The sequence below is a fragment of the Peromyscus leucopus genome, chromosome 19, assembly GCF_004664715.2.
Source record: "Peromyscus leucopus breed LL Stock chromosome 19, UCI_PerLeu_2.1, whole genome shotgun sequence".
NCBI lineage: Eukaryota > Metazoa > Chordata > Mammalia > Rodentia > Cricetidae > Peromyscus > Peromyscus leucopus.
The window spans coordinates 10,620,612-10,764,790 of NC_051079.1; the positions used below are offsets into that span (position 1 = coordinate 10,620,612).

At 44.5% G+C, this 144,179-nt stretch overlaps 2 protein-coding genes across 3 annotated transcripts in view; one reads left to right on the forward strand and one right to left on the reverse strand.

Annotated features, from left to right (window-relative positions):
• Ttr (transthyretin) overlaps positions 1-7,178 on the forward strand; it is an 8,453-nt gene extending 1,275 nt beyond the window's left edge. The window contains exons 2-4 of the mRNA XM_028886545.2: positions 1-85; positions 2,817-2,952; positions 6,924-7,178. The exon at positions 1-85 is cut by the window's left edge and continues 46 nt beyond it. Coding sequence (XP_028742378.1) covers positions 1-85; positions 2,817-2,952; positions 6,924-7,031 — 329 coding nt within the window. The 3' untranslated portion in view covers positions 7,032-7,178. The remainder of the gene's footprint in view (positions 86-2,816; positions 2,953-6,923) is intronic.
• A 10,857-nt stretch (positions 7,179-18,035) lies between these two features.
• B4galt6 (beta-1,4-galactosyltransferase 6) lies at positions 18,036-81,477 on the reverse strand. 2 transcript variants are annotated; one of them, XM_028886546.2, is made up of 9 exons: positions 80,951-81,477; positions 62,005-62,121; positions 52,111-52,224; positions 36,415-36,539; positions 30,621-30,737; positions 22,688-22,875; positions 19,620-19,742; positions 19,339-19,440; positions 18,036-19,068 (listed from the first exon to the last, which is right to left on the reverse strand). In XM_028886546.2, exons 1-9 carry the CDS (start codon positions 81,063-81,065, stop codon positions 18,921-18,923), a joined length of 1,149 nt encoding a protein of 382 aa, XP_028742379.1. In that variant the 5' UTR covers positions 81,066-81,477; the 3' UTR covers positions 18,036-18,920. The 2 variants fall into 2 exon arrangements, with proteins under 2 accessions (XP_028742379.1, XP_028742380.1); XM_028886547.2 differs by lacking the exon at positions 80,951-81,477 and adding an exon at positions 75,067-75,170.
• Positions 81,478-144,179: the final 62,702 nt, after the last annotated feature.

Sequence of the window (144,179 nt, forward strand, 5' to 3'; positions counted from 1 at the left end):
CTGTCCGAGGCAGCCCTGCTGTGGATGTGGCCGTGAAAGTGTTCAAAAAGACTGCCGAGGGAACCTGGGAACCATTTGCCTCTGGGTAAGCTTGCAAAGCACCCTGCCATGGAATTGGTTCTACCTTTCCATTCGCCCTTCTGCTCGTTAGAGACTGGCACACACAGCGTACCAGCTGTAGAGCTAAGAGAGATGTCTCAGTGGTTAAGAGCACTTACTGCCTTTTGTAGAGGACACAGGTTTGGCTCCCAGCACCAAAATGGCAGCTCAAACCCAGTACCTGTAACTCCAGTGTCTGAGGACCCAGCATCCTCTTCTGAGCACCATGCATGTGGCACACAGACACACGTGCTGGCAAAACATTCATGCACATAAAGTAAAAGGAAACAGTCTTATAAAAACAAAACTGGCAGCCAGAGAATGTTAGAAGGTTAAAGGTGTGGGCAGAGACCTTTCTCAAGCAAGCTGCTTTCTTGCTTTGCTTAGCTGAGCATGGCCAGGAACCCGAGCACAGTCTAGGACTGAAGGGAGGAAAAGGAGAGTCAGTAACTCCTCTGCTTCAGTAGGAGTTTGTACTCTCACATCACAGGCCACTTGAAGAAGGTGATGAAAATACAGCCTCTAGGGACTGGAGAGATGCCTCCGTCAATGAAGCGCCTGCTTGGAAGATAGGGTACTTGACATGAATCCCCAGACCCTGTGTAAGAAGCCCAGCATGGTAGTGCATGCTTATAACCCCAGCCTGGGCATGGGGGCTTAGAAACAGGAGGGCCCTGGAGTTCCCTGGCCAACCAGCCTCGCTGAATGGGTAGGTTCATGTTCAGTGAGAGACCCTGTCTCAAAAATCAGCATGTAAAATAATTGAGAAAGACAGGCAGCTTTGAGTTCAGGTCATGCAAATGTGTACACATGCACACACAACACATAAAATAATACACACAATCACACAATACACACATATACAGAGAGGGAGAGAGAGAGAGAGAGAGAGAGAGAGAGAGAGAGAGAGAGAGAGAGAGAGAGAATTATAGACTCCATGGCCCCAATGAGGCACATGACAAATGCATATAAACCCATACAAGTAATTTCAGGAGTGTTCAGATTCCCTGGCACCCATGGGTGATGCTCAAGCTTTGAATCCTGGTCTTAGAATCTTAGGAAGGATGTACCATGTGGTGATTAATTACTGAAAGGAAAGGAACTGACGAAGCACTCTCCTGGAGCTTCCTGGCGTTATCCAGAATCAGGAGCTTTTTGATGTACACTAGGAACAGAGTAGCTCCGTGCAGGGCTAGCAGCTACCATGCTTAATAAGAACCACATCAACAGAGATCTGCAAGGCAAAACGCAGGGGCTGATCGATCTCACAATCACCCACTAGCATGCCAAGATGACTTCACACCTGTGCTGCCCACTTAACAATTTGTGTGTGTGTTTTAACCACTACAAGAATTCCAAAGAAATTACTAATTAACCTAAACAAACGAACCAAAAGAAAAAGCAGCTAAGATGCCCTTAGCACCGAGCAGAAACAGCTAAGCCCTATGTCTCCTGGGTGAAGTCTTTCTATTAAGTTTTAATTGAATACCAAGCACCACTAATGTTCCTCACCAATCATTGGGAAGATCATTTTCTTCGGCACAGTTTTAACTGAGTTTCTATTTGTTAATTTCTTCCTGATTATGTGAGTGTCAAGCCCAGCATGCAAAGTGGTGAGGGGAGTCTAAGCTGGAACAGAACCGACACCCAAATAGCCAAGCTTTCTTGGGACTCTTCTTTCTTGTGCACACCCCAAAAGGGGGGTGGAGAGATGGGCACAGGCATGACCAGAGTCACTAAGGACAATTGTCACTTTGTCTTGGTTGTAATGAAATGAGGAGTCGTTTCTGACATTTCCATTAGGAAATGGTGCCTACGTAGAAACAGAAGCCGCTTGGTGTTTCTTGATGGCAAAGAACTGCCAAGCAGATTAAATTTGTAAAAAGAGAAAGTCAGTTAGATTCTCCTTTGTCTATTAGGTTTTCTACTCTGACAAACGACACGGGCTCCGGAAGTCACCCTTGTGCCCTGGGACCCTGGCCTGTCACTCTGCTGCCACAGGGGGGCGTCAGAGTGAGAGCTGCTTGTGACACTTTCAGGGACTGCCATGGACTTTCATCAACTCATTAACCTTGAATGTAATAGTGTGTGTGTGTGTATGTACATGTGTGTGTGTACATGTGTGTGTGTGTGTGTGTGTGTGTGAGAGAGAGAGAGAGAGAGAGAGAGAGAGAGAGAGAGAGAGAGAGAGAGAGAGAGAGAGAGTGTTGTTGGGGATTGATTCCAGGGCTATACAAAAAGAACTCTACCACTGAGCAACACCCCGGACCTTAAAGCTTTTCTTTTCTTTCTTTTAAAAAAATCTAATTAACTAATTATGAGACAGGGTCCCACCTGGTCCAGAACTCACTGTGTAAACCAAATTGCCCTCACACCTGTAGCAGCCCCCCTGCCTCTAGCCCCAGAGAACTAGGATAGTAGGAGGGCCCCACATGCCTGGGTTAAGACTTTTAAGGGAAACATTTTACTGTATTTTATTCTCATAAGACAAAACTCTACAATGAGCTGTACGTAAAGTTCCTGGGAATTTCTTGCCATTTTACCACAAACACAAAAATGTTCTCCCTCTTGACTCAGTTGATAGAAAAAAATACACAAATACATACATGTTACACACATGCACACACGCATGTCTATCACAACCACATGCATACACATGTCTGTGTGTGGTAGCCCTTCTTTCCCCCTAACTTCCCCTGGACTTGTGCGCCTTCCAGGAAGACCGCTGAATCTGGAGAGCTGCACGGGCTCACCACAGACGAGAAGTTCGTAGAAGGGGTGTACAGAGTCGAGCTGGACACCAAATCCTACTGGAAGGCCCTCGGCATTTCCCCGTTCCACGAATACGCAGAGGTGAGTGGACACGCCGACTGGCTCGGGGTTGTTTTCAGTTTTGCGAAATGCACTTCACTCTTGGGCGTGAGAAGGAAGCAGGACCCTTCCCCATCCTACAGCCAGAAAGAAGCAAATCTCCTGAGTTTGTCAAAAACTCACTTGGCAACATTGCCAGAACCTGCTCACACTTCTTATGGTCAGTGTGATTTACGTAAATTCGTTTCTCTGTTGAAGGAATATTAATGTTTGCCTTTGAGGCAGCCTCCAGATACCACCGAGGGCATTTCATAGCCAAAGAGAAGGTTCCCTGTGTTATTACTCTAAATTCTAGCATTTTCTTTATTCCCAAACACATCGAGTGCCCCAGAGGTTTGGGTAATAATTCCTGACAATGCACAGAATGAGAATATGTTCAAAATCATAACAGCTGAAGAGCTAAATCTCCAAGCACACACCACATGGCAAAGGGGTTTCTGTATCAAAACTGTTTCATCCTTACGATCAATCTATGGAGGGCTAGCCTTGTCTTGTCCCCATTTTACCAGTGAAGAAGATGAGGGAAGTTAAGTACCTCGTCAAGGTCACATGGCTAGAATGTGTGAGCAGGCGAAGGCCCAGGGACATGCTGCTGGAGCCCAGGCTGGAGCTGGGCTCTGGGTTGGTCGGTGTGCCTTCCATGTCTCAGCCAACTTCTCTAAGAACCTGAGCTAAAGCAAAACGCAAAGCCAACCACCGAAACCGTATGAGGAGCCTTCGCTTCACACTGGGCTCCCCGGCTCCTCTGTCATGTCACACAGGGGCTGTCATGGAAATAGAATCCAGGCCTCTTGGTCAGAACTGGAGATAACGAATTCGGTCAAAAATAGCTCTGCATGGGACCTGGTTTGCTGTCTGTTGCTATTATAAGCCCCATGACCTACAAGGCAACATGGGGAGGGAAGGGCTTGTTCCATCTTACAGCTTTTGGTCCATCATGGAGGAAAGCCAGGGCAGGAAGCTGGAAATAGGGACTGAAGCAGACACCAAGGGGAATGAATGCTGCTTACTGGCTTGCTTAACTACCGTTCTTTTACAGCCCAGCTCTTTGTGCCCACTGCCCACAGTAGTCCGGGCCCTCCTACATCAGTCCTTAGTAAAAATAAATGCTTCACAGACTTGCCCACTGGCCAATCTGATGGAGGCTCCTCCTCAACGAAGGGTCCCTCTTCCCAGGTTACTCTACTTGGTGTCACGTTGACAAAAACATATCGAACCAAGTGTGCCGGGGAACCTCTCTGTGGCTTGACCACGGATGAGTCTTCCAGTTCTCATAGCAGACTCTGTCACCAGACAAACCAGAGGGGTCTGTTGGACTCTTGGGGTTCACAGCTGTCAAGAGTCTGCCATCTACCAAGATGTACTCTAGCTCCTCCTCACCGGGCACCAGCACACTCGTGGAATGGGGCATGTGCAGGGTGAGCTGGGGGACACCTCCTCTGCCCACTGGATTAATTGCCCTTACACCCTTGTCTGCTCCAGTCTCAGCCTGCTGGGATGACTCGTAGGGGTTCACCCATAACATGCTATCCCTCTTAGGATACTTGTCTGACACTCTTTTAGAATTCAATCAACAAACATTTTTATTTTGTTTTGGCTTTTTCGAGACAAGGTCTCTTGTAGGCCAGATTGGCCTCAAACTAGCTGTATAGCTGAGAAAGACCTTGAACTGCTAGCCTTTCCGTCTCTGCCTCCCAACTGCTAGGATAACAGGCATGGACCACCACAGCCATGTTACTCTACTCTGGAGCTCTGAACCCAGAGCTTCATGATGCCAGGCAAGCACTCTACCAACTGAACCACACTGCCAATCCATCACTCAGCAAACATTCCAAAAACTGAAAACCTGCCTCAAGCACTCTGCTAAATGCTAGAGATGCAGAAGTGGTACCATGCATCCACGCCCTTGGAATAGAAAGGGAGAGACTCGCTGGTGTCAGTCCCTCAGTGGATCCGGAGGTAGCTTGGCACACGGGAGCAGAGACTCTGAGAAGTGGGGTGTGAGTTCCCCCCTGCTCCAGTGCTGGCAGGCACACAGTGCTTGTGGCCACGGTCTTCTTGGCTGTTTGTTCCTCTCCTGATAAACGTCTCCTAAAGAGCTGCAGTCTTTTAGTGCTGGCCATTTCCTCCCAGCCAGCATCCCAGAGGATCACATCACACACACCAAGGAAAATTAGGAAATGTTCTTTGACACTATTAGGCCTCTTTGCTTTGTGGGGTTTGTTTGTTTGTTTGTTTTTAATGTACGTGGGTGCATGGTCCTGTGCATGTGTGTGTGCAGGCACATGTGTGTATGGATGTGGACGCTACAGACAACCATCGATGCCATTCTCAGGAACCCTGTCCACTCCCAGCCACACACACAAACTTTGAGACAGGGTCTCTCATTAACCTGAATCTCACCAATTAGGCTAGACTGAATGGCCAGTGAGTCCCAGGCTATCTCCACCTTCCCAGCTCTGGGGTTACAGACATCCTGAATTTTTACATGGATTCTGGGGATTAAATTCATGTCTTCATGCTTGCAAGGCAAGAATCTTACTGAGCTCTCTTTCTTGTGGATTTTATTTTGTTTTGTTTTCTGAAACAGGGATTCTCTGTGTAGCCCTGGCTGTCCTGGAACTCATTCTGTAGACCAGGCTGGCCTCTAATTCACTGATAACCATCTGCCTCTGCCTCTCAAGTGCTGGAATAAAGGCATGGGCCCCTACTGCCCGGCACTTGGTGGATTTTTAAAAAAATCACATAGTATCCCTTTTTCACTTCTGAGGAAGAAACAGATGATACTGGAACACAATGTGACAGAGAAAAGAAACCTCACAGAGTGGGTGTAGTAGCACACACCTGTACTCTAACACTGGAAGGCTAAGACAGAGTGATCAGGAGTTAGTGGCCAGCTTAGACAAGAGGCTAGGGTTGTTACTGAGGGACAGAGGGCTTGCCTAGCATTCACAAGATTTGATCCATAGCACTATGAATGACAATAAATAAATAAAACAGAAAGTCTGAGATGAATCTCCCTTCCATTTATCTGGATGTTGTTTTTGTGGGTTGGGGTTTTTTTTTTGTTTGTTTTTGTTTTTGTGTTAGTTTGTTTTACTCTATCATCCAAGCTTTCTTTGCCCTGCATTCAGAAATAAGAGGTATTTGTTCAAAGTGTGTTCAAAACTCTATCTGAAACCGTTTCTTCTGGATGTGCCTCAACCCCAGCACCTGGGCTTTGGCTGCACCCATGTCTCAGACAGTCTGGTGACTTGGGATGCGGTAGTAAATTGCAAAATCCACATTTTGTCTCGACACCTTCCATGGGCTCCAAAGCTTTCATTCCCATTTCTGCCGATGTCGCCAGCCACACGCTGCTTGTGTTGTGGAGAGAAGCCTGTGGTGCCTCCCCCCACACCTCAGCATTGTTACTTACCTAAAAATAGGTATATACGTCTTCTCTTGTTAGAAAATGCAAAGGGACAGTGGGAGAGAAATCCCTGGACTTGGAGTCAAGGAGCCTTCCCTTCCTGGTGGGAACTGTAGGACTCAGGTCTGCAGGAGAAGGATTCCTGCCAGCATTCTAGGTCTGGAAGTCTGCGGCGGCGGGGCGACAACCACTGTTCCCCACAGGTCTTTGGTCTGTAGGTATTTCCCTTCTCCCTACTTTTCTCTGAAGCCAAGAAAGTGAACAAAAGCCCTCGGCTTCTCTGTGACTCAGCTTGGAGTGGCCAGGACCACCCAGACTGGTTGTAAACTTGAAGAGAGGCCTTCTGAAATTCTCTAGGAGCTGCACAAGGCTCCGAAGACTTAGGCAGCGTATTTGATTTTGTTCTAATTACTCATCCCTCTCAAAGTCAGATAACCAAATGAAGATTATCAATTTAGCATTGAACTTCCAGGGAAGGCTTTGACTGTGGCTCCCGCCTCTGAGTTCTGTTTGAAACCTAACTGTCTCTCCTCTCTCCTAGGTGGTTTTCACAGCCAATGACTCTGGCCATCGCCGCTACACCATCGCGGCCCTGCTCAGCCCATACTCCTACAGCACCACTGCCGTCGTCAGCAACCCCCAGGCGTGAGGCACCCGGCCCAGGAGGACCAGGATCTTGCCAAAGCAGTAGCAGCCCGTTTGCAGGGAAACAGTGTTCTTGCTCCATAAACTGTGTTAGCAATTCGGAAAGACGCCATGAAACATTCCTATTAAACCACTTGTCATTTCATTCAAACTTTGTTTCTTTTTTATTCCCTCATTTTTTCCTGCTGCCCCAAAAACCCAAATATTATAGAGCCACTAAAGAATTGTAGAAAATCTTTGACCAGAACTTTTTTTCCCTTTGGTCTTTTTTTGGTGCCTGTCCTGGATCTCACTCTGTAGACCAGGCTGGCCTCGAACTCATCCGCCTGGCTCTGCCTCCTAAGTGCTGGGATTAAAGGCGTGCACCACCCCTGGCTGGCGGCCAGAATGTTTTTTAAGGAGGGAAATATCTTTCTGGCTTATAGTTTAAGGGATCCTGCCCATCATGGGATGCTCATGGTTGCTCATGGCGACTCAAGGCAGACAGATCAGGAAGCAGAGAGGGCCAAGCTTTCAATGCTTTACAAGCAAAGCACATGCTAAGAATGGTCTGTAGACATTCAAAGCACAGTCTGAAGGTCTGGAGATACACAGAAGCGTGCTCAAAACCCTGCGTTCAATCCCAAGCAATCCCAAGGGCATGGTCTGAAAATAAGATGTTTTATTTTTCTATGACCTTCAGTGAAAGAAGGAGACAAACTGTAGAGGACTAGTCCTTCGGGCATTTTTGTTAAGTGCTTTACGCATTTGGGGGCTGTCGCAGTTGTAAGAATGATAAGCAGCGCTGGTTGCCGGCACTGGTTCTCCAGGAAAGGTCATGGCCACGGCTACCCCAGTATCAGTATCAGAGCTTTATTAGGAGGAAGAGAACCAGGCCCGGGGAAGGAGCACGTGCAGAGAGAGAAAGATGGTGGGGAGAAGAGGGAACAGAGCAGAGAGAGGGTGGGGTCTGAGTCACGGCTCTTTAAGGCGCAGGCGGGCTTCCAGAGTTCCGTCATGCATGCACAGATTGCGTTACCACGCTGCGTGTACGTAATCACCAGCGCACATTGGTGATGTAAGAGGCAAGACCCCTTGTCAAGCTCCTGAACTGAGCATGTGTGGCCATGCAGCTGGAGCTTGGCAGAATCCTAACAGTTCCTCTGCACAAGAATGGGCCTATCCACAGTCGGGCTTGATGAAGATGGGCTTCGGGGTCCTACCCTTACTGCTGAACTATCTACCACTGACAGACTCAGGGTGGGGGGGTCACTGTCTTCAGCTTGTATCCGCTGATGACCCCATCATGCTCCAACCAACATCAAGCCACGGTGAATAAATGGGTTACAGAACCAAACAAAATGAATTTTTGGATAAGGGCTGGTGGCAGCTTGAGGAGGGTTTGACGGGGTGGGAGAGAGATAGAGAGGGCAGGGAAGAGAGCATCAGAACACATTGTATACATGTATGAAACTGGAGAAAACAAAACTAATCACTAAAACATTTTTAAAGAATAGTACATTCCAAAGGGACAAATTGCCGGGCGGTGGTGGCGCACACCTTTAATCCCAGCACTCGGGCGGATCTCTGTGAGTTCGAGGCCAGCCTGGGCTACCAAGTGAGTTCCAGGAAAGGCGCAAAGCTACACAGAGAAACCCTGTCTCGAAAAACAAAAAACAAAAAACAAAAAAAACAAAACAAAACCAAAGGGACAAATGTGCGGCAGCTCAGCCCCTAGCAGGATTTATTCCGCTCATGACTTCGGGCTGTCGGGCCAAGGCGGTGGTGCTTCCCGCTGTTGTCTGTGACCTCTTAAAAGGGAAGGGAGAGGGGTCACATTGGGTTTTTTTTTTTTTACCCTGGCATGATCAGACATCTGATGGCCTGGGAATTGAACCCAGGTCCTCTAGAACACCAGGAAGTGCTCTTAACCACTAGGCCACCTCTCTCCTCTCTTCCTTCCCCCCCCCCACCCCCCCACCCCCCCCACCCCCCACCCCCGCTTATCCTGGTGTTTAGCCTGGCTATCTCAGTCAGTACAGCATGAGACTCTTAATCTCAGGGTCGTGGGTTTGTGCCCTGTGTTGGGCACCAGAAAAAATGTGATAAATCCACAGAAGTCTGGTTAAGGAGTATTAGAGAAATTTATTAGAGTAAATTGAGGCAATACACTCACAAATACAGAACGGAGTAGACAGCTGAAGTCATCCTCTGATCTGACTGGGAGCGAATCCACCTAGTTTGATCAGACCTGGAAGCAGGCAGTGGGGAGAAAGGGCTCCTGACCCTTCTCCCTGACCTTTTAAGATGTCACATACAATGGCAGGAAGCATCGCCTCCTTGAGGCTCTATAGCCCAAGGTCACAGGCAGAGCAAATACCACTACATCAGCCCCTCTCATCCACTTTAGACCAGTGCTACCTGGCAATCGGGTCAAAGACAGAATCCAGCTCTCAGGAGACAGGGGCAGAGGCAGGGAGATGTCTGTGAGTTGGACCAGTCTGGTCTATAAGGCGAGTTCCAGGCTGGCCAGAACAATATAGGAAGACCCTGTCTAACAACAACTTAGTCTATCCCAGACCCATCTTTAACTGAAATCTCTCTCTCCCTCTCTCTCCCTCTCTCTCCCTCCTTCTCTCCCTCCTTCTCTCCCTCCTTCTCTCCCTCCCTCCCTCCCTCCCTCTCTCTCTCTCTCTCTCTCTCTCTCTCTCTCTCTCTCTCTCACACACACACACACACACACACACACACACCAAGGAATGAACACAATAATATAGGCAAACAAACAAAAAAACCACAACCATATATGCCATCAAAGAGAAGTTCAATTTTAACCACAGAGTTTAATGTAATCATACCAGTTTTTAAACTCTAAAGTTGACAGTGAATGCACACAAATAACCAAGGGGTGAAGGCGTCTCTTGAAAAGAATAACCATAAATATTCAAGCCCTACCTGCAACTTATGATAGCACCTGTCAAACAAGAAAGCTGAGGGTATTTTTGCCTCAAGCTGTATTTTATCCACCAGAACTTGTAGCAGAGGCAGAATTATGTCCTCCAAACCTTCATTTCACAGGCAATTCCCTCCTTTACTTCACAGTTCATAGAACATGCGCCTCCCTAAGCTCCATTAGTTTTCCTTCCTGCCTTTCAAAATGGAAATAAGCTTAGAATCAATTCCATTTCCCCAGCTCTCCATTCTCTCTGGGTTGGAGCTGCCTCAATTAATTTTAAGCCGAAGCCGATGGTAATTCATCTTTGGCAAACCCAAGTAGATACTTAAGGTCCATTCCGGAACCTCTCCGAGCAAGGAGATGGGTTTCATACAGGCAAGGAGATGGGTGGCACATGAGCTTCCCTCAGTAAATCCTAGGGTTGTGCACCTTGTCCCAGTTCAGCAGTCAACCACTTGCTGTTGCTGCCACTTATTCACTCCCAGGAAGCTAGAGATCATAGACCCAGGTACAGGGTATGAGGGGAGGGAAGGCCAAGGCTGAAGCTACAAGGTGAACCCAGAAGCGCTGTCCGCACGAGAACTTGTGCTGAGCGGAAGGACAACAGTGTTCACTGGTTTCCTCGGGAAAGTGCATTTGGAGAGCACATTAGATGTGTTTCCCAATTCCTGTAAAATAACACCTACCACATAGGAAGTAATAAAGGTTTTAAGCATCATGGAGTAGCATTCCTTTCAAACATATGGAATGAATTAATGAAGGAACCAACACGTGAATGAATGAAGAAATTAGTTCCAGGTGGGCAAATCTGAGTCTTCCACCTCCTGTGACTGACCAGTTGGGTTTTCTCTCCAACATACAGACTTGGTACTATGAGAAATCTGCTACCTCTTCTGGGGGAACCTGTTTTTATGAACCAGGGCCAGTTTCTACATCCCTGGACTGACTGTAAGAACTTAAAATATGTGTAGAAACTGTCTATGAAAACTGTCCTTCTGACTAGGGCCAGGACAAAATAGTAGGTGCTTCTTTCAAAGGTACAACAAAAGGTCATGGAAAGGTTTTTGAACCAGGGCCTTCGAAAGCACAGTCCTTCTGCTGTCCCAAGCTTAACTAGAGAAGCACCAGAGATGGGGACCCACAGAGTGGGGTCTGGACAGTATTGGGGCCAGAGCCCCACTGAGGTCATTGAAACCTGCCCAGGGGGTAGGGAGTTCAACAGAAGGATTCGGATGTAACTGCTATAGAAAAAGGGAAAGAAAGGAGCAGGGGGTGGAGAGACAGGTCAGCTGGTAAAGTCCTTGCCATGTAAGCATGTGGACCTGAGATTGGATGCTGAGAGTCCACATAAAAAGCTGGGTGTGGTGGTGTATGCCTATAATCCTGGTGTTAGGGCGGTAATACCAGGAGTTCATTGGCTAACTAGTCTTGCCAAATCAGTGAGCTCCAGCTTCATGGAGAGACCCTGTTTCAAAAAACAAGGGGGCTAGTGAGAGTAAAGACACTCATCATGGACCTCTGACATGTGTACACATGTGAAGACATACACATGCATACACCATACACACACGTACACAGGGGTGGGGGCTGGGTGAGTGGAAAAAAGGCAGGAAGATGGAAGACAGGCCAGCTGGCGGGAGAGCCAGTCAACATTGTCATAAAAATGTTTTAAATCCCATAGCGGCAAAATAGAAAAGCATATTCTGATCTCCTGGGGACTAAGGACCACACAAAGATGAGCAAATTGCTAATCTTTAGAAGCTACAAGGATCTACTAAGAAAGTAAATAGCAAAACCCAGTCATGAAAAGAAAGTTAGGTAGTGAAGGGCCAAGGACTTGAGATGGAGATCGACAATATTCACAGAAAGGTGGTGCTTTGGTTATTAGAACCTAGGACATGTCAGGCAAGAAGCCTGGAGAGCTTTGTTAGGAAAATTTTAAAATCCAGAGCAATGGGGAAGCTGGTGAAGGCAAGGAGGGTGGTGACTGGCCAGGGCTTTCTGAAGCTCAGCCTGTGGCTAAGGGGCTGGATTGGGGGCGCAGAAAGCCTGGTACGACTGCCCAGTGGAGAGACAGCAAGTCTATTTATATTGAGCAGGCATGAGGAAGGCAGGAGGATTGTGAGTTCCAGTCCAGCCTGGGCTACATAACAAGACAAAGAAGGGAAGAAAGAAAGAGGGGGAGGAAGGAAGGGAGGGAGGGAGGGAGGGAGGGAGGGAGGGAGGGAGGGAGGGAAAAGAAAAGAGGGAGGGAGGGAGGGAAGGAGGGAGGAGATTTTCTATCTCTATTTCTTATCTAATAGAAGTAAAAGAGGTGAATTGAAGGGCTTGAATGTGTCCTTCCTGGTTCCATGATTCCTGTTCAATTTGTTCCTCAGTGGGATTCGTAATTATAATGCTTTATAGCTTCAGGGCATAGAGTGAAATTACATCCACTTCCAGTAATGACTTCTAAAAGAATTTTTTAGATAAGTAGCTACTAAAAACTCATTATTAACAAATAATTACTTGATTATTTCCTCCCGTTTTTCCTAATAGTCCTTTGGATAGCTTTTATTTCCTTATAAAAAATTCTCTATACAGGCAATGCCATATTCTTTTTTTCTTAGAAGCAGTGAGACCCTTCACACTATACAATCAGTGTGTGTGCACACTCGTGGGTAGGTAAGACCTTTATATTTAAAGGTTTTGTTGAATTTCTTCGGACTTAAAATCTAAAGTTATAAACTGTGTTGTAAAGTAGTATCCTCTGAGCCAAACTGCCACCATCTTCTTGAGATCAGGACTTGAGAGCCCATCATGACAGAACTGTTAACATTTTCTCCTAGGAGAGTGAGCAGGTCATGGAACCCTCAACCTGAGTATCTGGCTGTTCCTTCCAGCCATTGTATGCAAGGCTGCCTTAATTGTCCATAGCTAGTATATAAGCTGGGGAAAACTAGGGGTAAGAGGCTCCATCTATGGGGTGACAATGAGGCCACCATCCACGTGTGGTGGAGACTTTCCAGTGTGGCTGCTTTGGGGGGGGGGGTCACTCCTGCTCCTGCTCAGTAACTCATCCCCCCTGCTAAGTACGTAACCCTAATAAACTCATTGGCTCCCAGGGTGAACTGAGGCAGAATGTACTTTGGTTTGTGATCAGCCCCTTTAGATCAGGGAGTGGATGTCGTTCACATCTTCCCCAGAAAAAAATTCTTGTGACAAATTGGCTTCTAGAAAGGATTTTGTAGGCTGAGAAGTCCTGAGATGTGTGGACTTCCACAAATCCTCAGCAGTCCTTTAACGGCTTCCCTTTTCGGGTTGCTTTTGAACAAGCAGGAGTGCCTAGCAGCACGTCTCCCCACTCCTCCGCCCGGGACCCTCTTGGAACTGCAAAATGAACCTACTCCCACTCCCAAGCCTGCTCTCCCTTCTGAAGAGATGTGAGAATCAAAAGAGGAGCTAAGAGGAAAGAGGCTGGCATGTGCCTGTGTGTAATAAGTGAAATAACAGTCTCTGCAGTAACCGTTTTGTAAGCTGGCCCCGTGAGCCTACAAAATATTCAAAGGACATTAAAATAAGAAAATCAGAGAGGCCGGGTGTGAGAGAGAGATTACCATAAAGAGAACTCATAAACATTTTGGCTCAGCCTTTTCACCATAATAATGTGTGTGCGTGTGCGTGCGTGCGCGTGCGTGCGTGCGTGCGTGCGTGCGTGCGTGCGTGTGTGTGTGTGTGTGTGTGCGTGTGTATGTGTGTGTGCACGCGCGTGTGCAATGTTTGAGCAACGGTGCTGACAGGGCATGGTTAAGAGGTGAAATGTTCTTCCCCTGTCTTCTTACTTGGCCCTTTTGCGTTAGCTGGCGGTGAGGTAACTGTATCGCACCTGTTAGTTGCCACATTTCTTCTACGACTACTGCACATGTTGATCATGGGCCTTTGCCAGTTTTACTAATTGTTTGCGTAATTATGCAAAACCTCTGTCAACATCTCTGACAATCAAAGAACACCATGCCAAATATTTCCCAAACATAACCCAGCGCCATTGGCGTGGAAGAAAGGCTATTTATCATAAAGCCAGAAGCACCTTCGGACAAATCTAGTTCTTATTGGGAATGTCAGGCCTGTTCCCAGTGTTAGCTTATTTAATCATCCCCAGGACCCTCCAGTGGCTCACTAAACCAAGAACCGCCCAACTTGAAAAGCTTACTGTTTGCTAGCTAATGACAGGTGATCTCCAAATTCAAACCTTTGTCAATCATGGATGAGTCTTCCCACCGAGCCTCCCCAAGAGTTTACTACCATCCATCAAGATCTACTGCAGAAGAACAATCATTTCAACTACCCTTTCAGAGTTCATGTTTACGGCTGGGAAGCAGTCTACCAATGGAAGAGTGACCCCAACAGTGAGGTTCAGAAACACACATGAGCAAGTGCGGTCTCGTGGATGGCATGTGCTCCTCAGGTCCACCCACTCTATCAGATTTACATTCAGAAGATGGATGCTTCTTGAGGGTCATATTAGCTGCTACTCCTTCAAGAGCCTCTGGAATACAAGATGAAACACTGAAGATTAAACTAATTAAATTAATTAACATACTTCAAGGACATCAAAATAAAATTTAAGACTGAAGGCTGGGCGTGTTGGTACACTCCTGTCATCTGTTATCCGGTACGTGCTTACTGAACTCTAGTCCTCGGGAAGGGCAGTGTGTGCCCGACTGGGCCATCTCCCCAGTCAGATCGCAGCCCTTGGGAGGTGGATGCAGGACGATAGGGTGTTCTAGGCTGTTTTGGCCACAGTGAGTTCAAAGCCAACCTGGGATATGTGAGACCTTGCAAGTGAAGGTCAGAAGACAACTCCAAATATTGATCCCTGCCTTCTACCTTGTTTAAGTCAGGGTCTTTTTTGTTGTTCACTGTTGCAAACATCAGGCCAGCTGGCCCACAAGCCTCCAGGAATTCTGTCTCCATCTCCCATCTCACCACGGGATTTGACATGTGTTACCAAGTCTGGCATCACATGCGTTCTGGGGACAAACCTAGATCCTCTCACATCTGTGGGGAAAACACTTGACCCGCTCGTTCATCTCAATCCTGACTGAGTAATTCTGGATACTATGAGTTACCAGGTGTATGGATGAGTATTAAATCATGGTGTGGTTGGGGGAGTTACGATGAGCACTAAGTGAGGGTGTTTAAGCCTTAGCTCCATATCTTTAGAGTGCGCCCTTAACATCAACTAAGTCATCAATAATGCATCCAAAATTGGGATGTGGGGGTGGGGGGAGGAGATAATTCCCAGGACATCCTGAGAGAAAACAAGGACATCACCACACAAAGTCTTTAGAACATTATATTTCATAAAAGACAATGATAAAAAAAGTACAAACATTTCCATGAGAAGCAAAACAAGACAAAAAAAAGATTGCAGGGAATCACTAGCATTTACGTCAATGCACTTACATAGAAGTATGTCATATTGTAATAAATAATCTTAAGTACACTTCCACCTCCTGAAAAACAACACTGTGACAGTTTGCTTCTCAAGTGACAATATGCAAACCCAAGGCAAGAAATCTAGAGTGCTGTTTACCTGACAGGTGTATAAAGGAACAGGGCGAGGCCCAATACAATGGCACAGAACCTGCGTCGGCTCTCAGAGTCTCCAAAGGGAGACTATTGTATTGGCTATGCTTCCGTTTTGTATTAAGATGGTTATAGGGAATGTAAGTTTTTAATAGATAACTCTGTACTTAAATTTTATAAATAAGATTTTCTTAGTGAACACCTTTTCATAAAACACAAACAGAAATTTAATTTTTAATTACCTTTTGATTAACTCTGTGTGTGTGTGTGTGTGTGTGTGTGTGTGTGTGTACACATGTGCATGTGTACACATATGGACGTCAGAGGACAACTTGCAGTAGTAGGTTCTCTTCTCCTACACTGTGGGTCCCAGGGAGGAGACTCAGGCCACCAGGCTCGGGGCAGGCACCTTTACTCTCCGAGCCAGCTCAAAGGTCTACAGCAGAAAATGTACTCAGAAAAAGGAAAAAAAGTCACTTCATTCAAACCCTCGTTTTGGCAAAGAATTAAACGGCATCTTCACTGAGAACCAGAAAGAATGTTACAATGAATGCGCATACTTTCTCCCTTTCTTTGATAAACAGCCCATCAGTCATGGTTTCTTTCTCTAGTTCAAAGGCGTCATATGATTTCCCCAGTGCCAGGAGGACCTATCTCCCGGCATCTGTGTCCACAGTGGATTTCAGACTAAGACAACTGACAGGTGAGTTATCAGATGGCAGCTTCCTTATTTCAGAGAAGTTTCAACTTTCTGATTTGACTTGTTTAGGGGACAAAACAAAACTTTTAAACAACCACAGGCAGCCGATGGGGAATAGACACCTAGTGAAAACCACCGGGGTAGATGTGATTGTATCAGACTGTCTGCTTCCGCTAATATGCAAGGAAGAGATTTGTTGTCATGTGACCATGGTAACTGGGCAAAACTGTTATTTGTGGGAACATATATAGGTCACTGCTCTTAACTGAAAATAATTCTGGGCCTGAATTTAAAAAGCAAAATAGAAAACAAAGTGGTGAGGTGGTTCTCATAGGCTGGCTCACCTGATTCAACACCAAAACAGAACAAAAATACTTACATCCAATTCCTGAAGCCATATTCCTACCAGATGTAACCCAAGAGAGTAAGGCAGATTACCCGGGGTCCTGAATTTTCCCGAAATAGTGAACTGTGTATCAATTCAAAAAGGTATCCCAACGTCCACGTTATAAAATGTGTTTCCTCTGTAAGATTCAGCATGGTGTCACTTTCCCCAGCGCTGGGAGGAGGGAGGAGCTCTGGGTCACCTGCCTGTATCCCTGTCTCACAAGTCATCAGCAACAATAACATTATCATCTGCTGTCATTCTGTCAAATTAAATACTGCATTGGCCACAGAAAAATAAATGGATAACATACAAATATCTTCATCGGCAGAAGTTCTGATTTTTCACTCTTTTAAGTAACAAAAAAGTTAAAAGGTAAATATTTTAGAACCGCTTCTAAGAAATAAACATGGAAAGACTGGTGTCATGACAGACAGGTAAGGATTTTAATTTCTGTATGATTTGGTTTGTGGCCATTAGCATTACCAAAACTATGACAGACATCACAACTGCGAGCCAAACTCTCAACACTAGATAGATAAAGGGAGCAAAGTTTCTCACACCCAGAATTCCCTCCCTCCTCACTCTTGGAGAAGGTTCACTTTACAGGGAGATGGTGTTCTGTTTTAAATCTGTGAAAGTATGGGAGATAAGATCTTACAGAGAATATGTGATACTTTTCAAGAATCTTTATAATGGATCATTTTCAAAGTAAGAATACTGTTGGGGCTTTGTTGTTTTGTCATGGAAAACCTCATCCAAATTGAGGATGAGTGAACTTGGCAGTAGGTAGTGAGACATATTTCAGAAGTTACAGTATCCACACATTCAATGAACCGATTTTAAGGTAAGTCTAGAGGCCCTAGGTTCAATCCCCAGTGCCACAGAAAGGGGGGCGGCATTAAATTACACTTATGGTGAGAAAATTTTAATAACACTGGAGATTTCTTGAAAGTGAAAAAAAAATAGTTTGAATGACTGGCTGATATGAAAGGGGAACTGTGTATGCTTGAGAATTAAAGTTGAAGTTATTTTTAATCTAAGCATTTATCTTCATAAAAATAGAGCATCTAATTTCTCATCTAATAGTAGAATTCATCTGTAGAAGCACAACTGGGTTTTCCTTAAGTTCGCTCTTAAAAAAAGTTTTTAAAAGAAGATACTCTCAGCCGGGCGGTGGTGGCGCACGCCTTTAATCCCAGCACTCGGGAGGCAGAGCCAGGCGGATCTTTGTGAGTTCGAGGCCAGCCTGGGCTACCAAGTGAGTCCCAGGAAAGGCGCAAAGCTACACAGAGAAACCCTGTCTCGAAAAACCAAAAAAAAAAAAAAAAAAAAAAAAAGAAGAAGATACTCTCTTTTGTTTTTCTTAACTGGAAATAATAATGCTGTTCATTATGAAACTGAAAAAAAATACAGTATATAAAGACAACCTTGGGAACTTTTTTTTTTTTGAGGCACAAGATCCCTGACACGTACATCGGAGGTGCACAGAGACATTTAACGTGAAGAGGTCCTGTACAGCATGTCACTTCACAACTTTGAAGGTTTTCTTGGTAATACTCATGCAGTGCGCATAAACAGTATGGCTGTTGACTTGGCAAAATCTGATGAGATTGCAAGCAAGGAAAAACAGAACAGAACAAAACAAAACCAGGTAATTCTGGCAGGAAGAAAAGCTGTGCGCATCTTTCGCTCTTCCTTCAGCGCCCTCAGAGGGCTGGGCCTGCGCCCACAGGAGGCCGAAGGTCTAAAGCTGAACACCAGCAGAACAGTTATGTATCCATCGCTGGTACTTCCTTCACGCCATACAAGGCTCAACCTTTGCTTCGAGACATAGATTTACATAATTTTCCCCATGCAAATAAAAAAATGTCTATAAAAGTCCAATGAAGGCATAACCAATCACATGCAAAATTGTGACATATTATTTTTCAACAATTTAAACACATTTAATTTACATCACATATGTACAAAATATGGTTTGAACAGAAATAAAAGCATTCTCTTGAATTAAATTATAGATTTCAGTATAAAAATCTTCTCTTTGTAGGGAGCTCTCTTCGCTTCCAATCCCAAGCAATGGGTTCAGGTCTCCACAATGCTTGCCATGGAGGATGCCCCCCAGCAGGGAGGAGAGTGGGGAGTGTGATGGTATGGAGTCCCACGCTGTAAACATTAAGGACTGCTGGCTCTTTTCACAGACTGGGACACTGAGACATGTCAGTCTCTAACCTCCTGGAGAGTACACTCCAAGCCAAGTTCACAATCCAGCACTGTGGTCTACCCCACCACGAGAGACTTCTTTTTAATAGTCTTCAATTGGAGCTAACTCTGGCATGAGGTTTACAGATATATTCGTATACAACCTATCAACCAGTATTTTGGGCATGTATAATAAATTGTTCAATCCATCGATGTACTGACGCTCCTTAGAATACCTTAGTAATTTATACCTAAAGAAAAAGCAGTAAACTAGATAAGAATATAAACATATATTGTCTACATTTATCAGTCTGTATCTTTCTATATACACAACGCGCGCGCGCGCGCGTGCACACACACACACACACACACACACACACACACACACACTAACAGCAATCCAGAAACACTTGCCAAAGAGACCTTTGATCACAGAAGTAACTTCCTTCTATTTATCTTCTTTAAACATGCAGTATATTAGTTTTGAAGCCCAGAAGTCTTAAGATGACCATTAAACTTACCGCCCTAAGAACTGTACTTCTCCCCGATGGTGGTGAGGGATAGATGTGTATTTTCCCAAGTCCCCCTCGGGCCGGGTGACATTATACCCAGCATAGTGAACTCTGCAAGGCAATATAAAATGGACTGAATGAATTTCAGAACAAAAAAGGAGAACAAAAACAGATTTAAGAACTCCAAACTTTCCAGCCCAAAGTCTCCTTTCTTAGAAGAGACAGATGTGATTTACAAACTCTACAGACTTTAGAAACTCAATTACTAAGCAACTTGTGCCTCACTATACCTGTTCCAGAGGTCATCGTCCTCTCCTCCCCAGCCCCAGAAGGCGTTGGGAAAGCCATTGATCTTCTTAAACTGCTCCACGGTCAGGCCGCTCACCCCGCCGAAGAACTCCTTATATGGAAGACTGCAAAAGAGATCACGACCCAGTGGTCCACATCGGCCAGGACAGCTGGCCACTCACGCTCCACCTCTCATAAAGCTTTGACATACACTTCTGGTTTCACAAAAACAAGCTGATTTGGGGGGGGGGGGATTATTCTGGAAAATGTGACCAGAGAAATGAAACATTCTCACAGAACAGCAAAGCAAGTATTTACATTAAATGTAAAATAAAAACATGCATGGCAAATGAAATTTAATAGTACTTTTGTTTTATGACTCAAAACCCAGGGTTCAAAAAGTGCATATTATTCTCACACCAAAAAATGTGTTTAAACATGCTAGTAACTGTCAATGGAATGCTAGATCTTGCTAAACTAAAAGCATTTTAAAATATTAACTGATTTTTATTTATAAGCATATTATTTGTTACATGGAACAGAATAAATATAAATCAGGAAGAAATACATGTTTAATTTTGAAATGAACTGCTACTTGTAAAATTACTCTATCTATTTGGATTAAACTCACAAAATACTCGTAGATATTTAATATATAATTTTAAAACATTTAATATATAATTTTAAAACATTTTCCACATGTTTATTATGGGGGATACCATGCTGCCCCTGCAGAGGGTCAGGTTTTCTTGTAGGAGCCCTGTAGGAGGACAACTTGTAGGAGTCGGCTTTCTCTTCTACCACGCGGGTCGCCAAGATCAACCGCAGGGCATCAGGTGCCACAGGTGCCCCCCCCTCCCCCGCTCAGCCCTCTCGCCAGCTCCACACACAGTTATTTTTAATGGGCTGGTATTCAGAGGAAAAAATACCCCTTATTTTTAATTTAGGTTTTATTTTCCCTACTTTCTCTAACTCAAATTCCAAGGAGTTGGTCAAACTCTGAAACATTTTGAATATTTACTACATTTGTTTATTTGTGTATGTGCCTGTGGAGGGGGCGCTATCAGAGGAAACCTTTGGGGAGTTGCATTCTGGGCAGAAGGATGCTCACAGTGACGGCCATGCTCAGCATCCTCCTGCCCGAACCCTGAATGGCTGCCACCATCCCTCTGCTACCATCCTCTACTTACAACTTTGTGACTTCTTAACAAGCTTCCACCTACATCTAAACCTCTGGACGGCTCCAAAGGATTGGCTGTGATTTATGTCCCAGGAATTGCTGGTTTTGAAGAAGCTTCATGCTCATTCCCATGACAGCGGGGCTAACTTACATTCCCACCAGCAATGTCTACCTTCTCTTTTCCCTACACCCTCACCAGCACTTGTTGCTACTTTTTAAAATATGTGTGCAAAAATATGTGGGTTTTTAGTCAGCCATAAAAGAAAAAAAATGCACTGTTTAGAGCATGGTTCTTAACCTTCCTAATGCTGCGACACTTCAATACAGTTTCTCATGTTGTGGTGACCCACACTATAAGATTATTTTCATTGCTACTTCATAACTAATTTTGCTACTGCTATGAGTAGTAATGTAAATCTCTGATATGCAGGATATCTGATATTTGATCCCCAAAGGGGTTGCAACCCACAGGTTGAGAACCACTGGTTCAGAGGAAAATGGATAGATACAAGACACCATTATATTAAGCAAAGTAGGTCAAACTCAGAAAGACAAACATTACACAGTTTCTCTCATTTGCAGAACCCTACCCCTTATGGAGATATGTAAGAGCATATCTATGTGGGAGCATGACTCTCTTGGGGAAGGAATGAAAAACTCAGGAGGGGGAGGAGGCAGGAAGGAAGGAGAACAGAGTCCTCAGTGTGATGCACTTATACAAGAATGTCTTCGTATCATTGTGTGCATGCAATGGATATGCCAATCAAAATTGCCCTTAAAAAAGGCAGATATCTGGTTACATGAGGTGGCACTATCCATGGTAAGGCATACCTAAGAAGTTCCTGTCTGAGTCATCTGCTTGTGTTTTGCCCAAACCTTCTGTCAATACTGAATCATTAACTTTGACTTGACTGCTTCAGATTGTATACTTAGAGTAGCAATTACTTACGCAATGAAGATATTTCTAGGGGGCTGGGGAGATGACTCACTATACAAAGTGCTTGCCATGTAAGCATGAGGAACTGAGTTTAAATCCCCAGCACCCACATAAAAAGCTGGGCCGGTGGTCCCAACTCTGGGGATGAGATGTGTCCCCGAGGCTTGCTGGCCATCCAGTTAAACCACTTGGTAAAAAAAATAAGATGGGGCCAGGCGGTGATGGCGCACGCCTTTAATCCCAGCACTCGGGAGGCAGAGGCAGGCGGGTCTTTGTGAGTTGTGAGCCTGGTCTACAGAGCGAGATCCAGGAAAGGCACAAAGCTACACAGAGAAATCCTGTTTCGAAAAACCAAAAAAATAAAAATAAAAAATAAGATGGAAAAAAACTGAGCAGCAAGCTCTGACCTTCAAATACATACACACATGCATATATACCTGCCTACACACACAGACACATACACACACACACACACACACACACACACGTGTACGGGGAGGGGGACATTTGCTTCATATAATTACAGAACAGGTGGTCTGCAGAAGGGCAGGTCTGGACCCTGAACCATCCCTAAGGAGCCAGCATGGGTCAAACAGCAAGCACACAGTGAGCTAGGATTAGGGTATGTGATCCCAGAAAGCAGCCCCACAGATGGTCTCAATTGTCCTGGGAGAAGAAAAGCCACCTTGAGAGGACCCTGAGACTAAGCAAGCCCTGAAAGGTAAGAACCCACTTTTAAATCTATGTGCTTACTATAGGAGCCAGGTTCTTTCCCACCATGCCACATTCAACCTCTGTGGGATCGCAAATGGACAAACCAGTCCTTGTCCTGGCTCCCTAGCACATGCTGGAATGGGGGATGATATCCCTCGGGGTCCTGAGCAGTCTCAGAGCAAGTCCCAGTGTGCTGTTACAAGCACACTGTACAGCATCAAGAGTGGAATGCTACTCACATGTACATGTACTTGTCCAGCTTCGCTGCAAAGTGACGCGGCATCTCTCCACATCCGTAATAGTTCCGGTCATTCTCGGGCAGATGATCCACATCGTGGAAGATCACACAGTCCCAGGCGTTGTCTTTCATGGCCTCTTTGAAACCCACATTAAAGAGCATCGCACGATTGAACGGTTGTGTGCCGGTCTCCACAGAGCAGAGAAAATCAGAAATGTACTCAGACTTGGTCATGTGATATTTTCCATCACTTCTTAATTTGTCGTATCATGGTCAAGGAATAATTATATCTTGGTAGTGAAATAAACAAGTCAGAGGCATATGTCAGGCTTTCCAAACATGGCCAGGCACCACTTACCAATGGAGGGTTCGTTCTGAGGCGTCATTGAGTGACCAACACTGTACAGACACTACAGAATCATACACAAATTATGGCTGCTCTATCACGGGGAGATACACCCTGGGGAGAGCCATTACACATGTACAATGCCGCTGACTGATGATGCCGTCACAGGGCACAGGGCTGCAGACTGTTTAAATTCACTTAGGATGCATTTTGATGACAAGGAAGAAAACCGGATAGCTGTTACTATCCACTCTACTGGAACACTGCAAATATGTGAACACATCAACTTGCATTTCTGCTTTACTTCAAATATGCCAGCTCACAGATTATGTCTGACCCAAAAATAAAGATAAAATAAAAAATTTACACCAAAGAACACATGAAAACAACTTTAAAAAAGTACTTTCTACTGTTGCTGTCTGTGATATTAAAAATGAAGAGCGAGGTGGTGCTCCGCGCAGCTAGGTGGCTCAGCACTCAAGTGCCCCGTCTGCTCTTACAGAGGCACCGAGTGCGTTCCCAGCACCCACGTCATGCAGTCCACAACCGTCTGTGACTCCAGCTCCAAGGAGTCTGACGTCTCTGACCTCCTCGGGACCTGCACTCAACTGCACACACCCACCTAACGTAATAAAAATAAACAATTTTTATTAAGATAGGAGGGAGAGGGTGTGGCTCAGTGATAAGAATGCTTGCCTAGTATGCTTGGAATCCTGGGTTTGCTCCCTAACCTGGGGGATGGGGAAAAGATGAAGGCAGGAAACTGAAGGCGACTCACAAGCAGACCATCCTCTACAAAATAAAGGTGGGCATCCTCTTGAAAGGACAGATGCACTCTGAAGGGCTTTGAAGCCTTGATGTTTACAGTCCACCGAGAGCATTTTCGACAACACACCCCCAGCTTCCTTCCTCCTGTAGACATCCTACATTACAGTGCACTGCAACAGTTTCTTTTTTTACCCTCTGTTCCTGCTTATTGTAAGACAAGAACATTGTAACGGACACAACAGAGGAACTCATTACATAAAATCCAAGTTCCTCTGCTGCAACCACCTTCCTTTATTCGTCATGATGATACAAGTCGTCTGCCAACAGCCGAGCTTGCTCGGGCATCTAAGGGCAATGAAAGACATGGACCAACGCCTTAGCAAATTTTACAAAACCATCCCCCAACAACAGGATTTGGGCAGGAGTGAAGAAACCACTCAGTGCAGCCGGCATCAGAGTGTGGCCTTGGGAGAGGCACCACTCAGTGTGGGGGTGCAGGTTCCACACGAACCCGAGGTCACAGAAAGCACACTGCTTTTACAAGGAAAGGAAGGGAAATTACAACATTATTTTTGGCACGTCAGTATCGGCTTTGATAAACTGTTTTTTTCTAAAGTCTTAGAATCTGCTTTTATTAAGTGTGGACACGATACTTAGAAGTTTATTCGGAGGAATCTAACCCATCTTCCTCAGCCGATAGCGCATTGCCGCAGGTCTTTGGCATGTTTATTCTGGCGTCCCTGTCCACACCTGGATGCTATCTCTTGCTTGGTTAACTTTAGACATTTTCTAGACTCCTTACTCTGGAAGCAGAGGAGCTAAACCTTATCTCTGCCTTTCCCTCCCACCTCCCAATATGGTTGCCTTGGATTTTTGGTTAAATTAATGAGGTGTACATTATTAGCACGGTGTACAAATTTCTTCAGTGCTGAGTGAATTGATTTTTTTTTTTTTTTTGTGGAAGAGATGAACTAGTTTTCTGTATAACTAGAAAGGACAGTCGATATAAGCTACGCCTTTAGTAACTGATGTAATTACAGACATTTCAAATCCTCTTTCAGTTCCTTGTCTCCTCAGGTCAATCCCCACTGTCCTCTCGGGCCAGTCATATGGCTCTCATCCAGCCTACTGCTTCATGCTCTTGGTCACCCCTGTCTTTTATGTGGCTTACTTAATTTGCTGAGGTATGTCTTTCAGAAGGTTCTTTTAAAAGCACACTCATGTGTGCTTTTGTGTGTGTGTGTGTGTGCGCGCGTGTGTGTGTGTGTGTGTGTGTGTGTGTGTGTGTGTGTATTTCATCAACAAATGACTGAAAACGCCACACTCTACCCTTGTATTGACATTCTGGGTAGAAAGTTCTGGGACAAACTACCTTTCTTTCTCCAGAATCTGTAAGTCAGGCTTCTAGCCACCTGCAATGGCATGATAGCTCATACATTCCTGATTCCTACCAGTCATTTTTCCTATAGTCTTCTTAATACCTTTTCTTTTTCATTTTTATCCTAAAATTAGAAAATACTATGCTTTATAATGGATGTGTGATTTATTCACATGTGCATTGTGAGGGGTCACACACAAAGACACATGCTTGTTGATTCTGGAAATCAATCTCTCTCTCTCTCTCTCTCTCTCTCTCTCTCTCTCTCTCTCTCTCTCTCTCCCACTCTTTCTCTGAGACAGGGTCTCTCTATGTAGCCCTGGCTGTCCTGGAACTCTCTATGTAGTGCAGACTGGCCTTGAACTCACCAAGACCTCTCTCCCTCTGCTTCCCAAGTGCTGGGATTAAAGGTGTGCACCACCATGCCCGGCTTTGGAAATTTTTCTTCTATTTTTTTTTTTTCTTTAGCCCTTTCCTTCCACACTCCTAAAATTTTTTTCTGCTGTGGCTCTTCCAGAATTCTGATGAGTGAGTGTATTAGTTGTACATTAACATATTAAAAATCTCAGCAAAACTTGGTGACTTAAGAAAAGCCATAGGTGGGAGATATAACTCATTGACGGTGCTGGATCCCTAGTACCAGGGAAAATGAACAGAAATAAAACAGGCCAGTGGTCATTTACGATGCTGAGCACGTCATCTATAGAAATGGAATTCTTCTGAGCAGAGCAGAGAGCCTGTGCCAATGACCTACTCTCCAGTCAAGACTACTTCTGTGCAGTGGTTCCTCGGACAGCTTACCTTGTATCCCATGGGCCTCTCGGAGGACCGTTATCCTCACACAGGTGAGGTGCTTTTACACTCTACTTCCTTATGTTTTAGTTCTACTGTAGGAGTTATTTTGTCTCCCAGCTGTTCTTTCAAAAGCTTTCACCTACCACATTTCAGTTCCACTCACATTGTACTCTGATTGCTCTTCCTTTACAGCAAACCATTCTCATTTCAGAAATGATCTTTCACTTTGCCCTTAGCTCCATGGATCCCGATTGTGAGTCTTTGTTGATTCTGTCTTTGGGGTTTCTTTGTTCGCTCGTTACCTCACTTGACTGTGTCTCCTTTGTAGACATTTTCTTTAAAACCTGGAGCTTGGTGGCTGCCTATTCATGTCTAAGACTAAAGTACTAAAAAGCCAAGGAGATCGCCCTAGTACTCACACTGCATATCATTGTATCATTAAATAATTCTACTCTAATTAAAACCTGACCCAACCACTGTTGACAATGTCCTGTGCCACCAGCGCCCAAGTCATCATCATATCCTTTTCGATGACTGCAGAAGCTTTCTAACTGATCTCCTTGTTTCCTTTCCGTTTCACCTATGGCTCGCTCTCTACATAGAACCCACTGGTTTTTCTTTAAAGCCGTCTGCACATGACATGAAAATTTACTATCTCTCCCTTCCAGAACAGTAAGGGGTTTTAGTTGGTGTGATGGGCAGCCCCAATGAGGGGATGTCTACAGATCAGGCTGGCCTGTGGGCATGCCTGTGAAAGATTTACCTTGATTGCACTGATTAATATGGTAAGACCAAGCCCACTGTGGGCAGTACCATTCCCTGGCTTTGGGTCCTGAACTATATGAGAACAGAGAAGACAAGGAGAAGCAGGTATGAGTGTATTCATCTCTCTCTGCTCTTGACTGTGGAGGAGATATTTCATCACCATTTATAATACAGCTAATCTTTTCCTAGTTAGCTCTTTGTTGGAAGTGAGTTCTGCACTTTCTGTCCTGTTCCATTAAGTGTGCTTGCCTGTTTCTATAAGAAGCTCTTTAGTAATGTCTCCTCCATTCTCAGTAGAATATACAACAAAATTAATAATGAACAAAGTGTGGTTAATATGACCCTTCAAGTTTTATCCCTAGTGCATGTGTTAGCATGTCTCTAGCTTGTGTATTCTCCTTACCCCCATTGAGACAGGATCTCACTGTGTAGCTCTGTCTTGCCTGCTTGGTACTCCCTGTACACACTGGGGTGGCCTTTTCACAGAGATCCAACTGCCTCTGCCTCCCAAGTGCTGAGATTAAAGGCATGTGCACTGATGCCTGGCCCAAGCATGTGTACTTTCCGACATGGCAACTTATCCTATAAAAATTGACCTTTTTAAAAATGATAACAAGTCAGAATTTTAACCTACTTTCATGATGGCTGTAGTTGTGAATCTACATTGTGATCAGAAACTGATAGTTATCCTTTCTGAAACATCATTCACCCACAACATGCAGGAGGTGAGCACTCCCTGGAGTTTGGTGCTGTTGAATGACTGAGTATGTGATGAAGACATCTACCAGAGCACCTGAGATGTGCATTTTAACTCTCAAGTCTGTTATGTCTGAATCTCAGACTTGATCAATACTAAGCCAGGGACACACATGTGATAGCACAGGACAACTAAAGAGACCTCAGAAAGCCAGAGTATCCAGGGGTATGCATGGCTTTGCCTCCTCTCTGAAGAAGAAGTAAGAGATAAAGGTCTGTTAGGTTATTAAACCCACAAGGAAGAACCCACTTTCAACAAAGAGGCTAATGAGGAAAAAGATGAGCTGTTTTATAAATGGTGATGAAATAACCAAAGACCCACAGGCCATAAGAAAAACACCCAACCCTCCATCTTTACCTCACACCACATATAAAGATTAACTCAGAGGGATTAGCCCAAATAAGAGAGTTAAAACCACAAACGTTTTGGAGGAAAACATTCTGAAAGTATCTGAGAACCCTTCTCAACCTCAAAACAAGAAGCAGGAACTACGAAAAAAAAATCAAATAACTGGACCTTATTAAAACTAAAACCTTTACTTTTCAATAAAACTCTGCCTGGGCTTGGGGGTGCATCTCAGTGGTAGAGTACTTAAATAGCAGTGCAAGGTCCTGGGTTCGATCCCAGCATGGAAGGGGAAGAAAACAAACACTATCAAGAAAATAAAGGGCAGACCAAGCATGACTCACAAAAGACTCACAACTAGAATACACAAAGAATTCTGCAACCCAACAAAAAGACATTTCCATTAAAATAACAGAAAAAGACTAACCAGAGACTTCCTAATCTACATGAACAGCAAAGACATAAAAAAGAAAAAATGACCAACACCTTTAATCAGTAGGGAAAATGAAAGATACAACAAGACTCTACAGACTCCTTAACCACGACCAGTGTGGGAAAGACTGCAAGGTGATTGGAAGGGCCAGTATGATGACAAGCTTTAATTGTCCACTTGACACAACCTAGAACCACCCGAGAACAGAGCCTCAGTGAGGGACCGTCTTCACTGGGTCGGCCCATGGGCATGTTCGTGGGGATCATAATTAAGTTAATTGGTGTGGGTAGAGCCAGCCCACACTGTAGGTGGCACTGCTTCCTGCCTGTCTGGAGCTGGGTGAGTGGAGAAAAGGGAGCCAGCTAAGCCAGCCAGCAGGTGAGCACATACTCTCTTATTCTTAACTCCCAACTGTGGGAGTAATGACTATTTTAAGGCCCTGCCATGATGGACTATAAGGTGGAGTTGTGAGCTAAAAATAAGTTCTTTCCTCTGAGTGGCCTTTTGTCAGGGTATTTTATCACAGCAACAGACATGAAATGGTCAGTATACATCAGTACAAAGTATACTGCCTACCGCTGAGGTTACAGAAAGAGAGGCCTGAGTCAGTAGAGACCTCTCTCTTCGAGAGTTAGTGCACTATTTTAGGTTTCTGAGACAGCGCTTTACAAAAGAATATAAATAAAAGAACCAAATTCTTTCGTTACACTCACGGTCTTTAAACAGACACGGACTGCGACACCAAGGCAAGGTCCCTTCAGTTTGATGTAGACCTATGCCAGCTTGCATAGCATCCGTTCAAGGCAAATGGAATGAAGTTGTTTTGTTTGTTTTGATTTTTGCTTTGCCAATGCTTATTTATTTATTAATTCTACTCTCTTCCTGGGTATCTCTTATTCTGAAAGAACTCTAGATTCCCATCTGGAAGGGATCCTGGGCATCACAGACTTGATTCTCTATGTAATTTCTTTGCCCTATCAGTCATTGGATGAGCCTTTCCTTACTGAGCTGGTCTCTGCCGTGAAAGGGATAGTGTTCTACCACTCACATCGGCCTAAGGGCAGCTGACAAGCTATAAATGTGGGTCTACAACAGAAACAACCAAGGCTCTGCCCCCAAGAAACATAATTATGAAAATGGAAAACTATAAAGACAGAACAGAAAATGTCCATTACATACCATTCTCTCTTTAAGGATTACTACCTGGCTCTACTAAGGCACCCTTAATTACCTAATAAGGTTGAGATAATATTAGCTTTCAAAACTAGCCAGCAGTAGTTCCCCCAGACAAACGAACCTCCCATCAAGAATTATCAATGCTTCACGTTGGAAAAACAATATGATACCTTTATCCTTCACTTTATGTATTTAAATTAATAGGTCAGAAATGGAAAGCACTTTCAAAACAAAACACAGTGGATGTGTCTGAGGTCATTCATATAACGAATGCATGCAAAATTCAGAATAGGACAGGCCATTGATGACACGCCGATATGCACCATCATGAGCCCCAGATAGCTGCACAGGACTAAATACCCCTGAGTTTCCTGTATTACAAAAGAAGCAATGTCCCCAAGTAAATTGCCCTTCGTGGAGGTTTTTAAGAACAAAGCAAACTCATAAATATAAGAAAAGCAGAAGTGGAACAATGTTACAAGTTTAGCCTTTAATCCTGTAAGATGAACATCATCCAGTTACTTATAAACCAATTTGACAATCCAATTGGCAGTATAAAGCCATAAAATACATATCAAAGCTATCATTTCAAAGTTGAGCATAATCTCTGCTCAATTCATTTGACCAAACTGCAATTATTATGAGAAAAAAATACAGGTTCAATCCCAAATATGATTTCATTCAACCCTAATCCTAATCTAGGATAAGTCACCCATGGACCTTGGCTGAGTAGTCTTAATCAAACTCCATCTCAAGTTGAAGTTCTGCTGTGAAACAATCCTTCTGTACACTGTGAATATGTATTACTCTCATTGGTTAATAAAAAGCTGACAGGCCACTAGCCAGGCAGGAAGTAGAGGTGGGACAGCCAGACATGGAGGACTCTGGGAGGAAGCAGGGCGGAGTCAGGAGAAACAGCAGGAGCCGCAGAGGGAGCAGGACATGCTGGAGGACAGATAAAGCCACCAGCCACATGGCTGAATGTAGGTGAGTAGAAATGGGTTAATTTAAGTTGTAAGAGCCAGTTACAACTTAAGCCTGAGCTATGGGCCGGCATTTGTAATTAATATTCAGCCTCTGAGTCAGTTATTTGGGACCGGGCAGTCAGGACAGGAAAACTCTGGCAACAAAGTTCTAGACTATTTAGTGGCATTTTGAAAAGTGTCCTCACCTGTTCGATGACATAAAAGGCAAATTCCAGCCGCTGTTTCTGGAGCATTGGAATCAGGTGCAGGAAAAAAATCGGAAGATGTTCATGGCGGTTCCGAAAGGGGATGAGAACTGCCACCTTTAAAACAGAACAGAACACTTGCGATGTGAGTAAGGCAGAGTTTCAGCAAGCTCTGCAAGTGTACACAACAGCATAAGCCTTGGAGACAGCTAGCTGGTGCCTTCAAGTCACAGTTTTGAATATTCTCATCAGACTCACGCCGCGTGCTCACACAGGTGCGGCCCTTGTTTCAGATACATTCTGAACAATTCTTAAGCATCACTCACTGCGCCCCCCCACCCCATACACACACTCTCAACTTCTAGGATTCAAACTTTGCCAGAGAAGCAAAATCTTATAGGTCAGATTCTGACCTTCGCAAAGCTGAAGCATCTTCTAATTCACTTTCCTTAACTTCTGAGTTAAACTGGCTTCATTATAGCTGTTAACTTGTTATTAAAACTTGATATCAACACAGCAAATTTTCTATACATGATAAATTCCCAAAAATCACCAAATTTTCAAACAATTTAACAAATGAAAAGGTTATTAAAACATGTCTATACCGCTTTGTATTCTGGATTCTGAAAGAGCCATAAACCTGGAGTTTGTTGAAATTTTTATTTAGACCAAATATATTAACCCAAACGAACAAAAACTACAAATAATTGAGAATGCTAAGTTCCAGGACTCATTTTACTTGTAAAATCAGGACATGACCTTAGACATTGTTAACACCAACAAAAAAATCAACAGCAGAGCTGGGGTGCAGTCAGAGGTGAAACACGTGCTTGGTATGCGTGGGTCCTGGATTCAGTTCCCAACACCAGAAAAAGAAAACAAACATGACATTTAGCCACGTGTACTGCCAGAGTTGCAAACGGGACAAGACTGAGTCAAGGGTTTCCTTAGAAGGAGAAGACCCCGCTTAGTAAATGTGAGGGCGTCTAGACTAGAAAGGCCACGCTTCTTTCCTTCACTGATGTGACGGTCTGAGAGGCTGGCATCTCCACGCTGCCATTGGTGGTGTTATATTCGACAAGTCACAGGACCCACCGTGATTCTGATGCCCTGTGGACACCACTCCCATGCGATGATCCCCAGGAGATATCTCTGCACTCAGGACCGTGAGGACCTGGATGATGCTACAGCAGCATCAATACGCCCTCCCTCGTCCCCACGTGGTGAGTACTGAAGGTGCTCAGCAGGGACTGCTGGGCTTCGGCATGGTCGGCACATGTGAGGAATTCCTAAATCAACCAGCAGCCAACCAGCTCACGGGGCCCTGGCTCACAGTGGATGCAGGGAGGGCTAAGGAAAGTCCAAGGGGAGGACAAGTCACATGATGAGGGTTATGTGCTTACTGTGTCCCTTACCCGAGGTCTATCAGTGGGAGGTGCAGCAAAATCTACCCCTCCTGGCTTTGCCTCTGGCCACAAGCTGCCGACCTGTGACATCATACAAACGGGCTCCAAAAGCAAATGAGAGATATTGGGCAGGGGAGATGAGACATCAGAATTGCTGACAAACCAGCACCGGAAAGTTGTCCTCTGGCCCCTCCCCCATGTCACAGCACACATGCCACACGCCTCATACACAAAATAATAAATACACTTAAAAAATCAAATTATAGGGGCTAGAGAGATGGCTCAGTGGTTAAGAGCACTTGCTGCTCATTCAGAGGACCTGAGTTCCATTCCCAGCACATGGTTTAAGTGGCTCACAACTGCCCGTAACTCCAGCTCCAGCTCCAGGGGATCTGACATTCTTATCTGAACTCATACACACACATAAATCTTAAAAAAAATAAAATTGTAGATACATAAGCAAAGAAGCCACCAGATGGGTCAAAGTCTGTATTAAAGATGACCCATGGGAATGAAATACAATCAGGCTGAGGAGCTGAACATGTAAGGATCAGCACTTAATAGAGTGTGTTCTTCAGTGCAGCACCTAAAATACCAAGAGCTGGTTTGGGTTTGGAGGTTTGTTGTTGTTGGTTGTTTTTTTATCTTAGTAAGAAACTGAGAATGTTAGAAAAGAAAGTACCCTGGCAAACAAAAGGAGCTAAGTGTGACATTTTAATAGTAAATGCACATCCAAGTCACAATCAGATGCTATCACATTTTAAGTGACTGGCCTAAAGTGCTCGCTCGCTCTCTCTCTCTCTCTCTCTCTCTCTCTCTCTCTCTCTCTCTCTGTGTGTGTGTGTGTGTGTGTGTGTGTGTGTGTTAATTAAAATGAAGTCAGATAATAGCATGAAAATTCACTTGACATTCCTACCCGTGGAGCAATATTCTTAATAGCTTGTAATTTATTGTCAAGAAAGAGAGTGCCATGTCCCATGGTCATTCATGTTGGGGGTTATCAGCCTTCCTTCCACACATGTGGACTTGCAGAAGCCCCTCTCTTGTGGATGGACCAGGGGAGATGGAGGACATCTGCTCACCACCTTCCACACTTTATGTTTCTAAGTCCTTCCTCGCCAACTCGTGTTCAAGAAAAATTACTTCCCATTTCAAGACCACTAATCTTACTGAATTATCTGTGCACGCCTCCCCTCCCCCCACCCTGCTTATGTCCTCTTAAGTTCACTATGAAGAGACGATCAAGAGAATGCCTGCCATGTAGACTTCACCCAGCAAGTTCCTGCCCATGCTGCACACGCTGAAGCGCACCACCATCTACATGACCCAGCGTGGCGCAGCTTTACACCAGGTTGGTTTAGAGTCCAGCTAGCTGTTGGCACTGAATTAAATGGAAGTGAGTGTGAGCTACTGAGCTCTCATTCTCCTGGGATGTTTTAATTCTACCTCCTCCTTCTTCCTCATCTCAGTGCCTACAGGAACAAATTTCAGCCTGATAAAGAAGGGAAGGGCAGTTCTTGTCTGTTCCCTCTAGACGAGTATGTCTGGTGACTTCGTTCAAGAATTGGCTTGTGTCACTGAACATCTCATGTAGGCGGAAGCAGGTGGTTAAGACCCATCCCTGAGGGACCTGGGGTGAGATGATGAACTTTGAGCCTCTAATTAGGACAATATCATCAAACCTTAGCCTGTAGGTATCAGGTGAACCCTGCGTGGAAAGGCATCATCACAGCTAACCACCTGAAAAGCACCAATTTGTTTCTCTCCAAGTCCCCTGTGGAAACATGACTACCTCCATAAGATGCCTGACCTTTAAAGAATCTTCCTCTCAACCCTGCAGTATCAGGAATACCCAGAGAGTTCTGGACTCTCTAATATTGGCAGGTGGCAGTGCAAACTGACTTGGTACTTAAAAAAAAAAAAATAGAGACAGGGAACCTCAAAGATTAAGACTCACGTGGAGAGCAGATTTTAGCACGTATCTAATAACTGCTTTCATCTTCCCTCGGAATTCTATGTCATGAGGATGGGGCATCATTAGAATCATACATGGCAGGCAAAGGCAGAGGGAAATTAAACATGGCAAGTGTAGCTCACCTCTGAAGGACATTCAAATGTCCCCCTGTTGTTTAAGTTCAACTTAAAACTAAAGACTACATTTTCACTGTGATGGCTGGTCTTGGTTGTCAGCTTGACCACATCTGGAATTACCGAAAACTCAAGCAGCTGGGCACACCTGGGAGGGATTTTTTTCTTAATTAAATCATTTGAAGTGGGAAAACCCACTTCTAATATGGATCTCTAGAGGTGAGAAGATCCACCTTTAATCTGGGCCACACCTTCTGCTGGCAGCCTATATAAAGGACATGGAAAAAGGAAGCTTGCTCTCTTTGCCTGCTTGCTCTGTTCTCACTGGCATGTCCATTCCTTCACAGGCATTAGAGCCTATTTCTTTGGGATTCCGGCATATACCAAAGACCAGCTGAGACATCCAGCAACTACTGAATTCTTGGACCTTCCATTGGTAGACAGCCATTGTTAGACTAGCCTATAAGCCATTCTAATAAATCCCATCTACACACACACACACACACACACACACACACACACACACACACACACACACATGAATATATATACACATATATATTCATTCTGTAAGTTCTTTTTCTCTAAAAAAAACTTAACTAATACACTCACTAAAGTGCCTCAAAGCTGAACTTAGCACTATCATACTCACCTACATAAAGGAAGCTAAATTTTTTAATCCCTAAAATACTTTGCTCCCAGGAATTCCTCCAGTCCTATTCAGTCATGTGAGTACACAGCCCACTAAAGCTCTAATTAAGAATGACCCCTGTGGTTCCAGCTGTCCCAGAAAGTAAAAGAAAATATGCTAGGAAATGTAAGACCTATCCAGTACAAACCACAGTAAGCAGAATGAACAAGTTTTCTGATCCCAAGCTATCCCACCAGTACGATGCGCATGTGTCCTGTTTATGTCTTAGCCTCCATGTTGTCCCTTAGTCTTCATGATTATGTTTTTCCTTACACAGCATTCAACATACACACTCATTACTCAAGTAATAAAAATAACCCATTTTCCAAGAACATTTTCTAAAGTAGACTGTTTCATATAGATACAACTGTTCAGAGGATCTATCAAGAAATATGAAAATTCATTTATGCAATTATAAAATAGAATATTTTCCTAAAATTTGTACTGAAATGCATTGAAGCAGCTTTGTAACTTACTTGAAGTCATGAGAAAATGGAACTTTTATTTATTCACTTTTAATAAGGCCACAAAGGCATTTATTAATCTCATAAGGCCAACTCAACAAAACTGTGTTGTTTACTCATGCAAAGTGCTCTGCTACACATGAGGGATGCAGAGAGAAATGCATGCATCCCTGTACAGAAGGTGTTCAAGGTCAAGTCAATAATGTCACAGGATCTTTATCAGACAATGAACAGCATATAATTCTCCTCCCTGCTGGGGATTTTTTTTTAATACTAACATACAAATATGTTAGAAGAACACTGGTTCTTTTTAAAGGACTATTTCCAGGTTAAAGTCACATCAAAATCCTGAGTGCCTAACACCTGTTTGGTGGCTTCTGGTTTTCACTTCAGGTGCATAGTGCTATGCTGGACTCTAACCATTACACAGATTTTCACTTAGGGTCAGTTTCACAGTACTGAGAGCAACTTACAACCAGTTTTCTTTGTGGTTGTTTTGGTTTTGTTTGTTTGTTTGTTTGTTTGTTTGTTTGTTTTAGTGCACAAGAGGCTGACATGCTCCCTTACAGTTTTTCAAACGAAATATTAAATAGAATTCTGACCCATCAAAAGAGCCTGTGCTCTGCCTTCTGATAACCAAGTGAAGAGCTCAAATCCCCCCTTCCAAGTCTGACCATGACTTCTGAGAGGCCTCTGGTGATGACTGAGAAACAGCGTGGCAGGCCCACTGCTGAACCCAACTGAAAATGAGGACGTTAGCATCCTTCCTGTGAGTTCTCCGTTCCAGGAACTGGTGGGAAACACCTACAGGCATCAGTAGTCATTGGCTCATGGCCCTCTCCTCTGAACAAGGTCATACCAAAAAGAAATCCATTCTCCAGCTTAAACTCATCTTACTTCTTTACCAGAAACCCTGAGACCCTGAACACAGGAACACACACTCTATGCATGTACAGGTGCACTTACAGTCTTCAAAATAATGGCACTGACCACGAGGAAACTGTAAAGGTCTGTGCATTAAATACATACATGCTTCCATTTTATCCAAACTTCAAAAAGATTTTGCTCTCTGTTTTGAACCAAGCACATTCTTGTCCCCAAATGCTTAGTCACTGTCACATAGCCTTTGAGGAAAATTGCCTCACCTTCCATCTGGGCTTACAGTCTTTGGGCCTCCAGTGACCTCCTGGCCCAATCTCTACGTCCTTGGAGAAGAGCTGATGAACTTCATCAAAACTGATTTCACTCACATTGACATTGAGGAATCCCCCTGCAAGTCAAAACACATGAAGGGCAACATCAGTCACAGAGCGATGGACAGTATGGGTTATTCCTGTCGTCACCATGTACTCATTGAATAACACCTTTCACTTTCAGATGGTAACTTGTATGGCCACACCACTACATTTGGCACACTGGCTGAAGAAAATAAAAATCTTTAGCCTTTTGCTTTTCAGTAAAAACACTTCTAAGTTAAAAAAATATATATATTTGGAAGTGTTGAACCTCACTCTAACATGGCACACTCTTATAATTTAACAACTACCCACGTATTTTAGTGTGTGTGTGTGTGTTTGTGTGTGTGTGTGTGTGTGTGTGTGTGTGTGTGTGTGTGAAGTGTATGTGTGTGCATGCATGGGTGTGTACATGAATGGCGTGTTTGTAGAGGTCAGAGGATAACTTCTCTGGTCTCAGTCCTTCTTATGTTTGAGACAGGGTCTTTCATTGACCTGGAACTACAGAATCCACTGTCTCTACCTCTCATTGCTCCATCACAGGAATTACATGCATGCACCAGCACATCTGGCTTTTTATGTGAGTTCTGGAGACCTGAACTCAGGTCCTCATGCTTGGGGGTGGCACAAACTCTCCAGATCATCCATCTCCCTAGCCCTTAAAACGACACAAGTGTGAATAGTTAAATGAGCGAACAGCAGGGACCTGAATCCTAGAGCCGACCAGGGGACATTGTTCTTTCTCTACCTCAGCTTCCTCATCTATAGGAGAGTGTAGTGATGCCTGCCCTCCAAGGTGGTCATATCCATTCGATTCAAAAGCCCGAAGTATCAGCAGGCCTCATAGCCAGAGAGACAATGGACCTCAGATTAAAACATTTGGGAAGGAAAAAAAAATGTCATGTAGACATTTTTCTTGTCATTATTCCCTAAACAAACACATGATACCTACAGTTACTAGATACTATTACCAATCTGGAGGTGATTGAAAGCATGCACGAGGCCATGCACAGGTTGCATGTAAATATGACATTTTATGTAAGAGACTGAGGTGTCCATGGACTTGGGTACTCTGGGCAGGAAGGTTCCTGAAATCAATTCCCCACAGGCCCTGAGAGAAGACTGTTGTTGTTCCTGGCCACTCCCCCAGCTACATGACTGCACATGTGCTACCCAGTAGCCATGCAAGATGTTTAGTCATTCCAGGGTCTTACGTCCTACGTAATTCATGCACTGCATGATCACATAATTTGTGGCTGTGTGATCACATAATCTATGTGCATGCGTGGCGTAGCTACATAAGCCCATATGCACATGTATGGGGGGATCCATAAAAATCTGGTCACAGACTCCTCCCCCCTCTTCTTCCTCTCTCTCCTTGCAGGACCATTTCCATAGGCCTAAGCACATCCTCCCTTAATAAACTCTTATCGTGGGTTTTGTTGTACCTTGAGGCTTTTCTCACATGGTAAACAGTGCCGCTTAATGAATAACACAGCGCCACATAATAATAACAACTAACAATCGTCACCTGTAGGAAGGACAGGGACAGGACAGACACTAGATATATTCAGGAAACACTAGCTGCTATCACTATTATTTACACAGGGCCCCACAGAAGACTGAGGCAGGAGAGAAAGATAGAAAAATTAAGGACACACAGAAAGGAAAATAAGCCTCTCACCCTAACTAGTCTGCATTTCTTGCTGGCTGACAGTCAAGAAGCTAGATATAACCAGTAGAGCTGAGCTTGCTACTAAGGCAGGGCTCAGTCTCCAGAGGGTGGTGGAAAGAGCCAATGATGCTCTCCTGCGGCCAGAATGTGTGTGGGCTTGAGCCGCAGTCTGTTAGCATCTTCTGGACCCCAAATATAAACACTGCATCTCAGGAGACCACCTTACAATTTTACTTACAAAAAAAAATCCCCCAAATCCTTAAAATAAATGAGCAAACCAGCTCACACATTTTTAAACTTGACTTGACTTGTAAACTCTGTTTAAATCTTGTTGTAAATTACATTCTTTAAACAAAGTAACTTTAAAAGCCACATAATCATGTATACAGCCACCTAAAGACACTTAAGAGGGACTCTTTCTATTGAGAAGCCCACTCCCCTGTCTTGGGTGTGTGGTGTCCTTTCCCTGTGTGCCTCGCTGTCTCAGTCTCTTGGACTCACTCTGGCTGGTCCTGAAACACTTTTCTGCAGTGTAGTCAGGAGCAGACGTTACCTGAGAAGAGGTGTCCATGGCACCTCCCTGCTCATGCTGATACTACTACTGAGCTAACTCCCCAGTTTCCGACTCGTCTGTTTTAAAGATAGAGATGGAGTCTCACTAAGTAGTAGCCTAGGCTAGCCTTGAACTCCCCATGGGTTGTTTGGTTGGTCAGTTTGGTAGTGCTGGTATGTAGCTAGAGTTTTCCTGCCTTGCCCACAGTCAGGACAAATCTTTGTCACCTGCCAGTCCCACAGCCACTCAGACCCAACCAAGTAAACACAGAGACTTATATTGCTTACAAACTGTATGGCCGTGGCAGGCTTCTTGCTAACTGTTCTCATAACTTAAATTAATCCATTTCCATAAATCTATACCTTGCCACATGGCTCGTAGCTTACTGGCATCTTCACAGGCTGCTTGTCATGGCGGCGGCTGGCAGTGTCTCCCCCCCACACACACACACCTTCCTGTTCTCTCAGTTCTCCTCTCTGTTAGTCCTGCCTATACTTCCTGCCTAGCCACAGGCCAATCAGTGTTTTATTTATTGACCAATCAGAGTAATTTGACATACAGACCATCCCACAGCACTGGTGACTGAACCTGGGACACATGTTAGGCAAGTATTACTGACCTGTGTATCATCCACCCCTGCTTGTTTGTTTTAACTGTGAAACGAAGTCTTGCCAAGTTGACCAAGCTGGCCTTTTAGTTGCAATCCTTCTGTCTTGGTCTCCTGGGATTACAGACCCAGACCACCAGGTGCAGCTCTGGCCTTGAACTCTCATTCCTCTGCTTCAGCTTCCTGGCTAGGCTTACAGGCATGCACCATCATAACTGGCCCCCTGACATGCCTTTTTTCTTTTTTAAAATTGTGTGCGTGCGTGCGTGCGTGCTATATTCGAGCAGATGCCCTTGGAGACCAAAGATCCCCAGTTGTGAGCTACCTTAAGTGGATGCTGGGAACCAAACCTGGGTCCCCTGGAAAAGCAATAATGTAACTGCTAAGCTATCCTTCTAGGCCCCTGCCCCCAGCAGTTCTTAAGAAGGAAATTTGCATATATAAGCTAACATATTTATTCTGAGCACCTGCCGTGAATCAGGCCCCTGATTAAACAAAGCTGAAAAGCCAGGGCTAACAAGCACCGACTCTCCAACGTAACACTCATGGTTCTACCTGTGAAATGAGACTGAATCTCTCTTAATCTAGTCAAATCCCGAACTAAGAGCTGGAAGCTTCTGGGTCCTCGCCGGATCTGTACAGCAGCCGCTCACTAACGTCCTCAACGTCCCCCCATCTCCAGTGAAAGCCGGGAAGATGGAACCACGGGTCGTTTTTAGCAGTCAACTAACCTGACAGCTGCTCAAGTCCAAAGTAGGTACGAATCAGTCTAGAATGCTCTCCTGTCGGTTCTCCTTTCTAACTTCCCCATCTCACAAAGGATAAACCAACAGACCTTGATGTTTCTGAGTCTTCAGGACCTCTCACTACCACAACTGCATGCACAACACTTGGTTCCTCTCCAGACATCCCCTGCCTTTCCTCCTCGGTCTGCTCAGGTCTATCCACGGTCTGCCTTCCATCCCCCCTCATCTGGTGAAGCGGGCCCAGCAGAGGCTGCAGGCAGCGCTCAGGCATGCTGCAGAGTAGCATTTGTAGATGTAAAGCTCCTAGGCTCCCCAGAGTGGGCTAGGGAGGAAAATCCATCTTCTGATGCTGACCTGCTCTACTGATGAATTTGTAAACAAATACCCACACTTTGGTGAGACAAATTGCACACTAGCTGACCTTAAAAAGATCAAATTTAAGTATGCAAAACAGAATAAAGCCTATGAACTTAAAAAGACAAGTCAAATATAAAAGTAACAGTAGACATCAGGCCTAAAATACCAAGACTTTATCACAAAAAAAACCTCATCAAATAAAAATCACAAGTAGCTGAGCAGTGGTGGCACATGCCTTTAATCCTAGCACTCAAGAGCAGAGGCAGGCAGATCTCTGAGTTTGAGGCCAGCCTGCTCTACAAAGCAAGTTCAGGACAGCCAGTGCTACACAGAGAAGCCCTGTATCAAATAAAAAAACCAAACAGACAAACAAAAAAAAAATCACAAATAAATCAGATGTATCTTAAAGCAACCACATTACTAAAATGATAGTGATCAGGCTAAATTACAAGCAGCTTGCATAAGTAATTGAAGTTTGTGTTCTTGCACCATTCAACAACTTTTTATCTTTTCTCCAGATTTCTTGGCTCAGCATCTATAATCACCATCAGTTTTCTCCCAGCATCCTTTGCAGTTTAATTTCTATCTCCAATGCCTATGCACATTCCACTAAATTAGGAGTCAGGCCTTCTGGGTTCCTGCTGGCTGCCCGGAGAATGCCTGAGGTGCCCTGCTTTCAACTTCCTCCTGATGGCCTCCTCAGGGGTAACCCCCATTGTGAGCTATCAGCTTTCCTGTGTACCCAGTGCTTTGCTCTGGAATCCCAACACCATGCGGGCTGAAGGGCAGAGATGATCCAGTGATGTGAAGTCATCCTGCCAATGATAGCAGCACCACCACTGTGGGGTGTGGGTCCTCCGGCCCCTAAGAAAAGCCACTTCCACTTCGTGTGTGTGTGTGTGTGTGTGTGTGTGTGTGTGTGTGTGTGTGAAGGAGCCAAGAGTGTGTACACACCCTTCACCCTTACTACTGTGAGCCACCAGCCAGGCCAGCCAGCCCTTGAGTTTATTTGCAGTGGGTATACAGAGCTCCCCAGAGACTGGCACCTTCACTGGTCCATGCTAAACCCCTTCTCTTCTCCTGCCAACAAGTGAATTCTGCTTCCTGTTAAAAGATCCAAAGGTTAAAAAAAAAAAAAAAAGTACATTCACTAAAATCTGTAGAAGTGGAGTCAATCAGCAAACAATATAAGTAATACAATTTATCACAACGAATTTCACCGGTTGGAGGGTGGGGCTAGAGTCAGGAAGAGCAGAGCGAGCTACCCAGCACCTGCCTCGGGAAGGCTTTGCCTGTCACCAGGAGGGCAAAGGGGAAGGGTGGGAATCGTAGCAGGCAAGCCACCGGTCAGTCTGGTAGCCACGCCCACAAGGCCAAGGATGGCTGTTGTACATGGGAATGATGTAGCTGCTGCACTGCTGACAGACTCCAGCCTCCTGAACACGCACATAGGAAACAATGCCTCCTGTCTTGAAGCTGGGCCCTGATGGGTCTGGAGCCGGTTGGGTTCTCAAGGACCAAAAAAAGATGGGCTTACGGCAATGTGAAATATAACCTATCCTGGACATGATTCAGAGCTTTACTTTCTTTCATTTTTTTTTCAATTAAATACAATTCTCAGAATCACAAACATTCAACCCATGTGAATTATTCAAGCGTATATCCTTCTTACAGATCAGGTGAAATACAAGGCGTCTAATCTGTAGACAGAGGGCTCTTTTCCCTATAAATCAACAGTGTGAAATGATTTCATCACTCACACCGGGGCCTCCACCAGTTTTTGGTATAAAAAGCCTGATTCTTGATTCTTTGCCTTTGTGACTGTTTTGCCTCCAGGGTTTTAAATATACACTGACCAGAGATCTAGAGCCAATGTGAAAGACTCCCAGGAATATTCCTCTCTGGTGAGAAGGATGTTCTCTCCCCCACCCTCCTGTACCTCCCAGTCTAGCTCTATGGCTGAATGACTATGACTCACTCTGCCATGGTTCACCTATGTCCTCTCTGAGGCCAACACCAGACACTCCTTCAAATGCCTTACATAGACTTCTTGACTTCTAGAATTTCCATAACTACTGTTTTAACAAATGTGTTCTTACTCAGCTCTTCTTGAAATGACCAAACCAGAGCTTTCTAAGCATAAAAGTTTTCAGTTACAAATCCTAATGCTGAGTGCAGTGCCTTTGGAATGTATAAATGGATGGTGGGTAGGTAGGTATGTAGATGGGTGGGCAGGTGGATGGATGGATGGATGGATGGATGGATGGATGGATAGGTAGGTGGATATATGGGAGTGGGTGGGTGGATATATGGGGGTGGGTGGATGGATGGATGGATAGGTGGATAAATGGTGTGGGTGGGTAGATGGATAGATGGGTGGATGGGTGAATGAGTGGATGGATAGGTGGGTGGGTGGATGGATGGATGGATGGATGGATGGATGGATGGATGGGTGGAGGTGGGTGGATGGATGGATGGATGGGTGGAGGTGGGTGGGTGGATGGATGGATGGATGGATGGATGGATGGGGGATGGGTGGGTGGGTGGAGGTGGGTGGATGGATGGATGGATGGATGGTTTGGGATGCATGGATGGATGGATACGTGGATGTGACAGTAAGTTGTTGCACCCCATGACCTTTCTTATGTACTTTTGTATTCTCTGACTTGACCAGGTGCTACAACACATCTTTAAAAACACTTATACCAAAAGTATCCCAGGTGTAAATGACTCAATATAGCAGACCCCATAACTGCCAGGCCCTTGTCTCCTAATCTAAACAATACACAGTTCTTAATGCCCATTTTCCTCTCTTGCTTGTGTTTTTCCTTGACTTGTTCTGAACAAGTAACTAAAAACTAACAACTGAGTCTCCAGTCAACCTTTATTGCTTCTGTTCCCAGTTCTGCCCTGTAGTCTCCCCGTGAACTCTGGGGGTTCCTAAGAGAACTTACATCTTTCATCAGATGCTGCCAAATTGCCTTCCCCTTCCCCAACAATAAAAAGAAATCTGACAATCCCCTTGAAGACATAACCTGCCACCGCTGCTTCTCTTTCCTTACGCACATCCATTATTCCTTTTTGCTTTGGCACAGGGTTCAATGTGTGCATTAAATGCAATGCTTCTTTTTTGTCCCCAAAAAGCCATTACACAAATGAAATCAAGAAAATGCAGCTTATCGTCTGCTCCTGCCTTTTTAAATGTGTTTCCCGGAGACATGCACATACCAAGAAATCCCCATGCACTGTGTCTCATTGGTTTGTATAAATTATCAGCACGTCTAGCTCCTCATCTCACAGAAACCCGTCTCTTGCTTTCAAATTGTATAAAACACAAGGTGCTCACACCGCCAAATCCACAACCCTAAAGTCAAGCATACAGAATGCAGCCGCATACTTCCTCCTGCTCTCTCCAAACTGTCTGCTTCCTTTCGCCACAAATTCAACATCTTACACTTTCTGCCCACAGCCCCACCACCTTCCAGTTCACAGCTCCATTCCCCAACAAGTGCCTTCTGGCCTGCACACCCTCTGGCATCCACTGCCCCCTCCTGTTAAGTCTCCTTTTTTCTCACTCCATTCCTTCCTTTCCTGGATGTTCCTGCCATAGCCTCTTGATGGCAATGCCTTCTTTTTTCTGTTTCCATATCACCTCTGTATCCAGCCTCATAAAAAGGTTTGCCAGCCAAGCGGGCGTTCATGTTTACGATGTATGTTTTGGGCCCCAAGGTCAAAACCTCTCTGTCAAGAGATGCCCATGGGTCACATCTGTGGCTACCAGCTCTACTTGTGTGTACTTTCAGCTGCGGAGTCCGACCTCCCAAAGGAAGACTTTAGAATCCAATCTTCAGCATCTCAAGCAGGAAAGGACAGTCATGTGACCACAAAAGATGGAAAAGCAATAAACAGTCTAAAGACAGGGTGCTCTGCAAAATGCCTTGCTGTAAACATGGTGGCTTGAGGGTACCAAGCAACGGCAATTCTGTCTCCAGACCTGAAGGGAACTGTGAGCTCTGCCAAGTGGCACCAAGGGGTACTTCAGAGCGTGGGCTGGGCCTTGTTTGTGCTACTCAATCTCTTAACCTAACTGATCACCCAGGTTTCCTGAAGTCTCTCCAGTATTTTTCCATAGATTCTATCTTCTTAAACCACATACAGTGTGGTCTGCAACAAAGAACCCAGGCCTTTGCTTAGCGGTCTGAGTTGTTTGGGCTGTCAGAGGCCTGTGTTTGGACAAACACCCCAGCTGATTCTAGTACCTGCCATCCCTGAACTACACTCAGGAAAACATAGCCCACGGCCTGAGTCCTGTCACAGTACCCATACCCTCACCAACACCTGTTTCTCCTCCCTTTCTGGACCTGTCATACAAGGACTCAAATTGGACCTTGAAGCAATGGCTGTGTGTGCCAGAATTCTCCACCTAACACACAGCACTGAAGGAAACTATAGATAAATCCCACCATGAGCTGACAATACTTCATCTACTGCCTCCGGTACATCCACCTTTGGATGCAAACAAGGGTCAAGTTGTGAGTGCATTGGCAGGCTTTCTCTGTTATCTGGTGAGTCACCCTTTAATTGATGATAGCTGACTCCACTTTCTTCTGCTCCGTCCTTCCATGGCACTTGGTCCTTCTTTGCTTGTTTTCTTTGTGTTCTCCCCTGCCCTGCCCCACCTTCTCTCTCCCTTCTTCTGTCCCTCCCTCTCTCCATCCCTCCCTTCCTGCCTCCTCCTCCTCCTTCTCCTACTACCCCACCCTCTCTGTCTCACGCACATACAGACTTCTTAATTGTATCAAATAGCCTGGAAGCCAGGCCTTGACTTTCCACTCATCTCCACAGGGACGGTTGGCCATGTGGCCTGTGGGGTCAGCCTTCCTGTTCTCCAGAGCTAGCTCATCCACCTGAGGAGGCACCTCTGTTTCCCTTCCCTTTCTCTACAGATTCCACATGCCATTCTCTCCTGCGGCTCCCAAGCCTCTTCTCCCTTCTCCCTCCAGAATGGTCAAGCCACACTCCTGGCTCTCTCTCCTGGCTGTCTTTCTCTGAGTCCACCGCTCAGATTCTGTGCCCTTATGTTCCTTCCCTATCCCACTGAACTTTTATCTTTTAAAACCATCTGGGTGGTGGCACACATCTTTAATCCCCGCACTCAGGAAGCAGAGGCAGGTGGATCTCTACCGAGTTCGAGGCCAGGCTGGTCTACAGAGAGAGTTTCAGGACAGCCAGGGATACACAGAGAAACCCTGTCTTAAAAAAAAAAAAAAAAAAAAAAAGTTTGAAGATCATCCAGGTTTATAACTCTGACTCACTTCTCAGGTGTGACTCTTCTAATCTCTGGCACAGATCTTCCACTCATCAAGTTCAACGGCCTTTACACAGTTCCTCATTCCAACTGCTCTCCTGGGAACAGTTGATCCCTGGGACTCTGTTCCGACTTCCTGTGTCCTTCTCAGTCTCCTCTATTAATCAACTCCTACCCCACAACTGCAGACCTCTCAGGGCCCCATTCTCAGCCTTCTTTCTGTCTCACTTCCTCTTATTTCCAACCATGGTCCTCTCACAAAATTAAGACCCCGAGTTAAGTCTCCTGAACTTCCAATAAGACATGCCCAACTAAACTCATGAATTTCCCCATTCTCCACAGTGGTATTTGTGAGTTGTTTGCGTCCATAAAGGATCACCAAATCAGACAACCTTCAGGCAGATGTGACATCTGGCCAAGGGTGTCACATGCCTCACCAGTGACCCTGACTCCATCCTCTCCCTAATCGCTTTGAAATTCTCATCTGAACAACCCTTGTGAAGAACACACCTAGTCCATCATTCATCTGCCCACCTTCAGTGGTCTCACTCCCCCACGGCTCTGCTCTCAACCCCCACACCCCCATTCTGTCACCCTTCGAAATTGGTGTTCTGACTTGAGAGAAATCTGCACAGACTCGTGACCACCCCTTTGCATGTGGGCAGCGGGTCTGGGCCCCTCCAAAGCCATCTCACGGCTGCCTGGGGATCCCCCAGCACTACACACAAACCCTTCTACCGCAGCCTCTCCTCAGTGTGACCCACCTGCAGCCCCTCCAGCTGGAGCTGCTGCCCCAGTGCAGAACACAGAAGTTCCTCCTCAGCCCCAAGGCAGTTCTCTTTCATCTTCCTGCTTGCCTGGCCTGAAGACCCAGCTCCCAAGTCCCCCCGTGACTCTCCTTTCTTCTTCGTGCTTCACCTGGAGCACAGAACACCGCATTGCTCTGGGTGCGACCTGCTCCTGGCCAGCTCTGCTGGTTCACACTGGCCCTGCTCCTCTGAGAGCCCCCGTGCACACCCGGGCCTGCAGCCAGCTGCTGACTCCTCTCCCTCGTCTCTCTTGACAGCAGACGTCCACATGATAGGACAGTCTGTTGCGTTAAGCAGTGTGGGAGCTCTTCTCGGGTTTACTTGCTTTTCCCCCCTTTGCTGAATTTCAGTCCACTCATTCAAATTCACCTTAGCCAGCTTTCATAAGGTTTGCAGCTACAGGGACGATGAGGGCAAGGTCGGGACAAGGAAAAGTCACTGCCAGTGCATTCGGTTTGAGTGACAATCAGTCAGATGGAAGGAAAGTCGATCTTCATTGCTATGCTGCTTGCACAACTGGCGTTTTCCACCTCCAACTCACACAGGAAAACCAAAATCAAAACACCCATGCTAAGCACTGTGTTTATGCTCTGGGAGGACAGATTTCTATTTCGCTGGGTTATCACCAAGAGTCTTACAAGATTCAAAAAAGCCGAGAGTGGATCTGCCCTCTGGAGAGTCTATAAATATTAAATAGCAATGAAATAGTCGCTCACCCTCTTCATACAAATAACGTGAATTAAGATAGATTTGATAGTGTGACTGGCCACTACTGAATACCAAATGCTGCTGAAATTCAAACACCACAGTACGGAAATCCAGGGCTGGCTATCCTACAGTACACCAGGGGGGCACTCCAGAGGAACTGACACTCCCATAATCAAGCACACCGTCATTAGTTCACATCGCAGTGGGCAGTTTACAGGGACATTAAATATCACCCATATTTGAATTCTTTGCATCCAACTACCAAGATTTTACACCCAGATGCCCCATAATGCTGCTCGCTGTGGTCACGGGGAATTGTTCTAAAGCTTCAGGATGACACACATGTCCCATTCCCTTCATTCTTACAAAGTCTGGCTCCCTCAAAAAAAAAAAAAAAAAAATGGGAGAAAGAAGGAAGGAATCCAGTTAATATCCATGGAGCTTCACACTCCATACTGTGATTCACCCTCATTCACACCTAAGCTGGCACTGCAATCCGGGTGTTACAGATGGGTACAGAGATGCCCTGGGCAGAGTCACATGACCAGTAAAATGCGCGCTCTCTCTCTCTCTCTCTCTCTCTCTCTCTCACTCTCTCATTACAAAGGACCCTCTCTGCAGAAGCCTCATTATGTGGTTATACTTATAGGCCCCTTCTGAAAGATTACCTGTACATGGTCATATTTTCTGTCAAATAACCCACTTGCCCTGGGTCCCTGACATGAGATTGGTACTCCGTCTTAAGCTAGGAACCCTGGAGAAGCCTGCTGTGAATGGGTAACTGTCTGTCCAGCAGCCCCAGAGCCTACAGCAGCCCCAGAGCCCACAGCAGCCAAGCTGAAACTCTCTCAAGCACCAGGCCAGAGAAGCCATCCCACAGGAGCTGTAGGATTATAGGTCAGGGATGCTGGCATGAGGGCCTGGCAGGCAAACACGTTCAAACTGTTTAATTAGTATCCATAAACCACTAATGAAGAAAATGATCACTACCCCAAGGACAAAGATTTCCTACAACTATAATTCCCTGAATATGCAAATTATGAAGATGAAATTACTGTAATCAATACTCCAACAGAACATTTCCCAGTGGCTTCAGTATTGCACAGACAAAACCATTTATTTTGGGGAAGCAAGGCTGTCATAACCAATGACAGATGAGGAGGCCAAAAAAGTCACTTCTCGTCATTTTTGTTGTGGGACACACAGATCTAGCACAAGTCACTTTGAGTCACTTTTCATCGTGGGACACAGAGCTAGCATGATCAGAATCACTTGCTCTTTTGTTTGCTTTACTAATTCCAGGGCACAGTTTAGATCAATAAAACCAAACAGGATAGAGGCTCACTCCCCAGGCAATTCTTCTGTACAGCCTGGGGTGAAGTCCATGTATCCCAAGCCGCATCAATTTCAGCAGCGCCTTGGAACTTTAAGATGAAAATTCCCAGTGCCACTTTAGCCCCACTGAAAGGGGAACTCTGAGGGCATAGGAACATTGTGCTCTACAGAACCTTCTGGGTGGTTCGGATGCACTCTTCATGGAGAAAACCATACCTTACGTACGCCATGTGGCAAAGCCGGTCTACCTTTGTCTTACGGTTAGAACATCTGCCAACAATGAACTAAAAAGCCAACCTACATCCGTGGTAGGCAGAGAGCAATTTCACAACAAAGACGTAAGAAGCACGCTTAGACACCAAGGACAGTAGAGCATGCAGATACATAAGCAATCAAAAAGTTCACTTACATCTTCAAGCACATCAAATCAAGACACAAACCAGCGTATGGAAGCTACTCCTAAGAGTGGAGTGGAGTCCCATAGCAGTAAGAGAAGAGAGGGGCAGCTGCTGACAGCTGGGAGACAGCGTTTCTCTTCACAAGGTGGAAGAACGGATGCTTGAAAAAATATATCTGAACTATATATTTGGGTCACTGCGACACATTGGATGCAAACTATAAGAACAAAATCAAAAATTAATAGGGAAGAAAAGTATTTGTATGGTGTCAAGGTGAGAAAAGCTTTCTTGAAGAAAAAAAAGCAAAGTCTTAGAGATTGGTCCATTTGAAAAGCTGTAATTTGAACTTCATAAAGTAAAAGACGTCATAAGAAAGTCAGAAAGCAAGCCCGGGAGTGTGAAAACACACTTCGTGCACACACAACTGACAGCTGTCACTTCAGGAATGTCAACACCTGCTACAGGTGAACAGGACCCAACAGCCACCAAGGGCGGAGCCGTGAGGGGCAGAGAGCCAGACCCCTGGTAAGGAGGTAAGTAAAAAAGGTGAATACTGGGCTTCTGTTCTCACTGTTTGATCAGCCGTTAAAAAAAACCGCAAAGAGGAGAGGCAGCTCAGAGGGTAAGAATGCTTCCCACTCTGACTGGGGGTTCCCAACACCCATACCTGGGAAACTCCCAGCCATCCTTGTTGCTCCAGCGGTGTGTGTGTGTGTGGAGGGGGATTGGGGTACCCTCTTTTGACCTCCATGAACTACAAGCAAGGACGGATACTTAAGCCCTCCCGCAAAACACAGTTAAAGTAAGTAAATAATTTTTTAGAAAGACTACAAAGTCCACCAACATCAAAGCAATATAAATCAGTCCTGGTTATCACAATAACGTGGGGGGAACTTGGAAACCTGAGGCAGCTAGAACAGCAGCCAACCTCGAGTTATCAACTCCGGAGTCTGCACGAACCTGGGAGCAGGAAGGGCCGGGCTGCACTGCTCTTTAGATAAGCAAGATAGAGGGTTTTGTTTTGTTTTGTTTTTCCAGTTGTGTGATGTTGAAAAAAAAAAAAAGAAAGAAAGAAAAGTGGAAACCACCTAACTGCCCATCAGGTGAGCACTGGAAAATAAAACACAGCATGTTTATACAAAGACATTCTCCGCATTAGTTCAGAGAAACGACTCAGATCCACGTGGAAGACTGTGGGTAACTCTCAAAAAACAAGCTAAAATTCAGGTGACAGATTAACATGTAATTAGACAACCATCTAATTTTTTTTGGTTTTGGTTGTTTTCTTTCTTTCTTTCTTTCTTTCTTTCTTTCTTTTTGTAATTGAAAATAGATTTTTCTTCACACAATATATTCTGGTCCCCCTCAACTGAACCCTTTGCATATGGGCAGCAGGAATGGAATCCCTCCTCAACTCCTCCCAGGTCCTCCAAATCCATACCCTTTCTTTCTCTCTCTCATTAAACAAATAAGAATCTAACTTGAAAACTAAAACTAAAACCAACAACCAGAACCAGACAAGACAAAGAAACAAACAGGAGGAAAAAAAAAAAGAGTCAAAGAAAAAACACAAGAAACACATACAGACACAGAAACACACACTTGCACACACAAAAATTCCATGAAAATACAAAACCAGAAACTATGATATTTAAGCAAAAAAAAATCTGTTAGGCAAATAAATAAATACATTTTTGAAAGCCCAGACTGTAGCATGAATCTTAAAAGTTCTTATTAATAAAATCAAACCCGAGGCGAGTTATTGGGGTCCATGCTGGTAGATCAGAGAGACAGAACTGGCCACAGCTATCTCACCTTGCCATTTCCTCACCTGGTCCTGTTTCCTCAGACTGGAAGCCTCTGAGTCCTCATCCGGAATGGGTCTCAGCTGAATTGCTGCTGGAAAGCCTGAAGCTTAACCAGCCACATGCTTAACCAGCCAAAAGCTCTACCAGCCAAATGCCTCTAGTTTCTCGTCCTCACGCCTTATATATCTTCCTGCTTTCTACCACCACTCCCTGGGATTAAAGGCTGGCTTTCTGGGATTAAAGGCGTGTGTCACCATGCTTGGCTGTTTCCAATGTGGCCTTGAACTCACAGAGATCCAGAGGGATTTCTATCTCTGGAATGCTAGGATTAAAGGTGTGAGTGCCACCATTTTCTAGCCTTTGTATCTAGTGGCTGTCTGTTCTCTGACCCCAGATAAATTTATTAGAGTACACAATATTTTGGAAAACACAATACCACCACACCAGACAAATCATTATTTAATATATACCATTGAGTTCATTTTTGTGTTGGCCATCTACAGCTGGGCATAGGCCCTGCCCTTAAGAGGAATTTGTATGCCCAGTGAGACTCCATTGGAGAACACTGAGTTTTCCTTTGTAAGCGACTGTCAATTAGAGACAGCTTCTTGGGTAGGAAAATTCTTAAAGCCTTTGAAACTATGTATTTTCTCTCTCCATTTATCTATGTAAAACTAAGTTTACGGTACTCTGCATGTGCACACATCAGACAGACAGACACCAGGTCATTTCTGAGGTGGGGAGGGGAACCCACATAGGGAGGGGAAGAGAAGACTTCCGCTCAATCTATAATATTCTAATATCCAAAGAGAGAAATCACATTAGTTACCCTTTTTTCATCTGCCTTAAGAGAATTTAAAAGTTAAAGCCTGGTGTGGTGGCGCATGTCTTAAATCCCAGCACTCCGGAGGCAGAGGCAGGCGGATCTCTGGGCCAGGCCAGCTTAGTCTACAAAGCAAGTTCCAGGACAGCCAGGGATACACAGAGAAACCCTGTCTCGAAAATTTAAAAAAAAAAAAAGTTCAATATTTTTTGCAAATCTAGATGGGAGAAATACAGGTGTTTCTCATTATCTTTTGTTTCTCTTTTGTATTTTTCTTCAGCTTTCAACCACCCACCATCAAAACCAGTGCTCACTGTCCCTCCAAAAACTAAAATTAAAAAGTGGGAAAACATGAGGTATAGTAAAAATAATGTCAGCATCCACAATAATGATCCATCTGATGACATGCTCAAACCACGTGGTTTTTAATCCTTTATAATGAACAGGACACCCGTCAAAAGAAATGAGTTCACACTTACGCATATAAGGCAGCTTCTCTGGACAGGGGAGGTTCGGCGAATAGGTGAAGTTTTGTGGAAGATACGTTGTTGTTTGAACAAGATAGTCACTCGAATTATTGCCTTCAGGATAATCTTGGAGAGAGGGAGAGAGAGAGAAGTTTACAACCCAATACTGTCTTTGTTCTTTGCTGCTAGTCCGAAGTGTGTCACCAGCATGGAGTGGGCCGCAGCATGCAAGGCACATAAGCACAGAGGCATGTACAAGCAACGACCTAGAAAGAATTCCAGTGAAGCGTACACTCCGAAGCTGGGCCAGACACTGCAGGATGTCCCAGGAGAGGTGCAGAGAGCATCAGGCCCTCACCCGTACACACACACACACACAACAGTGCCTTTTGCAGCCAGAGGACACCTGCTCCCTCACCTCCACGGCTGGGCCTCACCTAAAGGAACAAGCTTAGAGCAGCCATACCATCTGTGCACAGCTGCTTGATTGAGTACAGGGCAGAGGGGTGTAGTGATGATTCCTTGACCTCAGGAGAACCCAGGATTCACCCTTCAACTTACTTTTGGAACAGCCCACTTGAAGCCTTTAAGTCAGTCACATTCTCTCTCTCTTCTTTTTTCTTTTTCTTTTTTTGTTTTTGTTTGGTTTGGTTTTGGTTTTTTGAGATAGTGTTTCTCTGTCTAACAGTCCTAGCTGTCCTGAAATGCCCTCTGTAAACCAGGCTGGCCTCCAACTCACAGAGATCCGCCTGCCTCTGCCTCCTGAGTACTGGGATTAGAGGTGTGCACCACCACTGCCTGGCTAGTCAGTCAAGTTCTTAACCTGCAAGCTGCAGCTCCTGAGGATCCTGGAAATGTCACATTAAGGCCATTTTCCTTAGGGTCAAGTTCCACCACCCACAGAGCAATGGCCTAAAGCACCACCAAATGCTTACCTTTAAATCCCACTCCAGCATGTGCTTGATGTGAGAGTGGGACAATCCTGTTTCTCATTTCGCTACTGCTATTGTCATTTTCAGATTTCAAAAAGCTATGCAAAAATAGCTAAAAACGCCTGGAGAGATGCCCAGTGGATAAAATGTCTGCTCTGCAAGTATGAGAACCTGAGTTCAGATCCCCAGCAAGCACGTAAACATCTATAAACATAGCACTCAGGTACGGAGATGGAAACAGGTAGATCGCAGGGGCTTTATGACCAGTCAGTCTAGCTGAGACAACCAGCTCCAGCTTCAGTGAGAGACCCTGTCTCAAAAAATTAAGGTGGAGAGTCCTAGACGAAGACACCCAATTGATGTCAACCTATGGCCTCCACGTGTGCATATAAGAGTAAGTGCATACACACACATGCATGGTAGACAAACTCTCTCTTCACACACACACACACACACACACATACACACACACACACACACACACACACACACACACACACGAGCCTAGAGTAAATAATCTCATGAAACTATTCAGTAGCTTTAGTTGTGAGTGACTGAGTACCTATGCATGTGACTGTCACAGGCATAGGATTTTGAACATGGAATCCAGGACCACAATTCAGTTACTCTCCAGGGCACAGATGCAAACTGCAAATCAGAGGAACAGGATGTGCCCGTTTCCTGCTGTGTGGAGGAAGATGGCCTGGAGTGGTGACTAGAGATAAGCAACAAAAACAACTGGCAAACTGCTGTGCCTGCTGTATCCGACCAGGGACACAGAAAATGTAAACACGCACTTACAGCCATCCGCAACCAACTCCAGTGCAAAAGCTGTAAAAGCGAACCCCCCTGTTCCATGGGGAAATGGCATTAGAATGGTGATAGGGTGTGTGAGGAGCCATTGCAAGCTAAGCACCTCCCCTGGGAACAGAAATTGTCACCATCAAACAGAGTTGGTGGAGCTGCAGCCTGGGAACCAGGGGGGATTTCTGAGCAGAGCTTCAGAACATTTCCAGGGCCACTTGTGGAAAAAGGTCCTCCCGACGCTCCTATAACAGGCTGGGGAGATGGACAAAGGCTCTGGGTCCAAAACCAAGGAAGAGATAGAGCCAAAGGAGAAGGTTCAGTCCCAGAGGCTGCTGCATGGAAACCCACACTATGAACGGAGGAGCACATCCATGAAGCATCAGATGAACTGCCAGGAAAGCCTAACGTGATAAACAGACGCCACAACGCTAAAGCACACTGCACCGGGATATGGGAATCCCCAGGGAGAGATTCCCCACACTGCTCTCAGGCGGAGACCTGGAAAGCAGCTGGCAGAGAACTGCTCCAAACCAGAGGGAGGAGAGATAGAGAAGCCATCATTTAATGTGCCCAAGGGCAGACCAAGATCACAGAAATTCCTCTTGGGGCCAAACTCTATACTTTCACCTAATGCGTCTGAGACTTATACCACACTCCACATAGAGCAAGACTATGAGGACCAACGAGGCTCGTTCCTTCAAGGAGCTTTATAAAAGCGTATCTGATTATATCAAATGCAGATCATATTTTTACAACAATTTCTTCTTTCATAAGGAATTCTGCTCTGCCAGTGGGAGAGATTGGTGCTCTAAACATGAATTAAGAGTCTGCACACAGCTGGAGGGATGGAGCGCATACTGCCCTTGCCAAGGACCCCAGTTCAATTCCCAGCACCCACACTGGACAACTCAACAACCACCTGCAATTCCACCATCAGGGGATCTAACACTTTTTTCTCCTGCCTTCCACAGGTGCCTGCCCTTACATGCACATCTGCCCACACAGATACACACACACATATTCATAATTCAAAAAGAAAAATGAATCTCGGACACAGGTGCGCTGGCCCTGAGGGCCATGCAGTGGCATCGGTGAGGGGAAGATGCCCTGCCCCCTCTATCCCTTGCTACCTGCAGCAGGTGAGAGAGTGAGAGAACCCCTCACCAGCTGCAGGGCACAGGAGAGCAGACCCTGTATCCCAACCTGAGCAGCACACTAGAGGGGGCCCTGTTGTAGTGGGTACCAGGGAGCCAGCCCTGAGGGCGTGAGAACAGGAGAGCTGACCCCTCCCCCCAGAAGTTGCCTACAGCCATGGGGAGAGGGGGCCCTGCACCTTGCCTGGGTAAAACAGTAGAGCTGGCCCTGGCAGTGTGAGTGTGGGGACCCCTGATCTGAGGACCTGAGAGCAGGAGAACTGGCCTGCTCCTTGCTGCAGGCTGCACTGGGTGAGCTAGCCTGGGCAGGGCTGGAGAGCTCGCCTAGGTAGTGACCAACCCAGCTACCACCCAGGCCCAGAACCAGGACTATGAGTTGGCTCACCCCAGCATCCATCATATTTATGAACTGTTGGAGCATGGGAAGATGACGAACCTACAGATTCAAAACAGCAGGATCCCCATGACACAGGACAACAGGCTATCCAAGAGGAGCCCCAGGGAGAGCCCATTATCAGTCATGTAGAGAAACCAGAGGCCTGGAGCCAGCCCAATGACTCACAGCAGTGAACCCAAGTAAAGATGAATGGACTAAAGGGTAAACCGTGTGACTCAGCAGGCCGCACTACAGCTTCCACCATGAGATTCTCCTTCTGTCATTGTTGTTGTTGTTGTTTTGTTCTGTTTGTCACGTTTGGTCTTTGGTTTTTCTTTTAAATTTTGTTTGGTTTCTGGGGGAGGTTGCAATGGCAGACGGAGGATAGGAGAGGAAGGGAGGTGAGTGGAATCAGGATGCATGATGTGAAATCCACAAAGAATCAATAGAAGTTAAAAAGAATTTTTTTTTAAAGTAAAAAATTTTAAAAAGAAAAAAATATTCTCCGTCTCCACTAAAAATATTTGATTAGCACTTCTGCTATGGGTATCCAGCTCTTAGATTTATACCTTAGAGTGTCTTAGCTAATCAATAAATAGATTCCCTGCTTATTAAAATATAACTGAAGTTTTCTTTTTCAGTTGAGAGGACAGGGATTCTTATTTCAGATACATAGTTGAGAAAAACAAGCAAGCTGGCCTTGCTGGTACGTGCTTTTCATTTCAGCACTTGGGCAGCGGCAGGTGAATCTGAGGCCAGCCTGGTTTACAGAGCGAATTCCAGGACAGCCAGGGCTACGTAGAGAGACACTACCTCAAGACAAACCAAATAATGACAACAAAAACAACAGTAAAAATAAAAGAAAGAAAACAAAAGGAATCCCTAAAAACTACAGATAGGTTTATGAAAAAATTTAAAATCGTATCAACGTTTTGTAACAGATCAAAGCAATCTCCTGAAAAGTAGCAAGAAAGAGAACTATAAATGGGGGGGGGGCACAAATGACCCAAGAAATCAGCACAAAGGGTGCTTCACAGAACTGGGGGGCAAAGTGCTCACGGCCACGGCTTCGATCAAACCGTAAGAGAAGATAGACCAAGTGAAGGGTCCTCGCAAAACCCGACAGCACAAAAACGGATTAAAAGGAGGGAGGTGAGGAGGAGGGAGGGTCCCAAAGGCTCCAGGAAGGGGGAAAACAAAAATGCTGCTCTACAGACAATAACTGTATCAGAACGCCAGCCAAAGTCTCCAAAGGAACCCTGGAGAACAGAAGGAAACTGATGCAGGGGTGGGGGTGAGGGGTGGGACCCTTCATAAGCACGGCTCACTCACCATGTGCCTAAGCAGCCTGGGGAAACCCAATGATAGACAAATGATAGACGGCAGAAAGCTTAGTGAGAGCGAGGGGGTGGGGGTGTGTGTGTGGGGGGGGTGGATGTGGAGAAGAAATGCCACCAAAACCGTTGACTCTAGGGACACGGAGACCACTGTTGATACTCTGAACCATGAGGATTTGACTCTAGTCCTGATGGTACGTCTAGGGGGGAAGCTGTGGAAGCAGAATGAGCTCTAAATGCTTCCCTTCCATAGCAGGACAGCTCCAGGCAGCAGTAGAGTAAGCCATGGGCTGCAGCTCAGCGGAAAAGCTCCTGCCCAGCAGGCTGGAGCCCTGGGCTCCGCCAAGGAGGGAGGGAGGGAGAGACACGGACACAGATACAGAAGAAACTGTCAAGTTCTAGGTTGTTCTCTCTGAGTATGAGAACTGAAGGAGAGGGCGAGTGGCAGAGACTGTTTTTACCGTAATCCCCCTCCACCTTAAAATAAGAAACGATTACTCAGACTGAAGACTGAAGAGGGCGTTTTATACAGGCTGCTGTCTGATATGAGATCAATGGTTAAAACAGCATCTCTCTCCCTCCCCACGCCCCTCACACACGCACACCTCACAGCTTTCTGCTGCACACACTACAGCCCAGCTCTATATCAGTGCCTGCTCTTGATCTCGTCCATTTTCCTTAAGCCCCTACTGCATACAGCTCACGCACAGTAGCCGGAAACGGAAAACAAGGCTGTCCTGGGTCCGCTGTCTTTGTGTGTTCCCCAGACTCATTTTAAAAATAAATAAATAAATAAATAAATAACACTAAGGCTGAAAACTACCAGGCTTCTCATACAGCTCTCAAGTAATATTTTTATTACTTGTCTGTCTTTAGGTTACTTGGTGCTTTGTGGTAAAGTCTTATTCTATCTAGCTCAGGATGGCCTGGAACTCAAATCACTATGTAGCCCAGGCTGGCCTTGGAGTTGCATCCAACACTCCTGCTTCAGTTTCCCAAGTGCTGGGACAACAAGCATGGCCACTATGCCTAGGTGTACGGTAATTTCTTCTTTATAAAAGTGTTTTGTTTGTGTGTGTGTTTGTGTGTGTGTGTGTGTGTGTGTGTGTATGTGTGTGTGTGAGAGAGAGAGAGAAAGAGAGACAGAGAGAGAGAGATACAGAGATAGATAGATAGAGAGAGAGAGAGAGAGAGAGAGAGAGAGAGAGAGAGAGAGAGAGAGAGAGCGCATACAGTTCATGTGGGTGCCTACAGAGGCCAGAAGACGGTATTAGATCCCCTGGAACTGCCCTATGTGGGTGTTGAGAATTGAACTGGGATCCTGTGGTGATATATTCTGTACCCTAATAAAATTTGCCTGAACAGAACATGTCACTAGATTAAACATAGATGCCAGGCAGTGGTGGCACACACCTTTAATCCTAGCACTCAGGAGGCAGAGATCTGTCTGGATCTCTGTGAGTTCAAAGCCACCCTGGACTACATGAGATTGACTCAGTCTAGAAGAGAAACAGAGCCAGGCAGTGGTGGCACACACCTTTAATCCCAGTACTTAGGAATCACACACCTTTAATCCTTCTAATTCCTTAAGAAGGAAGTGATGGCTGGGCAGAGAAAGGTATATAAAGCATGAGGAGACAGGAACTAAAGTTTTTTCGCTGAAGCTGTTTCAGCTGAAGTCTTTTCAGGCTGAGGAGTCCTAGAGGTAAGACGTGGCAGTGGCTTGTTCCTTTGTCTCTCTGATCTTTCAGCATTTACTCCAATTTCTGGCTCTGGGTTTTTTTTTTTTGTTTGTTTGTTTGTTTGTTTTGTTTTGTTTTTTTTTAAATTAAAAAGACCTATTAGAATTCTAACTACAGGGTCCTCTACAAGAGCAGCGATTGCTCCCAATAACCCTGAGCCACCTCCCTAGGCCCACCCAGTAGCTCCTTGATGCTCCGTATTAACTTAAGTCTGAGTGTTTTCTTGCTCTGCATATTTGATTGATTTTTGTCCCTGACACCTGGGCCTCTCCTCTTCCACATCCTGTGATTCTACAGACCCACATCCAACTCCCCTTAATTTCAAGCTCTCTGGTTATTTCTATAACAAATTTAGTCATCACTCCCTAGAGGAAGTGGCAAACGGAAGTCCACAGTGGGTAGTCTAGGGCTAGACTGATTACAAATTTCATAAAAGAACACAATCACTATTTCCACCAGCCTTAATAAAAGCAAACAATAGTTTTTAAGTGCCTGAAAGACATGCAATACTGGCTAATCATTTGAGTTTCAAGCATCAGGGGAAAATATCTGCTGTCCCTGCCCACAACATTATAAATGACCATAAAGGGCGGATGTCACTAAGGGACTGGAAGGGACACTTCTGAGCTGCCCAAGACTTTCATCCGGTGCCACTCCAGCCAAGCCTAACCACAGCTGGAACCACCAGCCTGAGCATCACTTCTAAGTGAGATCAAATTGTCTTAACTTCCAGCGTATGTCAGTCACCTAAGACATCCAAGGAACACACTGCAAATAAACACATCATGGCGGCTAAAAACAGCCTGAGTGGTTTACGGCTCTGGAAACAATACTACAGAAACCCACACGGCCATTCTTCCCGGGAAGGTGGTGAGTGAGCACCAGCCACACTGCAGCCACTAAACAGTTTGAAAAGCCCTGAACAGTTCCCAGACACACTTGAGATTCACCGCAGCTTCTGTGAAAGGCAGACATTATTCATCTAATGAATGGATGGGAACAGAATGAGCTCCAGACAACCTGCCTGCCTTCCCCCTCCCAGAACCACACCCAGAGAAATGGAAAACTCCAAGGGAAAAGTGCTAGGCAGGTCCCAACTCCACTCTCGAATGGAAAGAACAGAGTCCGAAGGGGACCAAGGGACACCTCTCAAGAGCTTCACTTCTGCAGGAGAGAACCCCGGAAGGTGTGCGGGAACTCCATTAGAGCTCGGATGTGCTTGTCACTAACACAGAGAGATGGCCACAGCCGATGGATGGCCTCACTTGAAGCACCCATCAAGTGAGGAAGTGCACCAGGTCCATTCTACCGAACCCACCATCTCTACCTGGCCCAGCCCTGATCGCCTATTGAATTCACTTTCAATAACTACACCTCTTTTGTCAGTTCCACAGGCTACTCAGAAAGGCATCACTGGATTCTGAGAACTTACGATTTCTACACAAAAGTGTTTTGCGTCTGTCTGCACTCGATGGTGCTGAATGTCAGACACAGCACTGAAAACCTGAAACCAAATATAATTGGTGATATTGAATATCACAACCAACTTCCCTTCTTGAGTTGAATTATAAATGTGTTCATCAGTTCTCCTGTAATGCTCACTTACAGCTTTGTACATTTTACTGGCCTCTTTTTTTTTTTTTATTTTGGCAAATTATATTTAAATCTTTTCAAAAACAATTAGATGCATTTTAGTAATCATGTCCTCATGATTTAGTAATCATGTCTCCCAAAAGCTTGGAGGCTCCTCTTTAAAGGGGTTTTCCTAACTCTGCATCTCCCATATCTACTCACGCATGACCTATACTAATTGCTCAATAAACGCCGCCTAAATGAGCCTGGCAGAGCCTTAATGCTGCTAACACAGACTCTATTTCCCCATCTCCTTTACATCTGCATTTCCATCACCCTGCAGCCATGTAATTAGGTCTGGCCAGTGAGCCGGTGAAGGGACACAGTGGGACTTTTGTGAAGTCCCCTCAGAGGAGGACATCTTCTGTCCCCTCACCCCACCCCACCCCCACTGAACCAAATATAAGCAGAAGGGTGGCCGACTGGAGCCCTGGCAACCACTTTGGGCTATACGTTAACTAAGAAGTAACGTGGCAGGACAGATAGGAAAAAGAAAAACACGTGGTAGTTCATGCTCAGGACCTTCCACAAGAGCTACAGGCTGCCAGCTTGCTGGACTTCACACGGGAAAGAATGCCTCCCGTGTCTTCTCGAAAACATTTCCCACCAGCACTGGAATCCTATGGAAGGTTCTAAGAGGCTCACAAAAGTAAACAACTCTTTGTCAAAGTACACCCCCCATACACATACATACTCGATTCATCTTTATTAAAACTATGGCTGGGAGAGGGGAAGAAAGAGTTTCCTTGTTTTTTGCAGGGCACTGTGAGGAACATCTGCTTGCTCAAGTCATCATTGCTCCCAGCCAAACTCAACACCCACACGGAAAACTTATTCATATCCCAGAGTGGGAAAAAAGATGCATGAGAGTCTTAGTATTCACACAGACAAATACAGTAACCTAAACATACTTTACACTCCAGCTGAATGGACTTCTCAATGAAAATGCTCACAATCGACTTCTTCACTAGCATGGCCCACAGAAACGCCTCGAAAGTTTAAACTTTTAATATGACCAGCTAATGCAGGAGACCAGTGACTGAGACTCTCCTGCACTATCAAAGGGTCAAGCTACCTTGAGACAGTCTTTCTACATGAGATTAAGGGAAGGTAAGAATGCTTAGATTTGGAGAATCATACATAAATCAGGCAAGTGAGTAGGATGGATTCTCTGCAAGTACACATATCATCTTGAAATTTTAGGTGTAAAACTCCCACCCACCTGACATAAATTAAAATCCCACTATGGAGGGAGATAGAGGCTTTCTTGGGGGGGGGCACAGAGGCGATGAGAACTGAGTATGTCTACAGCGGCACAGAGTTTTACTATGTTTAACTATGTAAAACAAAGATCTAAAGAGTACCTCAAGGGACAATCACAGATCTTGTCAATATGACATCCCATAATATGCTGGGAGACACTTTATTTCCACAACAGGGAAATAAAGCCACTGACACCAACTACTTCCAATCAGAAAATTCCTAGTGGAGTCAACTTGATATTAGCCTTGTGTGAGTCTAAGGAAGAGCCCACTTCCAGTTATCATCATAAACAGCAAAGAACCGTTGCTGATTTCCAGCTTCATAAAATGTATCATCCTTTGGTTTCTTTGAGGGTCATAAAATTACTAAGAAGCACATCCAAAACTAAATGACAGTTTAGCAGAACTACCAATCTAGTTGAACACTTAGTAGGGGATGCCAGCCTAGAATACACTTAGTAGGGGATGCCAACCTAGCGGTACATTTAGAAGACACCCACTCAGTAGTACACTTAGTAGGGATGCCAATCATCTAGCGATGCCCTTAGTAGGAGGCAGCTCCCTCTTTGACAGTGAGTTATGAGCAGGAGAAGGAGCTGGAATTTCAAAGGTTAGTTTACTGAGCTGCAACTCCCAGGGTAAGCAAAGGAGGACACAGCCTTACCTGTCCCATTGAGCGTGGTGTTTTTATTCGTGTAGAGCCTGATCATATGTCCAATTGTTTTCACATTCTCTCTCAGCATGATACCTCGAGCCTGTACCATAAAGAGGTATGTGTTGGCTATAAAAGAGAAACAAAAGGGAGAAAGAAGGTCATGAAATGGTAATATTTTTCTTAGGAAGATTATATTCAGACTTAGCAAAGTACCCAAAAAGTGACACTCAATTACCTACCATGTCAAAGGAGAAAACAAAATACAAGACGACTGTTTCCTGCTTTAAAAAACTTAGGAATGCTGGGTGTGGTGGAGTGCTTAAATCCCAGCACTAGGGAGGCAGAGGCAGGCAGATCTCTGTGAGTTTGAGGCCAGCCTGGGCTACAGAGCAAGTTCCAGGTCAGCCAGGGCTGTTACACAGTGAAACCCTCTCTCAAAAAATAAACAAAACAAAAAACAAACAAATGAAAAACTTAGGAACACGTGGACTTTTAAAAATTAAAATAGGGACCAACAAGATGTCTCAGTGGATAAAGGTGCCTGCCACCAAGCCCAATGATCTGAGTTTGAGCCCTGGTACCCATATAGTTGAAGAAGAAAACCAATTCCCAAAAGTTGTTCTCTGACCTCCATATGTGCACTACAGCATGTGAGTACACACACATACATATGCATACACAGAGATACATAAACGTCAACTTTTAAACAAAAATCAAAAACGTTAAGTGGCAACATCCTTCTAGCTAACAGGTCAAGACTAAATACACAAATTGTAGTAAAATTCCTTAAGTTCATATAAACATAATCACTTCAAAAGAGATATTTATTATAAGGACACAGTCCTCTAATTCAAAACTCACTTTTTAAAACTCTGTATTAATTCACTAAAACCCAAAACTCCACAAAGGTAACCCCTTATCTTACAGGGAATATGCTATAGATTACCATAACACCAGGATGGGGTTTACAGACCACCAAAACACCAGGATGGAGTCTTCTACAGATCACCATAACACCAGGATGAGGTCTACAAATCACCGAAACACCAGGATGGGGTCTACAGATCACCAGAACACCAGGATGGGGGTCTACGGATCACCAAAATACCAGGATGGGGTCTACAGATCACCAGAACACCAGGATGGGGTCTACAGATCACCAGTACACCTGGATGGGGTCTACAGATCACCAGAACACCTGAATGGGGTCTACAAATCACCAGAACATCTGGATGGGTCACCATTCTGAAGCCCCACAAAGCCTCAATGTGTCTGAAAGGAGGAATAACTTGGAATTGACAGCCACTTGGATCATTTCTATGAGTTAATTACTCAAAGTACTATAATTCCTTTCAAACACAAAATATGAAAAAGCAACTGTCGGTGCACAGGTTTGTAGCCTTAACTCTTTGAGGTGTTTTAAAAGCAGTCCCTAATTTCTATCTGTTGAGGAAATCAGTAAACTGACAGGCTCCAGAATGCCTTAACTAAGGTGTTACACTCCCTTGAGCAGGCAGGGAGCTAAGTCAGGAGATCCTCTTTGGGAACCCCACTTGAGACAGCCTACAGGACCTCAACTCTGTTTTTTAAATAGGCAGCATTGCACCAGATACCTCCCACGCCCCGTCCATGTTAACTAGTTTCATCACAAAGCCAAACCTTCAGGACTCCATTCAGGTAAGCGGTTCATTCCCACAGCAGTTAGGCACCAGCAAGACTTGGTTAACAGATTTGTCTACATGACGAAAAGCTGTCAGTGCAGAGGAATGATAGTCTCACAGAATGAATACCCAGGCTTGGATGTGTCTGTTGGAGAGTGCTCCTAACTGAACTTAACTTATTTAGACTTTTATCATGCATTTTATAGTGCGTTTATCGTGTACGGTTAGAAACATGACATGATTTTACTACACTTTTGCCCTTGAGTGGATGCTAAGGTGTTAAGAGTTCGGGGACATTACCCTGGGTCTTAGAGACATAACTCTATTATACACATAGTTTCAACTACAGGTACAAAATTGTTTAGGAAAAAAAAACAGATTATCATGACGATGATTTTTTTTTAAATAAAGGAATGCGTTTTATATTCACTGCATGGATGGAGGAACAGACATGAGGAGGAGCTGGGGACCATTCTCAACAGCGGGGAACAATCTATTAGTCTATTTTAAATCATTTACAGCTAAGACAATTCCATCCCTCAGGTGAATGGCCCTCCTGGGTTGGGTTTGGTCCCTGAAGACAGGAACCCATTTGGGAATGAAGATGTGCTTAGACACAGAGCAGCTGACAGGGACACAATGATGCACCTACAAGTCATACTAAACAAACCATCAGGACAAAGTCCCCAACATCATACAGCTGCACTGACCCACATGCAGCTACATCCCAGCTCATTATCGCTAATAGCAACTGCAATCTCTCGCTGGTAAGACTTTAAGAAAAAAAAAATCCTTATCTAAATTTTTTATTCCAATTTGTAAGAAACCGTAATTCAGAAAATGAATAAGGTTGTCTTTCTTGCGTTTGCCCTTATGTCTTGAGACAACTCTGAAATATACTAAAAAGCACCACTACTTAATTAAAAGCATGCTGTGTGTTCTTTAATTGGCTCATTTTCTACTTCCCTCTACATAATGAGACATAAATCCAACTTGTTTGCCAGTTATCCCTTCAGAAGGAAGAAAAACACCATAAAAACACCTTGGGGAAAGGAAAGAAAGAGAAAAAACTTCAAAAGGCAATAGTTTGCCAAAGTGTCCAGGCCTTCTAGCCAGGGCTTGTGACAGGGGCTTCATGAACCTGCCCCCCTTCTCCACTATAAAAACATTAAGGGGTTTGTAAAATGCTTGGGTCGACCACCCTTCCACATCCAGCTCTGCTCACTGGAAGTGTGGAGCACTGATGGTGAGGAGGCCACAGCATGTGCAGGGACATCAAAGTGTCCCTGGACAGGGAGATCTCCAGCACTGATATCCAGGTTCCTGACTGCGGAGACACACCTTGCTGCTGAGTGCCTTACAGTCAAATGGACAGGTGCTTCCAAATGGGACCTGAGGGGCAGGCAATCTGGCAGCACTTATAATGGTGGGATTGCAGCTAAGAAAGGGATTGGAACCACAGCTAGGAGACATGAAAGTAACAGCACAAGGTGGAATAGACTGGTCTCGAGTGGATACGAGAAAGTAATGAGCCCATTATGCAGATGACACACAGGAGGACTAATTATGTAACCTCAGAAGAACCTACAGACTACAAAGAAGCCGACTAGGTTAAATGCTGCAAAGGCTACAGAGGAAAAGACTGGAATAGCTTGAGGGCTGGAGGGATGGCTCAGTCGTTAAGGGCGCTAGCTGTTCTTGAAGAGCACTAGGGTTCCATTCCCAGCCCCCACGTGAGTTGGCTCACAATGGCCCGTAACTGCAACTCCAGGGGCTCTGACACCATCCTCTGGCCTCTGTGGCCACCTAAATAAAAATGTCTTAAATTTTTTTTAAAAGGTATAATAAAATAAAAAGATAATTTAGGAGAAAAGACCTAACACATGACATACGACATGAGCTTTGCCAGGCACCCTACATACGCCTTATGTGTGCCATCTTAATTAATTCTCTCCGGCAGCTCCGTGGGTACTACTATTATTGCCATTAATAAATAAAGAAATTGAGGTGGGGCAATGAGAAAACCACATCCTTATTGTAAGTGATGAAGCAGTCACCATCATACCTCTCCACCTCCTGACAATGCTATGAGGAGGTCCCTGACAACCTTTGAGACAGCAGTGTCTTCTGGAAACGAAAGGAGAAGAGTCAGTGGTTCCGTGGACAGTACATTTCACGAAAGGAAAGTGGGCAGCCAGCAAGGAGAAGAGAAGATTCCTTAGAAGGGGAGGGTCTGAGTATGCCTGTGGCCCGGGTGGAACCATTTGAGGCACTCAGAGAATGAAGAGCAGGGAGGGAGGGGCATTTCTGCCAAAGGCAGTGTGAGCAGAGGCTCTGGGGAGGAAGGGAGCAGAGGATTCAAGTGTGACACTCAGCCACCGGCGAGTTTAGTAGCAATGGACGATAAGCTGGACAGCTCCCGGTGCATGTGGGGATGGCTGAAACAGATGAATGGGAAGTGAGGAGACTAGGGTGGAATAAGATGCCAGCCGAGGGGAGGAGAAGCTGCCGGCCTTGGAAGCCTGGGTAGCTGTGGTCCATAGAGGGACAGGGAGGACAAGCCACACAGGGGCTGACTGACACCCAGCCTAAAGCAAAGCAGAGTGAAGAGACCATTCTGGATCATCTGGATTATCCAGTGGCAGTGGCTCTTATAACAGAAAGGGAAAGGGGGTGCGATGTGGGTGTGGACTCACAGAAAGCACGTGACGACAGAGGCAGAAACTCATGTGATCCCAGACCAGAAGACCAACAGGTACCTGCAACCTCAGGACAAAGCAGCCTGCCATTTCAGCCTTCATTTCAGGTGTCAAGCCTCGGGAGAGATAATTCCCCGTGTTTTAAGGTATGGGTGTCGGGAGGCATGCAGACCTCAGAAACTAATGTACTAGCTGAGAGGGAGTCAGCTTTCTTCAGTATGAGATCAGAAAGGGAAAAACAAAAAAGAAAACAGCCCAAAGGTAACATCCAATTAGATCTGAAGGGTCTGAGGGACAGCAACTTAGAGGCAATACAGGAGACCAAGTGAGGAAAAAGAGAGATCTTCAAGACAAAAAGTTATGGGGGGGGGGCAGGGGCACTAAGCCTGACAACCTGAGTTTGATCCCCAAAACCTACAGGGCAAAAGAAAGCCTGCTCTCACAGACATTCACATACACATTCATTCTCTCTCTCTCTCTCTCTCTCTCTCTCTCTCTCTCTCGCTCTCGCTCTCGCTCTCGCTCTCGCTCTCGCTCTCGCTCTCGCTCTCGCTCTCGCTCTCCACACACACACACACACACACACACACACAAATAATCATGAAGAAAGAATCACCATAAACCAGACTACAGTCTACAATTAACATCAGAGCCAGAAGGGACAAAATAACAGGAGAGAAGCTGCCTCCCACATCACTTAAGAACACACGAGGAGACAGTGTTTCAAAACGCCCCATGCCACCTCCCTGCTGTTACCTGCTGAGCCAGTCACCTAAGTGTTTCTAGGAAGTACAACAATCTTCTAAAAAGCTGCTTCAGGCTCTGGAAACTTAGCTTCTTTCCACATTCAGTGCCATGCTTAATAAACATCCAGAAGCTGCTCATCCATGTTCACAAAAGAAAATATACTTATAATAATCATGGTCTAACACCAGGATTAGGCCAAGTCAAGCATAAAATATGGTTTGTACTTTGTAGGGTTCTCAACCTATGGGGTCATGATCCTTTGGTCACAGATATTTACATTATGATTCATAACAGTGGCAAAATTAGTTGTGAAATAATTCTATGGTTGGGGTGGGTCACCACAACATAAGGCACTGTATTACTGTATTAAAGGGTCACAGCATTAGGAAGGTTGAGAGCCACTACTGAAGAGGAAGGATTAAAACCAAAAACTAAACATTAGGACTGTGCCAGGCTGATAAACAATCCCCATTAGGCCAGAGAGTTATAGAGTGTCATAACACAAAGATGGTAATTCAGGCACAGCCTCAAAGCAATTGACTATGAAAACCATTGACCTGTAGTTCCAAGTCAATCATAGACTGACTCAGGAGGGGAGCAGGAACTCTGTTCAGAGTCCCACTTCAACAAGTGATAAGAAGCAGTGATAACAGGCAGAACAGGACCGTTTCCAACCCCATCCAACAGTGCATGCTTTGCTGACATAGGCACTAAAAACTAACCGGAGTGCCTCCACAGCACGCCTATCATGTCCATGGTGCCGTCAATGGCTACAATTTTGCTTGGAGGGCATGTGTGTTAAGACCGGTCATAACTTTCATTTTTAAACAAAACTGACTTTTCCAACAGCTTTATATTAAAGCTAGTCAGGGTGGAGGAAGTTTGCCCAGCAGATATTTACTGCCTACTATTTACCAAGCACTGCTGGAAACTAAGGGGCCATGTAGAGTCAGAATCAAGACCCTGGGTCCTGGGTTCATTGGGAGCTTCACTTGCCTACCATGCACAAAGGTCTCATACCCTGTACTGCAAAAAAAAAAAAAAAAAGTCTGAAAGGTAGAGGTGGGAAGAACAGAAGTTCAAGGTCATCTTTGGTTTTGTAATTATCTCAAGGCCAACTGCAGCTACATGAGATCCTGTCTCAAAAACAAACCAGAGCTAAAGAGATGGCTTAGCAGTTAAGAAAGCACAGTGCTCTTGCAGAGCAAGTTCAGTCCCCATTTAGGATAGCTTACCTGCCTGTAACTCTAGATCTGATGAATGTCCCTGTTCTCCAAGGGCACCCACACTCACATGCACATACCCACACACAGACACACACATACAAATAGTTAAAAATACAGTAAGTTTGCAAGGTGTAGTGGCACACCCCTTTAATCCAAGCACCCAGGAGGCGAGGCTGGCAGATCTCTATGAGTTAGTTCAAGGCCATTCTGGTATCTCTATGAGTTAGTTCAAGGCCATCCTGGTCTGTAGAGTCACCCTGCCTTAAAAATCAACTAATTAATTAAAGTTCATTTAATTTACAAATAAATCTGAAAGAAGGAAGAAAGAAGTGAAGGAATCAAGATCTCAAAGAAAGACAAACTGCCAGGCATAGGTTCAGCCTTGTTTCAATGTAACATATTTCAAAGAGGACACTTGGAACCCACTGGCATGAAAAAACTAAGGAAGGACAAAGGACAGCTGCATGTCCTGCATTTGTTAGCGCACAATGAGTCACCTAGAATGCGTGCTTAGTTTCTTCCAAGTATTACAAGGACCCTAACAAAGCTAATGAGGAAGTGAAACCAGAAGGAAGCGAGGGACTCCGGAAAGGAAGATGGGCGATGGAACAGATTTGCAAAATCTAATCAGGAAACTCGATGATGTTACAAAAGACAAAGCCACAAGTAAACATGCCTGGGAAGCATTACAAAATTAGCATTTTCAGCATCCATAAGATGAACATGAACCAAATCCCTACCCACTTAAGAACTGTATTAAACAGATACACGAAGGAGGCATGGCATAAGCGATGTTTTCTATCTCCAACCACTCTGCGTTTTGATGATTAAAACTTCAGAATTTCCACTTATTCACACGAAGAGAGTGAGTCTAAAACAAGAGGCAGAAAAGAAGACACTGGACAGAACATGAATGTGAGCAACCTCCAAGCCCACGGGATGTTTTTAGATCAGGAAACAAGGTACTATACAGTTCTGTCTCTTCTGCCTGTTGACTCACATGGAAACAATCCAGTTCCTCTTCCTTCCTAGAGTCAAACTGGACATTACACCAGACTGAGAAGTTACACTTTCCTGTGTCCTTTTTCTTTTCTTTTTTCTCTATTCTAAGAAATTTTGCCTTATTATATTGTACAGGCTGGCTTCAAACTCCTGGCCTCAAGTAAGCCTCCTGGTTCAGACTTCTGAACAGTTGGTACTCCAGGCATTTACCAGCTCCTCGGTTATCAAAGACAATCTATGTAACATTATTTTATTCAGCAGCTGAGGTGACTTTAGTCAATGTTATATTAATATTATCAAATATGTAAAACCAACAGGATGGAACCTGTTTCATCCAAGATACCACGCTTCAGTAACAAACGTTAGGCAACCACTTAAAGATACTATTGTAAAGATATTTTACATTTTCAGATTCGATTCTTGTACTTTATGTGTAGGAATGTTTTGCCTGCATGTATGTGCAGCACATGCACATGGTGCCTGGTGTTCTTGGGAGTTCAGAGGAGGGTACCAGATCCCCTGGAACTGGAGTTATGAATGGTTGTGAGCCACCATGTGGGTGCTGGGAACTGGACCCGGGTCCTCTGCAAGAACAGCCAGTGCTCCTAACCACTGATCCATCTCTCTAGCTCTCTTGTAAAGATATTTTAAGAAGCTTTTTCTAGTCAAATAGTGGAAAATGCTATTTTTAAATTACACCTATTGGGAACACTGTAATGCTATATATTTTAAGAACTTTTATTAATTCTGTTAAGGGATTGCTGCATATCTTTCTAATAATTAAAAATGATAAATAACATATTTAGATCAACTCATGACCAAATTCCCTAGTCACTGCTAACCTACAAGTGAACATATAGCATCACTCTTTTAAGCAATTTATCTATCCACTTCTCTGGATGAAAGAAATTATTCATCATGGTAGTCAGCCACTTCTATCTTCAAACAAGTTATTCTGGTTTTTAGAAACCAGGATTCGTTCTGTGAACGATCAAATGGCATCAGATGATCAATTCAGAAAAGCAGACCTGGGAGCTGAAAATGCAGCTCAATTGGTAGGACACTTGCCCAATGTATACAAGACCTGGGGTTCAAACCCCAACCCTGCATCAACCAACTTGAGTGTACACATTCATAATCCCAGCACTCAGGAGGTAGAGGCAGGGGATCAGAATTCCAAGGTCATCCTCAACTACACAAAACAAAAGTCAACCTAGCCTGTACTTAATTCCCCAACACCACCAACACCACCTTCGATGTTTGTCAGAAGCATCTAGGTACCTGCTTAAAATGCGTGGGAACTGCAATCAGCAGCTCTACTGAGAGGTGTGGGTAGAAGGGAACCGTCAGAAGGAAGTGCTCCAGGAAGGCTACAGGATCAAGGTACATAACATGTATATCTAACACATACAACGGCCACAAAGGGGCCATTATCTTGAACAGCAAACTCAAGCTAATAAAAAAAAAAAAAGCAAGGCTGGACATTGTGGCTGCATCTTTAATCCCAGCCCTAGAGAGGCAAAGGCAGGTGGATCTCTGTGAGTTCAAGGCCAATCTGGTCTGCATAGTGAGTTCGAGAAAAGCCAAGGCTACAGAATGTGACCCTGTCTCAATAAAGCTAAAAGGAAGGAAAGGGTATGAAAGGGGGGGAAAAAAGAAGTGTATCTGGAGATATTCCTGGGAAATAAGCTCATGAAAGCAGACCACTCTAAATAAAGCTTAAACATTCATATCTGAAAGCTGCTTTCAATAGTATCAAAACGTAACTATAATGAGTCGGGGTGGAGGGGGGACCTGCAGAGGGTATTTTAGGGCGTGGGTTCCTGGGTCATCTTTGGGAGTCCTTCAGGCCTCGTGCTCCCAGTATCCAATTTCTGGTGCTTTGTCTTGGCTGCCTTGGACCAAGCTGGCTTTTGCCCCCATGGCCTGACCTTACAAGGTACCCGGCCAAGCAGACAGCCTGTCTTCACTTCAACTCCCTTTCCCCTCTGAGTGTTTTGCTGTTGCTGTTGTTGTTGTTTTTAATTCCTGCAGGATACAATGACAATATTTAAAAAGCTCTTTTGTCAGGACAGAAACACAGAAGGTGGTGTGTGAGCGATCCTGAGGTTGGATGTGAAGATCGGGTCAGCCCAGGAAGGAAGTAGGTATTTCAGGGTGCTGCAATGTCTTTCATGAACACGTCTCTGGAGAACACATTTGCTTCCTCCTCTCGGAGCCCCATGTGTCATGTCTGTCGGTGGTGTTTCCTGGGCAGGTTTGATTTGTTGTTTCATGGTTCGACTCCTGTGGGCACATTTGCTTTCTGGTCCTAGCAGAGTTTGGCACCATTTGATTTGAGCCCCTGCAAAATCCCTGCTGAGGTGAAATAGGAGTGAGCGAGCAGAAAGGATGTTGTCAGCCATTACACTTTCGGCTGTGTGGCACAGCCGTATGTCGATGACGCTACGCCTGGTAATGTTAAACCTTAAGTTTGTGACTGCCCTAGTCAGCATTAAGTGTCAACGTGACAGCCTGGAACAGTGCTTCTCAACCTGTGGGTCACGACCCCTTTGGAGTTGACCGACCCTGTCAGGAGTCGCGTAGCAGATATTCTGCATATTAGATATTTACATTACAATTCATAACAGTAGCAAAATTACAGTTATGAAGTAGCATGAAATAATTTTATGGTTGGGGGTCGCCTCGACATGAGGAACTGTATTAAGAAGGTTAAGAACCACTGGCCTAGAGTCACCTGAAGAAAGGCAAAAAGTCTCTATTGAATGATTGTCTTCATCAGATTGGCCTGTGGGCATGTCTGTGAGGGGCTGACTTGATTATTAATTGGTGCAGGACAGACCAACTCAGTATGGGTAGTGCCATCCCTGGGCATGTGGGCCTGGGCCCTGTAAAAAAAAAAGTTAGTGATGGAGCCAGCAAGCTGTGTTCCTCCCTGGTTCCTGCCTTGGATTCCTGTTCTCACTGTCCTCGGTGAGGTTCCGTGACCGGGAAGTCTAAGAGGAAATAAACTCTTTCCAAGTTGCTTTGGTCAGAATGGTTTATGACAGCAACATAAAAGCTAAATAGCGCAGTAACCAACCCCTTTCTCCTTCCCAGATAACTAATACAACTTTTTGTTCGTTTTTGAAGATAACTGAATGAGGTGTAACCTAAAATGAGTCTTGTAATTACCCTCACTGCTGAGGCTATCCAAAAGTGTTTTATTTTATTTTTCATCTACACAAAAGCTATTCAAACTGATTTGAGAGAGAGAGAGAGAGAGAGAGAGAGAGAGAGAGAGAGAGAGAGAGAGAAGGAAGGAGGGAGAGAGGGAGGGAGGGAAGGAAGGAGGGAGAGGGAGAGAGGGAGGGAGGGAAGGAGGGAGGGGGAGAGAGGGAGGGAGGGAAGGAGGGAGGGAGGGAGGGAGAGAGAGAGAGGCAAAGAGAGGAAGATGGGGCTCATTTCTCCCCCATCTTCAACCAGGCAAAATTGGAAATTTCCTTCCACACAGACCCAAGAGTCAGGTATCCTACCATACACATTTCAGCTCTTCCAGAAATGCTGAATGAGACCCGGAGCAGGGGATGATGTGTGGGGGCCTGTCCTTCCACTTCCTGCAAACAGTGCAACCACACTGACTGACCATGGCACTCCAGGGTGGACAACATGATGGGCCACTTTTGGGATTTTGCTCCTGACACTTCTTCAGCAACAACCATGGATGGCATCCAAGACACCACTGCATCTATGCCCCAGGCTCCCACGGCTCCACACCCTTGCACAGATAATGAAACATGGGAACTGTGATGAGGACAGCCACAACCACACCTGGAACCGCCAGAGCATGAGGTCCAATGATTAGAAAAGCTCTATAGTTGTTTAAGCGGGATGCATTGTGTTTTCAAGATGATCAGAACCAAGATTTCCAGAGGTAAGATACAGGAAATGGGACTTCAGATGTAGCTCAGCTGATACAGTGTGTGCCTCAATGTTCTCAACACTACAGATGCTGGGCACAAAAGCCCACACTGGTCGTCCCAGCAACTCCAGAGAGGGAGGCGGAAGTTCAAAGCCATTCTTACCTACATAGAGAATTCTAGCTAGTCTGAACTAGAGACCCCGTCTTAAAAATAAAACAAAACCTGCGTTCAATATGGCTTGGGTGGGTTCAAAAACTAACTACCATATTCACCATGTCTATACAACTTCGCAACACATACCTCTTCCCACAGTTCTGAATAATGTTTGAAATATCTATCATACACAGACACCTACCAGCCCAGGCTCGGACTTCTCCTTTACAAATATTCTCAGGCATGGCTATTTTTATCTTTAATAAATACTAGAAGGCAGAAATGAAAAGCATGGCTGTTCATCCTGCTGTGAAGACCTACCAGCTCTCAAATTCACTCACCACCAAATAAGGTGGAGAACAGCACTGAGCTGAGCCAGATTTCTATGAATCAAAAAATTACCTAGTTCCCCACAAGGTCATATGATTGACATTAATTTTCATTGACACTAAGGGCAGAGTTACAAATACTGCTCGTGAGCGGCCATCCCACCGCTGGAGGCCATCCTTCAGAGGGGCTACTTGTGCGTGGGCAAGGAAGGGGCCTACAGACTGTTAGAATCTAAACCGGACTGCGGCTCAGGCCACACCAACCTGCAGCAGCCTCTCCATGGAGGGAAAAGCCAAGCCTGGTGCCAAGAGCCTGTCGGTGAATCTCTGACCTCTTAACAGACTCCCCAGGTGCCCAAATTCCAAGACAATGACAGACCCCATTCCCACTTCCACAGGGATGTTGCCAAGTGCTAAGACATCAACCAGAAGGCGACTAGTGAGGACACATCCCCCACCCCACCCCCGCCCATAATGGGTACCCCTCAACTAGATCTGTACCTCCTCCGCCCCTCCCCCACATCTCATAGGTGTGCGTTTCTTAGTGGCTGGCAATGCAAGCCCCCTGTCCTTCTCCTTCTGCCAGCTACAGCCTGACTACATGCCTCCATGAAACCACTCCCTTCCTATGAGAGCTGTCAGAAGGGATCGCCACTCTGTCTCCTGGCCTGAACTCTCCTCAAAGCCCCTGCCATGCTGCAGTTTCTACGTCCCTGGTGGTAATACTTCTTTTTATCCAGTAAATCCTAGGCACGAGGGCGGTCTGCCACAATGTCCCCACCCCACCCCCCGCCGCCGCCGCCGCCCAGTGAAATCTGAAACCTTTCACTGATTCCAGGTGGGAAGTCAGAAGGTGGCAGACCCCCTAGGAAGAAGTCCAAAGGGCACTTGGACCTTCTTGATATTCTCCTGCGATCACTGGGAGACCATGCTCAGAAGTCGTTAACTTGGTGTGTAGGCTGCAAAACTTGCTGAAATGAGATGACTCCTGGGCGGCGGGGGGGGGGGGGGGGGGACACGGACACGACAAGACAAAGATAAACACCATCCTCCTGTATGATAGCGACACCCAAAGCTGCCCTCTAGGCTCCAAGCCCTTATCTCTAACTACCTAGTCAGTGACAAATTCTTCCTGGATAGTCCAGAGGCATCCAGTTACCATACCCTAAACCGAAACCACTCCCTCAATCCCAGCCCCTGGACGTCCTCTGTGACTGGTCACCTGGGGTCTGAGTGAGAACCTGAGCATCCCAGGGAAGCCGGCCCTTTGCCAGCCCATGGCTCTCATCGCCCACTGTGATCTGGATCTAACTCCTCCTGCTGGAACCCTGACAGGAGCAGGAGCGTCTTACCTGGTCTCCCCGTCTCTGTGTCTGCCCTACATTTCCCATCCTTCCTGCTAGGATGACTCTAAAACAAAGGGCTGTCTCTTTCCCCTTCGCAAAACTCCTGCTGAGCCCTGCTACTCACAGAACAAAAATAGCAAGGCAGGCCCAGAGGCGAAATGTGACCAATACCAAGTCAGAAGGACTGCGGGAAAGGGCCCCAGAGAAGAACAGGGAACTTGAAGAGGGAAAAAAAAAACCCACAAAGGGCCTTTTCAACACAAAGCAGGCTAAATCAGCTCCAAAGGCACAGGTCACGTAGCAAGGCCTGGAAAGGTACCTGAGTCTAGGAAGCTGAAGAGCACATTAAAAAGTTGCAAGGCAAGTAACTACCTGCTGAGGTAGCCCAGAGCCAGCCAAAGCAAGATATCAGGCCAGCCTTTGAGCAAAGACCTGAGCTACCTCCCACAGACACATACGTCTTCTTAGATACCCCACACCACCCACGCCATTTTCATTTCCAGCCGGCCTTCCATGGAGGCCCAAGTAACCAAAAGACCCACAGGGTTTCAGACAAAGTGGCCAACCAGATTCTGCCCCCAAAGACCAAGAAAGGCTGACCAGGAAAAAGGCTTTGGTGACGAAAGGACGGTAACCTCCCCATTACCACAGAAGCTAAGCAGTCTCCCTCGGATGCTGCCCTGTGGGTGGCAGGCACATCTAATTCTTTCTTATCGTCCTTTAGATAAAGCTGTGTGGGCCAGACCAGTTCATTCTGCTGGGAACGTCAGCGACCCGAGCGCTGGGCTGGATGTGGAGCCCTAAAGACCTTTTAGCAACCTGCCTCTCCACACCCTGAGGAATAGCCATATGGAACCAGACTACTGGCATTTCCCAGAAGCTTTTGCTGTGCTGGGTATAAATCAGTCCTATTCTACCCACCCTAGGAATCTATAACCATCCCTCACCCTCTCTTAGGCTTTCTATCGTGTACGCTGAAGCTCCTTCATGGCGCCAACCTCCACAAAGAACTGTCGTCATCGTTTTTCAAGTCTTCCAGACCCCACTGTCCAGCTTCTCTTGGGGGCTCCAGCCAAACCAACGGCTCCTCTGGCGCAACAGGATACGATTGTGTTGCAGGGCAAGTTATATTGGAAACGGCTCCCTAATAAATGGAAGTCTATTCTCAATACAGCCAGCTCAATGCCCTAGAAGGACGCTGCACTCACCTCTTGGCAACCACACACAGAGGCAGGCATGAAACAGAATGCCTGACTCCTACCTCTGCCGGGAAGGCTAGGGCAAAGTAGCCACAGACTTCCTGTGGGATGGCTCCCAGAGACTTATCTACAGCCCGGTTTCCCTCAGCACTGAAGTTCCTCGTGTAAAAACACTATCTTGTGTTTCCCGAATATGTATCAGGGAAAATGTTTCAACTTCTACTTAAAATAATGGAGCTTTGAGTACTATTGAACTCACGCTAGACGAGGCCCCAAACAGCGCAGCAAATGCAGAGCAGCACCAAGAAAACAGAAAACTAACCAGATTGGCTGTGTACACTGTGTGGCCTGTCGGCTCAGAAGGGAGAAGGGCAGAAGGAGATGTGTGCAGGTAAAGAGGCCCATGACACAGTAAACTAAACAATGGAAGAACTATCTGGGGGAGAGGCACCTGACCAAATGTGTCTGGACCCAAAAGATAGAGAAACACAGTGACACCCAACAAACAAATGGATATGATGTGGCTCAAAGAGCCTTAGATTTGAAACAGTTTTTGACAAGAGGAGCTGGAGCTGGGCAGTAGCGGTGGGCACCTTTAATCCCAGCACTCGGGAGAGAGAGGCAGGCAGAGCTCTGTGAGTTCGAGGTCAGCCTGGTCTACAGAGTGAGTTCCAGGATGGCCATGGCTATACAGAAAAAACCCTGTCTCTGAGTGGGGTAGGGGAGGAAAGAAGGAAGGAAAAGAGCGGCTGGAGAGATACCTCAGCCGGGTAAGAGCACTGGTTGCTCTTTCAAAAGACCTAGTTTCAGTCTCCAGCACCCACATGACAGCTAATCACCATCAGTAACTTCAGCTCCATGGCATCCAACATCTTTTGGTTTCTGCATGCAGATGATGCACAGAATACCAATACACATAAAATAAGAAGGAAATTAAAAAAAAAAAAAACAGTAAGAAGAACTTCTATGTGGCATAATTCAGTCAAAAGTAAATTCTGCTCCAGGATGTAACTTGGGTTGTATTGTATATTGATTGTATATCAGTATGTCCAATGAAACTACAAAGCGATAAGTGATGGCCTGTGAGGCTCAGAATGCAGCACCGAGGCACCCGTGGCCTCAAGGAAAAGCATTTATGCAACTGGCTGCTGTACTAGGAACTACACTGACCACATTTTCCACATCATTTTCACTTCAGAAAACAGCTGGCACACTGTGGTTAGATCTGTGTATCTGACCTGCATTTTCTCAGACATGAAGAAAGTGACCTTACACACATACATGAGGAGAGAGAGAGAGAGAGAGAGAGAGAGAGAGAGAGAGAGAGAGAGAGAGAGAGAACAGACAGCCTTTGCCACCAAACACAAAATTTGAATTTTCTAGCAAAACTTTGAATTTTAGAAAACTTCTTCTCAGCTAGGCAGAGGTACCTTGCACCTTTAATCCCAGCACTCAGGAAGCAGAGAACAGGTGGATCTCTGAGTTCAAGGCCAGCCTGGTCTACAGAGTGAGTTCCAGGACAGCTAGGGCCACACAGAGAAACCCTGTCTTGAAAAATCAAAAGGAAAAAAAAGAAAAAAAAAAAAAAAAAACTTCTTCTCATACTTAAAGAAAGAGGAAAAAACACCTCCCAACCCCCCCAAAAATAGCACAAGGATGGGGGCAGACACTGGTCTCCTCCCATAGCACAAGGGTGGGGGCAGACACTGGTTTCTACTCTCTCCCCCAACGCACAAGGGCACGGGGGAGGCAGACACTGGTTTAACAAATTCATATCATTTATGTCTGGCTAACATACTTGTCTTCCTGGCTTCATTGTTAACATTTTTAATTATAGGGTTCTCAAAATAGAGTAATTTAAATTATTACTTCTGTCTTAGTTAGGGTTTTTTATTGCTGTGAAAAGACACCATGACCATGGTGGCAACTCATATAAGGAACACATTTCATTGAGGTGGCCCGCTTACAGTTTCAGAGGTTCAGTCCACTATCATCATGGTGGCGTGCGGGCAGACGTGGTGCTGGAGGAACAGCTGAGAGTCCTACATCTTTGCAGGCAACAGGAAGTTGACTGAAAGTCACACTGAGGGAAGCTTGAGCAAGAGACCTCAAAGCCCGCCCCCACAGTGACACACTTCCTCCAACAAGGCCACACCTCCTAACAGTGCCACTCCCTTTGGAGGCTATTTTCTTCCAAACCACATTAACCTAGTTGCTTGCAAGACAATTGTCAAGGTTGTATGACATTGGTTGTTCTATTGCAACATTGCACACTCAAATAAGAAAAATGTACCAGGCTTCCATATCAGCTGCATTTTAACAATCTACAGATAGCAGATGAGCACTGGAAAGCTGAGATGCAGATTTCCTTTGCTTAACCTTTTAGCATGTTACCCAATATATGTAAAAGCAGGACCCAAGATTAGCTCGGTTATATAGGCTTTCTTCGCATGCACACAGCCCTGAGTACCACCTAACCCAGCATCACAAAGGGAACAAGAAAGCAAAGAGAGACCTTTCAAAGTTGTTAATACAAGATCATAAATTCAAGCAAATTCTTGCTGAGTGTGGTGGTGCATGCCTTTAATCTCAGCATTTATATCTACATAGAGAGTTCCAGGCCAGTCAGGGCTACATAGAGCAATCCAGTCTAAAAAAAGAAATCTTGTCAGGGACCAGCAGGATGGCTGAACAGGTAAAGCTGCAGGCTGCCATGCCTGACAGCCTACACTTGATCTCCAGAACCCACACGGTGGAAGGAGAGACGACTACAAGCTGTACTCTGACCTTCACACACATACACACATACACACACACACACACACACACACACACACACACACACACACCATAGCACCTGCATGTTCACACCTGTACTCACATACACAAACACAATAAAGAACGACATTTTTTAAAATTATCCTTGTGGGAAGTGAGTGTGATCAGGGTGCATTATGTGCATTGTGTGCATTTCCCAAATAATCAATAAAAATATTACATTGGGGAAAAAATATTCTTGTGCAGACTCTTTCACAGCTAATATCTGGTAAAATAACATTCTCCAAAGAGGTCCAACTTTTGAGGAGTTACATGAAAAGGAAAAAAGTTTCTATAGAAGTAGATGACTTATATGATGTCTAAAATGGCAAGAAAGATTTTTTTTGCTTATAGCCTTTTCCTAAATGTCCTAAATAATATCCAATCTACTAAATGACAGAAAAGATAGTAAAATAACTTTGATATCTACAAACTAGCTGGTGTGGCAGAATTAATAAAGACTTCTTAACGAAAGAGATTCAAAACATCCAACTTAAGGCCAATAAAAAGCATTCTTACACAGCCTATCCCAGCTGTATGAAAATTTGCCCAATTCATGCTTCAGGCTGAGATGTCAATTGCTGCCACAAGCACCCATTTCTCAGAGAATGGGGTTTTTGTCCTTGTTGTTGCTGTTGTTGTTTTTCTTTACCTAGGGAAAAACACAAACTAAAGGACAAAATTGCTAAAGTATTCATACTCCTTCAAACTTTACCCTAAACTTCTAGTTGGCAATGATACGTCAAGATTTTTCCAAGCATCATTATCTGACTGTATACTCTTTAATTAAGTCCAATAAAAAAGATTATACAGTAATAATTTTTTTCATGAAAAATCAGTCTGGATGAAGCTTCAGTCTGTCCCTGCAATTCACTACCATCATCTATCACACACCCACACACCCATACACACACACACCTCTACAGGGATAAGAATTTCACCTCAAAATTCTGCAGATGTTTTCCCTCTCTGAAAGGCATGACATTTTTAGCTAACTCAGGGGAGAAACGCTGACTCAAAAAAAGACAACTGAGTATCTTAGGAGAAGTGACAGAATATTCACTGTTACCAAGTCACTCAGCATTAAACACTGAGTGACAAGAAAACTCAGCCAGGTTTAGAGACTAGGATGCGTTTTAAGAGCCCTATCAATTCACAGAAATCTTCACTCCCTGAAACAAGGCCATGTGGCCCACTTGTCAACAGCAGGAGAAATGAGGAATTGGGATATTCCAATAAAGAAGCCAAGATCATGCAAAGGTGTATTGGGGACCAAAAGTCAAAAGCAACTAACAGAAAGTTAACAATTTAAGCCCACAAATTGCCTTGCATAATTATTTTAATCATCATTTCGACTGAGCAGGAATCCGAACAAGTTAAGCAGAGATGACTTTGACAAGAAGACCCAAGCCGACTAAATAACAAAGCTGTGTTTCAACAACTCAGCCCCTAAAATGCCTCAAGTATGGAGCAAACGTCTGTTGACCTACAACACTAGCATGCACACACTCTTGACCTTGCTCACAGGTCCTGTTTCCCCATCATATTTTCACAACCGGATATTGTATCTGAAGATAAAGATGTCTGAATAAAACAACAATTAAACACCGAATTTACCTGAAGAAAGCGACAGAGGCATCCCACCCCACCCCCACCCCTACCTGGCGAGCACCAGGCCCTGGTTTCCCTACATCCACTGAATGCCACCTTTTAAGTTCTTTGAAAGGTGTATTAACCAAGCTAACGTGGCCAAGCAGTTTCTTCGACAGTTTTGAAATAAGTCAAATCAGATGCTTTGGTTCAGCTTCCAAGACTGAACACCCCAATTACCTTCTTTCTGACCATAGGAGGTGAGGGTGTGTCCGGGTGCTTACCGATGCCTGGAGCTACATAGATGAAGTAGAGACAGGACGTGGAGAGGGAGAAGAAGAAGATGAAAGCGATCAGGGAGCGATTGGAGACCCGCATCATCCGCTTGAGCGCAGACATCTTCCTTGGTCCTGTCGGCAGCGCGGGCTGCGCTCTCAGGTCGAACTCGGGGCCACGGTCCAGGCCCTAAACTTCCATGAATGTACGGAGAACCCCAAGAGGGTAGCGGGGTCCGGCCGGAGAAGCTTCGGAGGGGAGGACCAAGCCGGGAAGGGGAAACGGATACAATGAATGGGAGGCGGCGGAGCAGCGGGAAGGGTGGAGGGAGGATGCGGGGAAAGGTGGAGGGAGGCCGGGGGACCGGGCACCGTGGAGGCCAAAGCCGCGGGCCAGGCTGGTGAATGCGCTGAGTTGCGGAGCGCGGCCCGCGGGCTGCAGCGGGTCGGGGTCCCCGCACCCCGGGCGGCGTCCAAGAGGTGAGTCCCCGCGATCTGGACCCGGGCCGGGTCGCGTGCGTTCTGCGGGCCTGCGCCCGGGCGAGTGCGGCCAGTGCGGAGCTCTAGCGTGGGCTCCGGGGCACTCGAGGCGCGGGCGGCCGCGGGGAACCTGGGGGCTGCGGAGCGGGGCGCTCGCCGGCGCGCGGCCTGCACCTCATTCCGCGCCGGGCCCCGGAGCGCAGCGGCGGCCTCGGGAGCCGAGCGCAGGCCAGGGCGGCGTCCCGGCCAGCGGCGAATGCGCCCGAGCTCCGCTGGCTGCCGCCGCCCGCTGCCCAGCCGGCCACGGCAGCCGCATTCCCGCCGCGGAGCCCGAGGGAGAGGAGGTGCCGCCCCCGCACAGACCCGGGACTACCCGGCGGAGGCGCGCGGCCGGGGCCCGGAGGGTGAAGGGTGAAGGAAAGAGGTGACAGACGCGCGGTGATCGCGGATCGCGGACACCCACGAGGACAATCCCGACAGCCCTGTGCGCCCTGAGACCCCTGCAGGCTCCGCCCGCCGGTGCACAACTCGCCAGGCGGCGCTGCGCCCAGAGCAGGGGAACCAAGAGTCCTCGCCCCTGGAGCGCCGCGCGTCCTGATTGGTCCTGGCACTCCGCGCCAGGTCCCCACCCCGCCCCGCCCTCCCGGGTTACTGTCCCTCGTGGACCCTGCACTAGGCAAGGACCGCATCCACACCGTGGGATGCGCTCTGCACCAAGGGTCATGTTCGTGGGAAACAAGGATCTTTTGGAGAAGGACGAAGGAGGCACATTTCCCACCCGGATTTATGGACTGTCGGATGTGGTGTGGGCCTATGTGTATCCGTTATGCCTTTACCAACCTTCCCATTGAAGGTGAACGCAGCCAATAGGCCCACGAACACCACAGCCCAATCCCAAAAGGGAAGCAGTCCACTGAACTGATGCACCTCCTAGGCGCGGGGCTACCCTTTGTTCCATGGCTTCCTGCTGCTAGCTACATTGTTTGGGCTCCTCACCTACATCACATATCCCCAGCATATTGTATGCAGGTGTTTCTTTTCAGCTGATCAGTTCATTGTGACTATATACACCATCCTGGCAGGACCAAAGATAGATTCCAAAGAGATATGTGGTCCTTCTTTTAGCCATCGAACTGTTAAAAACAATGGTCTTCAAGAAATCGGAATTTCGGCCAGGCAGTGGTGGCGCACGTCTTTAATCCAGGCACTCGGGAGGCAGAGCCAGGCGGATCTCTGTGAGTTCGAGGCCAGCCTGGGCTACCAAGTGAGCTCCAGGAAAGGCGCAAAGCTACGCAGAGAAACCCTGTCTCAGAAAAAAAAAAAAAGAGAGAAAAAGAAAAAAAAAAGAAAGAAAGAAAGAAATCGGGATTTCTCCATACTCTCATACCTGGGAAGGAAAAGGCTAGCCAGAGCAGGGACTTATTTCTCCAAAAGAGGTTTCACACAGTTCTGACAACTTGTCAGACCATCTTGTAGGAAAGAGGAAGCTGGGTCAATGGTGGAAGGGACCACAGTCTGCCCAGGACTGCTTAGTTAGGCGTATTCCTTGCCCTGCCTTGAAAATCTAAACCTCATGCCAGGACTCTGAAGGTAAACTTGGGGTGAGGAGGTCACTGGATCTCGTTATCTGCCTCTTTTCCCAGTGTGGCCACATTGAATAAATCACCTTTCTTTGTTTGTCACTGTGACTTATGTTTAACTGTCCTGTTGAGGGCAGGTGCTTAGTCCTGGTTTGTTAGGACTGCCAGGGCGGGAGTCGAACTTAATGGTAACAACAGCTGTGTATGCTCCACCATGATCTGTTCAAGCCCATCTCCAGGAGGTTAGACTCGGGTAGACCCCAGCTGCTCACTAGCAACCAGTATTAGGCAACTGGGGAGCTCTGGATTCAGTGAAAGACTACCCCTCCCCCAAACCTCTTCTCAAAAGCCAAAGTGGAGTAGAGAAAGACACCCAATATCAATCTCTGCCCTCCATGTGCGCGCGCGCGCGTACACACACACACACTCATGCACACGTCTATGTGAACCTGTGCACATATACAAACATGCACATACATACACAGAACTTCTGGTTTTTAAAAAAATTGTTTTTAATTGACTCTTCTGGAATACATCATACCTCTACAGTTATACCAAAAAACAAATGCATGTGGTCACTTTATTAAATGAGTTGATGCCTTTAAAGGGTAAAGGGCACAGGGGAGCCTGATCCAAAATCTCTCCTTTTGATCAGTCTCCCAAGGGACAAGGATGCTTATCTCTCTGTTTAAACACCAAATTTCTGGCCGGGTGGCAGTGGCGCACGCCTTTAATCCCAGCACTCACTCGGGAGGCAGAGGCAGGCGGATCTCTATGAGTTCGAGGCCAGCCTGGTCTCCAAAGCGAGTTCCAGGAAAGGCACAAAGCTACACAGAGAAACCCTGTCTCGGGGGGGAAAAAAAACACCAAATTTCCTACCATAAGTTTCTTGTCTCTGGTGATCTTAAAGAGACTCGGGAGGATCTCACTGCTCCCCTTCCCCACTCCCTCCCCAACTCCAAAGTTTAAGCCTAGAGGCTTGTAGGCAGGTAATACCACTGTGCTGAACCTTAAAACACTGTGCTCAGCTCATTTCTACGACAGAGAATGCTTGGAGCCTATGAAATGCAAACTGAGCCTCTTCAAGCCTGTGTTAGCAACTGATACTTCCTGGGGGGCCAGGCAAACTCCACAGCAAAGTAGGCTGCAGAAATTTGAGATGTTTGGAGCTTTTCTCAACAGTGGTGAAAACACCTTAAACCTATGAGAGTTGACTGTAATTTGCAATGGCAAGAGAGAAGAAGGAAATTCCATTTAATGACTTTCTTCTAACTGTATTACTACTAGGCGTGCAGTGATTTTTTTTTTATTATCTTCTGTTTGTTGGAGCCCCCACACTTGAAATTTTAGATATATAACTGAATAAATTAAATCGTAGTTGATGGTTTTTACAGTGCCTGTAATCTCAGAATTTGGGAGGCTAAGGCAGGTGGATAGAGAGTTTGAGGCCACTGTGGATTGCAGAGCAAGACTGTTACAAAAAGAAAAGGAAGGAGTGGAGAGAGAATGAAGGAAGAATGGAGAAATTGTTGCTGGAGATACAAGACATTTTATTTGGTATATGCTGAGTAAGAATGAGCAGCACCCACCAAGTGCTTCAGATTTCTTTATGAGCCTGGTAAAAAGAATTTTCCGTGATAGAGGAGGAAAATGGGAATAATAAAATCAGCATCTAGGGGCTCACTTTGACCAGGAGCCCTGGTACCCACATGTAATCCCAGCACTTCGAAGGCAGAGACAGGAAACACTGCGATGTAAGAGCGGCTGTGGCTACACAGCAAACATCCGGCCAGCCAAGCTAACCTAGCACGATCCTGTCTTCACAAACAAAACAAAGATACCATCTCATTTGTAATCGTTGCTAAGGCTTCAAACCTCTGTATTGTAATCACTGATTGAATCGGGTAATTACGGGGCTAGGGCTCTGGGTGAGTTGTTCAAGTGTTTGCTCAAGCATGAGGACCCAAGTTCGCATCCCCAGCTCACAGATAAAAAGTTGCACAAGGTGAGACTCATCTGTAATCTTAATCCTGGGAAAAAGAGGACAGGAGGATCCCTGGAGCTTACTGAACAGCTAGTCTAGCTGAATCAGGGGAGCTCCAGGTTCAGTGAGAGACCCTGTCTCAAAAAAGAAAGTGGAGAGGAAGATAGGAAGACATTTTGCCCCCCCCACAAGTGCTCACATTTGCACACACAAACCTACAGATGCACACGCATACACCATCCATAAAAATTAACTTTAATTTCATGAGCATATAAATATGTAGTATTATGCCTTTTCCAATGCATGGTCTCACTATGTGAGACCTAGCTCAGGAATATTATTGAGTTGATAAATTATGCTTTAGACAACTGAATATTTTACATAATTTTTATATAATTACATGTAAATTATATGGAAGTTAGACACTAGCATGAGTCATAAAATTATTTATACATATGTTATAGTATAGAACCTTCTCTAAAATAAATTTTCCCTTATAAATATGGTCAGAATTCTGAGTTTAAAAAAAGATATTGATTTCTTCAATGTTTAGGTTATAGTGGAGAAATTTTAAAATAAATATGATGCTGACAAGCAAACTTCATTACATTACAGCCATACCTATGGTGTGTCTGAAATAATAAAATGTTAAAGAATTGAATTAAAATAATAAAAAATTAAAGAAATCCCTAATTCAGCATTTCACCCAAATTTTGTGCTGCTCTCCACGTGCCTCCCGCCCTTCACCTCTGAGGAAGACCATTCTTTCACATCATCGGAACCCCCTTTTGTGTTTCCAAGTATTCAAACCACTTGCCCATCATTTTCCCAGCACCCATTTGGTGAGCATCGTAGGTCATCTGGGGATGAGGAAACAGGAGCCAGCCAGATGAGACAAAATAACTGGCCTCAGGTCAAGAGGAGTAAGGCACAGAACTGGGAGCCCAGCCAAGACATTATCAGCTGAGTTGATCTTATGCCCTTCCTGCCAGCCGCGCCAGCATCCATCTTCACATGGGTTCCTTCACGTGTCAGGGTAAACCTTTCTAGCTGGGGTGCTTTTATCATCGTTGTTGAAATTGATACGGACGATCTGTGATTCAAGCTTTCTTTAGCAATTTTGTCATAAGCATCTGTGTCAGGATTCTATTTAAATGATATCACACGGCATCGATGCTGGGAAGGAAAAGTAGTACATGAAGTCATGGCCCCTTTTCTGAGTCAGGTCACCTCCCTCTAATCCTGACTTGTCACTAGTTTATAAATCAAAATTGGAAAATTAGTAGACCCTGTTAGCTTTATCCATTCTTTTTCTCAGCTTGATGTCTGCTGGGTTTATTCAGCAGTTTTCCTTAAAGAGAATCTGAACTGCCTGATAGCCACCAACTGGCCCCAGCTCAGGGCCAGCAAATCCAAGGCTGACTGGAGTAAGAAGCCTGCCTTGTGGAAAGGAGGAGTCCTTCAGAATGTTCTGGGGCTGGGCAGTGAGCAAGCAGGCAAGGAAGGGTGAAGGTGGGATTTTTGTTTTCATTTTTAGTTTTAGCTTTTACTCTGAAACAGGATCTCCAATAGCCCAAGCTGACTTCAGACTCACTATGTAGCTGCAAGAGATCTTGAATTCTGATCATCCAGTTTCCACCTTTTAGAAGTTACTGCCATTCACCATCACACCCAGCTGAAGAATGAAGATAGAAGGATTGAAGTGTAGCTATGTCACATTGAAAGCAAAGCACATTGTCCTCCATGGGAAGGGGTGATCTTAAATACCCAGGTTGACCAGAAGAGGCTGTCTTCACTTGTTTGAGGCTACATGTACATGGAGCCTGTGCAACCCCAAAAAGTCTGAGGGAAGTCACCACACTGACGCATATGTGCCCAGTGAGTGAGAATGAGGACATGACCAAGCCGAGGTATGGTAGAAAAGAAAAGATCTATTGTTATTAATTAGAGTGGAAGCATATGGCTACTTCCATGCTAATGAGGTCATCAGTCACAATGGAGGCAAACCACGTGGTTGCTATTTAAAAACATCTATTTTCCTAAACAAGAGTTAGAATCAAGTTGCATATATACTAAAGTAGATCTATTCTTCTAAATAAGAGTTGAATCATCAAGTGGGCAAGGAGAGACAGAGACAGGTTAGAGCAGGCAGAGGGAAGAAGTGGCTGTAGAGGTAAACTTTCGAATTTGCAACAGAAATACAACACCCTAGTTGTTAGATCTGATGCAAATTCAAACTGGTTAATCCTGGCATCTCTGAGATCTCTCTCCTGCTGTTTACCTTGTTAAAAGGGAAACCAAAAGTTATTCCTTGACACAGTTCAAAAGAATCTGCTTATTGTGGCCAAAATGTCCTACTCTCCACCATTTGCTCCCCCACTGCTGTGGAACAATCTTTTTCTACACTATGAATATGCATTACTTTCATTGGCTAATCAAAATCTGACAGGCTGGTAGCTGGGCAGAAAATTTAGGTGGGAAAGCCAAACTGAGAATGATAGGAAGAAGGAGGGCAGAGTCAGGAGAGATGCCAGCAAGCCACCCAGGAAGCAAGATGTGCCAGAGGACAGGTAAAGCCACGAGCCACGTGGCAATACATAGATTAATAGAAATGGGTTATTTAAATGTAAGAGTTAACTAGTAACAAGCCTAAGCTATTGGCCGAGCATTTATAATTCATATTCATCCTCTGAGTAGGTTATTTGGGAACGGGCAGTCAGGACAAGAAAATTCTGCCTACACCCACCACCCTACCTGGGACAGGGTTTCTCTGTGTATCCCTGGCTGTCCTGGAACTCACTCTGTATACCAGGCTGGCCTCAAACTCAGAGATCCTCCTGCCTCTGCCTCCCAAGTGCTGGGATTAAAGTGCCACCACCAGTCACCCCATCACTTGCTTTTTTAAAAGATCACTTGCACTGGAGTTTGATGATATGCAGTCATATCTGAGTACCTAGCACAAAAGCAAGAGTTGATCAATGCACTTTATTTACTTTATTTTATACCCCTTAGGTTGTTAAACAACTGCAACAACAACAACAACAAAAATCCTAATCCATTTTACCAGAGCACATTAACAACAGAAGTTTTATACTCACAGGTGAATAACTCAGATAAAGTATCTAGGTCAGTGGTTCTAAACCTTGCTAATGCTGTTATCTCTTATTCCTAATCTTGTAATACAGTTCCACATGTTGTGATGACCCCCAACCACAAAATTATTTTCATTGCTACTTTATAACTGTAGTTATGAATCATAATGTAAATATCTGATATGCAGATGATTTTAGGTAACCCCTATAAAAGGGTCATTTAACATCCAAAGGGGCCACAATCCACAGGTTGGAAACATCTAGATGAAAGGTAATGTATTATGAATGTATTTACTGCAACAGGAACTTTAAAGCCCAGCACTCAGGAGGAAGAGGAAGGCAGATCCCTGAGTTCCAAGCCAGGCTGGTCTACAGAGCGAGTTTAAGGACAGCCAGGGCTACACAGAGAGACCCTGTCTAAAAACTAATAAGTAATAATAATAATAACAATAATAATATAGCTGCACCTACAAAAACAAGCCAAGAAATACAATTATGATACAGAGAACCGTTAATGAGAGAATTTTCTAGACCATTTTTCTATCCATTTATTAACCTATTTAACATCCTAACAAAGCTCATGGGATTTTTCTAAGCTATTCTTTTAGTGACTTGGGGAAAAAATACTTTTGGAGCTTTAATATATTCATAACTTCTGTCAATTTTCTTTACTCTTGAGAGTTTCATACATGTATACAGTGAAACATGATTTTATCTACTCCCATTTTCCCCCCTCAACTCCTTCCAAATCCTCCCCAACATACTACCTGGCTTCCTACCAACTTCATGTATTTTTTTTTCCTTTTGGTAGCCTACTAAGTCCAATTAGTGCTTCCCAGGTATGTGTGGGTGTGTGGGGGTCACCCACTGGGGCATGAGAATGGGTAGGAATGAGCAATGAGGGGTTAGGTCCTGTATAGGAGTCACAGGTAGATAATAAAGACGGTCAAGGTCGGCTTCTTCCCCATCCTCCTGATCTGAGGTAGCAGCCTGGCAGCTTAGAACAAAGGCCAGGCAGGCTTCTTCTCCTGCCAGTGGGCACCCTGCTGCTGGGCCTGTCCTACAAGTTCAAGGCCAGATCAGGGCATGTTTACCCCAAAGTTATGGACCTATAAGCCTACCCATCTTGTTCACCTGATGAACCCTCAACTAGAAGAAGATCCCTCAAAGACCCTTAAACCCCCACCCCTTAAAGAGAAGCCGGACACTAGCTTCCTGAGTCTCCCTCTTCTCTGCAGGGCCTTGGGTGTGTGTCTTGCCTTGCTGGGTGTGAATTTCAGAGGGGGATGGGGAGGAGTGGGAAAGGGAGGGTCTGTATCCCTAATAAAAGCCTTTTTCTCCAGCTGGTTCTTTCTGCCTGGGATTTTACACTGCTGCTACCTGTTGAACTTCAGAATTTCCCTAACTTTTAATTCTTTTACTGGCAGAGGAGAAAAATGAACCCAATCAAGACCCCTAGTGGTATTAGGAACAACCTCAAATAGGAATGATTCTCCCTCTCCCAGAGCTCCTCAGTAGAAGATGGGGCCTGGAGAGGACCTCCCTATCTATGTCATAACTGGGGCTGGATTGATCTTGGGCAGGGAGCCCGTCTGGGTTTCTGAGTGTGACAGCCGGGCTCAATGTACTGGCACTAAAGTGAGAAATGGGTTCTGTTGCTGGAGGGCTTCTCTCCAGGTTCCACCAAGCCCCGCAGTCCCACAATCCATGTATAAAATAATCACTCAGACGCTTATATAACTTACAAACTGTATGGCCGTGGCAGGCTTCTTGCTGTTTTTTTTTTTATCTTAAATTAACCCATTTTTATAAATCTATACCTTGCCACTTGGCTGGTGGCTTACTGGTGCCTTTACATGTTGCTTGTCCTGGCCGTGGCTGTAGTGTCTCTCCCTCCTTCTTCCTGTTTCCCCAATTCTCCTCTCTCCTTGTCCCACCTATACTTCCTGTCTGGTCATTGGCCATCAGTGTTTTATTTATATAGAGTGATATCCACAGCAGGGTTGATACTTTTGAGTCTGAAGGAGAATCCTAGAACACTGAGGTCATGGCTTAAACTAAAATCCACGAGTGCACAGTCCAAGGAAGGATCGTGTTACTGTAAAACGTAAGAAGCTGTTGTAAAAGATAAGAAAATTAGGTATGCCCCGAGGTAGCTAAAGAAAGAAGCCAAGTCCTTTCCACCTGCAAAGTAAGAATCATACTGCTGGGCAGTGGTGGCACACACCTTTAATCCCGGCACTCAAAAGGCAGAACCAGGCGGATCTCTGTGAGTTTGAGGTCCAGGATAGCTAGGGCTGTTGCAGAGATATATTAAAAAAAAAAAAAAAAAAAAAAAAAAAGAATAACACCAGTTCACCATGCCCAGTGAGCCTCCACCAGACGTGCACGTATCTTGCAACGCTAGGCAAATTACTAAAGCAATACAATATAGAAAATTAAAAAAATACAATATATTTTTCCAGTTTTCACTTGTGTGTGGTTTGTACATATGCATGTAGATGTTTGTTCAGGTGTGTGGGTGCACATGTATGGAGACCAGAGTTTGATATAAGAATCGTCCTCAGGCTGAAGTCAATGGTAAACGGCACTGGTTGCTCATCCAGAGGACTCAGGTTTGACTCCCAAAACCCACATAGCAGCTAAACAACCATCTGTAACTCCATTTCCAGATGATCCAACACCCTCTTCTGGCCTTTGTGGGCCCCAGGCATGAAAGTGTGTGCACAGACGTACACATGGCAAAGCGGCCCTGCGCATTAAAAATAATGGAGGGAATAGGCATGGCCTCAGCATGGAGACTGATGCCCGAAAGTTCATGGGCCTGTACGTGCCATGAAAATGCTCTGCAAACAAACACATCATCTGTGACAAGGACCACATGTCCATCCAGATGAATGTGACCCGGGTTGACAAGGTCACAGACAGTGTTAATGGCCTTTGCAATCAGCAGAGCCATTGCAGGATGGGTGATAGGTCAGATGATTTTATCTTCTGATTGGCTAAGACTCTAACCAGAGAAAATGGGGCAATATTTGTCATTAACAATGAGAAACAACAACAAGAAGAAGAAATCATCCTCCATCACTCTCTCACTTACTCACTGAGCAGGGTCTCTCAACACAACCCAGAGCTTGTGGAGATGGCTAGTCTTGCCAACCAGCTTGCTCTAGAGACTGTCCTCCCACCCCTGCTTTGCCTTCACAGGCAGGAATCATGTCTGACAGCCATGCCTACCCAACGTTTATATGCCTGCTGGAGATCCAATCTTCAGGGCTCACCCTTGCACACTGAGTGCTCTAACTGCTGAGCCACGCCACCAACACCCCAACCCTAACATTTTAAAGCTAGGTAATTATCCAAGTACACCTCTGCTGTCCTTGTCAAAGGTCAGAATGAAAAGCATTTGTGGGGCTCCTGTTCCCAGGGATACTTGAAGAAAATGCCAATTTTTACTAAGTTATTGGTCACTTTGACAGAAACTGTCCTCAAATAACTTATTTCGGTAAAAATGTTCCATATATATATGGAGAGGGTTACCTGTCACCCACGAGACCCTGGGCTCAGTCCCCAACACTGCAGTATATATGTATGCATATGTGCAAATACACACACATACCACAAAACCTTGTCTTATACAAAATGTCACTTTACCAACATTAAATGCCAAAATAACATGTGTAACTATAAAATCAACAGCACCAACCAAAGACAGAAATAAATTTTAACCCAGTGATGCCCAGAGCACATATGTCAGGATCATTTCAGCAATGTGAGTCGCATGCTGATTAATGAGCAGACCCGTAAATTCCAGGATTATTTGGGTGTTACTGTTTGGTTTGGTTGATTTGACAGGGTCTTTCTGCATAGCCCAGACCCGCAGTCCTGGAACTCATGTAGCCCCAGCTAGCCTCCAAATTACAGCCACCCTCCTGACTCTCCCTGACCAAATGCTGGGGTTACAAGCAAGAGACACCAAGCCCAACTTCCGGGCCCCTGCTCATAAAATGACTTGAAGATCTTCTTAGAAGCCTTTATCAAGCAGACCAATTCTCTCTCTCTCTCTCTCTCTCTCTCTCTCTCTCTCTCTCTCTCTCTCTCTCTCTCTGAGACAGGGTTTCTCTCGCTCTGGAAAGCAGGCTGGCCTGGAACTCAGAGATTCGCCTACCTCTGCCCTCCCAAGTGCTGGGATGAAAGGCATGCCCAGCTCAGATTGGGGGCTTTTTAAGGCAAGGTCTCACTATGTAACTCTGTCTGTCCTAGAACTCACTACATGGACCAGACTGGCCTTGAACTCACAGAGATCTTCCTGCCTCCTGAGTACTGGGATTAAAGTTGTGCGCCCCACACCTTGGCAAGCACAGCAATTCTTAAGCTGTGCTATGATATATAGAAAGAGTATTAAGGCTCTGAAGCGCACCATTAGGTAAGGTCAGGGTGGTGGTGTTCTGTCTGTCAGTCTTTCTCCACCGCCACAGAAAAGGGGTTAAACAAGTATTTACTCACTCGGCAAGAAGAAGGCTTGCTAAAAAGGCTGGACTGACTGAATGTGCTTTCCGGTTTACACTCACGAAATAAAAACAGCTCTGTCACCTACCCTCCCAAAAAGAACAAAACATCTTCCAGGATACTGGGGACCACCTAAAACCCCGGAGCAGGAATATCCCAAGCAAGCCTGGCGACCGCGGATGTAGCTCCATTGGTAGAGTGCTTGCTGAGCCTGCCTGGTGATACCCGCTGTGACTGCAGCAATCAGACAGGTGAGAAAAGAAGGGACAGAAGTCCCGGACCATCTTCAGCCACAGGATGAGTTTGAGGCCAGCCTGAGCTACGGGAGACTCTGTCTGGGAAAGGGGCCTAGAGACAGTTGGGAATATTTTCTCACAGGCAGGGAGAATGCTGAGAAAGCATTTCTGCCTCTGTTGAATACAAGGGAGGGAAGGATTATTCAACTAGCCATGCACACATAGCATCTCTGCAAGAAACAAGCTGTGGACATAGAGGAAACCTCCAAGATGTGGAAGAAACACTGGAGGACATGAAATTCTGAACTGCTGGGTTTTTGTTTTGTTTTTTTTTTTCATATGGAAAGTATTGAAGCTGAGTCAAAAGCAGCCCAATTTAGTCTACTACAAAACTGTGTCCCATACAAGTGCAACTTTTAACTTAGTCTGGAATCATATCCCAGAGCTAGCACCAATAGGAAAGCTCTAAAGGCAACATCTCGTAGGCCTCCTGCATCAGAAATTCCACCTTGGCCTATATGTATGACCTGGCCAGGAAAACTCTGTTCTAAACAGAACTAGTTAAGGCAGATCCTGGATAAGGCCCAGAAAGAATAGAAAGAAAAGGCAACATGACATTTGAAGGATAAATAACCACATATCAGGAAGATTGTATCCATGATAACACTGAAATTGGTTTTTTAAAATTGCAAAAGAAGAGTTTTTCAAACACACACATACCCTAAGGGAACAGAGCATGGGTGAAGGACTGTTTCTCAATCAGTTTTAGGTCTGATTGGTAACTAAAAAGAGCTAAACACTAATAAGAAATTTCATCCCGTGAAACCAAAACTTTTTTGTTAAACAAAGTAACCCAGATCCAGAAAGACAATTGCTGAGAGCTGCTGGTAGCAATGGCTTTACCAGAGGCCACAAGAATGTACAGCAGATGGCAATTGATGGTTCAGGTGTCAACCCACCAGATGAATAATTCTCTAAAGGAGGAAGCCCATTCAAGCAAGACTTATGGGCCACAGACTCTGAAAACCGGTTGATTTTGTAATTTTCTCTTGTGCCACTACATTTCTTCCCTAAAACCAACTATGGGTATTTCCCCCCACTGCTTGTGTGTCTCTCTCATGTGTATATTCCATCTCCTGGGCACACATATAGCTGTGGATGGTCAGGAAGACAATTTCTGCTTAAGCTGTATAATTTTGAGAAGTAGAAATAATACTAGGGTATTCTTCATAACTCAGACTGACACAGGAAAGTAACGGTATTCTCAGCTACAAAGACAACTTTTTACACATTTAGCTAATTTTAGACTTCAGAGCAAATTCAAAATAGACTAGTTGTCCCTGCAAAATATGCACAAGGGCAAGTTTCCAGGTGTCTGTTTGTTGAACAGATTCACCATGCCTGGTCAGAGGGACATTTCTAGCCTGAGAGAGACTGTGATTTCTCACGGCTCTGTTTCTTACTGTTTACTCAAGCAATGCTATATGACCGTGAATATGTAACTCATTTATTGTCTAGTGTTTGTTCTGGGAAAGAAGAGTGTGTGAGTGAGTGAGTGAGTGAGTGAGTGAGTGAGTGAGTGAGTGAGGTAGTAGTGAGTGAAATAGTAGTGAGTGAGTGAGAGAGTGAGTGAAGAACGAGTGAGTGATGCAGAAAAGAGATGCAAGTTATGAGTCAAGAAATGTAGCAGGGTGGAGAAAAGTCTGTGTGAAAGAGAGATGTGTGGGGAGAAGAGATGTAGCTGTTGAAGGAGGTGTGTGCAGAGAGAGCTGTGTAGAAGATGAGTAGCTATGTACAAGAGAGCTGTGTAGAGAGATGGAGCAGTAGCTGTGTAAAGATGTGTGTACAAGAGGGATGTGTAGAGAGAGAGGTATGTAGAGAGAGATGTGCAGAAGAGAGATGTGTGTAGAGAGAGATGTGTAGAGAGGGATGTGTGTAGAGAGAGATATGTAAAAGAGAGATGTGTGTAGAGAGAGATGTGTAGAAGAGAGAGGTGTGTAGAGAGAGATGTGTGTAGTTATGTGAAAAGAGATGCAACTGTGTGTAGAGATAAATGGCTGTGTAGAAGAGAGATGTAGCTGCATAGAAATGTGTGGCTGTAAAGAAGAGAGATGTGTGGACAGAAGAGAGAGCTATATGGATGAGATGTACAGCTGTGTATGGAAAATGTAGCTGTGTGGGGAATGTAGCTGTGTGTAGACAGATTTTTCAGAAGGAGATTTTTTAAGATGAAGTAAAAGAAAAAGTTGCCATCAGAAAGCATGTGTTTCTTTATTACCCCTCAGACAGAAAAAGTCTAGCCCTCGTCACATTCATGGGTTTTTTTTTGCATACCCTGGGTGCAGCCTTGGAGCAGTTTATCTAAAGGCTGCTGATAACAAATGCCATGTATATGAATCCAAGATTTTCGTTTATAAGTATGTGTATTTGTGTGTGGTGGTTTTAGGTCATAAAACCAGAAAGGGGACTCTGAGAAGGGAAAAGGTGGGTCTTAAGAGAGGGGGATTGAGGAACAAAGGGGTAATAAGATACATTTGAGGAACAAAGGGGTAATAAGATACATTTGACGTGAAGACAACAGAGGGACTTTCAGCAGCAGAAAAGGGGCCAGCAGGAGGGGGCCAGGAGGACAGGGGTCGGGGGCAGTCAACAAAGTCAGAGTGAGACTGAAAATGCCACAATGAAACTCAGTATTTGGTATTCTGATTTTTAAAAACTAACTTAGCTGCTTGCTACCAGGGACCTTGTAGCCAACACACATGGTATAGACCCAGATAACTGTAGTTCTCACCCTCCATCAACGAAGCTTCTTTTTGCAGCATACAGAGACCATCCATGGCAGAAAGCCACGGGTGTTCAGAAGGCAGAGAAGAGTGGACCACTAGGTCCAGTGCTGTGACAGACACCATTGTTGTGGAATATTATTTTAAGATGTGTTACATTTGTTTATGTTGAGGAACATTTGCTTTAATGATGCGAAAATGTGCTGCATTCTTTTACATTTACATTTGTTTAACTCTGTGAAGCTGTGTTACTTTGCCAGTCTAAAACATCTGATAGTCTGATATAGAGCTGAACGGCCAATCGCAAAGTTGGAGAAAGGATAGGCAGGACTGGCCGGCAGAGAGAATAAATGGGGAGCGGGGAGAAAAATCGAGAGAACAAGGAGAGGAGGATGCTGGGGGCCAGCCACCCAGCCAGCCACAGAGTAAGCGTGAAAGTAAGATTACAGAAGAAAGAAGAGGAAAAAGCCCAGCAGCAAATGGTAGACAGGATAATTTAAGAAAATCTGGCAAGATATAAGCCAAGCTAAGTCCAGGCATTTATAATTAAGAATAAGCCTCCATGTGTGATTTATTTGGGAGCTGGGTGGCAGGCCCCCACAAAAGAGCAAAAAACAAACAACATACCATGACCAAAAGTGACTCAGAAAGGAAAGGTTACATTCCCATCCCACAGTCCATCGTGGCAGAAAGTCAAGGCAGGAAGTCAAGGCCAGAACCCGGAAGCAGGAACTGATGCAGAGACCATAGAAGAACACTACTTACTGTCCATAGCTTGCTCAGCCTGCTTTCTTATAAAAACCAGGTCCTCCCATATCAAACATCAATCAAGAAAATGTCCCACAGACTTGCTTACCGGCCAATCTGCTGAAAGCGTTTTCCCTCCACTGAAGACCTCTCTTCCCAGTTAACTCTAGCTTGTATCAAGTAGACAAAAAACTAACCAGCCCAGGTGCACAGCCCAAACTGCCACACAGACAACACAGCCCTCCCTACATGTGGGCCTCAAGGAACAAGGTGAAAGAGAAGCTGAGGATCAGGGTATTTGTTTCAAGATTGTGTCTCCTGTACGTGACAATGAAACTCATCCACGAAATCTCGACAATACGGTCACCTAAGCAAGACCTGAGCAATGACAAGACCAGATGACATTACAGCATGGGGGGGGGTGGGTCTCACAAGGGCCCATCCCTAGATGAAGAGCTACAGGTAATTAATGACTGCTGAGAAAGGGAGACTCAATCTTCTCCAGGGACGAGTCCCCTGATTGGTTATTCAATACCAACTGGCCACCCCAAAAGTATATATATGCAATAGTGAATGGACTCAGTGAGTTGTATTTGTATATTTATATGTATAGATGCATGTAACAGTAATAATTAAATAAAATAGGAAAAACCAACTTAAAAAAATCAAACCTCAATTTAAGAAAAAAAAAATGAGATTTCATTATAAATCAGAAATTGGGGTTGACCAGGCAAGATGGTACATGTCTTTAATCCTAGCACTTAGGAGGCAGAGGCAGGCAGATCGCTGTGAGTTCGAGGTCAGCCTGGAAAATTCTAGGACAGCCAAGTCTACAGAGAAACTCTGTCTAGAAAAACAAACAAGCAGCCGGGCGGTGGTGGCGCACGCCTTTAATCCCAGCACTCGGGAGGCAGAGCCAGGCAGATCTCTGTGAGTTCGAGGCCAGCCTGGGCTACCAAGTGAGTTCCAGGAAAGGTGCAAAGCTACACAGAGAAACCCTGTCTCGAAAAACCAAAAAAAAAAAAAAAGAAAAACAAACAAGCAAAAAAAAAGTGGGTGGGGGGAGTGGGAGAAAGAAAATTGGGACAGAACCTGACCTTAAAATTTCTCTGTAAGGTTCTGGAAAGTTTTTGGCAATGTGGGGGAGGCATTTGTTTTCATCCTATTTGAAGTTGACATCAAGCAAATGTCAAGAAAAGAGTAAACCTCAGACTTAGGAGGTGGTATGCTCAGGAAAGTGCCTGTCATACAAGCTCGAGGTCCTGCGTTTCCTGTCCCCAGCAACCATATCAAAAGCTGGTGCCATGGTGTGTGCCTGTCACCCCAGCACTGGGTGGGCTGAGACGGGAAGATTCCTAGAGCTTGTCAGTCAGCCAGTGTAGCAAAATCATGAACTTCAGGTTCAGAAAGACATCCTGTCCCAAAAACAAAGGTGAAGTACTAGGTCTGGTGACACACACCTTTAATCCCAATACCTAGGAAGCAGAAACAGGCAGATCTCTGTGAGTTCAAGGCTAACCTGGTCTACTTAGCAAGTTCCAGGCCAGCCAGGGCTCCATAGTGAGACCCTGTCTCCAAAAAATTGATAAAAGATAAAGGGAGAAGAAATTGAGGAAGATAACCAACCATAATAAATTACGCAACTTGGCCCTGACTTTAATCTTTTATCTTTATTTCCCATAAACAATATCAGTGCCAACAGAAACTGAATAAGATAAAATGGTCCTGTGAATTCTGTGGTAAGTGGTAAATCAGACTATCAAGCACAAGCAACAGTCACTATTAAGAGTCTTACAATGTGCCCAAAGTCTGAAGAGTTAGATAGATTTCAATATACTGAGGAATAATGGAATTGGCAGCCAAGCTCCACCTTGCCTGGAGGAGCAGAGAGTTCCGTCTCACACCAGAAAGGGTCTGTATCTCACTTAGTGCCATTTGTTGTGCTTTATTTGGAATATTTAAAATCTAATAAAGTTGGGTGTCTGGCCTCAGTTTCCTAAGAGTGATGATGGACTTCACCTTTACAAGATATGGTGTGTAGGTTGTAACTCCTTCCTAAGTGCAAGTGCATTTGGAGAATTGAGAGCTTGCGTCAGGGTTACCAGGAAGAATCAAAGGGTTTTGTTTTTGTTTTACCAAAATAGTGTTAAGCAACTTACTGTGGCCTCTCTTGTGTATAATACACATAATAGTCAACAGCATTTAGTGGCCCAGAGTCTTGGAGAAGCGTGACATGGCTAACCAGCTTAAGCCCGAGAAAGATGAATAGAGAAAGTGTACATAAGCAAGTAAAGTTGAGTCTTCATTGATATACTTCTGCATTGTCTTGGTTCCCTTTGCCTAAAGAATTAGGCGGAACCTGTAAGTTAGGGGACAGCGAGAGGGCTTGCAGTGGAGAGTGTCTGCTGTGCAAGCTTGAGGTCTTGAGTGCAGTTCCCAGCACCACATAAAAAGCTGGTGTGGCAGTGTGACTATCACCTCAGTGCTGTGGAGGGACAAACAAGATAGCCCCTTGGTTTGCTGGCTACCAGCCTTACTCCAGGCTCAGGGAGAGACCCTGTCTCAATGGAATAAGGGGAGGGTAACAGAGCAAGGCATCCAGCATCCTCCTCTGGTCTTCATGTGCACACCACAAACACATACACCACACTCACTCACTCTCTCTCTCTCTCTCTCTCTCTCTCTCTCTCTCTCTCTCTCTCTCTCACTCTCACTCACACACACACACACACACACACACACACACACACACACACACAGGTATACACACCGCATACATATAGTACAACACAAACATCACTACAAACACAAACACACACCCGTAAACAACAGGTCCAACACACTGGAAATCAGCCGTGCAAGACAATAAGGCAAAAGCCAGGTAGCTACTTAAATGTAGTCATTTTTAATTTACAGGTGATAATTGCAATAGAGAAAAATAATGCAGACTTGGGTCTTTTACTGCTTCCTTTGTATAATGATATATTCTATAAGATCTATTCCTCTAGAGAATGCCAGTATAAATTCCTTAAGAGCTATGTAAAACTTGGACCAAAGGCAAAGAGAACTCAGGATATGCCTTTGGTGACACATTGGGTCATTATTTAACCCCGCTCATTCATGGATCATTAAACTATGGGTGCAAAATTCCTTTGACTTTGTACGGAGCTTTTTGTATGACTCATACAGGAACTAAGAGTTTAGACTTAGTGGAATTACATATTAACTTGCAGGTAGATCAGTAAACCTAAGGTAGTTTCAGTAGGACGGAAAAGATGAGCTCAGAAGTTTTGTCGTCTTGTGGCTACAAAGCACAATCTAATTCTAATACCTGTCTTAAGTACCTGCATGCTCATTTCTTCAAAATACTCTTCAAACGACTTTATCATCTTGCTGATTCACTCACTTGTGAGTTAATCCATGCATTTATTCCATATCAGAAAGAGAATTATATTTGGGGAATTTTATAAACCATATTCAGAAAAGTAGTGATGAGACATTGTGCTTAGAACATAGCAAATCTCAGTAAATATTAAGTTTTTTTAAATTTCATGTCCTAATACCTCCAGCGTTAGAGAATTAAAATGTCATACATTTCTCAGAGGTAACAAGTGTGTGCATGGGGGGGGGATGTTCCTAGACCCACCTCATGGTTGGGAGGCCACAGTGTGTTGTGTGGACTCCCTGTTTGAAGAGCTTAGGCCGCACACAGCCTGCAATCACAAAATACCTTTAAATCTATGAATCCTGCCAGGAAGCTGCCACGCCTTGTTTTGTGTTAGTTTGGTTTGGGTTTGTGCATCATCTATTTATTTGTTTTGCACAAAGTTAGCATCCTGTCCTGAAGAGTTATCTTTTAAGAGTTTTCCCAAAAGGATGCATCATCTGTAATGATCTTCGTGGATGTCTGACCCTGACAGATCCTGTGGTCTCATTCCACCTTAAGACTTGGTGTGTATCTAAGATAATTTCTCCTTAGCAAGCACCTCTGACACCTACTAGAATAAGACTTTAAATACTGGTCATGCTTGTGTATACCTAAAATCTCACGATTCAGAAAGCAGAAGCTGGACGATCATCTCTCCCAGGCCAGTGTAGACTACATGAGACCCTAACCTGTGTGCTTCCACCTCAAGCCCAAACAAATTACCTCTGTGTTTTAAAGTCTGAGGATAACCAATAAAGTGTTAGAAATAGAGTATAGAGACTAGAAGAGAGGAAAGACCAATAAAATAAAATTTGATTAGTCAAATACAAAAGTTGATAGGGATAATAGAACCATCAAAATCTATACTGAAGAGACGTACTTGTTCTGTTTTTAGCTCAATTGTATTTTTGAACTTTTCCCATTGAATTCCTTCTGTTTCCACTTCACCAATATCAAACGTACATCTTTTTTGTTGTGTTACCTGTCTCTCTCTGTGTTTTCTCTATTCTTTTACTTTGACATACTGAGTTCCTAGTTAGTCTTGGTGACAAAGTAAAACACTGCCTCAAAAAATAAGTAAATTAAATAAAATTAATAATTTTAAATTAAATTTTATAAAAGCAGAGTCCTAATTGCTTGTTCTCACAGCTCTGCATTTACAGCTTACTCAAATGTATATATATTTTCTAGACAGGGTTTCTCTGTGTAGTTTTGGTGCCTGTCCTGGAGCTTGCTCTGTAGACCAGGCTGGCCTTGACCTCACAGAGATTCGCCTGGCTCTGCCTCCCAAGTGCTGGTATTAAAGGTATGCGCCACCACCGCCCAGATCAAATGTATATTTTTTTATAACCAAATATTCTAAAAGGATTGTAGCTACTAAGTTAAAACTTACTAACATTGTTAAATTTTGTTGATAATAATAATATTAAAATCTTAATAACATTGAAATCTGAGAAATTCTGCTAAATCACTTTTCCAAATGACTTAGAAACAGGCTGGAGTAGAAGCTCTTTTCTTCTTTGACATTGGGTTTCAGCAATAGTCAGTGGTTGCCTGTGGTGATACATTGTGTACCCTAATAAACTTGCCTGAGGATCAGAGGACAGAGCCAGCCGCTAGATTAGACATAGAGGTCAGGAAGTGGTGGCACACACCTTTAATCCTATCACTCGTGAGGCAGAGATCTGTCAGGAGCTCTGTGAGTTGAAGGCCACTTTGGGCAACATGAGATTGATCCAGTATAGGAGATAAACAGAGCCCCAGTGATGGCACACACCTTTAATCCCAGCACTGGAAATCTCATGCCTTTGCCTGGGAAGCACTCACGTCTTTAATCCCAGGAAGTAATATGGCAGGGCAGAGAAAGGTATATAAGTTGTGAGGAAGCAGGAACTCACTCTCCCGAGGCTGAGGATTTCGTAGAGTTAAGAGCTAGTGGCTGGCTGCTCTGCTTCTCTGATCTTTCAGCTTTCATCACGATATCTGGCTCTGGTACTTTTATTCAAAGACCATCTATATTCAAACAACAATTGCCATTGGTTGTTACACTTCCATTTGGTCACTTCCTTTTAGCTTTTCTATTATACTATTTTTTACAAAGGTCACTTCTGTGTCTTTCTCCATAATTCTTTTTGCTGCGCTCACATTGATATTCACTGCTCTATTTTTAATGACATTATGCTCCATCTAAATTTGATTTCTTTTTTTTAATATAGTTCCTCTCCAGTTCCAGATTAAGAATGCCACTAAGCAAGGAATGGAATGTTAATGAGTCTGTCATCTTGGTAGGCTCAATATACAGTTATTTTCATATATGGTTTACTAACTTATGACCAATAGAGTTTAGCCCAGAAAGTGTATAAAAATAATGTTTCCTCTATATGAGTTCCTACACTTTACTTTTTACTAACAAGAAAGACACTTTTATTTACACTATTTTAATTCCCACCAGTTTCTTTCAAAAATTGATGTTCTATATAAAAAAAATTGTAAATCAGCCAGTTATGTTAGCACAGTGAGGCAGACTCTTGAATTTGAAGCCAGCTGCAGCTACACAGTGAGTTCCAGGTCAGCCAGGGATACAGTGAGATCCTGTCTCAAAAACAAAAACTGTAAATAAAATTACAGTAAGCTAAAATGAGCTGCTTCCTGGAGTTTACAGTTATTACCAATCACAGATCTTCAAGGCTTTACCCACCTCTTCTCATAAAAGCTTTGTAACAACACTGTGGAGTACAAACCATCATTAATGTTACAGATAGAAGAGCCCAGTTTCTGAGAGGTGAAAGTTTTGCCTAAAGCTGCCCATGAAGATGGTGAGGGATGTAGCATGCAATTCTAAGTTCAGAGTTGGAAGCAGCATGCAACTATCTGAAGTTTAGTTTTAATGAAATGTAAGTAAAACTAAAAATTCATTCCTTCCTGGTTGGTCACAAAACAGGGCTTGTGCCTACTGCAATAGACAGAGCCAGACATTTCCACTGTTGTAGAATGATGGCTAACATTATGTTTTAAACTTAAATCACTGTGCTTAAGAGATCTAGAAAACAAAATGCCTTTGATCTGTAAGTCCAACTTAACCAAGGACAGATAGCTTCCTGGAATAGGGGTTGCTGTTCATGTACAATAATGAGCCACATGGTTTTGCTTCTCTAAACAAGCATGGCTGCTCCAGCTGCACAGGATGCATGCTTGATCACTCATAGCTGGGAGACACATAGGCAGGAAGTAATTCAGGATATATGCTGTCCCTGATTGGACGACAGTGGGAAGTACTTAGCCTTGTGGGTTTTGTCTTTATAAGCACCCGACTAACATAATTTGGCACCATACTCTGGAAATCCTAGGTATGGTCCTGGCCAGTATTTAATAAAGCTTGTTTCATTGTGGCTCAAAAAATTGTCTTATTCTCACCCAGTAGAATTAATATTTTCTGGAGGCCCCAGCGAGATCAGACCACCCACCCAAATTCTAAAGCAAGACCTCATTCCAGGGCTCTAGGGCTGGAGGACCACCTGAGGAATTATACACTTTGAGATGTTCTAAAACTCCAAGGCATGCCTTGGTGTTATGGACTATCAGAGTGAAGTGCCATGCTGAGAAAAACAGCAAACATCTACAGAGGCTGCCCCAACCTCAATAAGTCTTTGTAATTTTCTCTGACATCTGGTTCTATTGGGATAGTAATCTATACGGGATTCAATAAGACTCAGTTCTCTCCTGTCCAGGGAAAAAAGTGAGATGTCACACCTCCCACCTGAGGTTCTTGGTCTGGTTTTGTGTTTTGTTTGTCTTGTCTTTGGTTTTGTTCTTGCTGTCTCTGTATCTTGGACTTTCTGTGTTCTGTGTTTATTGGTTTTGTTTTTGCTGTCTCTGCCACTGCTGGCTGCCAACCACTGCCACCACTGCTTCCCATGGCTGCTTTGATGGCCAGGACTTAGAAAATCTTATCTCTGAGCTTTCTGGTCACTGGACTAAGATTAGCAGGAATTCAAATATCTTTTGGGTATGGATGATATTAAAGTTGTTTCATGCTGTTCTACATTATTGAAAAGCTAGCTCTGGAGTTGGGTTATGGCTCTCCCTCCTCTAGACCCAAGCATGTTTATTTAAAAGTTTCTTCTGTGTCCTATGTCAGAGGATCTACCTGACTTTGTGACATGTAGAGGAGAGCAAAGCAAAAGAGCCCGCCCCCGCCCCCAAAAAAAGATGATGATTGGTTTCATTTAACTGCCTAAAACTTCTTTTGTTAAGTGTCTTAGTTAGGGTTTCTATTGCTATGAAGAGACATGTAACCACAACAACTCTTATAAGGAAACCATTTAATTGAGGTGGTTCCCTTACAGTTTTAGAGGTTCAGTCCATTGTCATCATGGCAGGGAGCATGATAGCATGCAGGCAGGCATGGTGCTGGCTGGAATTTGATCAGAGGGCAACAGGAAGTTGGCTGAGACACTGGGTGAAATCCTGAGCATAAGAAACCTCAAAGCCTACCCCTATAGTGACACATTTCTTCCAACAAGGCCATACATACTCCAACAAAGCCACACCTCCTAATATTGCCACTCCCTATGAGGTTATGGGAAGCAATTACATTCAAACTACCACACTAAGATATAAAGCTTATCTCAAGATTTTTAAGACTATTATGTGAACTTTCTGTACCTCAAGATTTGTAAGTTTATTGGGTATGGTTAAAATCTATAAAATCTGTAACAGAGAGGTTAATTTAAAACTCACAACACAAGGGGTCGATAGTGAAAAATCTATACATAGGTAATCTTGTGATATGATGTCATCTTGGGATGTAAGCGACACATGGCTTGCTGCCATCTGAACTGATGACTTACATCAGGATGGAGACAACTATGTGGCTGGCAGCCTTCTTTGCAGGCTGCATGTGCTGCCAAGGATGGAGTTAAAAAGGTGACCCAGGCCCCTTGGAGGAGCCCAGAAAACTGTGAGTGAGTCCCAGATGTTGAACACTGAGCTGTTTACACAGTTGGAGTTTGCTCTTGTCTTGTCTAGACTGTGACTGTGCCCTCTTGAAGTAAAAAAGGTACATGATTTATTTTTTTATATTATAGGATCCCACAATTGAGAGATTTTTAATCTTAGGTGCTTTGGTGTTTTACCTGCATGTATGTCTGTGTGGGGGTGTCAGAACCCCATGGAGCTGGAGTTACAGACAGTTTTGAGCTGCCACATAGGTACTGGGAATTGAATCTGAGTCCTCTGGAACTTCCACTGGGCAGTGGTGATGAACACCTTTAATCCCAGCACTCAAGAGGCAGAGGTAGGCAGATTTCTGTGGATTTGAGGCCAGCCTCATCTACAGAGAGAGAGAGAGAGTTCCAGGACAGCCAGGGTAGTTATACAGAGAAACCCTGTCTGAAAATACAAAAAAAAAATCAAAAACAAAAAACTCCAAAATTTTCTTTTTAAAAAAGTTTCAGGGGCTAGAGAGATGGCTCAGTGGTTAAGAGCAGATTTCCACCCAGTTAACAGACCCCATCCAGAAATCAGCTGTGGACTACAAACTGCTCCAAACAGCTGCAAGCCCTGGACTTGCTGAAAGCTGATGTGAACCAGTCCAGCTGAAGTGATTGTTCACTGTCTCTTCAGCAGGGTCATCAAACAAGATGCTTCTGATGAATGCTCCATTGTCTGAATCCCCTTCTGGCCTATGGCTAGCATCCCAGCCTTCCTGGGCCCTGACAATGATGTCCTTGTTTCAGCAGGAAGTAGTTACGGAAGAGAGTACATCTCCCCTTATCCTCAACAAAGGTTGGAATGTTAGGTCCAGAGGAAACTCTCTGGCAAAGGTGACAAAATGCTACCTACAGTGTCTGTTGGAATACCAGGAAAGGTACCTGTTAAAAACAAATGACCCAGAGCTATCAACAGGTGGATTCATTAACTAAAATAGTTCTACAATACAATGAGGCACTTGGCCTGCTCTATGTAAAACAAGGAGGCTATTTTGTGGTTTTTAAGAAAAATTCTTGTTTCTAGGCAAACCACTAGGAAACCATTAGAGATATGTACTTTTAAAAATTTTGCAAAAAGGGGACCCAAGATGAAATAAATGGCTGGTACCCATTCTTACTGGGGCTCTTTCTGGATAGTAACTCTGATGCCAGCCATCACAGGGCCTTTGGTCCTTCTGCCTCTATTAATTACTGTTGTCCCTCACACCACTAATTCTTTAATTGCATACATAAATTCCCATCTTGGTGTCATTAGGCTGATGGTTATTAGATCCAAGTATGAACAGGTATCTACCACAGAGTCAAGGATTTGACTCAGGATACAACTCAGGGAAGGAATATGCAAACCAAAGTTATGTTTTAAGTTTAAATTACTACGCTTAAGAGATCTATAAAACCAAAATGCCTCTAACCTGTGAGTCCCACTTGCCCAAGAACAGGTAACTTCCTGGAATACTGGGGGCTGTTGCACATGTAAGATAACAAGCCACATGTTTTTGCTTCTCTAAGCAAGCATGGTTGCCTCCCAGGATGTGTGCCTGATCACACATAGGTGGGAGGTGCACAGTCAGGAAGCACATCAGAGTGTATGCTTGCCCCTGACTGAAGAAGGTGGGAAGTACATAGCTTTGTAAGCACCTGATCAGTGTAATTTGGCATCACACTCTGGGAATCCCGGGTATGGACCTGGCCAGTGCCCATGGTCCTGGCCAGCATTTAACAAAGTCTGTTCTAATTTGGCTCAAAAATTGCAGCAGAGGTCTTATTCTCGCCCAATGGGATTAACAATAGAAAGTTCTGTCAGGCAGTACCAAGCAGAGGAATTCCCGCAGCAAGGGGACCTGAGCGGCTTTGCTGTCTTCAGGAAGATCTACCAGCTTTCACTACAGTGTGAATGCTGCTGCCCTCGAGGCTGTTCCTGACATTTCTCTTCCTCTGAAGCAGGGAGAACACACACAAATAACATACCTGGCTGAGCCTGGCTGTCGCAGAGAACAATAGACTGAGACAGGCCTAGGAAATGGGCAAAGTATGTGGCTAGCATTCCCAAGCCCTAGTCAGGTCCCCTTCCTCCCCTTTCCACCAGCCTCTCTCTCTCTCTCTCTCTCTCTCTCTCTCTCTCTCTCTCTCTCTCTCTCTGTCTCTCTCTCTCCTCTCTCCTCAGTATTCTACAGTAAAGTATAAATGATGATACTATATTTGTCAGGGATCTCTACAGCAACAGAACTTACAAAATGAATCTCTCTCCTTCCCTCTCTATCCACTCTCTATCCATCTATAGATACATATGTAGGTGTTCTAGTAAATTCCATATCTATATTATATAATATATTTATATATATTCAGCCCCAATGCCTTAATCCCCTACCAGCCTTTGGCTAGCATTCTAGCCTTCCTGAGCCCTGACAACAGTGTCCTAATTGTGATTATATATTTTTATTTAACTATATATAGAATTGTCCTATATATATTATATATATGTCTGTGTGTGTCCTATATATAGTATTTAAAGGGGATTTATTAGAATCATTTACAGGCTATTGTCCAACTAATGCAACAATGGTTGGCTATGAATGGAAAGTTCAAGAACCCAGAAATCGTTCAGTTCACAAGGCTGGATGTCTCAGCTGGTCTTTAGTAGAGACTGGAATCTGAAGAAGTAGGCTCTCATGCCAGTGAAGGGATGGACTTGCTAGCGAGACAAGAACAAGCAGGCAAAGAGCAAAAGCTTCCTTCTTCCTTGTCCTTATATAGACCTCCAGCAGAAAGTGTGGCCCAGATTAAAGGTGTGTCTTCCAGCCTCAAGATCCAAATTAAAGACTTTTGTCTTCCTACCCCAAGGGTCCAGGCCAGAAGTGGATTTACCCACTTCAAACCAAGCAATAAATCTCTCACAGGTGTGCCCTCCATTTCTGGGTTGTAGTTAATTCCAGATATAATCACCTTGACAACCAAGAACAGCCAGCACAGATACAACTTAGCTAAAGTATCTATACTTTGGATATTTGTATTTACAGTCTGTGGAAATCTAAGAGTAAGATGCCAAGCTCAGAAGAGAGGATGAAACAGGGAATTTTACTCTCGTAGGAAAAGACCGTATAGGCCATAAGCTCACTTCTCTGTTTTTATGCAGACCCTGCTCAGGGGCTGTGCCAGCAGCTACAGAAGCAGGTTGATCAAGAGACTCAGCTGTGTGAGACTGCCAGGTGCTATGAGTAAAACTGCAAGACACTCAGCTAAGTCTGATTTTCAGATGAACAATTAGGAGCATTCAATGTGTATTTTCTTTTTTTTTTTTTTTTCTTTTTTTTTCTTTTTTTTTTTTTTGGTTTTTCGAGACAGGGTTTCTCTGTGTAGCTTTGCGCCTTTTTCCTGGAACTCGCTTGGTAGCCCAGGCTGGCCTCGAACTCACAGAGATCCGCCTGCCTCTGCCTCCCGAGTGCTGGGATTAAAGGCGTGTGCCACCACCGCCCGGCTTCAATGTGTATTTTCTATGTACTATACAACAGAAATCTATACTATGGTTCTTGCATAAAAATGTGGCTTTCAGGGTTGGAGACATGACTCAATAAAGTGCTTACCTTGTAAGCTCAAAGACCTGAGTTCAGATCTCCAGAACCTACAGAAAAGACAGATATGCCTATCATGTCAGTGCTGGAGAAGTAGAAACACCTGGGTCCCCTGGGGCTTGCTGGCCAGCTCCCCTAGCCAAATCCCTGGACTCCAGATTCAGTGCAAGACTCTGTCACAAAAGGTGAAGTAACCATCAGTAACTCCAGGTCCAGGGGATCCAGTGCTCTCTTCTGACTTCCTCAGGCACCTGACACACATGTAGTATGCATATATTCATGTGGGCAAAACACTCATACACATAAAATACAGTGACCTAAAAACCAGGTTTTTAAAAAACTAAGTTGAAGAATGATCAAGGAAGACATCTGACGTCCTCTGGTCTACACCCCCCCCCAAAAAAACACCACATACACCTACCTCATGCATGCTTGTACACACATGAATACACACAAACATACACATGCACATACACACACACAAATATGGTTTTGAGTTTATTTTTGGTTTTCACTTTTCTTCCTCCCACTTATTCTCATGCTCACTCAGGCTTATGAGCTCTGGTCATTTTAATTATCCTCTGTCTGGGCTGTGTTTAATTCCTCAGCCAAAATTTCCTCTTTTTTAAAAGCTGTCTGATTCTGAGGAATTGCAGGTTCCTGTGGGGGATTCTGAGGCTGCCCTTGACTGCCGCCTTCTTTACACCGTTTGATGGTCGCAGTAACGGTGGTAAAAGCAGTTACTCCATTGCGCCAATGAGAAAACTGACGTGTCTCAACTCAAAGACATGTGCTGTTAGTGAATGGGTAAGCCGGGGACCCCAGTGAGGGTCATCTGGCTCCAGTTTCAAGTCCTATATAAGTATTCATAGTATGTGAATTAGAGAGAGGGGGGGTAGAGAGAGAGCAAAGGAGTGAGGGAGAAGGGGGGAAACAGACAAAGAGAAGGAATTAACCTCTCCACTGGATCACATCTGACCCACCAGTCAAGTAAAAGGCTGAAGGGGAAGACTTAGTGGGAGAGGTCTCCAGAGACCTAGGGATCCAAGACACAGTTCACACTGAGTAATAAAATCAAAATAATGTATAAATCGGGTTCTGGACTGGCACCAGCAGTGCAGGCCGAGCATGCCTGAAAGAATATTTTATGCTCAGAACTGTTGTTAAACACAGTAATGAGATACTCAACCTGCCATTTACCTCAGTCACCTGGCTTAGACCCTGGCATTTCCTCACAGCCAGGTAATGAGTAGCCCTGGGCCTGCTCTGCCTCATGAGCAGCGCTGCCGTGAACAGGGTCAGGGAGAGGTTACCCGTGTAAAGGGAGAGGAGGTGGGGAGAAGCCATAAACCCAGGCTCTCTGAGGAGGGATGATTAACCTGCCTCGACTGCACGCCTGTGGGTGGTGGAAGAAGCAGAGGCGCTCATCTCAAGCTCTTTGCTCCTGAGAGGGACCCCATGTCACCTGTCACACGTCCACCTTCACAGGGAGCATGGCTGTGCTTCCAGAAGAAATGCATGTGACCCTGAAAATCACAAGAAGTGAAGTGAATTCCTCGAAGAATTAGTTGTAGCATCGTCTATTCATTGGGGCACACCTGATGTCTTTTCTGTGCTCTGAAGTACACTGAACCTTGAGAAATTCCTGTAGAAAGGTCCTAGAGAGATACGCAGCCCATCATACCATGTACGTTGCCACCCGAGGCATGGGATGAGCACAGATAGAGCACCAGGCTGTAGCTCAGCAGGTTCTCCTGAGCCTGAACAATCTGTAGTACACTGCAGCAAAGTGAATGTCTTATTATAAATACAGATACTGACTCTGTTAGAGCTTGCAAGCAGAATTATGTTTGACTTTATTAGCCTCTAAAATACTTGAAAAGTTGTCCCAAATAACAGAAAACTACCATGTTGCCTAGCAAAATACACCACGCACTCAGCTTTCTTCATTTTCACTTTTATTACAATATGATTGAAATTCATGTATCTATTTTTACTGTGTATGTGTGTGCATGTACATGTCATGTACATGCATTAGGGTATATGTTAGAGTTTGGATGTGTCGGATGGCTTGTGGGACAGTGAGATGGATCACTGTGAACTAAAGGATTGGTTAGAAGAGTTATTAATGCCCTGGACAGACAGACAGCATCAGCATGGTGGGGTCTCCGAGGAGAGTTCAGGCCCCATCAGAGACAGACACAATGGTGAGAGCTCTAAAGTGAACCAGGGCCCGTGTGGCACAAGTGGAAGTCTCTTCCAGCTCCCTGAGGAGAGGGAGATTTCACAGGAGGAACCTATAGCCAGGCTATCTGCTCCCCAGACAGAAGGTAGGGAAGTGGGCAGAAGCCAAGCTGTGGTACCCTTTGATATAAACTCACTTCCCAGGTGAGATGTCACGGCACCAGCAAGTCAGCTAGCTGGACAATCTTGCCGGCAGGCTCCTGTCAGCATCTGTGAGAAGAGGCCTGAGCAGAGGTTGGATTCTAATAGTCCATTCTAACAGCACATTGCAAGAGCAACTTTCGAGAGTGGGTTCTCATCTTCTACCTTGCTGCCTCGGGGTCTCTCACCGTGGCTTCCACTGCACTGCATCCTGCAGCAAGCTAACTGGCCCTCAGGCCTCAGGAAAATCCTCCTTTCTTTGTCTTCTATCTTGTAGAAGTGTTGGCATTGCAGATGTGTTCTATCACAGCTGGATTGTTGATGGGTCCTAGAGATTGAATGCAGGCTTGCACGGCCAATGCTTCCCAGCTGAGCCAGCTCTTGGGCTGAACTGAAATTTTTTCAATAGAGCAATAGTTTGAAGCATATAAAGTCGAAATCATCATTTCCCATCTTAGACCAGGAAAAACAATACTTTGGTTGTTGTTGTTGATGATGATGATGATAATGGGCATTGAATTCAGGGGTGTAGGTGTGCTAGGCAAGAACCCTGTTGACCCTGTTGAGCTGACACGATGCTGTCTTTACTTAGACAACATTGTTGGTAGAAATGATGAAGGAAAACTAGGGTCCTTCCTTGGGGTTCTTAGTTTCACTAACAAAAGAATGGAAGAATTGACCCAAACAGATGCTCAAGGACAATTTTATTCGAGTTCAAAAGCTGCGCTTGCACAGCAACAAGCCGTGCATCGGAGGAGGGAGACGGGAGGAACCAAGGGAAAAAGCCATGTGGTCAGACATGTGGTGAACAAGCCACCGCACGTTGGGGAGGGAACCTTGAGAGAGTCATGAAACCCAAAGCATCAGGGAGAAAAGGCAGAGAAAAGAAAAGGAGAAGTTGTGCCTTTGACTCAAACCTCAGGAAGATGAGAAGACCCAGCCAAACCTCAAACCTCATGGTGGCTGGTGGGGACTCTGTGGGGAGGGTGTGATCAGGAATGCTGGGAGGAAAAGTGTAGAATTGTCTCATTGTCTTGGTTGGGTTTTTATTGCTGTGAAGAGACACAATGACCACAGCCACTCTTATAAAGAAAACATTTAATTGGGGTGGCTCATGTACAGTGTCAGAGGTTCAGTCCATTATCATCATGACGGGGAGCATGGCAGCCTGCAGGCAGACGTGGTGCTGGAGCTGAGAGTGCTGCATCTTGCAGGCAACAGAAAGTCGACTGACAGTCACACTGAGGGAAGTGTGAGTGAAAGAGACCTCAAAGCCCGCCCCCACAGTGACACACTTCCTCTAGCAAAGCCACACCTCCTGATAGTGCCACTCCCTTTGGGGGGCCATTTTCTTTCAAACCACCATGCTCATTAAAAGAAAAATTATTCTGCCTACTCCTTGGTGTGGCTTAAGGTGAGGTTGCTTCCTTGTGATCCCTTGGCCCGCTTAAAGCCCTAGCCCAAGTGGAATGTGAGGTCTCCACCCAGGCTAGAGATTCTATTCTCTGGACCGGAAGTTTTTCTTAATGGTCTTTATTGCTACTTTAACAGAAATAGGGCCCTTGAGCGCCAATGTTCATCTAGAGTAGTCATCTTACCTGTAAAATAAAGAGCTGGTGACCAGGTGACCTCATGGGTTATTTCCAGACCAATATTACAGTAGTTAGTGAGTGAGTACTTCCCAAAATAAAACATTTAAATAGATATCTGTTCCAGTCCCTAAGTCCATAAAGCCTATCCCAGGAAGAACACGAGTCTATTTTCTCTTCAGAGGTAAAAGTCTCTTTTAATCTATTTCCTGTCATTTTGCCAAGAATAACAAGAAAGATGAAACTTGGTCCACTGGTCTCAGGCTTGGCAGTTGCTAGGTAACAAATTGTGTGTGCAAAGTCAGTGAGAGGGCGTTCAGGACCGCAGAGGGAGTAGCCTGCCGGGCAAAGCAGGGTATCAGGGATTGAGGATGAAGACATTGAGATGTGGCTCCTGACAGCATGTTTACCTAGTATGCGCTAAGTCTCGAGCAACACCACACATGCACACGCACACGCGCACGCGCACACAGGGATTGAGACAGAAAGGAGAGGAGAGGAGGGCTCTCTAGACACCCCTAGGCACAGAGGCCCCAGTATTTGTCAGAGGCAAGCATTGGTCTTTCCATTGGCACAGCTGGGGCCTGCTTGCCCTCTCTGTAGCTTTAGCATGGATTTCTCATCTCATGAGAATTGCTGCCCTGAGTGATTCCCACAGACTCTTGTGGCTGTCCCCTGTTGTATTGTTTTAAGGTGTATTGCTTTTGTTTATGTTGCATTTGCTTAACTCCGTGAAGCTGTGTAACTGTGCCTGTGTAAAAACACCTGATGGACTAATAAAGAACTGAATGGCCAATAGCAAGGCAAGATAAAGGATAGGTGGGGCTGGTAGTCGGAGAGAATATATAGAAGGAGAAATCTGGGAGGGAAAATGAAGTAGCCAGAGGAGGAGGAGGACTCCAGGGGTCAGCCACCCAGCTACACAGCCAGCCATGGAGTAAGAGTAAGATTTACAGAAGTAAGAGAACAGGAGAAGCCCAGAGGCAAAAGATAGATAGGATAATATAAGTTGGAAAGATGGCAAGAAACAAGCCAAGGTAAGGCCAGGTATTTATAATTAAGAATAAACTTCCATGTGTGGATTTATTTGGGAGGTGGGTGGTGGGCCCCCAAAAGAGAAAAAAAAAACTAGCATCCACAGTCCCCTGTGTCAGCCAAGGATACATGGTAAGACTGGGCAGTTTTCTGCTTTCCAAATGCCCCCTTTTGCTAAAAGTGATAGTCTGGGTTCAGTTAGGTGGACTACCTAACACTTCAAATGAGAGGTGAATTCTTCATCATGTGAAACTAGAGTGTCAAGCAGATTTTTATCTCGAACGTAAATTCCTGTGAGGATCCAATGCTGACATGGGTCCAAGAGGGGCAGGAGCCAGAATATAGCCCAGGTATTCAGTCCCTGATTTTAGAATGACTTGGTCGGGGGCCTCAGGACAGCTCACAGACAACGGCCTGTTGCCAAGCCTAATGACCTGCATGTGATCTCCAGGACTCATACAGTGGAAGGAAAGAAACTTCTCCTACAAGCTGTTCCCTGACTTCCACACACAAACCCTGTGGGTGTGCATGAGCACACACACACACACACACACACACACACACACACACACACACACAAAATTAATTAATCAATTAATAAATAAAATGTAATTAAAAGATAAACTAGGTCAGAGCTAAAGCCAATAATACTTTTAATACATAACAGTGGATTTAATGGTGAAATTCCAGGACATCATTCTGTAATGAAAATATTAGCAAGCATAGAAAGAACATCTTCCTTCAGATGAGGTGCTCTTCTTACAGGCTAAAGACAATGAAAGGAATTATCACCAACAATATTAAATTTCCAAGAAGTTTTAGCCAAACAGTAGGAATGAAAAGAATTATGTGATATAAACATTGTCATAATTAGGGTTTTATTGCTGTGATCATACACATGACCACATGACCACAGCAACTCTTTTTTTCACCATAAAACTTTATTCTTCAATTATTTATTTATTTATTTTTATTGATTCTTTGTAGATTTCACATCATGTATTCTGATCCCCCTTATCTCTCTGTCTGCTTGAATTTGCCCTCTGCCCTTGCAACCTCCCCCCACAATCAAAACCAAATTTAAGAGAAAAAAACAAAACAAAGAAACAATACAACAACAAAAACAAAAACAAAAATCATGGCATGGAAGCTGTAGTGTGGCCCATTGAGTCATGCCACAGCAACTCATAAAGGAAAACCTTTAATTGGGGCTGGCTTACAGTTCAGATGCTTTAGTCCATTACTGTCATAGTGGAAAGTATGTCATGTCAGCATGCAGGCAGCTGATACTACATCTACATCTGGATCCACAGGCAGCAGGAAGGGACACTAGGCCTGGCTTGAGCTTCTGAAATCTCAAAGCCCCCCCTAGTGACACACCTTCCTCCAACAAGGCCACACCTCCTCCAACAAGGCCACACCTACTCCATCAAGGCCACACCCCCTAATGGTGCCACTCCTTATGGGCCTATGGGAGCCATTCTTATTCAAACCACCATAAACATTAACAAAGCAATAAAAGACATCCTTATTTTTAGAGGACATGCTGTCTGCAGTGGCGTCAGTGAGAATGTCCCCCATAGGCTCAGCTATTTAAACACTTGGTCCCCAGTTGGTGATGCTGTTGGGGAGGTTGAGGAGGAGTGGCCTGGCTGGAGGAGGGATGTCACTGGGGGCGGGCTTTGAGTGTTTACAGTCTTGCTCCACTTCCTGTTAATTGTCTCTGTTGCCTAGTTCCTGGAAAGGATGTGAGCTCCCAGCTCCTTCCACCTGCCACCATGCCTGCTGCTGGCTGCTATACTCACATCATGACAGACTCGAACCCTCTGGAACCATAAGTGCAAATAAACCCTTCCTCTGTAAGTTGCTTTGGTCATGGGGTTTTATCACAGCAACAGAAAAGTAACTAACACACTGTCACCCCAGAAGTCTTCAGTAACAGATGTGGGGGAGGTACACATCTACTAGGTGGGGGGTGTGGCTCACATGAGTGTAGAGGCAAGGGTGTCATTCTTCAGGAACCATCCAGCTGTTTTGTTTTGTTTTTTGGATGGAATCTCTCATTGACCTGGACCTTGCCAATCAGGCCAGGCTACTGTAGTCAGCAAGCTCCAAAAATCTGTCTGTCTCCACTTCCCCACGGCTGGGATCACAAGCAGAAGCCACCATACTCAGGTTTTCTCCATAGGCTCTGGTAGTCAAACCAGGTCCTTACATTTGCAAGACAAGCACTGGGCTGTGTCCCCAGCCCTATGGCTCCCTCAAATTCTAAGAACTACCAACTGTTAGACTGAGTAGCAGGTTATTTGTTTTAATACCAGTTCCTAAAAATGTTAGAAATCGATAGTTAGGACTTCCAGGATCAGAATGACTAAGTTGGGATGTCCCCCTGCTACTTTATGGAAATCAAAGAAAATCAGAAAGGAAAATAAATTAAAGTCCACAAACTATTTTTAGCAAATCTAGAAGACAGATGGACAACATAGACTCTGACACACAGAGTCTTCTCAGCAAACCTGACCAGGAGCCCAGGCTGGAGAATAGAAATGGGATGCTAGCATGTGCAACAAGAACACATTCCTCAAGGATGAGGACCCCTTATTGCATCAAAATCTATAGCTCTTGTTAGCAGCAAGTACAAGGAATGGATGCAGAAGAGGGAGAGGGGCGTGGGAGCAGCAGGAGTCTTTCCAAAGCAAGTGTGATTCAAAGGATGCTGTATAGTCAATGGAGCAGATGAGCCATCTTTGAAGGAATCCAAATCACCCTATGTACTTTCCAGAACTGTCCCCAGGATCCCTACAGACTCCAAAATCTACACTCAGGTCCTTATGTAAATTAGCATATGTCATAGTTTGGGTTGCCATGCTGTGATGAAACACAGTGACCAAAAAGCAAGTTAGGGAGGAAAGTGTTGATTTGGCTTACACTTCCATATCACCGTTTCATTAAAGGAAATCAGGGCAGGAACCTAGAGCTTCAATCACCTGAGTGAAAAAAAGAAATAAAAAAGGAAAGACATGGCTGCTCATAGGTATGGTAGAGAGCATAGCCAAGGGCAGAGACATCTGGGGGAGTCCAGAGTAGACATGGTCAAACTGAGCCGGACCATGTGAGAAGAGGTGGGAGGGGAGAGGAGCCACTAACCAAAGGGGGTGGTGTGGGCTAAGAGACTGAGGGAGAGTCCAGAGTGAGCCAGGCCGTGTGAGGAGAAGGGGGAGGGGCGAGAAGCCACCAACCAAGGCAGGCAGCCTGGGCCAAGAGAAGAGAGGGTAGACAACAGGGCTAGGCAAACAAATGTCTGGATTATACAGGGAATGGCATTTGGGGGAAGCACAGCCACAGCTTCTTGGGCTGGAGAAGTTTAGGATGGGGGCAGGGTATGCCAGCAGCACCCTGTAACAGGTAGGGACTGAGGGATGCTGGGAGAACCTGGTGGCCAGGTCTACTTTGATAAGTTAAATAGGTACCTTGACCCTTTGTCCCAAGTTTGAGACCTAACAGGCAGGAACTGATGCAGAGGCCATCGAGGAGTACTGCTTACTGGCTTGCTCCCCATGGCTTGTTCAGCCCACTTTCTTAAAGAACCCAGGACCACCAGCCCAGGGATGGTACCACCCACAACAGACTGGGACCTCCCACACCAATCACTAATTAAGAAAATGCCCTACAAGCCTACCAACAACCCAATCTTATGGAGACATTTTCTTGATTGAGGTTCCCTCTATGATTTAGCTGACATAAAACTGTCCACCACCACAGAATATCTGTGCCTGTCCTGTGTGCATGCTCCTGTAACCTGTAAGTCCTGTCTAGGTTAGTTCCAACACCTAATGCAATGTAAGCGCTACGTAAGTAGTGGCTATCCTCCATTTTTTAAAGAAAGCATTGAAATCCACAGCTCAGAAGTTGTCAGATGTTCAGAACTGCCATAAATTCCAGTAGCAGTCAGTCTCCTACTGTGCCTATACAACCATCTGCATGTATCTGGGAAGATGGTGTCTGAGCAAGCTCTTTGGGACCACCAGGGGCCAACCCTGACTCCATGGTGAGGGGATGTCTGAAAAGGCAGAAACCCCTTTCTCCTCTCCAGTCCCAGGCAGCAGCCACTATCAGGAAGGGTACTGCTCACTTGGGAAAGGTTCCATCTTGTCACCCTCCTCCCAGGCCTTATAACCAATGTCTGAAGAAAAATACAGACTTTGGGCTTTTGATAACAAAGGGGGCCATTGCTCAAATTTCTAAAGGTCTTATTATGAAAAACCCGGAGCCCGATATTGGGGTAAATGCTGAAAGATCAGACAGACAAAGGAACAAGCCACCTCTTACCTCTAGGACTCTTCAACCTGAAAAACCTGTAGTTCTTGTCTTCTAATGACTTATATACCTTTCTCTGCCCAGCCATCACTTCCTGGGATTAAAGGCATGTGTGCTTTCCAAGAAAAGGCATGAGATCTCAAGTGCTGAGATTAAAGGCATGTGTTTCCTAAGTACTTGGATTAAAGGTTTGTGCCACCACTGCCTGGCTCAGTTTCTCTCCTAGACTGAGTCAATCTCATGTAGTCTAGGGTGGCTTTGATTAATGCTAGGACTAAAGATGTGTGCCACCACTGGCTGGTCTCTTCGTTTAATCTAGTGACTTGTTCTGTCCTCTGATCTTCAGGCAAAGTTTATTAGGGTACCCAATATATCACCAAATTTCCCCTTTCTTGTCTAAAATAATAAAAAAAGTTATAACTAGTATAAGAAAAGCTATATATAAGTACAATAACTATATGTAATATATACAGTCAAGAATTACATTAACAATGTCCAGTCCATTAACATTTGACAGATTCAGAGAAAATTTATTTTCTATCCTAACTTGTATTACCAACCTAAAACTGTCTTTTGATGTCTTTCAAATTTATCCACTTTACACCTCTTTACTGAGTTTCTTTTCTGAATTTGTTAACAAGGAAAACTATAATTATAACTATCTAATGTTCAACTCCATCAGGGATCCAAGAAGGAAATAATAGTACCTAAGCAGGAAGTGTAAACAAGTGACTTTCAAAAACTGAGAAATGACAGAAACAGCTGGCTGCCTGGACAGTCACTGAGGTTCCTCTACAACATTAGGGCATCCATCTACAGCCTATAGGCTTAGCATACCTGACAGACTCATCTGTGGAGCAGGATTTTCTAAAGGGCCTTCCTACCTTGTCTTGGCAAGGTTTGACAGTTCTTTCTTTTGTGTCCTGCTTGTTCATTTGGACAGCATACTGTCAGCAGTTGAGGCAAGGGCACTTTCTTACCCAGTGGCTAACTTTTGCCACAAAGAAAGCAAACTCCATAAGAAGTTTCTTTGATGCCCATCATCTTCTCTAAAGTAGATTGGTGCTACAAGGAGCAGACATGTCTCATAGTCATTAAAAAAAATCTATGTTATTAAAATATCTTAAATGTCATATTCTGTAGATCTCTGAAGTGTTTGAAGATGATCTGTTTACCTAAACTATATCTGTTTGACCTTGAAAACATACCTAACCTGACTCCAAGTTCGACTGTAATGACTAACAGCTAACTTGCATTTCTTTATATCCTAATTAGTTGGTAATAATAACTTTCAAGGACTAGAAATTTGCATTACATTGTTAAATGGACAGTATAGGTACAATACTTTGAACAAGATTAGAAGTATATACACAGTATGTTCTAACAAAATTAATCTCAAATTTGTATCAATATACAAAATTTGTATACAATATTCAAAAATACAATCCAATGTAAAATATTTAAAACTAGCAGTTGTTTTTTAAAAGTAGATTCATTAATTTATCTATTATCTTATCATATCTATATTCTCCCCTTTTTTCAGAGTAGATTCAATAATCTACCTTTTATCTTATCATAGCTATATCTTCTTTCTTTTCAGAGTAAATTCAATAATATACCCTTTTATCCTATCATTTCTATATTTTTTCAGAGTAGATTCAATAATCTACCCTATTATCCTATTATTTATATATCTCATTTTTTCAGAGTAGATTCAATTAACTACCCTTTTATCCTATCATTTCTATAACATATCCCCTTTTCTTATTTTAGAAAGAGATTGACTATGATCAATAACAATTTTTAACCAACCCCTAAACAAAGACAAACATCCATAATCCATTTTGGGGAAATGTGGGTGTAGTTTTCTAGGCTGCTTCCTCCTGTTTGGGGGCACTGGTAATCTTATGGGGACACAAAGAAAATTTAGGATTATGGTCAAGTCCTGACTGGAGTAGTCTGTGAGGTTGTATCATCTAGCTAGCCATCTTGATATTGTCCTGAGCAGTTTGTAGTCCAAAGATGATCTTTAGGTGGTGTTTGTGAGCTTAATGGCATTATCATTATCCTGATGAAATCATTGTTGTGGAGTCCCATCATCTTTTTGGAGACTTCAAAGGTCACTGTTAGGCATGGTCATAGTTCACTGCAGAAAATCTTTTACGTGGGACACTTTTTTCTGGATTATTTGTCCTTTTTCTTCAGATGTCTCATTTGTCTAGTGTTCTTCAGATTCCTTAGCCTTCATTCTTCTGAAAGACAAAAACAAAACCCTTCCCCAACCCTAACTTCAGGGAGTTTCCAAATCTGATCTTTATCAGTTTTGATTTATAATTTCTCCTTAAATTTTTGTTTTATTTTCTAAAGCTGTTCTATCATCCAGAGCAGTATGGTTTCTTACAATATGCATTAAGTTCTTTAATTGCTCTGAGAAGGAGTTTCTTCCACAATGACAGAAAAGGATTAAAGGGAATTTGACATGGGGGCCTGTGAGAGGCCCCTCAGGGAGTTCCCGATAGCAAAGGCAAAGGATTACCTTGTCTGTCCCTTGTTGATCTACATTCATTAGTCCAATGTCTGCCTTTACCACACCTTCTGCAGAATACAGAAGGGAGGGGTGTTCTGTTGGTATTCCTTGAAAAAACAGTATTTCTAGGAATGCCCTGTTTCCAGTCCCTTTTTAGATGACCTTGTTTGCTGCAGTCTGAAACATTTGACATTACTATTTTTCTTCAAACCTCTGGAAATTACCTCTCCTATCCAAGCATCATCATAGTAATGAGAGTCAATATTAATTGTATCTCAGATCCATTCCTCCAAGGGTGCTAATCTTGCCTTTAATGGCCTAATTACCTTTTTACATTGTGTATTAGCTTTTTCAAAAGCCAGAGATTCAATTATTGTCTGTCTAGCTTCTGAATTTGCTATTATTCTATTCACTGCTGAAGTCAGTCTTTATAAGAAATCAGTGAAGGTTTCTTTTGGGCCCTGTATAACTTTTGTAAATGACTCAATTTTCTTTTCTAATTCTTCAATTCTGTCCCATGCATTCAAGGCTGCCATTCAGCACAAAAACAGGGTTTGGTCATCATATGAAGATTGTCTTTGTATATCAGCATAATCACCTTTTCCAAGAAGTTGATCTTGGGAAATTTCTATACCTCTAGCTCTACTTCATTGTTCAATGGTCTTAGCCTCAACCTTCTACATTACAGCTTTAGAAAATTAAACAAAAATTTAAGGAGAAATTATAAATCAAAAGAGGCCCTCCACTGTAATTGTGGACCAGCCTCTAAGACTGCTGTAACCAAATATTTCCAGTCTTGAGGGTTAATTCTATTACAAGTTGACCATGAGTTTTAACATCTGCTTCACAAAAAATTAATGGATGTCATATGAGACACTTCTTTGACTCTCCTCAAATCTAACATTTGCACAGGAGTCCAGTCAGCTCTTACACAGCCTTGAGGATATCTCTCACCTGGCAGTTCCTGTAAGGTTACTGGATAGATTAAGGTTGTCTGTTTGAAAGCCTTAGGCTGTTTCTTTGTAACCTTATAATGCAATGCTGAGATTGGTTCACCTTTAAATTCCTCTGTCTAGGTCTGAATAGCTCTATGATCTGTTTTAACAAGCAGGTTTTTCTAAAACTTTTATTTTGGCACTCATATTAACCAACTTTTTTTAATGATAAAACAAAAAAATTATCAAACAAATAAAATGTACAACTGATATTACATCTATCATATCAACATTAATTATCCTCTCATTTAATTGTTCCATTTTCAGACCATTTAATGTATAGTCAAACAGAGGCCAAATGCCTTCCATTTTTAAAATGTTTCCCTTTTTTTTTTTTTTTTTTTTTTCCCGAGACAGGGTTTCTCTGTGTAGCTTTGCGCCTTTCCTGGGACTCACTTGGTAACCCAGGCTGGCCTCAAACTCACAGAGATCCACCTGCCTCTGCCTCCCGAGTGCTGGGATTAAAGGCGTGCGCCACCATCGCCCGGCTCCCATTTTTTAATGTGGGAAAAAAAGCTTTCTTTTACTAATTCCTCCCTTTAAGGAATCCCAATTGACTCACCAAATATGCTGACAATGATGATTCAGATGACAGTGTGGCAGCAACCTGAGGGAGGGGGCCCCAAGAAAGCCAAAGGGAAGAAACTAAAGATCCAGCTGTCTGCACAGGGGAACATGTAAAAGTGGCTAACTCCTGCGGATTTTGGAGCCAAAAAAAACCTATGGAGTTTGCTGCAAAGAGGCTGAAAAAAAAAAAAAAAAAAAAAAAAAAAAAAAAAACTTAGCCAGCAGATTAGGGACTCCTGGCCCAGGCAGAGTGGAGATTCTGGCCACGTGTAGCTCTGGCCTGAGCCTGTGGCTTTTTTGTGAATTTGTGCTCCAAAAGTTGGATGCCAGATATTGCTCAAATTTCTAAAGGTCTTATTATAAAAAAAACCTGAAGCCTGATATTGGAGTATATGCTGAAAGATCAGAGAGACAAAGGAACAAGCTGCCTCTTAACTCTAGGATTCCTCAGCCTGAATAGCCTCTAGTTCCTGCCTCCTCATGCCTTATATACCTTTCTCTGCTCAGCCATCACTTCCTGGGATTAAAGGCATGTGTGTTTCCCAAGCAAAGGCATGAGATCTCAAGTGCTGAGATTAAAGGCATGTGATTCCCAAGTACTTGGATTAAAGGTTTGTGCCACCACTGCCTGGCTCAGTTTCTCTCCTAGACTGAGTCAATCTCATGTAGTCCAGGGTGGCTTTGAACTCACAGAGATCCAGATGGATCTCTGCCTCCCAAATGCTAGGACTAAAGATGTGTGCTACCACTGGCTGGCCTCTATGTTTAATCTAGTGGCTTATTCTGTTCTCTGATCTTCAAGCAAAGTTTATTAGAGTACACAACATATCACCACAGGGAGCTCTTTGTGAAGGTTCAGCACAGTATCACCAAGATATATTCTATTCTGTTGATTTTGTTTTGCGTTGCTGGAGAGAAATTATTTCCTACGTTTTTGTGTGTGGTGTACCTGCTAAGGAGAACAATGTTTGACCAATGAACTACATCCTACATTTTTTTAAAGCTCCAATTAAAGATGGAGAATATCTCCCGTAGGCTCAGATATTTTAACACTTCATCCCCAGTTGGTGGACTTATTTGGGGAGGTTTAGGGGGAGTGACCTTACTAGAGGAGGCTCCTGCTGAGCCTTCTGACTACCATGAATGGGAAGGAGGTGAGACAGCAGGCAGAAAAGGAGACAACAGGAATAGAAAGGAGAAAAGAGACGGTAAGAAAGGGAGATTCGCCTTTTGGCGAGCTACTCCAGGTCCAATTTTCAGGCTGAAGAGGTCAAGACATCTCTCCACAGGCATGAGGGCACCATGGAGCTAATATGTCCGTCACCTTATTCGGTTTAAATATGGAATGCTCCTCACAGGCTCCTGTCTCTCTGCACTCAGGTGGCCACACTGGTTTTGAAGGCTGTGGAACCTTTAGGAGGTAGGATGTAGCTGGAGAAAGTGAGTGATGGAGGCTGGGGCCTGAAGTGTGTAGCCCAGCCCTATTTCTACCCTAGAACTTTGCTCCTGCATGCTGAAGAGGTATTCCCAGCCACCTTACGCTTCAGCGGCTGCAGCTGGGTACCACTCTCCCATCATGCCTTCCCCGCCATGATGGACTCTAGTCTCTCAATCTGGAGTTAAAACAAACCTTTATTCCCTTCAATTGTTTCTTACCGGGTCGTAGGAACCAACAGTAAGAAACCTAGTAGATGAACTTGAAACACCACCCCTGACTCCTCACATCTGAGGAGAATGCCTATGTGTCCAGACCTTGATGTGTGTCACTGGAAGGAGCAAAGAGGTACCAAGATGAGCAGTGAGTAATTGGGGATGGAGAGTGGCCAAGGACAGATAGCAGGGTTTCATCGTGGGTGGCATGAGAAAACCCAGGATATACAGTTTAACCCACCAGAAACATTTCAGAAGACATAGCATTCAGGACAAGACCAGTGAGGACCCAAGATGATTGTACACACTCACATAATCTCTTTGAAAACCTTCCCCAATATCAAATCAATCCGAGAAAGAGAGGGAGGACATTTGAAGTTGGACCAGTTACCTGAATAAGATTGTATGAACTGTTAAGAACGTGTGAGTGTGTGTGTGTGTGTGTGTGTGTGTGTGTGTGTGTGTGTGTGTGTCCCTACTGGAGTCAATCATGGGATATCTGGAAAGGCTGTGCTTGCTTGCACATCTGAAAACATTTACATGGTTTGTAAATGAATTTCCTGCACAGAAACTAAGCCAGGGGGAGAAGTCTGTGTTTCTGTCTGAGCTCTATCAGGAGGAACACTGTGATCTTAGTCACAAGTAAGCGGGAGGGGTTGAAGGTATATATGTTCCATGGTTTACTTTCTACAATTACACATAACACATGTACACAGGTTTTGAAAGGCTATGTAGAGAACTGGTCAAACCAAGCAAATAAATCAAGGCTAACTGCCTTTCTTAGAAGGAAAAAAAAATAAGAGGTTTTAGGTCCTCCTGTATAAGAAATAAGAAATTATGACACATTACTGATAATTTAAAAACGATGAAACATTTTAATAATGTTGGCAGGGTGGCAGGGCTGGCAAAATCGTATAAAATTGATTGGTTCTGGGGAATAAAAATACCTATGGAATGTGGCACCATATCTCATGAAAAAAAGTCAACATACAGAGGATATTACAAAGCACAGTGTCTGACATTTTTTAAGTGGCAGTCATGCTGGAAGACACCATCTCTCAGACTGAGCCCGACGGCTGCTCTGCCCTCTAGAGGCTGCCTGAAGAAGCACACGAGGTGACGCCCTCAACCCTCATCCACCATCCTCTTGTCAGTCTCCAGTCCCTAGGGAGGGGCCTGCCCATCACCCTGCCACAGCCCGCAGTGGGGCTGTTACAGTCACCTGTTAAAACAGCCCAGACGCTCTTCAGTCACCAATGAAACGCCTATATCTCCTTGTTACTCAACTATCGTCAGAAATACCAAGTTGGGGAATAATTACTCATCCGCATTTTATAAGTTAGCCCTGGGCCCGCCTGTTTGGATGACTTAGAGAGAGTGACAATGGCCGTAAACCCTGACGCACTGTGGACTGCGAAGGACTTTGTACCCTCCGGTTCCGCATGCAGGCTACAGGTGAGTTACGAAACAGGAAGAATGTTCTCCACTATGTAACTTCTTGAAATGTAAGTAAATACTAGAATTTTTTTTTTTTTTTTTTTTTTTTTTTTTTGGTTTTTCGAGACAGGGTTTCTCTGTGTAGCTTTGCGCCTTTCCTGGAGCTCACTTGGTAGCCCAGGCTGGCCTCGAACTCACAGAGATCCGCCTGCCTCTACCTTCCTGAGTGCTGGGATTAAAGGCGTGCGCCACCACCGCCCGGCGTAAATACTAGAATTTAGCGACACGACAGTCACTTTTCCACCATCACACAACCATTGCTGGCATTTTCCAAGATTACTTCCAACCAGAACGCACCACATACAGGTGTGAAATCTGCAGAGAAAAAATTTAATTGTGAAAATAAATCAAGGCTAACTGCCTTTCTTAGAAGGAAAAAAAAATAAGAGGTTTTAGGTCCTCCTGTTTAAGAAATAAGAAATTACACATTACTGATAATTTAAAAACGATGAAACATTTTAATAATGTTGGCAGGGTGTCAGAGCTGGCAAAATCGTACAAAATTGACTACATGCAATAAAAACTTATAAGTCTGTGCAAACATTTAAGCCTTCTATAAATTGGTTTAATACTATTTCGATTGACGCTAAATTCCTAGTAGATTGTTATGTAATGCAGTGTTTTGATAATAGGCCAGAGGAGGAAGAAGCCACCTATTTGTGTTTATTGTAAGCAGCTTTAATGTTCATCACTGAGGAGTATTGGGTAGCTTAAGTGAACAGATTGGCTCTGATGGTTTTTATTAATCGGGTTAAAGGCATCTCTGATTTTCTTGACTATAACCTCCTTGGCACGTGTCTTCTGTGCAAACATTAATTGTGCTTTCCAGGCTGCTTCCTCCTAGATGTGAGCTCACAGCACCGAAGAGTCCTTGTCCTGACTTTGCATCCACCTGCATGCAGGTGACCAGATCTTAATCTCTAGCTGCCCAGCTCCAGGCTTGCTAAATCTTTCCATGGGACTGTTCCCTGGGTGCATCAAACTCATTTTGTCAAAAAGTGAGCTCACCATCATCCCCCTAAAACTGTTCCTTTGCTGGGGTTCGTTATCACCCTCTTATTCCACCAGGAAGCAAGAAACATCCTAGGCATTCTCTCTCTCTCTCTCTCTCTGCCCTCAGGTGAAATTTTACTGCCTAAGCCGTATAAAAGTCTCCTGTTTTAGACCAGGTTCTAGGTAGCTCTTTCCCACACTGTTCCAATCACCATGCATTTACTCTGCCTGTCCCCAATCTTTTCCATTCTACTTTCATCCACAGTGCAACCAAGATGACGGATTGAGCACTCAAGTCAAGAAAGAAACTAGAGGTTTAGATAGAGTCACTTGAACGACGAAAACACATGAAACGGAATAACCATATGGTACCTTCTGATGTTTTGAACTTTATATATATATATGTGTGTGTGTGTGTGTGTGTGTGTGTGTGTGTGTGTGTGTGTGTGCATATACGTACATATATTTACATATATGGATGGGTTTGTAATCTATAAATAGATGATTAGAAGATTAACTCAGATGCCTGAGACATAAATGTAGGTTGACGTGGGTGTCTAACTCAGGAGTCCAGCTCTTCCAATATCCTCCTGACAATAAGGTTTCCCATTTATAATGCCTGAGATACTCAATTCTGTGAGAACAGCCACTCTACAAAGGGAATAGTGTCCCTTACAGTTGACAACAGGGTAGTGCTGGCTAGATGGACCCTCTCTGTGCCGGAATTGCCCCAGCCATTCTAGTCTATTGCCATTTCCTCCTCCCACCCAGGACAATTGGAATCTGCCCCCTTGACACTTAAAGGACTCTTGTAGGAGTCTCTCTGACCACTTGGGCCTCTTTAACTGTTTAGTGCTCCCCTTCATATCCCATGAACTCTAGAGAGCTCGTTGCTGGTGCTGCGACCTCAAACAGAATCTGAGTGGGTAGATAGGACTGAGGTCAGGAAGATGGGAGTCAGCCTCACCTGGGTGAATTTCCTTGCAAAAACACCGCTGAGAGGAAAAAAAATCAGTCGCCATCTTGAGAGACGCTGCCCCCCTCCTCTAAAGGCATTTGCTGACCAGCAGTTTTAGAACTGACCAGAAGTTGAAATCATAGGAAGATAAGGCTGGAACAATAAATCTATATATCCTGGGCTTGGTGAAAACAGGATATGGGGAGTAACAGACTCAACTGACCAGATACTGAACTTATGGGAAAATAGGACTGGAACAGTAAATCTGAATGTATCTATCCTGGGTTCAGCAAAAGCAGGACATAGGGAGTAAAAAATTTATGTCTCTGTAGAGACTCTGAATCCTGTTAGCCATCAGTAACCACATGCTTATAGTTCAGCCAGTAACTTCAAAGAACTACCTCACCCCTAGCCCCCTCGTCCAATCCCAAGCCGCATGTAAACCTTTCCTGTATAAACCCCTTCAAGTGAGTGCTCGGGGCAGTCCTCCTCCACCCGCTGTGTTGGATGTTGGACACAGGGACCAAGCCCAGGGCTTGCTTGTTTTGTTATTAAAAAACCTGTGTGCTTGCATCAGGATATCAGCTCTGTGGTGGTCTTGCTTGGGGGTCTTGTGACCTGGGCACAACACTGGAATCATTCTGGATATGGTCTGTACTATTATTAATAGAATAATGATGTTTTGAGGGTGCTAAATTAGACTTAGGGGATCATTCTGGAAATTAAACTACCATACAAGCTTTAAACCCGTGGGAATGTTAGAGAGTAATCAACTAAATGATATTTGAGTCTAAATAGATAACCCTTAGAATCAGTTAATGTTTAACTTGAATTTCTTAAAAATGTCCACTGGGTACAGTGCCTCCATGAAGTGCTATATCCATTTTCACTTTTTTATACATTTTCGTGTGTCTTTCCTGAGTATCCAAAATGAATGAATACGACTTGGTTTTGTAGGTTATGGCAGCCCTATAACTCCACTGAAACAGAACTTAAAATACTGTTTTAAGATTCATTTTTTCTTAATCATGTGTATGTGTGTATGCCTATGTGTGAGTATGTGTACATGAGTGAGATGTCCATAGAAGCCAGAAGTGGGTATTAGATTCCACGGAGCTGGAGTTACGTGTGTTTGTGAGCCACCTGCCGTGGGTACTGGGAACCAAGCTCAGCTCCTCTGCAAACGCTGTGTGCAGTTTTAACTGCTGAGCCATCTTTCAAGACCTCAAAATGTTTTTGCAGTAGTAAAAACAAAGAAACCTATATGAAGTCACCTCCTGGTTATGTGCTTGTTTGCTTGTTTGTTATCTCTTGACCCCTTAAGGGCAGAGCCCTGCACCCTTACTGGATGTTTTGACAATCGAGAAAACACCAAGGTCAAGGCTATCAAATGGACTAAGTGGTTAAGAAAATGTGTTGTTGTTGCAAAGGACCCAGGTTCAATTCCCAGCATCCACACGGAAGCTCACCACCTCCTCAGGCACCAGGCACACATGTGGTGCACAGATATACATGCAGGCAAAACATTCTTACACAGAAAATAATTTTTAAAAACCCAGAACATTTTTAAAAAGAAAGAAAGAAAGCATCAAGGTCATGTCCACATTGTGTATTTTAATTGTCTGCAATATGTAGTGGGTACCTGTTCCACCTATGACCTTAAGGTACCAGCCCCTTGGGCGTGGCCTCGAGGCTGGCTTCAGACCTGAGGGGCACATAAGTCTCACTCTCTTCTCTCCCTCATGGGCTTGGATGATGTGGACTGACTCAGGCAGCAGGAGCAGCGTGGTACAGGACATCAACCTTCCAGGACTCTGCAACATTTTTTTCCTATCCTGTTTAGTGAGTTATTCTCCCCAGTATAATTTCTAAATAAACAGTTCCATTATCAGTGTCTGTGCATTATCTGCAATAGCAATCTGCTTCCCAGGATCTTTGTCTGGCTCCTCGAATGACTGTACTTGTTCTCTTCATACACAACAAAATGCAGCTGAACCCAACTTTAAAATGTTGCCCTGACAACCTCCATCCACTCTCTTTGCTGTGCTTCATCTTTAAAATACCTATTTGTACTATATATTTATGTTTGTTCTCTGCTTCTCCAATTAGAACATCAAGCTCATGAGAGCAGAGAATTTCTCCCTAACCTTCACTGCCAAAAAAACCCATACTGTGGCACATAGTACACACACACACACACACACACACACACACACACACACACACACACAAGTTCCATATATATATATGGAATGAAGGATTTAACTCACTTGTAACATGGTATCTTCTGTCTTCTCTTGGTCAGATTGATTGATCTCTCCAAAACACAGTGCAAAGGTTAGCACAATGGTTAGGGAAGCAGATTCCTCATCTTGGCTGGAATTCTGGCCCCAGGTCCGACCAGTTTACAACTTGGACAGATTATCTCCCTCTTGAACTCTCCACCCCTCCCCCATTCTCCTATAGAAAAGATACCTAATTTTTTTTGTTATTCAATGTGATGACCATTCAATGAGTTTCTGCATATTAAGTAGCTAGCATGCTGCCTTTGATATTATCAAACTCATGTCTTCATCAGCTCTAGTATGTGTGTACTCACATGCAAAATGCATCACTGCCTCCTTAATGAATTTCTGCTTACCTTTGAAATATACTTTCTGATGAATTGGCTTATTTCCAACATTCTGTAGCTACTTCATTGTAAGCCATGGCTATAATTTTCTAGCTTCATCTTCCTCTGGCTGATATTTTTGTAAATATCCCCTTACAGCCCTATGTGGTGGCACACTCCTGTAATCCCAGCCTTTGGAGATGGAGACAGGAGGATCAGGATTTGAAGTCCAGCCTTGGCTGCACAAGCTGAAGGCCAGCCTAGGTCATGTGATAGGTTCTCTCAAAAACCTAACAAGACCCCCCAAGCCCATTACTTTCCACTTACTGACCATTTTAATGTTGACAAGTGCTTCCCCCAAAAAACTAGAACAGCATCAGGTGGTTAGTTTAAAAAAAGAAAAAGAAAAAAGAGCCCACTTGTAAGATTTCACTGTTGAACAAGAGATTATCAGGTTGGACTCCATAAAAGTAGTTATTGGAGAATTGCATACTAAAACCAAGGCCCACTTGTTAGAACTGTTATTGTTGAGACTAAATAGAAGGGTTGGTGAGATGGCCCAGTGGTTAAGAGCACCAGGCCCTTTGGGTTTGATTCCCAGCACCTACATGGCAGCTCATAATTGTTCAGAGGATCTGGTGCCCTCTTCTAGACTCTTCAGGCACCAGGCACATACATGGTGCACATACATACACGCAAAGCACCTCACCTACACACATGTAATAGTTTTCAAAAGAGTTCTTATTGAGTGTGCATATGTTTGTGTGTATACCATTTGTGTGCCATGCCAGTGGACACCAGGTGAGGATGTAGGATCTCATGGGGCTGGAGTTACAGGAGGTTGTGAGCCATCCAACACTGGGGCCTGGGAATCAAATTTGGGTCCTCTGGAAGAGCAGCAAGTGCTCTTAACCACTGAGCTGTCTCTCCAGTTCCCACATAAAATAATTTTTAAGACAAACTATAACAAGGATATCAAGAAACGAGACTTCTTGCACACTGTTGGTGAGAGTGTGTTTAGTCCAGCCAGTGTGGAAAGCATACCTGCAGCATCATCTAACAAGCAGACCTTGGCAAGTACATCAGAGGGTGTGAAGTCAGAGCACAGAAAGGAAAGTTTATGAGAGACTGCCGGGCCGTCTCTCGGGGGCCAGAGAGCAGCTGGTGAGAGCAGGAGAAGCCTTGTCAGTGTCAGGGAGACGGGGAGCAGCAACAGGAGAGATCTGGGCCAGAGCAGCCTGGGATTTAGCACGGGGACTTTGATCTGTGGCAGGTTGTTTAGGAACTAGGCAGTGGAGCGTTGTTGTTGGGTTGGATAAGGGAAATAGTGGCTTTCCTGGTAAACATAAATTCACCTGAAGAGATTCAGGGGAATGATGAATTTCGGTTCTGTTTGCCCAATGGCAGTCATTCTGTTTACCTGGTCACAGTCTTTCTGTTTAGGACACTGTCATGAGCACTTAGGGACAGCTTCCGTTAGGAAGAATTCTGGAGTTCTACTAACAGCTTGATGACTATACTTAGAATAGCAATGTGTTACATCCTAAAATCACTAAGGGAATAAATAGATAGTAGATATTTTCATCACAAAATAATAAGTAGGCGAGGTGGTTGTTGGATATATCAATTAGCCCGATTTAATAATTTTGTAATGTGTATATATTAAAGTACCCATAAATTCATTTAATTTTTATTTGTCAACTACCTGTTTATATTATAGGAGGATACATAAGAAGCAAAGGATATATAAAGTACAACTAAGCACCACTGTTCCTTAAAAATGCAGGTTAAAGCCGGGCGGTGGTGGCGCACGCCTTTAATCCCAGCACTTGGGAGGCACAGCCAGGCAGATCTCTGTGATTTCAAGGCCAGCCTGGGCTACAGAGTGAGATCCAGGACAGGCACCAAAACTACATGGAGAAACCTTGTCTCAAAAAAAAAAACAAAAAACAAACAAACAAAAAAAGAAAATGCAAGTTAAAAAAGAAAAGTTTCCAGCAGTGAATCAATCAAGAGATGTTGAATACAACCAGAGGATTTGATCTAGGAATTTGAAAATAATCCAGCACTAAATAAATATGATTTAATGTTTTAAGAAACTGAAGATACTTTAATCCCAGCACTCGGGAGGCAGAGGCAGGCGGATCTCTGTGAGTTCGAGGCCAGCCTGGTCTCCAAAGTGAGTTCCAGGAAAGGCGCAAAGCTACACAGAGAAACCCTGTCTCAAAAAACCAAAAAAAAAAAAAAAAAAAAAAAAAAGAAACTGAAGATACTAAAACCACAATTATAATAACCAGTTTGGGGCTGGAAAGATGAAGCAGAAAGGATTCTGTGGGAGGAGACAAATGTCAAGGAAGGGGGACAAAGAGGAGGATGGGTAGGTGTGCAGGAGAGCAGACAGCGACTCTGGGAGGACGATGGGAGTGGGCGGTGGAGTCAGGGAGGGCAGTAGGGAGGGAGACAGATTAGGACAAAGTCCAGGGACAGGTTTGTAAGAAAACGCCACAGTGAAACTCATCACTGGGGACGGCAAGATGGCTCGGTGGGGAAAGGAACTTGGGACAAACCTTCTGACCTCAGGTGGATCTGGGACCCACATGGCAGGAACTCCTTCAAGTTGTCCTCTGGTCCCCACGTGTGCCCTGTGACACACACATTCACCAACGCTAAATAATTAAAATGTAACACAGTTTTTAAAATAAATTTGTTACTTTATCGCCCAACTTTAAAGATTTGTCTCGTTATTTTAATTACGTATATATGGGTGGGGGTGGGGGTGAATACTCGAATGAAGGCAATGCCCTTAGATTTGTCTCTGTTATTTTTAATTATTTATATATGGGTGGGGGTGAATACGCACATGAAGGCAATGCCCTTGGAGGCCAGAAAAAGACTCCAGTTTCCCTCTGGAGCTAGAGTTACAGGTGGATGTGAGTACCTGACCTGGGCTCTGGGAACTGAACTCAGGTCCTTTTCAAGAGCAGTTCTTGCTCTTAATAGCTAAGCCACCTCTCTAGCCCCATGTATTCTAACTTTTTTCTCACCACCTGCAATGTTGGTCCTGGAATCCCTACAGCTATATTAGACCCTAACTACTCCATCTAGCTAGTTTTGCCAGTAGACAGATGATCAAAACAAAGTCTCATTTCAAAGTGACATTTGTCAGCTTAGCTTTAAGCCCCAGAACAGCATGTCTACAGTGCCCAACAGGGCACGGGGAAAGCTAATAATTCTGCCTCTTAGTCACAGACCTGTTTAATCCAAGAATGTTTCCAATGCATTTCTATAAGAAATTAGATCATTCATTATGATTAATCTGGCAGGAAAGCAGCCAGCTGCTCAAGAGAACTCCCAAATTTCCTAACAAATCAAATAAACACTAATTTGTTTGTTTGTTGACACAATTATAGAATTAGCAAAATGGCCTGTGCCTAAGCATGAAAATTTAAGATCTGAATTATTTCATTATAGATTATTTCTGTGACAAGTAGAATGGAATGGGAAATCGACTGTTGAGAAACTGAAACAAAATGTATTATTAAAAATAAAGGACACCTGAACACGGGGCAAATCTTTAACAGTTTCACTCATGTATACAATGTTGATCATATCCACACCTCGCTCCTCCTCTACCCTCCAACACACCCCCTCCCCATATGTCCTTTCATTAATTAATTAATTTGTTTATTTGTTTTTCAAGACAGGGATTGTCTGTGTAGTTCTGGCAGTTCTAGAACTCACTCTGTAGACTAGACTGACTTCGAACTCAGATCTGCCTGCCTCTGCCTCCCGAGTACGCAGACTAAAGGTGTACGCCACCCACACCTAGTTTCTCTTCTTTTTAAAAAATAGCCCAGTATGCCTAATTAGTGCTGCTCACCTGCACATAGATTCGAAACCATCCACTTGAGACTGGGCAACCCACCAGCAGCCCTACCTCTGAAAAAAGACTTGCCTTCTCCCAGAAGCCATCAACTGTCAGCTCCTTAACAAGGGGTGTGACCTGGAGATGAAGCTCCTCCCCTATTCTTGCTGGAATGCTGACTGGTTTTATTTTCCGTAGGTCTTGTGAGGGTAACCACAACGGCAGAGTTTATACGTGCAGTGGCCCTGTCATGTCCAGAAGACAGCATTTCACTCTTTCCTGTCCACTGGCTCTTACATCTTCTGTGATGTTCCCTGAGCCTTCTGGGTGATACAGGTGTCCACTTAGGGCTGAGTATTAGACAATCACTTAGTCTAAGTACTCCAAATGAGTCTCTGAATTAACTGCCACCCACTGTAAAAAGAAGCTAACCTGACCAAGGTTGAGAGCTAATCTATGGGCATAAACATATGTATTTAGAAGGCAGTTTGACATGTCCCTATATCAAAACAACAGTGCCAGGTTCTCCTCTAGGACCTACGACTTCCCCAGCTGTGGTTTTTAACCAGGTCTATAGAGCCATGCATGAATTCCCTCCTGCAGAATAGGTCTTCAGTCTAGTAAAGGACAGTTGGTGGCCCTCATAACGGTCACACCACTATTGTGCCATGACCACATCTTGCCTGCAGGTCAGTGCTGTAGCCACACAGTCCTCCACTGAATAAGACCTTTGATGTCTTTCCTCCCCAGCAGCCTGCAGAGCACCTTCCGGCACTATGGAAGCTAGCCAGGAGGTAAGAAGTTTCCTGGTCAGTTTGACATTGACTTCTCTTCCTCCCGCAACCCAAATGGGTAGTATCTTCAGCAACAGCGTCTTACAATCCTGTTGTGGTGGGTAACCAAGAACAATGGTGTTGTTTGGGGGGCCTTTGGTACCTACCTCCCTGACCAATAACTCATAAGGAGGTATCCCGCGCCTGACACTGAGATTTTCATTTAATAACCCAGGTCTTTTGGGGGAAGCATTGTCCACTCATGCAGGTTATCTCCACTCAAACACCTATAAAAATATATACACATAAAGTATATATAAATTTTATCACATTTGTTTATTTATTTGTTTGTTTACTTGTTTATTTATTTATTTGTTTGTTTAGTGTGTGTGTGTAAGTCAGGAGACAGCTTTCAGAAGTTCTCTTCTTCCACATTATGAACCCCAGAGACCAGACTGAGGCCATCATGCTTGGCAGCTAGTGCTTTAACCCACTGGGCTATTATATTTTTTTAATTAGTTTACAAGCTAGTAGGTTTCCAAAAGGCTTTTTCGTTCATCCTTAGTTTTGGCTACCACCCCACTTCTCTCTCCCCTTCTCTCACCCACATCCAGAGGTGTGAATCTTCTATCGGAAGTTGTGGTTTCCATGTTGCCCAACTCTTTCTTATGGGTCCCCACACCTCACCTCCAATGGTGCTACATTGCCTGAACATCTGTTCTCAAATTGCCTTCCCTATACTATAGGAGTCTTATTTTCTTGTTCCATGGCTTTTTATATGCAGACTTTATTTCCAGGTTCAAATTGATGCTTAGAAATACGTTTCCAGCCAGGCAGTGGTGGCACTCACATGCCTTTAATCCCAGCACTAAGGAAGTGGAGACAGGAATCTAAGGCGGGTGGAGACAGGATCCCCCCCCCCCTTCCCAATTCGGCCTGAGGATTCACAGAGGTAAGAAGTTTCTAGTGGCTGCTGCTCTGCTTCTCTGCTCTTTCAGCTTTCACCCTTGATATCTGACTCCAGGTTTTTATTATTAAGATTAATTAGAATCATGCTTCAGGAAGAAAGGAGGGAGGGAAGGAGGGAAGAAGGGAGGGAAGGAAGGAAGGAAGGGAGGGAGGGAGGGAGGGAGGGAGGAAGGAAGGAAGGAAGGAAGGAAGGAAGGAAGGAAGGAAGGGAGGAAGGAAGGAAGGAAGCTGCACTGTTCCAGGAGCTCCGTGCCAGGTGCTAGGAACAAAGAACAAATATTCTATGTATTATTGTATCATAACTACTCAATCAGAATTTCTAGTATGAAACCTAGGAATCTGAGTTGGTTAAAAAGAGTTTTTGTTTTTATTTGTGAGTAGGTGGGTGTGTCTGTAAGAGCTAATATACACCATGTGAATGCAGGTGTCCACAGAGGTCAAAAAGAGGGTGTCAGACCCCCAGGAACTTGAGCTTCAGGCAGTTGTGCGCCACCCTGTGTGGGTGCTGGGAAGTGCACCCAGGTCCTCCACACAGCCAATGACCTCCCTTAGGTGTGGAGCCCTCCATCTCTCCAGCCCCGAGAAAGTGGGTTCTAACAGAGTGAGCTGACACCTCCTCACCATCCTCCTGCTCACGCTCCTTCTTCACGTACATCACCTGCTCCATCCATTTTTCTTACCAGTGCCGTTCCCTTAGATTCCCAGAACCACAAATCAAAGAAAACATCTTTCCCTGATACATTGTCTGGTCTCAGATATTCAGATACAGCATAGAAAACAAACTGAGGTAGGATGAGGTTTATCTCTGCTCTGGCCCTTACTTCCCTCTCAGATGTATTGCTGTCTGTAATGCCTTGTCAAGTTTTAACAGGCCATTCCATCCCTCCCCTCACCCCGCGTCCCTACTAGGACCACAAATCAACAACTCAAGGCTCAGAGGTCTGGTGATGTTTTACAGACGACATGGTGATCCAGTAGCTTAGAGTTTGTGCCTTTCCCCACAGATCACAGCAGAATCTAACTCCTGTCCACCAGGTTTCAGATGCTACACATCCTGCTTTGACCAGTGCTGCATCTGCTGCTTTGTTTGTTGTTTTTCTTTTGTTGTTGTTGTTTTTAAGGTTAAATGGAGCCTATGAGGTATGCTTGGTCTCAAGAACAGAAAAGGGAGCAGAGTAAGATGTAGGTGTCAGATGTGATGGCATACATGGAATCCAGCACTTGGGTGCCCGAGGCTGGAAGGTAAGCTCGTTCAAGGCCAGCTTTGGTTAAGTAGTAGGTTTGAAGCCATCCTGTGCTACATGAGATTCCATCTGAAAAGAAAACAATAAGCGGGGGGCAGGTAGGAAAAGAAAAGGCTCAGAACAAAGGTTCTCAAGCCCATGTCCACACTGACCGTCACCCCAGAGGGCTGTGGAAGAGATGGCTGTGCTCACCTCATTGCACAGGACTTGCTCAAGTTTCTTCCCTGGAAAGGCCCCTGTGTTCCTGTGGGCCTCATCCTCCTGTCCAGCAAGAACAGTTTCCAGGGGACCCCCAGGATGGCGGCTGCACCACCTCAGAGTCCATGACTGCCTGCAGACCAGCCTCAGCCACTTCAGCATCCTGACTCTGTTGCTGATCTCCTTTGCTCTCCAGGCCTCTCTTCCACACAAGCTCCTCTGGGGCATTCTTAGTTTCCTTGAGCATCAGTCTCCAGTGCTTTTTGTTCATTTCTGTTACACATTGTTAGGTTTCAAACCTGGGACAAATGGCTGGGCCGCCTTTCCCCCGGCTGCCCTTCTCTATATTATCAACCATTTCCACTACCCGTTCTCATAACTTTCTAAATAGATGCCAGACCTCTGCTTTCCTTACCCTTTTCCTGCCTGCTCCCCAGATGGCCTTCCACAGAGCCTCCCCTTTGCCTTCCCAGGAGCCCTTTCCTGATAAGTACTCTCCCTCACGTTCCTTCTCCCCCTCATTCTGTGGGAGAAGGAAATGGGCAGTGTCTAGTAGTCTTTCTCATAGTGATCCAGACTGGAGGGACTGAAGTGCACGTTGTGAGTCGAACACAATAGGAGGAAGCCATCTGCTGACCCACGCTAGTCCTGCCAGCCAGTGATTGAGAAGAGCAAGCAGCCTCTCGCTTGGAATTAAAACACACTGCAGAGCATTTCATACAGCTCAATTTTGCAAACGCAGCATAAATTCTGTGAGCAGAGGCAGGAAGAGAAGCATATTTTTATCCACAGTGAGTCAATGCTATTTCCTAAGCCATTTTCAAGGGTTGTAAACCTCCACACTCATCAACAAATTTGACTGCAGCACATCAGTCACTAAGAAGTTTCTCCGTGGGGCTGGAGAGATGGCTCAGTGGTTAAGAGCATACGTTGTTTCCACAGAGGAACCCCATTCCCTTTTTTTGTAACTCTAATCCCAGAGGACCTGATGCCCTCTCCTGGTTGTGCCCAGACATACAAGCAGGCAAAATACCCATATACATAAAATAAAAATAAATGTATTTTTAAGAAATTTCTCCACTGCAAGTGAAGTTCCTCACTGGCTCCTACAATCACTGCTCTATGATATCCTATAACTAAGTGCCATGGGTTTGCTGGTTTCATTTTTGTTGCTGTGATAAAATACCCTGACCAAAAATCAACATAAGGGTGAAAGCATTTATTTGGCTTGCAGTTTTACAATACACTGTATCATAGCAAGTGTGGTAGTCTGAATGAGAACGTCACCCATAGGCTCAGGCATAACACTTGGTCCCCAGTTATGGCACTGTTTGGGGAAACTTAGGTCTTGCTGGAAGAAGTACTTCACCAAGGGCGGGTTTTGAGATTACATAGCCTTACCTACTTTCAGTTCACTGGCTCAGATCTGTGTTTTCAGCTGAAGATGGGAGCTCTCAGCTTACTGGCCCTGCCGCCGTGCCTGACATTTAATGCCATTCCTCCTTGCCATGGTGGACTCCTATTCTTCTGGAATTGTCAGCCTAAACAAACTCTTTCTTCTACAAGTTGCTTTTGGTCATGGTATTGTATCCCAGCAACAGAAAAACAACTAATACAGCAGGGAAGTCATAATGGCAGGTGCTTGAAGTGGCTAATAAATCATGTCCACAGTCAAGAGCAAAGAGAAATGAATTCATACATGCTACTTGTTTGTGTGGTGATTTCTCTACTCTTACACCATTCAGGACCCCTTACCTAGGGTATAGTCCTGCCAACAGGGGACTGGGTCTTCTTATATCAATTAATTAAACAATCCCCCACAGACATATGCACAGGCCAACCTAAAGTTAACAGTTCTTCATTGAGACTCTCTTTCCAGCTAATTCCAGGTTGTATCAAGTTGACAATTAAATCTAACCATCACACTGAGCATAATAATATGGAATTAGGATGTTTGTTGTAAATGCCATGAACACTGCCTGTGGGAGGCCTGCTCCCACCTTTTCAAGGGTTCTTATGAGGAGGAGAGAGAGATAAGAAATATTAGATAGAAAGATAATGAAGAGGAGAAAGACAGAAACAAAGGATAGCTTCAGGAGAACCTGGGTCAATACCGAACAGCCTTTTCCATTTATTCAAAAGGGCTTTATAACAATGCCAAGGGGCAAGGCAAAAGGCCTCACCTTTGCTAGATCAAAGCACACCACACAGCCAAGTGTAGATCCTTCCAAATACCTGGTAACCATGCCCATAGTCAAATCATCCCATTATGCAGCCCTGCTGAGTAAAGCAAGCTCAGATTCCCTGACCCTGACTACGTTCTCACTGGGAAACCTCTGTGGGTCTCTGCAGCTCCCCTTTCTTAATATTTTAAAGGACCCCTCAGACCCTACAGAAAGACTGTGTCTGTCTTAGGTTGTCTTCTTCTTCACTAATCAGCCTTACCCATCATGGAAATATACTTTCCATCAAGTGTACTCTGTCTTAGATTGACAGCTAGCAAAAAGGACTTACCCATCTCTAACTACCAGCCTCTGGCAGGGCAAAGTACGGAACTTAATTCTATGCAGCTGACTCAGGTCCCTACTAAGAACTTGCAAGTAGTTGGAACAACCACAGCAATATTCCTGCTCCCTAGGGCTGCCACATCTCCCAGTAAAGAAGTAGAGGATAACCAAGATGGAATGGCCTTTTTGAATGAGTCTAAGAAGACCACAGCAGTCTTAGCAGCACCAAGCCCTTTTTTAAATCAATAAACTCTTGATGCAACCACATCAAATAAATCAGTAAATTCCTAATGCAACCACATCAAACCTAAAGATTCCCTTAGCTTCACCAAACCATGGTTCATCAGTATCAACAGGTAGAGATAATTCTAGCATGAATATCACTATATACAATTACAGTTCTTACAAGCTTACATCCAAAAGCAAACTCTCAATAAGACTATTTACACTTTACAAACTTTAACATTCAAAAGCAATTTCTTAATACAACTATATAAAACATAGGATGCATTAGTACAAATTATCATTAATCCACTCAAGGTACAAGAATTTTTTTTTAATTAAAGAGACTGAGGAATATTAACTTCTCCTTTTCTTTATTTATTTATTTATTTATTTATTTATTTATTTATTTTTGGTTTTTCGAGACAGGGTTTCTCTGTGTAGCTTTGCGCCTTTCCTGGAGCTCACTTGGTAGCCCAGGCTGGCCTCGAACTCACAGAGATCCGCCTGGCTCTGCCTCCCGAGTGCTGGGATTAAAGGCATGCACCACCAACGCCCGGCTTAAGCTGCATCTTGAGCCTGGGTAGAAAAAAAACCCAAACTTCTCTTTTTTACCCAAAACAGTTCATAAGTCACCACAGTTAATAAAGCATATATTCACACACAAAAGAATTCATAAGTCATCACAGTTGATAGAGTATATAAGTGAAATCAAAATTGTCCCATTTCTGAGGATTGAAAAAGTTCAAAAAGTCAATTCTAATACCAGTCTTAATGTTCCACTGAAAACTTTCTGATAACAGTCTTAAAGTCCCAAATACAAAGAAATCTACAACCAAAACCTTTTTGCAGTTCCCCTGACGGCAACAATTCAATGAAGCTTTTGTTCTCAGCTCTCGGCTGCACCTTGCAGTCCATAGCCTTCCCCTAAGGCAATTTTCCTCCAGGACAAAAGCTATTAGCTCCCACAATAGCTAGCTGGTGCAGAGTCCTCTCAAAAGAGACGTTCTTACAGCCAGAAAACAGAAATTGCATGGCTTTGGCTGATGGCTTTCACAACTTTTACAGTCCTGGTCTGTCTGCACCTCTCATCTCCAGGCCTGCCCACCTAGAGACCCTGGCATCCTGAGACCCTGAGAGCTTTGTCATGCCTTGTGCTGAATGGATGAATGCTGCCCCACTGCTATGAGCTACAGTTCTCAAGCAGCCCTTCCAGGTCCAGAAGGAAACCCAGCCAGGAGGAAACCCAACTGAGAGGAAACCCAGTTGCTGCCAGTCATGGCTGCTGTACCCTGGCTCTATTACCTGCTTCGTGGGGAGGGGGGGTCTCTCCTCCACATGCTGCCCTGCTTGTATCGCTGAATACTGCTCCCAGGGTAGCCACATGGCTCTGCCTCATTCTGTTGCTAGGAGCTCGGGCTTCTCTAGGTTCCAGCATCCCTACCATTCAGCCTGGAACATGGCTCTGTCACCTCAGCATTTCTCACTGCCATTCCATGCAGGGGCATGTCTCAACTACCCATCAGGCTGCTGCCTCTCCCATGGCATCTTTTCTGGGCACTCCCCACCAGGGTCCACTCTCTTTGCTGCACTCCAAGCCACCACCACCACCTGCCATTCACCTCTCTTGCAGCACAGTGCCTCTGCTTGGCTTGTCAAGGTTGCACATATCTGTGATACCTCAGTAAAACCCCCCACTCTATCCCCTACAGACAAAGAGAAGCTTAAACCAGGATTCCTAAGTGTAGATAATAACTTAGACCCCTTTTTACCAGGTGGCTGTATCTGCTACAGGAACTTTGGAAAACACAGAGTCAGGATATTCGACCAAAAGACTAAAAAAGGAAGGCGGGTTGAAATGAATTATATGGTCTGTGCCTTTAAGAACTAGCCTCACAAAGAAAGGGGAGCGCTCCTTCTAACCTCCCTGCTGTGAATGAGAGATTTGGAAGAGCCTCCCTGGAGGCTTGTAAACTTAGAATACACCTTGCTTTTGCATTCTATACCTAAAGTCTCCAGTGGTGGCTTTGGGGATGCGATCTGGGCTCAATAAGACCCTCACTCTATTGTCTCAAAAAAGGGGCCTTAGACAAAGATATCTCAATATAGATAGACTCAGGCCAGTTTCAAGTTCCCAGCCCCAGGAACTCAAAAGAACAAAGTCAGGATGTCTGATGGTAACCGATTAACCACGAGATGCCCCTGTCCAGAGATAACATGACCAGACCCCGGAGATGAGTTGTAAAACTCCTGACAGGGCAAACAGATAAGCTAGAATAAGATAAAGTCCAGGCCTGGGAAAAACTGGACCAATCAAGGATGGACCCGTACTAACCCCCTCCCCTCTAAGAAATTTTATGGGTTTTGCCTATAAAAACTAACTTCCCCAAGAAAGAGTAACTCTTCCCTGCCTCACTTAAGATGGCTTGAGATGAGTTCCCTGTCATGACTTGCAGCAGAAGTGAACCTTGCTTTTGCATTCTGGTATGCTCGTCCTTGGTGGTCTCTCTGGGGCTTACGATCTGGGCACAACAGTATCCTCAAGCTATTCGTGGCAGAAAGCACACAGAACCCCTCAGCCCACGCTGTCTCTCAGTGCCTTCCACCTCTGCAATGATGCCCCAAGGGTCTCAGCCACTGATGCCTGGCTGGGGCGGCCACTAATGCTCTGCTTCTGTGGCTTTCTGAAGCTTCTGAAGCCACTTGGACTGCTAAGTTTACAGTAGCTGCTGGGTTCTGAATGCTGCTTTGTGTGTCCCACGTCCCGTCTGTGCTCAGAGAAAAACTACTCTTACCCTGAGTGACTTTCTTATTAAACCTTCACCACATCCCTAAAGCCCATATTTCTCAACCTTCACCAAAACTTTTTTTATAACTTGAGAGACAGAAACAGAGAAACACAGACAGAGACAGAAATATTTGCTGCAGCCTAACTTTACTTTGCTTTATGTTTACAATTTTACTCCTGAAGAATAGAATACCAGTACCTAATCCTTAATTAATGACCAGACATGTCCAACTGCTTCCACCGTGTCCCCTACTCTCTCTTACTTATTTCCTCTGCACCTTGTTTAGGCACCATCTGTGGGAGGCTGGCTCCCACCTTTTCAAAGGTTCTTATAAGGAGGAGAGAGGGGTTAAAAAATATTAGATAGAAAGATAACAAAGAGCAGAAAGACAGAAACACAGGATAGCTTCAGGAGGACCTGGGTCAATACACAATGGCCTTTTCTATTTATTCAAAAGGTTTTTTTTATGACAATGTACAGTCAAGTGTAGCCCCTTCCAAACACCTGATAACCACACCCATGGTCAAATCATCCCTTTATGCAACCCTGCTGGGTAAACAAGCTCAGATTCTCAGACCCTGAGTACGTGCTCACTAGGAAACCCCTGTGAGTCTCGACAGCTGCCATAATTCCACACCATAACACATCAATATGCAGTTGAAAATAGACGGGAGGTTACTTGAAAAATACAATGATCCCTAATAATCCTCCCAGCTCAGTAAACTCAAGGGGGTGGGGGGAGTGAAACATTCTTATCACTGCTGCCTGGTACACAATAGTCACTCAATAATTACCTTTCAGGCTGTGTTTTGAAGCATCATGCTAACTACTACTCCTAGTCATTTCCCTCTCCCTATAATGAAAGCACTAGCCTCTCCTATTCCTGAAGAATTAATTCTTAAAGAGCCAGAGGAGTTGACTCTCCCTTCAGATGTTGAGTGAGCACAGGCAAGCTCTGCTCATAATTACAGTAGACCCTCAAGAGTGTTCTCCTGGTCATGACTCCTAGCTTCTGCGTTCTATCACTTGGGCTAGTTTGGTACACACCCGAAGCTAGCAAGGTCATCCACCCTTCTTAGTCCTGTCTACCTCTCCCCCCACCATGCCCTTTCTTCCCACTCTTCCCCACTCCAAAAGGAAAAAAAAATACATTTTAACATTTTCTTAGCAATGTAACTTGCCAAAAAGGATTACATTTTTATTTAATAGATATGTTAATAAACTTGAATTAATCATTTGACAATGTGTAAACAAAACAAAACATCATGTTACATAGCAAAAATGTATGTAACTTTTATTTGCCAATTAAAAGGTAATCACTACCAGACGTGGTGGCATGTGCTCTAATGTTAGCACAGGAGAGGTAGAGGCAAGAGGGTCAGGACTCCAAGGTCATCCTCAAGGACATAATGAATTGGAGGCCAGCCTGGGCCACATGAGACTCAAAGGAAAAAGAAAAATAAAGTAATAATATTTTTAAAAGCTAGATATGGGGCTAGACAGATGGCTCAATGGTTAGGAGCACTGAGAGCTCTTCCAGAGGACTAGGGTTCAATTCCCAGAACCCATGTGGCAGCTCAAAAACATCTCTCACTGCAGTTCTGAAGGATCTGACACCCTCTTCTAGCTTATGGGCACCAAGAACACAAGTGGTGCACAGATGTACGTGCAAGCGAAATACCCATACACATAAAACAAAGAGATAATCAGGAGCAGTGGGCTGCAGACATCCTTATCTCTGCTGCCTCTTCTTTCGGGCTGTCCTGAAATGGCAGGCTGCAGCCAAGCCACTAACAGATGATGGTAAATGAGCCCATCAGGCATGCCTCGAAAGTAATCAGTCTCGTTATGAGGCATGGGATGCCTCACTGTTTCTCTTTCCAGAACTACCCTGAAGAGGAACCCAGTAAGGAAAGTGTGACTTCAACACTGTTCTCGGTCACTGAGGAGCCTGCCACAGAGCATCCCATGGAATCAAACATTTCTTCAGCCGTCCTGGCACGGAGGAAGTAACAAAGCTGAACAAAACAGCTCATCACCGAAGACCAGGAAACAGAACAACAAGAAGTAGACAGAGATAACATGCCCTCAAAGACTCACCCCAGAAGCCTACTTCCTCTAGGGAGACTCCACCTTCCAAAGTTTCCAG

Excerpts from the sequence above, each read along its gene's own strand:
- B4galt6 (XM_028886546.2), bottom strand. The coding sequence starts at position 81,065 with ATGTCTGCGCTCAAGCGGATGATGCGGGTCTCCAATCGCTCCCTGATC. Across the intron at positions 19,743-22,687 it reads CTGGACAAGTACATGTACAT|TCTTCCATATAAGGAGTTCT; the intron begins GTGAGTAGCATT and ends TCTCTTTTGCAG. Across the intron at positions 19,069-19,338 it reads GAAGTACAGTTCTTAGGGCG|GTATAAATTACTAAGGTATT; the intron begins GTAAGTTTAATG and ends CTTTTTCTTTAG.